The sequence below is a fragment of the Siniperca chuatsi genome, linkage group LG7, assembly GCF_020085105.1.
Source record: "Siniperca chuatsi isolate FFG_IHB_CAS linkage group LG7, ASM2008510v1, whole genome shotgun sequence".
In the NCBI taxonomy this organism is placed as follows: Eukaryota; Metazoa; Chordata; class Actinopteri; order Centrarchiformes; family Sinipercidae; genus Siniperca; species Siniperca chuatsi.
In genome coordinates, this window is record NC_058048.1 from 31459084 (window position 1) to 31588802 (window position 129719).

Consider the following 129719-nt stretch of genomic DNA (forward strand, 5'->3'; position numbering starts at 1 on the left):
GAGCAGCTGGGAAACGTTGCTGGGGAGAGGGACGTCTGCACTGAGTAAAAGTGCTAATTTTGCAGAATGGCTAATGTCAAAACAATATAAATTATATAATTGGATTATAATTATTGATGCATTAATGTGTTCATCACTTTAATGTTGCAGCTGGTGAAGGTGCAGCTCATTTTAATGACTTTATATACTGCAGGGTAGTTTAATCTTTAATAATACATAATTTAATTTAGAGATGTAGTGAAGTAGAAATAAAAATGGAAATACTCAAAATAGTACTTAAGTACCGTACTTGAGTAAATGTACTTGTCCAAAGTGGGAGATCAGACACAGTGTGTGATAATCAGTGTGTCCACTCAGGCCTTCACTTCCTTATTGTTCTCTAAATGCACATTAACTCGTTCCAGCATCAGGAATCTCCTCGTCTCTCTTCTGACTTCACCTCTCTGCTGCTGGTTTTCTCCCTCACTGATCACTCCACCCAGAGGTCAGAGGTCAGCAGCATCCATTCACTTATACATGACGTATTACCCAAAACCAATTAGTGTGAAACACAGCAGACACTCAGTCAATCTGTAACTCTGTGTGTGTAAATGCAAATATTTTTGTCTGCATTCCTGACTGTGAGTGAAGGTTCCCTCATCATTCCCTCCATAAATCAGCTAATTACTGTTAGAGACTAATCAATAAAGTCTACACACACACACAGTCGTGCATGGCTGCTGGTCTGTATGGAAGCTGAGTTCTCTTTCACCTGATCGCGTTACGATTAAATATTCATATTTGGACAACCGGTTTCAAAAGTTAGCAGTTTGTTGGATCTAAATAACAGGATAGAGAAGTGATGTGTGGAGGAGGCAGCAGATCAGTTTAGCAGAGATTGTCATGGTTTTGGGTTTGTGTTCTTTTATTTCCTGTTTTATTTTGAAACAGCCTCCTTCCCTCAAGTGTCTTTTAGTTTTGCTTCCTGTCTTTGATTGTTTTCACCTGTGTCTTGATCAGTTTCACCTGTGTCTCGTTGTCCCCCTAACCTAAGTGTATTTAGTCTGTGTTCCTTTGTTCTGTGTCAGTTGTACGTTGTATCTCTGTAAAGCACCCTGGTTTATTGTTCCCCTGGACTCTTTGTGTCCCTTGTACCTTGTCTGTCTGTGGATTTTGGATTTTGGATTTTGCCTGCTCACTGTTGGACTTGTTTTTCTGTTTTCGACTGCTTACCTGCTGAGAGTTGCTTTTGCCCACCAATTCAGTGTAAGCCTTCTTTTGTTAAAATATTTGTTAATTATCAAACTGCACTTGCTCGGCCTCTGTTGTCTGCACTTGGGTCCTACTCCTGCTTTCCTGCTTGACGCACCACAACAGAGATCTGTTTCAAATTAAAAACCAATCAGTAAAGCAGGGATTATGCCCTTTGAGCCACTGGCAGGCTTTGAATGTGAAATGTCTGCAGTAAGTGTTGAGTTTCATTGACAAAACAATCATCAACACCAATATTGTTGGGGGGTTCAGGATCTCAGAAACGGAGGGAGGATACTGTACTTTTTCTTTTTGCTGAAGGGAGGGTAATCTGACTTTTTGGGGGGTGGGCATTTTAACTTTTTCTCGTCCCAAATTTGTATTTTATTTTATTCATCCTTAATAATAAACAAAAGATCAAATAGTGACATTGAAAAGATGGTTTTTGTGCACTACAGGTCATAAAGGACCATCCTGTCTCTGTATCAGAACATTATTTTTAAAATGAACAATAATTATAATTAAATAAGTTCAGAAACCACATGTTGCCAACGTCTTCCTCCAATGCGTGGAATTAAATGAAACATACTGACTGTGGCTGTTTACAGTTACTGTTCATAAGATCAGGAGTCTGTTTCAGAAAGTGAAACTCCAGTGGATCAGAGTTAGTTCAGTCAACACACGGTTCAACAGCGGTGATGGGTAAATACAGAGCAGAGCCTCCAGCAAAAGAGTGGTGAAAAGAGTCAGTGATACCCTGGTGAGTGCCGTGAACCAGCAGTGTGACAGGGGATTGTGGGATACCTCTCTGGCAGACGGGCTGACATTATGGAGGTGGGGTTTAGGGTGGTGGGGGTGTGGTGGCTCATTAAGAGTTAATGTCAGGTTAATGTGCTCTCTGGCAGTGTGTTGTGGTCTGAGTCTGTGCTGTTAATGTTACACCTACACCTGACTGACAGCTGCTGGCTCCGCCCACCTCCCACCACCCTTGTTGGACCCACAATCCTGCTGGCCCTGACCTCAGACCCCTCGCCTCCTCACTGCAGACTGCTGCTGTTAACATGACACTGATATGTATAGTTCATACTGGTCTTAAGTCTGAGTTTGGATCAGACCCTGGACCTGAGTCAGTAGCCTTATGTTGTTGTTGTTTGTCCTTTCTGAGGCTATTAGTTAAATCAATTAATTTTATTTTATGAAAAAAAACAGCCCCTCAGTCCCTTTACTCCAAACACTTTGCATACATCCACCGGTAACCATGAAGTCCAGAGCCTTTCCATTCATCATATTGCCGACGATATAATCCACAAACTCTCAATATCCTCGTTAATTGCCTTACAATAATAATCCCTTGCAAAGCAAGTGTTGTCAACATGTCTGAATGACTCGTCCCCAAGTTAAAGTGAAAGCGTAATTAGCATCTAGCTATCATCACGGACAAGTGCCTTAAGCAGGTGGCGGCTGGACTTGTGCACGGCCAAACTTATAAACTTATTTTATTATTAATTAGTGCGAAAACTTTTTCAGAACACGGGAACGAATTGTATCTTGTGAAAAGCATTTCGAGCACTCTATGTAGGAAAACGTGGCCTCAATATATATATTTTTCTTTTGGTCTTTTCTTGGGATTTAATGACAATGAGAATAATATAAAATATCACCAGAGTTATACGTTAAATTCAGGTGATATTATTTTGAAATAAATACGCCATATTTTCCAAAACCAGAGGAAATTCCAAGTTGGAAACAAGTGGAGATGCGTTGAGATTAAGTTCTTAAGCGAAAAGTGTGATTTGGGTCCAATCGCTGCTCTGACGCACAGTCGTGAAGTATTTCTTTGACTGCAGGTGATTCTGAAACCTCAGCTCCGGCTTCCTTCAGGAAACTGTCGAGGCAAAGCTGAAACAAGTTGAGAAATCACCTGTGTGAGATGTGTCGACTCATTATCTGGTGTGTTTTGAGGTGAGCCAAGCTGTCGTGTTCTGCGAGAAGGTGGCGGTGAGGCCGTTCCCCCTATCAGCCGGGGCGGATTGAGTTTCAGCCGGCCGGCCTCTTTAATGACCCCCTTCCCTGGCCCACAGACAACAACAGAGCCTGTGATCCGGAGCGGCCCTCCTTTCACATTCCTGCCAGACTCCGGGGCCTCCCTGCCCTGAAACAGCCTCCAATCTGTTGGACATCTGCAGCAGGTCTTACCTTGTCATTAGAGAGAGACCACTTGGTCGGCCCTCCACGGACACATCTCGCTCCCAACTTTCCCTCGACCCCGGCTCGCTCTCAGGGGACTCGGGGCCGGGCCGGGACCCTGTGTTGGGAATCTACAGGGAGAAGAAACCCCACCATCGTTACCTGTGGGGGGCGGATCAGGGTGGAGGAGGAGGTGGTGGGGGGGCGTCTCCAGGGAGCTGCTGGCCTCCTTTTGTTCCTGAGAAGAGAGTGAGCTGAGGGCGAGGAGGAGGATGGTCAGACTGGTTTAACTGGTAACTGAGCTAAAGACTGAGAGGCTGTCAAACTGCACCGCAGAGAGAAAACTTTAACAAGTCCTGTTTTACTCAGTCAGCCCCGAATCTGACACTTCTGGTGGGAAACTCTGACGTTTTTTCATGTAAAAAAAACTCAGACAAGTTGAAGAGAAACAGATCTGAACAAAATTCTAAAAGACAGTGTGCTCATTTTATAAAATACTGGTTTTCAAATGCTGCCTCATGACACACAGATGGGGTGTAGGGGTCATTAAAAAGTACACTATATGGCCAAAAGTATGCGGACAATCCTTTCCTGTCCTCAAAGTTAGATATACTTTCAGTCTAGGTCTGTTTTTCCTGGGTTGGTTTAGGCTAATTAGTTCAATGGAGGGAAATCTTAATGCTATAAGTAAACAATATTTTAGACCTGGAGATGGGGGACCACCACAAGTGGTCGCAAGGTAAATCTGAGGTGTCAGGAGATAATTAACAAGATAAGAAAGCAGGAAAAAATATTTCTGCCGCACAAAATGTTTATTTTTCCAGTGTGACATGACAACACGACAACGCCCAAAGTCGGCTCCATAAACAAATGCTTTTCCCAGTTTGATGTGGAAGAACTTGACCGGTCTGCACAGAGCCCTGACCTCAACCACGTCAAACACCTTTGGGTTGAACTGGAACGCCGACTGTGTCAAGTACATTTTATTTACTCAAGGGGCTTTAATCTGTACAGCATACGGCACCCTCTGTCCTTAGACAGATCAGGAAAAAACCCCAAAAAACTTTTAATGGGGAAAAATGAAAGAAACTTGAGGAAGAGCTACAGAGGAGGGATCCCTCTCCGCGGACGGACAGACAGGAAATAGATGTTGTGTGTACAGAATAGACCAATGAAATTACAGTATGGACGATCATGATGACGATGACTGTGAGCCTGATAACCAACATCACTGTCGGACCTCACTGATGCTCTGGTGTCTGAATGGGAGCAAATCCCTGCAGCAGGTCCAACATGTGGAGGACAGACTGAAACCAGCAGAGTGGAGGCTGTTGGAGCAGCAGGTTCATGAACGTGGAGTCACACCGTTAAGCCGTCCACATACTTTCGGCCTGTAACCTGTCACAGCCTCTGGTAGCTCCTCTGCTGTTTTCCAACACTCTGAACTACTTTTTAACTCCTAATGTTTCCAAAGATACCAAATATGTCAGGCCGCATTTTGGGGAAACGTTTATAAAATGATGCACAAGCAGGGGTGGGGCCAATGGGAGCAGAGTTAGAAAGTGATTGGCTTGTAAGTTTTATGAATGAATGAAGAACATGAAGCCTAATGAGAATGAAGCTTAATTGAAGTTGAAGCAACTGCATCTTACTACATTGCCTTTCTATGTCTACAACATAGCTAATATAATGTAACGGTGCTTTCTGGCCAAACCATACATTCTGTATTAGACGTACAATACTGTATCTGCAGGCCTGCTGCTGCTTGTTGCCCTTTTATCCCACTGAATATAAAACCTCCATGGATCAAAAATTCATAATAGAGTCATAATTGACCTTGTACGCAGTTCGAGGCGACCTGTCAACAGTTTTACAGACATCTCTTTTATAATGGCGGCCTACGGGGAAAACGCTTTTCGGGCCGCAGGGCAAAATTGGAAGCAAGGCCCATTGGCCTTTCCCCTTACAAATGAATAAGCGCGAATGTTAGTTACGTACCGTAACTCTAGATTCCATGAGCCGGCTAGCGCTAGTGGGATAAGGGCGAAGCAGGATGTGGTCCATGCCCCACTGGGTCCGTTCAGTACCCACAAGCACAAACACACACCCCACTTCATGAGAAATCAATAACCAGTACATATTTTGCCAATGCGTCACAGTATTGCACACAGAGACAGTACAAAACCTGATATTCACCATGAGGGAATGAAACTCTGTCATTCAGGCGTGGTCTGGTGAGTCTTGGCGGACCCTGAGCGTGCTGACGTGCTGCGGTAAGCGAATTGTCTCATTTCCGGTCACTGGTGTTTGTGTTTTACTGGTAGCATATTTTTGCTGCTCTAGCTCATCGCAGTTAATTTAGTTCGATTCTTCAGTGACTATCTGCTATACATTTAAAAGTACACCAGTTCTGCTCAAGCACTCATAGCTCTCTCCTCCTTTTAACGACTTTCTCGCTGATCCCACAGTTTACACGCTATTCATTTTTGCTAGCTACGGTTCTTTAGCTTAGCAGCTAGCATTGGCTTCTCTCTCTCCCTCTCAAACGTAGCTTATGTGATATTCTGCTTCAGTACAATTTAAGAACAAATATTACTGGGACACTACCGAAAATTCTAGATAAACGTTTAATATCCAGGAATTCACATTATCGACACGATCACTGACTGTGCGGGTAATAATATAGCAGATAGACCACCATACAGTCCAGCCATATATAGGTTTCCACCTGGTCACGCTGTTGTTTCCAGAGGAGCAGGAAGCACTCAGATCCTTTACTGCAGTAAAAGCACTGACACACACTGAAAACACTCTGCTGCAGTGAAAGTGTGAGAGTGTGATCAGGAAAAAGCCCTTAAAGCATTAAAGCAGTGCAGCGTCCCTGTGGCTGCTGTGCTGTTATATATTCTATCATCAGGTTATTATTCCTCGTGCATTAATGTAAAGCAGGATGTTGCTGCTGCAGCTGGTGGAGCTGGAGCTCATGTTGAACCGGTTTGTATCGGACTGCAGCTGATGATGCTTTTCATTCTGGATCCATCTGCCGATTCCTTTCTCCGTCGATCCATCGATCAGTTTGGAAAACCGGTGAAAACGGTGAGAAACGCCGTCACGATGACCCAGAGCCCAAAGTGACGCCTTCACCGCGACGTCGTGTCCGACCGACAGTCCAAAGCTCGACGTTATTAACAAACATTACAGTTATTACAGTCGTTCAGAGGAAAAGCAGCAGATCTGCACATCTGAGAAGCTGCAGCCAGGAAGTGATTTACAGGAAAAATGACTTCAAACATCAAAATAGTTTTAGATTAATCGACTAATCGTTTCAGCTGAACTTGTATAAACTGTTGAGAGTTTAATTTTTTAAGCAAAACATCAGATTCTATAAACTCTTCATATGCTTTGTGTGTAAAAATCTTAATTTGTAACTAAAGCTGTCAGATAAATGTAGTGAAGTAAAAAGTACATTTCCCTCTGAGATGTGGCGGAGTGGAAGTAGAAAGTGACATGAAAAGACTCAAGTAACGTACAAGTACCTCAAATTTGTACTTCAGTACAGGACTTGAGTAAAAGTACTTAGCGACGTACACCACTGGTTGATTCTTCGTGTCTGACTGGAGATGTGAGGTTTCACTAGGACGGGTGCAGGTTGTACAATAAACAGACGACTCAGACATGTCTGTGAATCAGTTTTTCTGTTAGTCCACAGTTTGCAGTCAGTTACAGTTTTCTCATTACATTCTGTACATATTCATATAAAATATTACAGCACACAAACAGCCTGTCGGAGTGATTTAAAACCTCACCAAGCCGTCGACACGAAACATGAAAAACAGAAAAATCAGCTCCTTCACATTCTGACTTTGTATTGTCGCTTCAAGAGCCGCAGCAGATGAGCAAATATCTGTGACAGGGCCGAGGCACGCCAACATTTCTGGCAGCGATGTTTTGCACCAAGTTCAACAACAAAAACTGAAATTCTTCATGTGTCAAAGATGCTTTCACGTGTAGGCACATGTGACCTTCAGATGTTTTGACATGAAGCACATTTTACATGGTAATACGGTGTAGTCCCTCGTTCGTCCAGGAGTGTTCTATCGTAGAAAAGGTTTCTGTCGTAGTCGTCTGGACACTGTTTTCAGAATCAAGACGTTTCGGCTCCCATCCGGAAGTCATTCTCAATTGTGAAAAAATGGAACGGGAACTAGAAATTTAAGCTACTCTGTGTTACATAAGCCCCGCCCTCAGGAAGGAGTCTACCTGAGTATCTGTTAATAGCTAGTTTCACCTGAAACTGACCTAATTGTTTCCATGATGGCCCAGTAATCAGTAATCAGGCCTATTGTTTTCTGGCTGCATCTACCTCACCACTGTTAAGTGCCTGATTAGCATGTGATTGGCTTGACCAAGGTGATAATACACTGTGGTAAACTTTGGGCAGATTGAATCTCAGACCACCATTTCTGTTCAAAGAGGGGTTCTCTTTTTTTCACAAAAATGGCTTCCTTGACACCCTGTTCACTACTTAAGTAGAGAGAAGAGTTGGTTTGAACGGGGTGTCAAGGAAGCCATTTTTGTGAAAAAAAGAGAACCCCTCTTTGAACAGAAAAAAAGAGAACCCCTCTTAACAGTGATGAGGGAGGTGCAGCCAGAAAACAATAGGCCTGATTACTGATTACTGGGCCATCATGGAAACAATTAGGTCAGTTTCAGGTGAAACTAGCTAATCAACAGATACTCAGGTAGATTCCTTCCTGAGGGCGGGGCTTATGTAACACAGTAGCTTAAATTTCTAGTTCCCGTCCCATTTTTTCACAATTGAGAATGACTTCCGGATGGGATTCTGAAAACAGCGTCCAGATGACTAGGACTGAAACCTTTTCTACGATTTACATGGTAATCACATTTTACACGATGTAGACACGATATTTTCAGAAATTTCACGTGACATATAAGACAGCACATGCGAAACCCGTAATTTCACATGAAATATTATATGTGCAACTTTTCACATCTAATGAGTCCACATTTAGACAATTTAGATAATTTCACATATCATGAATTGAAACATATGCACCTGCAATGTTTTGGACATTTCACATGTGAGTTAGGTCACATGATAAAGCAGTATGTGGTTTTCAGACATGTATTTAACATGTTTGTTTTTTTTAAATGAAACAAAAAAACACAACATTGATTTACTTTCATGTTAATGTTGTTCAAGTTGTTAATTTATTGATGTGAAATTTCCGAAAACTACATATATCTATATGTGAAACGTGAAATACGTTTGAAATTATATCGTCAGTGAAAACCATGTACAGCAAAGTGTATCTCGAAGTTGTGATTTTGAATTTGTCAGATAAACTAAAGGGTTCCTGTATAGGTTTAGAAAATTCCCCTTCTTACTAAGCCAAATATACTAAGCTAATAGCTGAAAACACAGCTGTGTTTCTTTGTTCAGGAAAAGTTGACGTTTCTGAGATACTTGGTTCTCGCAGGACAGCAACAACATGTGAAATTGTTGTTTTTACAAGTGAGGTCTTAAATTATGTGCCAGTATGTGAATTTATCACCTGTGATAAATGCTAGTGCAAAAGCCCTGTGGTGTCATTTGCAGTCGGTCACAAATTCAGTAGATGCTTATCTTGTGTTCAAAAGTGCTTAGATGTGTTTAGTTGGCATGCTAGCTAGATGCCTTACATGCTACTACTAGCTAGTGCTCTACAAGATATTGCTGGTCAACTTACAGAAATAAATTTCCAGTAATATCTTGTTTGATAATTGAATATTGTTGCAAAATGTGTTTAAAACCCCATTTATAGTGAAAACAGGGTTAAACAAATTACATGTCCTTCAACTGGAAATCAACCAACCATTCAGTGGCAGCTTTAACATTACATTGATTTGTTGTATTTTTCTGTAATCTAATTTTTAGTGCTTGTTATCTGTAGTTACTTTTTAGTACCAACTTTCATATTTCTGATAATAACTCACTAAAATTAGTGCAGTTGTTTTTGTTCTGAGGCAGTTATAGCTTTGTGGCACCATTTTGGATTCTTTACGTTTTGCATTGTATTTAATATAACAAGGGACACAAAGTGGCACTAGGGTCATTGCTGGTGTTTTTATGTGGCAGTTTCACAGACGAACTAAATAAAAACCTCAGTATATAGACAACATTTTAGGCAGTCCTGTTAATGTTCAATGTTACACTCATTGTAAGTTGGCTCTAATTAGCTACACACCTAAAATGTTTCATAACAATCACAGTTTGGCTCTAGATGTAAAAAAAAAAAACAAGCTGGTTAGTCTCATGGTCCGAGAGTTTAAGTTTGCATTTTTCTCTTGTATTCTAAACTTTCTAATGAGTTGAGTGACGTTGCAACAAAATGCAACGCAGCTTTTTTAAAATCTGAATGAGATCCTTATTGATGTGAGGATCATAATGTTTTAACAAACAAAAGGCAGGTTATCAGAGGGAGCAAGTTCCCATCAAACCTTATCTCGGCAAGGTCTTTGAGGGGAGTTCAAGAACTGTTTGAAGAAATATCTGGCCCTAAAGTGTTGCCCAAGGGTCTTTTAAGGCCTTTGTTTTGCTACTTGCATTGTCTTGTATAATCAACACCACATTGAAGGCCCAGAAGGCCCAAGTCTAAAAAGCCAGCAACAAGTTAAACAAGGACTTGTAGTCCTAAAAGTTTGGCCTGGGATGCTTGTTTAGTTAGCAACAACACAAAATCTGGAACTTTTGAGGTCCTTTTTGAGGGAAGACCATCAAGCTGCCTATGGTCCTTGTCTTGGCACCCAGGTGAAGTTCCACTTTCCATCTGTGTCTTTTCTAACGAAGGCTTGTCCCTGGGGGAAGCTGTGGGTCTTGACGCTGCTGGACGGGCTCAGAGACATACTGAACGCCAAATCTGTCCGGCTGCGAGGCGTCTGAGGCGTGGCAGGAAGCTGAGATCCTGCTGACAGACTTGTCGGGCTGCCGCCACGGACAGGTGTCCATAACTGGTTCATGACAGGACTCGAAGACGAGATGGGGGAGAAAGGGACTCTTTCTCTTGATGGACTGAAGTGGATTATGTCGTGTGATGGTGTTTGGCTGCCTCTCAGTGGAGACCAGTAATCTGGATGTTTTGCTGGGTTTCCCTCCAGAGTTTGGACTCGACTCGGGGCTGTGATGGAACAGATCTCTGCTCTGTCTGGTGACTGGGTGAAGGGTAGTTCTTCGGTTAGTGGTGGAGATTGGAAGGCAGTTAATGTGTTGTAGCTCCTGATCACAGCTTCAGGAGCTTCATACTGTCTGGTCAGTCCAGTGGCAGTGAAGTCAGAGCGTTGACCCGGAGATGTTGTGCAGTTCTGAGGTGACTTGGCAGGATTACCACAGTTGGCTCCTTGGCATTCGGCAGCACTGTACCTATAATCAGTTTGATGTGTTGATGTTTGGCAGCAGCTGTGGACAGAAGGAGGTGTAGAAGTGGCGATTGAGGGGCTGAAAGACGAGTTGAAAGTGTATTCAGAGGACGAGGAAGACGTGACTGCAGCATCATAAACTAAATTGCAGAGGCTGTATCCAGACGAGGAGGAGGAGTCATTTGACGTATCGATGGTGTCTCGGTCCTTCAGTCCCAGCGTTCGTAGAACCCAGAGGTCCAGGTTTGGTTCTGAGGAGGAAGTAGTCTCTGAGGACTCGGAGCAGAACTCGGCAGTGAGATTCCTGCAGACTCTCTTGCTGACCTGCTGGGATGTTAGGAGCTGATGACTGCAGTTCTGAAGAGGTCCATCATCAACATACATCAGGTTTCTCTTCAGCTTCCTCCTCCCATCAGCGGTTAGTTTCTATGGGGGGGGGCAAGGACAGAGCAAGATGGCATATTTACACCTTTCTGGTTTTATCATACTGATACTGCCCTTGTTATGTTCATAAGACCAACTGTAAGATGGACAGAAACTTTTTATGGTTTTGAATTGGAAAACCTGATGTGGACTGATGCTTGTTTCAATTAATTTCCACAAAAATCAACTTGCAGAGGCTTGAAACCTTTTTGAGATTGGTCATCGATCACAGGGACATACAAATTAAAGGCATAACAGTAACTTTCAAAGAAATGTGAACATTTAGGTGAGTTGGTGCAGTTGGGGTCCATTAGGAAGCGCCAACATCTGAGACTTGAGAGTTGTCTGCCTAGCGACAACTTTTCCAATTGAACAAATAAACAGTATCACATTGTTTTTGCAATGATTTTGCAATGGTTCAGTGAATGTTTGTGATCTTAGTTTGATAATCTTATATCATAGCTTGTAAATGTAATGCTTTACGTGCGTTACTCTCAGAAGTGCCGCTTTGAAAGTGTTCTCTGAGAGGCACTTCACCAATTTAACACAAGTTCAGTTTACTGGTCAACAGTTGTTGTGTCACAGTCTTCTGTGTCTCTGGAGAGAGCTTTATACCTCAGGCTGTGCTTGGAACTACAGATTTATAACAAAAAGTCTCAGTTACAAAAACTGGAGGAGTTTGAAAGACGTGTGTGTTTAGGGAGCAGTGAAGGTCTCACAAAATCCAGTTGCATTAAGGAAATTGTAGGATCCAGCATTTTGGGGGTTTGACCCATTCCGGGGACTTAAAATTAGGATATCTCAACGTCTACTGCTTTGGTTCTGACCGTTATTTTTAATCTGTCTGTGGTGAGTCCCCCAACGTTAATGGTTATGATAGTGAACAAACCTTTGCCTTTTGCTCCAGGTTCCTCACAAAAGAAGAGTTGAGGAACTCTCTGAGATTGTTGTTCTCCTCCTGCAGTCTGGCCAGTTCCTCTTCCCTCTGCACCAGAGTGTCCTGAAGCTGCAAAAGGTTTAAAAACATATTGATGCCAAAGTCAAATACACAGCAGGATTTGACCGCGTTAGGGGGTCCTGATCAGTTACAGATTCTGACAGAGGAAACCCTCTTGCTTTGGTCAAGATGACAGAATTACTTTTTGCTCTGGAAATATATAAAAAAATGTGACTGCACATATAATTTACTAACTCAGAAAAGTTGACTTAGTGTTAACTTTTTCTCAGCAAGTAGTTCTTGTTGCTGCAGTAAAATAATAATAGATAAAACAGTGAGATGTTGACATGGTGTTGTGCGAGTGTTAGCACCTGTTTGTTTCTCTGGAGGTGAGGGGAGAGCTGCTCTGTCCACATCAGACCAGCAGGAGGAGAGCTGTTAAAAACACACTGAGACTCTTGACACGCAAACAGGCAGACAGGCAGGCAGGCAGGCAGACAGACAGGCAGGCAGGCAGGCAGGCAGACAGACAGACAGGCAGACAGAGAGACAGACAGGCAGGCAGAGAGACAGACAGACACGCAGGCAGACACGCGGACAGGCAGACAGGCAGGCAGACAGGCAGACAGACAGGCAGGCAGACACGCGGACACGCAAGCAGGCAGACAGGCAGACAGGCAGGCAGACACGCAGGCAGACAGACACGCAGACAGGCAGGCAGGCAGGCAGACACGCAGGCAGACACGCAGACACGCAGGCAGGCAGGCAGGCAGACAGACACGCAGGTAGGCAGACACGCAGGCAGGCAGGCAGGCAGGCAGGCAGACAGACACGCAGGCAGGCAGACAGGCAGGCAGACAGGCAGGCAGGCAGGCAGGCAGGCAGGCAGGCAGGCAGGCAGGCAGACAGACAGGCAGAGCACTTTGTTACTTTTAAAATGTAATGAAAAAGTATTTCTCAAAACACATTAGAAGCATCTGTGATGGAAGAAGTATTCAGATCCTTTACTTCAGTAATACCACAGTGTAGAAATACTCCAGTTAAAGTCCTACATTCAGCAAGTCGAATTACAGAAGCGTCATTTTCTAAAAGTACTCATTACACAGAAGGACCTGTTTCAGTGTGTAAGCAGCATTTTAATGTTGCTGCTGGATGAGATGGAGCTAGTTCTAACTACTTTATATACACTTTGATAGTTTAATCGAAAACAAAGCATTATATTTAATAAAATATTCGACTTGTAAGACTTTGGCACTTTATGGTACTTTGGTTTAGCTTACGGCTTTCTTTTCTTCTATCTTATTTTAACGATATTTTATGTATTCTAACTTTTTATTTATATGATGGTTTTTTTAACAACATTTTTTCTAATGGCAATAAATCAAAGTTTTGTAAAGTAACTCATAACTACATCTGTCAGATAAATGTAGTGGAAGCAGCATTAAGTATAAGTATTCAGGTAAAATACAAGTTCCTCAAAATGTTTGAATATAGAACTGGAGTAAATGTACTTCTACCAACTACTACTTCTGTTTTCGACCGCTAGAAATTAGCTGTCATCAGTACCGTCAACGTTTTTTGGGAGCCGCATCTAGTGGACATCGGAGGAACTACAGCTTGTGAGTTTCAGCACTCAGCTGCTGCCCAGTTGTTCAGGACCTCTGAGGAGAAACCACCTCCGATTACATTTCAGATCAACTTGATCAATTGAACGCTCTGAGCGAGGAGACGTGGAGAAAATTAAAAAATGAATCTTAATATAAACTGTTCCGGATATTTCCATCGAGACAGATCGCTCATGTGGAACCCGCCGGAGCGTTTGATTACCCATAGTTCACGGAGACAACCAGGAAGCTCTTTCGTTTGATAAATGAGCTGCCGCCTCGCAGAGTCCCACTCTGCTGAATGTGGCATTTAAAGGAAACTCCTTTCATACGGAGTCGACCTCAGTCAGCAAAGTAAAGCTGCGTTCAGACGCACAACAGCTGGATTATAGTCCCGTCCAGGCTTTAACTACAGTTGGTGCAACTATTTTAAAAGTCCTTAATGTTGTTGTATGTGCTATTGGGCTCCACATGTCCAAGATTCACATAATATTAGTAGAAAAATACTTCAACAACTGCTGCTTCTAATAATAAAATGAGTTATAATGTTATTGAAGTTATCTAAAGGAATAGTTCAACATTTTGAGAAAGACACGTATTTTCTTTCTTGCGGAGAGTTAGATGTTCGTATTGATACCACTCTCATATGAAGCTACACCCAAGACACGGTTAGCTTAGCTTAGCATAAAGACTGGAAACAGGGGAAAACAGTTAGCCTGGCTCCGTCCAGAAGTAATAAAATCCACCTACCAGAAACCTAACGCTCACTAATTACCACGTTGTATCTCGTTTGTTTGATCTGTACAAAAACTGAGTGTAATAACGATACTTTGCCGTTTTACGGGGTTACTTCCTGAAGTCTCCACTGGTTGTACTGCAACTAATCCTGGCAAAGAAATAGTCCATTACATAACCCCTGTAACCTTCTGTACATTACTCCGCGACTCTGTCACACTGACTTCTCAGCTCAGACCTTTGGGGGGAAATACAAGTGGGGATTTTTGCCTATTATCCGGCAGCGTTTTGGTATTTTAGTGATTTCATAAGTGTTTAATGTCTGCCATGGGTTTAGAACATCTTTGCGTGGGACTGGTATAAAAATATAATTTAAAGGTCCAGTCTGGAACATTTAGGAGCAGCTGTCGGCAGAAATGGAATATAATATTTATAAGTATGTTTTCATCAGTGTTTAATCACCTGAAAATAAGAATCGTGTTTTCGTTACTTTAGAATCAGCCGTTTATATCTACAGAGGAGGGCGGGTCCCCTTCCACGGAGGCCGCCATGTTGCACCGCCATGTTTCTACAGTAGCCCAGAACGGACAAACCAGACACCGGCTCTACAGAGGGCCGTTTGCGTCTTTCACGAGTTTCGCGGCCTTCGCGAGTTTCTCCTCTACGCCTGGAAGGGGAGGGCGAGGCGAGCGGTGTTCAAATGGTTGCAAACTGCAGTTTCACCACTAGAGGCCGCTAAATCCTCCACACTGGACCTTTTTAAATAACGTGAGAGTGGCATCAATCTGAACATCTAACTCTCTGAAAGGAGGCGTGTATTTCCCAGAATGTAGTACATTTACTCAAGTACAATTTTGAAGTACTTGTACTTTACTTGAGTATACCATTTTATGCTCCTTTCTACTTCTACTCCACTACATTTATCTCCATTTAACTGCTCGACGGTATATAAAGTAGGTCAAATTATCTCGACCAGCTACAACATCAAAATGCTGCTTACATATTAATGCATCAGTAATAAAAACCCAGTAGTATAAATTATGTACAAATATATAACTCCAGAAGGGGCCTTTCTGCATAACGAGTACTTTTACTTTTGATACTTTCAGTACATTTTGCTGTTGGTACTTTTGAAGTTTTGAATGCAGGACTTTTACTTGTAATGGAGTATTTCTAAACTGTAGTGATGTTACTCTACTTGAGTAGAGAATGTGAGTTCTTCTTCCCCCACTGATTTACATTTTAATATTCGTTTTTTTAGTCGTTAGTTAGACTCACCCCACACAGACGACTGCTCTTGCCGCTTCTCGCTGAGGTCACATGGGTCACAGGGGTCACGGGTCCAAACAGAGGCCAGGGTTTCCATGGAGACGTCAACAGTGTCAGGGCCAAGGGCCAAGTCCTGGAGCATGAGGTGGTGGTGATGATGATGAGGAGGCGGAGAGGGATTCCCTACAGAGAGACAGAGAGAGTTTGTGTGTGAATGAAGAGAAGGGAGGGAGGGAGTGTGTGTGTGTGAGTGTGTGAGTGTGTGAGTGTGTGAGTGTGTGAGTGTGTGTGTGTGTGTGCGCGCTCTCTCGGCAGTGCCAGCTGAATGTGTGTTGATATGGTGATGATCAACACTTCAGTTACTTTCACATTTTAAGGTACGGTTAAAAAAAAAAAAAGTCCTCACTTTCTCTCAAACGTTTAACTAAGTGAAATGAAACACAGTTACTACACTACATGGCCAAAAGTATGCGGACACCCTCATATTAAACCCAGAGGTGACGGTGGAACTTGATCGTGACTCCACGTTCTTGATCCTGCTGCTCCAACAGCCTCCACTCTGCTGGTTTCAGTCTGTCCTCCATATGTTGGACCTGCTGCAGGGATCTGCTCCCATTCAGACACCAGAGCATCAGTGAGGTCCGACACTGATGCTGGAGATCGGGTCTGACTCACAGTCGGCGTTCCAGTTTATCCCAAAGTGGTTGGATGTGGTAGAGGTCAGGGACTCTGTGCAGACCAGTCAGGTTCTTCCACACCAAACTGGGAAAAGCATTTCTTTACAGAGCCGCTTTGTGCGCGGGGGGCGTTGTTGGAACAGCGAAGAGACATTTAGATTTCCCTTCATTCGAACTAATAACCCCAAACAGGAAAGACAGTCCCAGACAGGGTGTCCACATACTTTTGGCCATATAGTGTATTAGCCCAACAGTACCCAACAGAAAACTCACTAATAACTCAGCATGTATACAGGTTGTATTACTGTGGGAATTTTCACTCAATATCACAAAATAAAAAACATTAAAATGATTAAAACTAAGGGAAAACCATCGTTTTCATACATTATGTATTTTACAGATTACATTATTGATAAAATAGTAAATATATAAAGATAGTAAATATATAAAGATAGATTAAATCCAATATATTCAAATGTAATATATTGGATTGAAATTATCAACTTTCTTAGTTCAAGCAGTCAGCAATAAGCTGCATCTCTAACGTGAATTCAGTAGAGCCAATAACGTATGAAGCGGTGTTGGTACGAGCAGTTATAATTATTTTTACCTTTGACAGAAAGCCGAATTTCGTTTCTTCAATTTCTATTAACAAGGGCAAAATATAGATTTTCATTTTTTTAATGCTGAGTTAAGAACTTTGTTCCACCCCTGCGCTCTTTTCTCCACCCTGTTTCATCCACTTTTCGCCGCCCGCCAGACTCCATTCAAAAAATCCTCCAAACAACATCAAAGTGACCCTGACTGTACCTTCTCGCGTCACAGGTGTCCAAACTGCCCACCTGCACATGAATCATTTATTATCTCTATTACAGCTTCGACATGAACACACGTGAACTCACTGAGGACGCTGAAATATTCCTGAGATCTTCGTTTTTAGGCTGCACGTGCTGCGCCAGGCGGTGCGTAAAAGCGCGCTGCAGACTCTCCAAGAACGGAAAATACCGCGAGGGAAAAAACTGATAAAACGCTGTTTTTTCTGCACGTAAATGCTGAAGGAACCTTTTTGTTTTTGTTTTGTTTTTTAAAAGAAATCCTAACAGAAGACGTGAGAGGGTCCCGATGCAGAGCGGAGGAGTCCGGTGTGAGACTCACCGCGGACTGAAGCGGAGAGAAAAACCCTCGAGCATCTCAGACCCGCAGCTCCGGGACACCCAGACAGACAGGTGTGTGTGTGTGTGTGTGTGTGTGTCAGAGAGAGGGAGAGGTCTGTCCGTCCAATCAGCTGGCCGGACGGAGTGACGCCGTCGGTCCTCGGAGTAAAAGCGCTGTAAAGGTGAGCTCCTTCTGTCAGGTGGGGAACCCGGAAAGGAGTCCAGCAGTAAACTGTGCGCGCGCTCAGAAATAAAAAGCCCTTCTTCATGTCTGCTGTGTTTCCCGCCTGACACAGTGAGCTACATAACTTTAAAAGTACTTCAGGTTCATCAGGAGAGAGCAGCTTTCAGTGTCAGCTGATAGTACTGCATGTACTGTAATACAGGATTGTAGTACAGGACAGTACTGCAGTACATCAGTGTACCTCAGTATAGTATAATGCAGTAACTGCAGGCTGCTGTAAACATAGCAGCATACTGTAAAGTACAGAAAATAGCAACCTTAGCCACAGTATGTACACTGTGCAGTGTGCTACAGTAAACTGTGTTGTACAGTACTGAGTAGTACTGCAGTAAACAGTGCAGTGTAGTATGTAGTACAGAGCATCGTAGTACTGTAATGTACTGTGTAGTAGTTTCCCAGTTTGAGTATTTGGAAGAAAATTGATGGTGATCTGATGCTGGTTCAGATCACCAAAAATATCAAAATATAACTCTGAGATTTGCCTGAGAAGACGACCTGAGGGGTAAAATCCTTTCACGTCAACATGTTTGTAATGAAGCTGGTTATGATGGTCCCCACAGGGATAGTGAAACAATCCCTGTGGGGACCGTCATTGACATAGTGCTTTCGCTAGCCCCTTACTCTAACCTCAACCATCACGACTAACTGCCTGACTCTGACCCTGACCCTGACTGTAACCTGAACCCTAAAACCAAGTCTTAACCCTCAATGTGTGTCCCCACAGTGACACAAGTCCCCGCGGGTTAGTGTGCATTCAGATCAGAGTCCCCACCGGGATATAAGAACATGAACACACACGCTGAGTTAACCTGTAATCTGACAGCAGGTCAGTTAAACTGCAGCAATAATTAGGAATCTAATTCACAGACTGACATACCAACAAGGTGACACATTAACAGGGAGGAGACGAGGAGACGAGGACAGGAAGGGAGGAGACGAGGAGAGGAAGGGAGGAGACGAGGAGACGAGGACAGGAAGGGAGGAAGGGAGGAGACGAAGACAGGAAGGGAGGAGACGAGGAGACGAGGAGAGGAAGGGAGGAGACGAAGAGACGAGGACAGGAAGGGAGGAGACGAGGAGACGAGGAGAGGAAGGGAGGAGACGAGGAGACGAGGACAGGAAGGGAGGAAGGGAGGAGACGAGGACAGGAAGGGAGGAGACGAGGAGACGAGGAGAGGAAGGGAGGAGACGAGGAGAGGAAGGGAGGAGACGAGGAGACGAGGACAGGAAGGGAGGAAGGGAGGAGACGAAGACAGGAAGGGAGGAGACGAGGAGACGAGGAGAGGAAGGGAGGAGAGCGAAGAGACGAGGACAGGAAGGGAGGAGACGAGGAGACGAGGAGAGGAAGGGAGGAGACGAGGAGACGAGGACAGGAAGGGAGGAAGGGAGGAGACGAAGACAGGAAGGGAGGGAGGAGACGAGGAGACGAGGACAGGAAGGGAGGAGAGAGAGGAGAGGAAGGGAGGAGACGAGGAGACGAGGACAGGAAGGGAGGAAGGGAGGAGACGAAGACAGGAAGGGAGGAGACGAGGAGACGAGGAGACGAGGAGAGGAAGGGAGGAGACGAAGAGACGAGGACAGGAAGGGAGGAGACGAGGAGAGGAAGGGAGGAGACGAGGAGACGAGGACAGGAAGGGAGGAAGGGAGGAGACGAAGACAGGAAGGGAGGGAGGAGACGAGGAGACGAGGACAGGAAGGGAGGAGACGAGGAGAGGAAGGGAGGAGACGAGGAGACGAGGACAGGAAGGGAGGAGACGAGGAGAGGAAGGGAGGAGACGAGGAGACGAGGACAGGAAGGGAGGAGACGAGGACAGGAAGGGAGGAGACGAGGACAGGAAGGGAGGAGACGAGGAGACGAGGACAGGAAGGGAGGAGACGAGGACAGGAAGGGAGGAGACGAGGAGACGAGGACAGGAAGGGAGGAGACAAGGGGAGGAGAAGAGGAGACGAGGAGAGGAAGGGAGGAGACGAGGACAGGAAGGGAGGAGATGAGGAGACGAGGAGAGGAAGGGAGGAGACGAGGAGATGAAGGGAGGAGACGAGGAGAGGAAGCGAGGAGACAAGGAGACGAGGAAAGGAAGAGAGGAAGGGAGGAGACGAGGACAGGAAGGGAGGAGACGAGGAGATGAAGAGAGGAAGGGAGGAGACGAGGAGAGGAAGAGAGGAAGGGAGGAGACGAGGAGAGGAGGAGAGGAAGAGAGGAAGGGAGGAGACGAGGAGAGGAGGAGAGGAGACAAGGAGACGAGGAGAGGAGGAGAGGAGACAAGGAGACGAGGAAAGGAAGGGAGGAGACGAGGAAAGGAAGGGAGGAGACGAGGAGACGAGGAGAGGAGGAGAGGAGAGGAGGAGAGGAGGAGAGGAAGAGAGGAGAGGAGGAGAGAGAGAGAGGAGGAGAGGAGAGGAGGAGAGGAGGAGAGGAGGAGAGGAAGAGAGGAGAGAAGGAGATGAAAGCAGGAAAGGACTGTTGTTCAGACGGAGGAAGAAACTAAAGCGATCATCTGGATCACTCGGCAGGAAAAGAAACATCCCATCTTTTCTGACGTCACCTTCAAACCAGAGGTCAGAGGTCAGCTGTGCTGGCGCTACCTTCTTCTTCGCTGACACGGACTTTGGGTTTTGTGGTGTATATAATAAAATCTAAAATAATACAATAATAATAATATTATATATAATAAACGTCCATTGCTGAAGTTCAGTCTAACGAGCAGTCGGTCGATGTTGCAGCAGACGTTTCTTCGCCTCCAGCTGAGGCAGAAATCTGTTCCTCCGACTACATCTGCCCCCCCGCAGGGAAACTGGCCGACCATTATGTTTGACTTTTCCCATTAGCTTTTGTGGCTGGTTAAGTGGTCGTGGAGGGGGGTTAATCGCCTCCGCCAGCGGGCCTGCTGCACACCAAATCGCAGCAGTGAGAACGCAGCAGCAGCAGCAGCCATATGTGAAGGGGAGGTTGCCGGTTCAAATCCCCGGAGCCATTTTTAGGAGAACAAGGAGCTAACAGTCAGAGCTGTCCGGAGGAGCTGTAGACTTGAGACTTGGAGTTGAGTCACAAAAATGAGGACTTGAGACTTGACGGATGTTGGACCTGAGAGTAAGAACACTCAAGTCTCAAGTTTGACCTGATAAAATCAGACTACGAGTCTACAGCCATGCTAGCAGCTCTGTGAGGCTGTACTAAGGCACAGTGTTGCTTTGAGTAACATGGTGATGTTTACCATGTTACCAGGAGAGGAAGGGAGGAGACGAGGAGGAAGGGAGGAGACGAGGACAGGAAGGGAGGAGACGAGGAGACGAGGAGAGGAAGGGAGGAGACGAGGACAGGAAGGGAGGAGACGAGGAGACAAGGAGAGGAAGGGAGGAGACGAGGACAGGAAGGGAGAAGAGGAGGAGAGGAAGGGAGGAGACGAGGACAGGAAGGGAGGAGATGAGGAGAGGAAGGGAGGAGACAAGGACAGGACACAGGACACACAGACACAGTGTTGCTTTGAGCTAAATGCTAACATGGTGATGTTTACCATGTTTACCATCTTAGTTTAGCATGTTGTGTAGCATAGTAACATTAGCTAATTAGCAGTAAACACAGAGTGCAGCTGAGGCTGATGGGAACGTCATCAGCTCTGCAGGTGTTTGGTCAGAAACCAAAGTGTTGGACACATTAACATGTCGACCTGATGGTGGTGCTTGATGGAAAGTCAGAGAATCATTAAGGTCAGCAGGACTCATCTTCTGGACACCATGAATGTCTGTACAAAATTTGGTGCCAATTCATCTTGCAGATGTTGAGATATTTTATAGGATAAGTGAAAACTTTGACTTGCTGGTGGCACTAGAGGAAGTCAGAGGGTCACCAAAGTCATTAAGATTCATCCCCTAGACATCACAGATATCACATCAGTCCATCCAGTAGCTGGTGAGACCTTTCAGTCTGGACCACAGTGACCGAACGAGTGACAGACTGACATTGCGATCCACAGAGCAATGCTGCTAGCACGCTAAAAATGAGTACTTGAGACCAGACGGTTGTTAAACATGACTTACTTTCTCCCGAAAGACTTGACTTGAGAGCAACAACTTTCAAATAAATAAATTAGATGCCAGTTTACAAACATTAGGTTGAGCAGTTACGTAAATTAAAACAATAAGGGCCCTAAAATTGACCCGTGTGGAACACCATATTTAATATTAACAGAGGATGTAGGTGGCAAATTGAGTTTCACCATGAAGATAGCTAAAGAACCATCAGAGGGCTTCGTGAGCCCACCTGGCCTTTGTAGCTTCTGTGGTGGCTTTGGTCAACCATGTCATGTCAAATGCGTTGGAAAGACCCAAAAAAACAGTCATTAAATTCCCAGTAAATTCATTAAAATTATTAGCCCTGTGCAGCTCTTCCATCTTATGTTACAGCCACAGAGGTACAGCGAGGTTTCCTGAAACCACACTGATGGTTGAGATTTTCTTTAGTTAGAAGGTGTGTGTGTGTGTGGCAGGGGGTGTGTATGGGAGTGTCGGTCAGCAGGTCGTCCTCTCAGCTCCTCTTTGATGTGTCTCTGTTGTTGCCAGGTGTCACGCTGAGCTCTCATTTGTAGCCAGTAGATCAGAACACCCTCTGCCAATTAAACCGAGCCTCCGGGTTGCCGTAGTTAACCAAAACCCAACTGGCAGGCAGCAGGTCGGAGGATTACTGACCCTCTGTGGCCTTGAGTTTGGCAGCCAGCTGGTCTGCTGAAGTGCCGTTGAGCCAGGCACCGAAGCTCTGACTGCTCCAGAAACCCACAGCAGCAGACTGTGGTCATACTGGGCTCCTCCCAGCACAGAAGGGCTCCTGAAGCTGCAGTAACGCTGTGTGCGCAGTCGGTCGGTCAGCACTTGGGCAACTTATCAAACTGCGCTTGTCGTTCGTGTACGTCACGACCTTTCCTCTCGCACCACGTAAAGTCTTGTATTCAAGATTTTAGAACTAGTGAGTTTGTGGCGCTGTGGATAAAATAAAACTCGCGTGTGTCCCTGTAGAGTTTTTACAACAGAGATAAACAGCCTCCAGGGCTGGCAGGAGTTAGCAACTAATTACCCCTCAGTAGGGCAGTATGGAGCAGCAGAGGGCTCCAGGTGGGCTACCTGGTGGTCTAACTCAGATTTAGTGGGACAGATGTTAAACCCTGCCCACCACCCTTCTTAGTCCTCCTCCCTGCTGGGATCCTAATAACAAGGGGACGGACGGCAGGATTTGTTGGACAACAGCGGCGGCTGCCTGACTGCCAACAGCCTGCTCTCGACTGGACGTCCACACACACACACACACACACACACACACACACACACACACACACTGCCAACCACTCCCACCAAAGATACACACTTCAGCTGAACCTGACTTCACTGGTCTTTAAACAATCTGCCTCTCCAGTCGAACATGTTCACTTATGAAAATCTTATATAGGATCTAAAACCATAGAAAACTTTTACATGATACCCAGAAACCCTTTTACAATATTCATAAAACCTCAGAGACATTAACCACCAAAATACCTTCAAACCTCTATAAGGGAAGCTTAAACCAAGTTACAACTCCTAAGCCACCTTTAACCTTAATGCATTAACAACAGACCCTAATACAGTGACCATAAACCACCATATGATATCAGTAGTGTACAACAGAGTATCAGCCTTTCTGCACAGCCGAAACGCACAGCTTCTACTCTCACACTGCATGGTTTGATCGACCAGTCTCGACGTGGCTGCGCACTCTGACTTTGCCCACTGACAATTCCAATGAAGTATTATTCAAACAAACATGGATGTATTTCTCTTGTTGGAACCCCAATGGAAAGCCAGAAAGGTTCTTTTACAATGTGGATTCATGCAGCCACGAGATCCAGAGCGACATGCTCACCATCATCATGAAGTTTCCTGGCTTTATTATATGCATTCTGATCGGATGCCCATGATGATAGTCTCACTCTGAACCTCGTAGATAACAACCTCGCAGATATATAGTTTCATTTAAAAAGTCTCAGTAGTTTCCTCAAACAGCTGCTCGCTGTAGTTTTTATCAAACCAACAGGAGGAAATAGTGCATTTTTTGGGGACTATTTCCAGCGGCGGATGAATCCACATGTGGTGCTCTAGTGCACCCAGTGCAACAGTGATGTGTTTTAATAGTTTCTGGACAACAATGGAGGAAGAAGATCCATCAGCTGTGATTCACACACACACACCTGTTAGTAGATACGTTCACTGCCGGTTTGAGTCTGAACGTGAGGTTTGTTGACAATACTACTGTATACTACTGTATACTTATTTGTATAGTGCTTCTTATATACTTATATTCGATATACTGTAATACACATAAAGCATCACACAGTAATCACAGACGACCACACAATTCCCAGAAAACTCAAACAATAACCATAGATCACCACACACACTGGAAGTTATCATATATCACCCATTAACCTCCCCCGTGCCCGTGAACCGCAATCAAAGGCTCTTATACCTCATATACAGCACATGGGACAGACGACCTGAATACATAATGTGTGTGTGTTAACCTGCCTGGTTAATCCTGAGTGTGTTTGTCCCCTGCGGAGATGAACTAAAGACAACAGGCTGGAACGCCTGACTTCTGCACAGGAGGTCACTGCACACACACACACACACACACACACACACACACACATTAACTACCCCCCTCAAAACACAAACATGGACACACGGGACGTGTAATGCCCTCCTAACACACACACAAAATCATCTACATCTACCTGCTCTAACTTTCATTCTGTGTGTGTGTGTTGGGGGGGGCGGCTTGCCGTTGGCCTCGTGCTGCTAAGCTTCCTTTACGTCCACAATGGCGACCTGCTGGGAGCTCAGGGCCAATTAAAGCCCTGAGAGAGAGAGAGAAAACACCTCCAGGCCTCTAACCTCGCTCGCCCAGGGCTCCCATCACAGACTGAGGGGGACAAACCAGCTGGTTCACATTCTGGAGACATAAAGGCATAAAAATATATTCTCATATTTCATCAGTTTATCTACGTTAACATGACCACAGAGCAGAGTCTAATCTAAGACCCCATCTCGTCCTGGTATTAACCTGTGATCTGTATCTGGATATCTGATCACTGGCCTTTACATTTACGTCTCATATCAGTAAGAGTTCTCGTTATCTGGATTCTGCCTGCCTTGTGATTGGATCTCAATATAAAAAACTAGTAGGCGAAGCTTGTTTTCGACAAATATGGTGTGTCCAAGGTCAAGGCAGGTAATGCAGGATAATGGCATCCGTAGGCTACTTTTCAGTAGCTTTGCTAACACGGCTAACGTTACTTGTCCTATAAAAAGGTAATCAGAGCCAGTGGAGAAGCTTGCACATGTGACCCTGGTCTTGCAGGTCGTAGTGGTCGCTCGAGGGTCTCCTGAAGCTATGCTGCTGTATGGGCTCTACTTGTATTTTCTGGCAGAGGAAGGACTAATGCAACTTTTTGACAGGCAGCAGGAAGGGGCGGAGTCAGGTGACCTTTTGATGCCAACATTTTGTTAAATAATCAGCTTTCCATGGGCTCTGACGATTCTGCTTACAGCTGGTTCAAATCAGATCTTGCTGGAAGAGTTCAGACTGTTGTCCGTAGATGGTTTGATAAAGGTGTCCCACAGGGATCAATATTAGGCTTACTGCTATTCACTCCTTATACATAAATCTATTCATCCATTTTCCACCGCTTTATCCAGGTCCGGGTTGTGGTGGCAGCAGGCTAAGAAAGGTAGCCCATACGTCCTTCTCCCCAGCTATGTCCTCCATCCCTTCTGGGTGAGCTCAGATGAGAAGATACCTAATTTTTGCTGTTTGTATCCACAGTCTCGTTCTTTCAGTCTCGACCCAGAGACCAGGACCACAGCTGAGGGTTGGAACAGAGCCCGGCCGGTACAGCGTCTGCATTACTGCTGATGCTGAACCCAGCCACCATGAACAAGACCCCGAGATAAGTGAATTCCTTCACTTGGGGCTGCAGCTCACTTCCAACCCGAAGGGAACAATCCACCGTTTTATGGTACCATGACCTCAGAATTGGTGCTCAACTGCAAACTTCACCAATGGAGGTCATGGTGACACATGTTCACCCACAATAAATGCAGTGTCAGTTTTTATGCTGATAATACCGTCTTGTATGCTTCCAGCTCTACAGCTAACAAAGGCCTTCTCCAGGTTACACTCTGCTTTTGACCTCCAGGCCTACTTTATTTATTTTTAGCTTGTCCTAAACTCCAAAAAGACAAAATGTTTGGATCTCACAAGAGCACGGAGATTTGATGTTCCTACTCCAATCCATGCCCTCAGTGGAAATCCATTTGATACAGTATAGCATCATAAATAATTAGGAATTTGCTTAGATAGCAGATTATCCTATAAAACACGTGCTCAATGACTTAACTTTGGTATTTCAACACTCAAACTTGTGTAAGCCAACTCCTGAGGGACATATTTGGCTCTTGAGCTGCTAAATGCTCCACTATGTTCACCAGCTGGTCTCTGACTTTGTCTTTCTGCTGTTAGCAGGTAGCGTACAGGTAGCGTACAGTGGGGCCTATAATGAAAACAGCTGCCTGCTGCTGGAAACTGGATTGATGTGACACACAGACAGCTTGTAGCAGTTGCGAAGATAGGAGTTTCATCGTCATGTAAGAGCATTTAACGGTCTTCATGCCATCTTTTCACCTTCATTCCTGCAAAAAACTTCATTGTTACATTTGGCAACAACATTAAACCACTGCAGGTAAATTAATGAGATTATGTTCAAAATGAGTGACAGCTAATGATACCTTACTAACACTGCTAACAGTAGAGAGGAGTCGGGTGTCGCCGGGCAGCATGCCTCCCTCTGTTCCCTCAACAATACACCGACACTCACCTGGTGACATCACCAGCTACCAGCCCTCTCATTGGCTGTCTGTGGGGTCACAAGATTCTCGGGTGCGGTCAGCGTGTGTGGGTGAAAGTGTGCCACCACTGAAGCGTTGTTAATGTGTTTATTGTGTTTGGACAAAGCGTTCTCCCTGGTTAGTGAAGTGTAAAGAGAGAGATTTGATACTTCCTCCTGCAAGTGTGTGTGTGTGTGTGTGTGTGTGAGTGTCTCTTAGTGGTAGACCTGTATATTATAATTAAGTCTCAGATGTATGAATTGTCCTACATAGTTGTAATGTGAGGCTCTTGAATATGTGCTGTTCTCGCTCTGATCACCAGAGAAGATCGCTAAGCCAAACTCCATTCTAAAATCACAGAGTTTAATGACGCACTAATAATCAGCCAACATCCACACCAGAAGAGCAAGACCTGTGATTTTTATTGACAGTAGAGGCATCTGAGATCTGGGAACGCAGACATCGTTAAAGAGAAGTCAGTCATTAACTTTGTGAGTACAGTGTTATTGTTACTGATAGAAAGGATGAACACAACAACCAAAATGAGACCCAGTTGTAGTAAACCGGTATTATCCTTTAAAATAACAGTTTACTAGTACTGATGCTGTGAGACATAGAAACATCTATAAAATCGGGCATGTGTTATGATTACTTTAAACCATATTTTTGTTTAACTGTCTAAAAGAAGACACAGATCTCCTGTGACGTCATTTCCTGTGAATCCAGCATGGAAATGGTGGACTCTGCCACTAACAATGAAAACTGGAGAGGTAACCAATGAGTGTAAATACATTAAATGGAGTAAATGTCAGCCATAAATAATATCAAATATTGGGTGTGACCTAATAAATGTCTTTAGTAAATCGTCTTCAAACAATATTCATATAAATGTTTTTAGGCTCCTTTGAACTGCTCTCATCTTACTTTCTGTACTATACAATACCAATGGATCCCTCTGGAACCTGCAGCTCAAACAGCTCCTGGTAACAGGACCTCAAACTCTGTGAAAGTCTTTGAGCAAGGCACTGACTGGAGCCTCTACCTTTCAGAAACAAGTCACGGACTGCCGCTGGTTTGTTGTTCTCGCAGCAGGCTCCCTTCACTCCACAAACTAATCTGGTTTAATCCCAACAGGAATCCAGCAAACTAACGCCTCGAAATCTAAAATCTGATCACACAACTTTTCATTACTTCCATATTAGAGCTGTGCTCTAAGACGGCTCGATTTAACACAGCAGTTAATGTCCCCAAAACAGCCCAAAATATCTGCGTGAATGTGTGCATGCACAAATGATTTTTTTAGTCATTAAACTAGACTAACAGCATAAAGTCCTGCTAGTGCCCCGTAGAGGCCGCAGTGTCAGTTACAGCCACAATGTGAAAGATCAAACTTACAGCCTTACTCCTAGTGCAGCGTAAGGTTTGTTTGTGTTAGGGCATTAAAAGTTGAACCTGCAGAGTCTAGACCCTGGTGGCGGAGGAGGAAAGCCAATGAGTCTCCTGAACGTCCTGGAGGCCATGGTGGTGATTTTAGCGGGAGGTGGCATGATGGGGGCGATATTTGAAGAACAGCATCCAGGGACTGATAGGCTCGAGAAACAGCGTTGGTCAGACGTGGTGACGTACGGTGAGGGATTTGGACAGCGTGTGGAAGTGGGAAGAAGAAGAAGAAGACGAATAAAGGCGGAACATGACAGAGAAGAACTTCCTGTTTGGACTTTCCCCAAAGCTTCATTACCATAATCACACTCAGCATCTTAATAAGTGTGATATCGAGCAGTAGTATGCATATTCAGAAAATAATCAGATTCAGAGTCAGAAATCCTTTATTGATCCCCGAGGGAAACTCTTTGTTACAGCAGCTCGCCTTTACGTCAGTGCACACAGGAGAAGTACTAGCAAACAATATGATATAATACACTATAAACACTATAAAAACAGGTCAGAAAATAAATGAAGTACCAAGTGGGTTTACTGGTTGATGATGATAATACAGTATAATAATACAATGTAATAATATAAGTAATAAGTAATAAGCGGAGGTGCCTGTACTGTCGAGAGTAATGGAGGTATATAATATCAATAACAATAAATAAGAAAAACTAACATGGGAAAACTAATATTGCACGGGAGTATTAAACAGTATTGCAGAGATGTTAATGATCAGTGTCCAGTTTAGTGACTTCGGGTCACACAGACTGACACTTAGAGGGAGGAGTTAAAGAGTCTGATGGCCACAGGCAGGAATGACTTCCTGTGGCGCTCTGTGGTGCATTGTGGGGGGATGAGTCTTCCGCTGAAGGTGCTAACAGCGGGGTTTTGCAGATTCTAGGTGAAAGCAAGGCTAAGAAGAGTTCTCCACTGATTTATCATCTCACTCCTGTGACTCTGCCAGTTGTTTCAGAAAAGGATAAAAATCTGTCTTTGTCTTTTTTTTTACTCCACACATTCTTCTTTGTAAAAACCTGCCGCCTACATTACCCACAATGCAGCTCTTCCTCCGACAGCTGTGTGTGAGATGGTGGTGTGTTATGCTAGTAGCGGCTAACGTAGCCTGCGGTCTGCAGAGGCCTGCTGAGCTCGCTTCTTTCTGACTCCACGCCAACAGAAACTTGCCGTCTTCAGCCCCGGCCGACGCCGACTCAGGTGACATCACTAGAGGACGTTTGTCAGACTCGGCTCGGCTACTGTTTACTCCCCGACACCTGGAGACACACACTGAGGTGGAAAATCAGTGCAGTTCCCAAATTCAGAATCAGAAACCCTTTATTGATCCGCGAGGGGAAACTCTTTCGTTCCAGCTGCTCGCCTTTACATCAGGGCACACAGGAAGAGAAGCACTGAGCAAATCAGAATATAATACGCTATAATACAGGTCAGATAAATTAAGTACAACGTGGATATAAATATAAAATTAAAATAAGTGTAAAGGGTCCAGAACTACAGAAACCAGCTTCAGCGTCTGTCTTTGTCTCACTTGTTGGTACATTTATAGACAAGAACAAGAGTCTTTAGAAGTTATTTATGAAGCCTACTTTATACATGCTTACAGGAAATTTGGCAAAACTAAAAGAGGTTAAAAAGTTCTGTGGGTTCATCACTACCGGCGGTTTTTCACCGCTCATGTTAAAATGTCGATTAGCGCAGCTTTAACTTGTTCTTTTTTATCTTTTGTTTCCAGATGTTGCCATCGGTACAAAGCACTTTGAGCTGCATTTGTATGAACGACGGGACGTAAACAGCGCTAAAGCTCGTCCCTTCTCTGTCAGCGTCCGTCGAGCTGAACACAAGAATCACAGAGCGAAGTCTCTGTTCTGTGATGTCATGAAAGGACAAATCGTGGCGCTCTGAGGGCGACCGCAGCTTTGTAAGTCCTAGAAACACACACACACACACACACACGTTATCCCCTGAAAGACCAAATGCAGCAGCCGCCTCAAAAGCACCCAAACAGAGTAGAAAAGGCTGAGAGTTGGACTGTTGGTGGCTGTCGAGTCTCTAAACCAAATACTGTGGGGGGCACCACCGAGTGTCTGAACAGCAGCCAAGCCTGAAGGGGCATCCAGCGAGCCAACAACGCCGGTCGTCGTGGTAACAGTAGTAGTAAAAGAAGAAGCTGAACTAGTCAGGGATTGCACAGTAATGTTTAATATGTTACTCAGTAAAATATCAAATACGTGGAAGTGCGTGATGAAAATCTGTGGACTGTCCCTTTAAAAGATGTTTCATTCACTGTAACGCACTACAATTCCTTTATAACCCACGTAATCTTCAGCCAGTTCTGCTTGTTACGTCTTATTATTATTATTATTTGAAAAATGGGTGGAATTTGCCCCCCCCCCCGGCGCCTGATGAGCACACAGATGGACGGACGCTGCGGGAGGGGAGAAGTCTTCAAATCTGAAGAAATGAGTGAGTCCAGCTGATCGCAGCTGCAGGTCCGTGACGAGCATCTGAAGTCGACTGCAGAGCGTTCGATACTCAACAGACTCTCAGTTTAAATAAAACTCATATGAACATCATGCACATATATGTCATCAAAGAAATCACTAATTAGTCCTTAAAGAGCTGTGTGTGTGTGTGTGTGTGTGTGTGTGTGTGTGTTGTTACTACTCGTTGCCCAGTGTACAGGAGCCAACGCCGAGGGCCCCGCTCAAAGACGAGAGTATGAGGACATTTTCAACATTTACAGCAAAACAACATGAGCGCAAACCCAAAACCCCTCCCGCAAAGTAAAAATACAAAATCTAAGGTTCGAAGCAGCAAAGCCCGCAATAACAAACCGAAACCCATAAACTCATTTACAGACTTAATCTCCTAAATGAAAAACATGAGGAAAATGACGTGTTGAACAAAACTTTTACAAAAGAAAAACGGCTCCTCTGGATTCAATGTGCTCAGAACTTTACAGTGACATTATATACGCACACATATCTACACATGTATTATTTAGAAAACAGAACTAGGACGCTGTCACGCAGTTGCAAACATCTGTATAAAGCCGTCTCCACCCGCCGAATCTCTCTCGAAAACTCAAATCGTGAATATACAAAACATACAATAAAGCACGACGCAAAGCAATCAACGCAGAGAGAAAAAACAGCAAATAAACTAGCAGCGGGAACATTGTTTAAAGTTTGTACTTTTTTGAAAAGTTTTTAGAGACATTTTGTCCGGTCTCCACTTCTTCAAAGTGCAGTTTGAGGGTTGAAGTTAGATGGTCCTCACAAGTACAGAAGTACAGTGTGTGTGTGTGTGTGTGTGTGTGTTCAGTAGCGGTGTCTCTTGTCGCCGTAGCGATGGAAGCACGCCAGCGTGTCCCCGGTGAGTGTGCTCAGACCAGAGTAAAATCCACCAATCAGAGCACAGCTGCCACAGTTTTCCTGTCGCAGGGGGCCGCTGGCATCAATCAGGTCCTCAGATACCTGCCAATAACACACACACACACACACACACACACACACACACACACACTGTTTACTTGCTGAGTCCTCCTTCAGTCTGCAGCACAATGACCAGCAGCCAATCAGGATTCAAGAAGGGAATCGGTGAAGTCATGTCAGTTCAGCAGACATGACAGGCTTAAAGGGTCGGTTCACGCAAATCACAAAGAGACACACGTCCTCCCGTCCCTCTCGTCCGTCTGTCGGCTTCGGTCTTAGATGTTCGGGTTTGGAGAGTTCTGACTCTGAGACAAAGAACTCAGATCTTTTACTTTTAGTGAAATACAACAATGTAAAAACACTCCATTGCAAGTAAAAGTCCTGCATTCAAAATCCTACTTAAGTAAAAGTACAGTAGTATTAGCAGCTAAATATACTTAAAGTAAAAGTTCTCAAAATGGCTTGACCAGTGACCAATGATTATTTTATTGTGTAGCTGCTCGTGGTGGAGCTAGTTTTAACTGCTTTATATACAGTTAGCTAGTTTAAACTGCTTTATATACAGTTAGCTAGTTTTAACAGCTCTATTTACAGTTAGCTAGTTTAAACTGCTTTATATACTGTTAGCTAGTTTTAACAGCTCTATTTACAGTTAGCTAGTTTTAACTGCTTTATATACCGTTAGCTAGTTTAAACTGTTTTATATACTGTTAGCTAGTTTAAACTGTTTTATATACTGCTAGCTAGTTTAAACTACTTTATATACCTTTAGCTAGTTTTAACAGCTTTATATACCGTTAGCTAGTTTTAACTGCTTTATATACCGTTAGCTAGTTTAAACTGTTTTATATACTGCTAGCTAGTTTAAACTACTTTATATACCTTTAGCTAGTTTTAACTGCTTTATATACCGTTAGCTAGTTTTAACTGCTTTATATACCGTTAGCTAGTTTAAACTACTTTATATACTGTTAGCTAGTTTTAACTGCTTTATATACCGTTAGCTAGTTTAAACTACTTAATGTACAGTTAGCTAGTTTTAACTACTTAATGTACAGTTAGCTAGTTTTAACTACTTGCTTTATATACTGTTAGCTGGATTAGTCCAGTGGTTCCCAACCTAAGGGCCCCTCCAAAGGGTCACCAGATAAATCTGAGGGGTCATGAGATGATTAATGGGAGGACAGAAGAAAGTTTTCAGTTTTTGGACTTTAATCTTTGATTTTTTTTTTGGGAAATATTGGATCATTTGAACAGTTATTCCGGTGTAGCCTGCGGATAACGGATAACGGGACCAAGACTTCCTCTTTTGTGCACCGGTCATTGTTTATAGTTCAATTAGCAATCTGGGAACCCATGGGCTATCGTCTGACGATTTGAATGCAGATAAATTATAAAAAGCTAATCTCTAGGGTTCCAAGATTGATAAAAAGCGAAATCGTCGTTAGACGATAGCCCATGGGTTCCGAGATCGCATTTCGGCCAAAGCCCGCTCAAACGTGATTGGTCAGACTACAAATGGACTACAAATAGAAACCAGAATGCTTCCAATACCAAAATCTTGTCCCTTGCTTGAAAAACCGTCTCTCAGTAGATCCCATTTTGGGCAGATGAATGCGTTTCCTAGTGCTGCACTTTCACTTCCTTTATTTTGTTGGTTGAACATTTAATTCTGCTCATTTTCATATATTGTCTTATGTCTTAATGATGCATTAATCATGACACACTGCTGTCCCCTACACCAGTGATTCTGGACCTGGTATCACTTGGTATCAGATCAAAAACAAATTTTGTGTCATCGCCTACCTACAGCACATTTCTGTGGAGACTCAAAACTTGGTATTCACAGTGTGATCCTTGGACTTTCTCTCTCACTCACTCACACACAGAGTGACAGTAAAGGCCATCCGTCCTGTTGTAGTGTCCTTGACGAGCTGCTGGACTGTGACCTGTCACAGGTTCGATTCCCATGATGGACGCTGCTGTCAGTAACATGCTGTTGGGTGTGTGTGTGTGTGAAATTGCTTCCTGCATCCCTAAGTGACATCAGGTCACAAACACCTTTCTGACTCCAGAGCAGCTCTGATCTGAAACTTTAGCAAAAAATGTGACGTCATGCTGACTAATAAACGGACTGCATTTATATAGCACTTTTATCCAAAGCGAGATATAATTTGCCTCTCATTCACACACACAAACACAGTTGGCTACAGAGCTACCGTGCAAGGCACTGGCCTGACCATTGGGAGCAGTTTGGGGTTCGGTGTGTTGCGCGAGGACACATTGACATGTGGACAGGAGGTTTCATGTGTGAAACCAGGAGTGTTCTTGAGGAGGTTTCAGGGATTTGTGAGAGGTTACCAGTTATCCTCCAGGAGCTTTCACGGTTTAAGGTTTAAGAGGAAGTGAGTTTCAAGGCTCTTGGGGGAATGTTCGGGGGTCACTGATGTTTCAGGTGTTCCCGATAGAGCTCTAAGGATTCCTGAGGCAAGGCCATTCAAAACCGCTAAAGGTTATTACACAAAGATACAATAATGCTGTGTTAGTAATGCAGCTACCAGTGCAGATTTACTACTCAGCGAAACAATAAGTTTGACAACAATAAAAGCGGATATGTTGACTGTGATGTAAAGGTCTTCATGGGTCTAAAGGTTTGGACCCAATCTGAAACTGACCCATGGAAGTGAATCTGAACCAGACGTGCATAAATAATTTAAAAAACAAAGACCTGATTCAAAAGAGAACCAAAGACAGTCAGACCCGCTGTGAAATAGACTCAAGGATCATTACAACTGATAGTCACCATGGATCCACTCATGTATTAGATACACTGACCTGAGCAATACAACAGGGCCCTACCAGACCTGATTAGACCGAAAATACAAATTGGAGCTAGACCAACTCAGGCCATAGGTCAGGAATTGGTTACTAAGCGACAGTACCCGTGACAACCTCTACTGTGATGGATTATCTTATTCAAGTTGATTTTCATAGACATGAAGTGAAACCAACACAATAGAAGGAAGGAAATCAATCTAAAAACTGATGGATGATTGTAAAATGATCAGCAGAGATGTGATGTTTGCAGGATTTGTAGTTGCAGAATCCCCTGTTTGATCTCATGTTTAGGTTGTGATTGTACCTGTGCAGGTAGCAGGTAGAGACATCTCATGTTTCATGTTGGCTGAATTTACACATTTTTAAACATCTATTCATCGTCTAAATGTTTGGAGCCGTGTCGTCTTTCTAATCCCAGCAGGGTGGGCTGGTGTCGGCTAGGCATCATCAGCATCTTCAGTGTTTCCTGCGATCGTGTTTTTAGATTTATGTTAAAAAACCCTGCACGTCGTTAGTAAAGCTCAGGGGGTGGAACTTGGCCTGCAGCACGCCGCTGTCGTCAAACGTTTGCCGGGACTCTGAAATCTGGTCGAGGGTGCTGTCAGCCGTCGCCTCATGTCAAGCTGCCGCCTTCATCTCCTGCCAGGAGCCACCAACCGCCTGCTGACACACTGATTACAGCTTTATGTTTGCTTTTAACCTCGGTGACATTTTAGCTTGTACCTTGTACCTGTCAGATCTCCACGTAACAGATACTGCATGTCAACGTCAGATTATCAGACAGGTAGAAATACTTAAAGTGGTGTTTCTTTGAAGAATTGACGCTAATGTCAGATTACAACTGAGATAACAGTTTTTTAAGTGTCATCTGATCAAACAGATTAGTGCTTCAGCAGTGTTTGTTAAACTGTTGTCAAATGTCACAGTGAAAGAAGTGGAAAGTGTAACTGCTGTCAGTCGAGTCACTTTGTCCGTTTAAAGACCTCTGAGAGAGACAAAGCAGATTTTGTAACATGAAACTCAAAGTCAGGTAGTTTGGTTGAGATTTCATCCTTGAGACGACTATCTGATGCTTACAGATCAGAGTCAACAGCAAAACATTATATGGAGCTTTAATTTCCCATCTGGAGCACAAATAAAACATTTGATCTATGGTCCAAAACATGATGTTAATGAGCACAAGCGCACGGTCTGGTTTCTACAAGGTTTGTGTGTTTTGTTAACGTGTCCTCCGAGGGAACATGAAGTCAATTTTAGAGGCAAAAAAATTCACTCTTATCCCAAAGCTGCTTGAGTTCACTTCATGAACGTGCAGAGACAAGAGGAAAAACAGAAAGAACTGCAGCTCTTGAGACGGTTTCTTAAAACCTGGTTTCTCAGGAGGATCCAGAGGTCCTGGGGGAGTTCGTGGGTTCTACAGGAGATTTCCAGGAGCATTCAGGAAGTATAGATTTCTTGCAGATGTTTCAGAACTTCTTGCGATGGTTGAAGTGGTTCTCAAGGGGGTTCTGCATGTTCTTGGTTAGATTTCGTAGCTTCCTGTGGGACAGGAGGCACAGAGCGATGCCCCAAGGATTTCTGTGTAAATTAAAGGAGGAGGTTTCAGGGTAACCTAAAAAAGGTTCAGAGGTCCCTGCAGGGATTGTAGGGGTCTTTGAGGAGGTTTCAGATGTTTCTGAGGGGACATAGGGGTCTTGAAGAGATTTCAAGTTTTTTTTTTAAACTAGATTCTGGTTTCTTGACAAGACTCTGTGGGTTCTTGAGAAGATCCCAATGGTTCCGCTGGACCACGCTGAGGTTGTTGAAGAGGTTTCCTGAGGATCCTGCGGATTTCTGATGGGATTTCAGGAGTCCCCAACAAAGTTCTAATGGTTCTTGAGGAGGGTTTTAGAAGTCCTTGAGGGGGCTCTACAGTCTTAGTTTAGATTTTCTGGTTTCTTGTGGGAGACCCAGGGATAGCTGAGGAATGTCCAAGGATTTGTGTGAAAATGTAAAGGGTCCATAAGAGGAGGAACTTTGTGTGCTTACTGAGGCTTCAGGAGTTCTTGATAGGGGTGATCCAGGGGTCCCGGAGGGGATATAGGGGTTACTAAGAAGATTTAGAGGACTGTGAATGGGTTCCATGGGTTCCTTTTGGATAACAAGGGTGTTTTTGAGGAGATTTCGAACGATTTTCAGGAGGTTTCAGGGTTGCTTGATAAAGTTCTCTGGGTTCTTCAGGAAATTCCATGGGTTCCTGTGGACAACGCATGAGAGAGTGAAGTGTTCCCAGGGGTTTTAGAAGTTTCAGATGCTTGAGGGGGTTCAAGAGGTTCTTGACAGGGTTCAGGGGATTCCAGGCATCTGCAAGGAAAATCTAAGGGTTCTTGAGGTTTCAGGGATTGCTGAGAAAATTTCAAGAATCTTTCAGGAGGTTCCTGATGAGGTTCTAGGGGTTTATTGGGGTTGTGAAAGCTTCCTCCTCCTTCTTCTTCTCATTATAACTTTTCTCTGTCTCTCTTCTTCCTCTTCCCACTTCTTCATCTTGTTCTTTCTCTTTATTTTCTTCTTAATCTTTATGTAAAGCACATTGCTTTTTCCCCCAGGTATAAAATGTGTTACATGAAGCTTTGCCTTTTCCCCACAAACAATTGCAACAAAGTTCAGTATTGCTAAGTTATATTGTAGAATATATAATGGATTTCAGTTTGAAGCAGTTTAAAACCATGAACTACCATATTTGGCTGAAATTGATTACATGTGGTGTAATCTGTTTTTGATATGGAAACATGAGCGCTGCCTCCTACTTCTCCTGTACTGTACTGCCACACTGTGGTTACAGGTGGAACTGCAGGTGTGTGACGGGGGGACGGATAAAGGCATTTTATGCTGAATGTGGTTTCCTTTCTTTCTTTCTTTGTCTACTTTAAATGTTATTAATTTTGCTGCTGAACCAGATTAGAATTAAGTATAGTATAATGTGATTAATTGTGAAGTTTAATTCAAATTTCTATCTAGTTTTTTCACACAAACACATCTTGTACCCTTCCTTCATTATTCTGTAAACCGGTGGAGCATCAGGGTGTCGCACACAAACACTTGAGTCAAATGTCAAGATGTAATTTTAATTGATTTATGCTTCTGGTCCCACAGGGTTGAAGGTTCAATTCCCTGAACAGTGTAAAAGGACGAGCAGCGGAAACTAAACAGCTGAAGTGTCTGGTCATTGAGTTTTTACTGCAGCTCGTACTGCACGAACAGACTCCCAGGGGATGCTGGGAAAGCTGAAGAGAGGAGTGTTTTCTCTGTGCTGATACACTGGCTGCTACCCGTTGTTTGTTTACTCAGTAATGAGCCAATCACACGGCTCATTGACACACACACACACACAGAGTAATTAGGTGGACATGAGGATAATGTGTGTGATGTGAAGCAGCTGGTAAAGCTGAAAAAAAACCTCCCGTATCCTTCTGTCTTCTGCTCTATCTGGAACCCATCAAGAGGTCGACACATTGTTAGCTGCATAATTTCCCCAACTGATAAAATGTAGAAAAAGTGTCAAATGTGAGACCACAGCAGAGACTTGCATCGTTCGTCCAAGTTTAGGCAAAATCCAGATAGTGAACAAATGCTGTAGCACCACGATCAGGCCACAGACACTGCAGTGTTCATCACAGACACAATATGAAAGAACAAACAACATCCTGAGGATTTGTCTTTTAGTGGAGACGGTGTAGTCCTTCATTCGTCCAGGAGTGTTCTATCGTAGAAAAGGTTTCAGTCGTAGTCATCTGGACACTGTTTTCAGAATCAAGACGTTTCGGCTCCCATCCGGAAGTCATTCTCAATTGTGAAAAACTGGGACGGGAACTAGAAATTTAAGCTACTCTGTTAGCGTGGTAGCTAACAGCTTTAGTGGAGCTAAAAATGTAAAGTTTGTCCTGAGGGTGGCGCTAGAGGAAAGGTCATGTGGTCGTTAAAAACCCAAAGGATTCATCTTCTGTGGATCAAGATACCTTTAATGTGTTCGTCAGGTGCCGACTGAGTCAGTGTTGGTTTGGTTTTAGAGGTGTGGACTCAGTAGTAGTGGTACAACACTGGACGATCAGGCCATATTATTCCCCACAGTAACTGAGATTACACTCTGTCAGTCACTTTGTGGTAGTAGGGACGGTGGAAAAAGGTTCTCGTTTCATAACAGAACTTGAGACTATTCTGTGCGGCCGCTGTGTTTACGTTGTTTCATTCACTGTGATAAAGAGATCGTAGAGAGCGGAAGGTCTGCAGTGGAGATGTCTTTGTGTGTTACTGAAAAGGAGGAGGTCTTTGCTGGCTTTGTGATGTTTTCACTCCGATCTCCACCATCTGAAACACGTAGGAGAAAACACAAGCAGCCCTAAAGAACCAATCACAGTTCTTGTTGTCTCCATGTGGTTTCTCCTTAGCTGCTGTAGTCTGGTAGACATTTCTGTGATTATGGGCTATATAAATAAACTTGACATGATGGATGGACGGATGGTTGTTGGTGCTTTAACTATAATACAAATCAAACTGAGATCCACTGCACTTGTTTGAGTGAAATCGCCTGAGATCATCACACTCAAACTTTCTGAAGGAGTTTGCAAGTCCGATTTTTTTATTTTATTTTGTCATACACCACCTTCTTAAGCATGATCTTAAGACTCACACACTGCTCTGTTTCTCCTACTGGTATAGTTAATTTCGAACCTTTTGTTGGATATGAACAAATACAGAACATGGAGACTGTTTTGACACCACGTGTGACGGATAACAGTTTCAGAGTTGGTTAACGTGATAAACTAAACATGAGGTTGTGCTTATTTTTTTAATACTTGACATTTTGGACAAAAATAACGGTAATTGCAGTTTATTAATTTAGGTTTTATTTTCATGGTTTTGACCATCATGTAGATAATCTGGATAAACTGTTGGTTTGTTTCCAACCTGTCTGACCGTCTGACTGCTCTTGATGTCTCTTCGCAGAACTCTCATATTAAAGTTGGTGATTATACATTACGAGGGAAACAGTTTGGGGTGAAATGTCCCTTTAGTTTCAGCATTGCTGGTGTCAGTGGAGAGTGTCAGCAGCTGATGGATTTCACAGGTTTGGGTTGTGTTGGTGTGTGGGACGGGTCGACTCCCGGTCACAACCAGGAAGTCCTGACTGAAACATTTAAATGGAAGTGTGAGGGAGCTCCGGCAGGTTAGAGACGCTGGAAACTGGGAATCCCTCCCCTCCCCACCACCACCATAGCCCCCACTTGCAGTATGTGTTAAATAAATTTGTCCTTTTCCATCGGCCTGTCCAGCATCCTGCAGCTTTCATTATCACAGACGCACAAAACAAGCGCTCCTCTGTCTGCAGAGACTTCATTATGTTTGTTTCCGTCTGTTGACCACATCAGGTCACGAAGGCAGAAGAAAGAGGCGTGCTGAGAGTCAAACTGAAGGAGAGAGCAGGGGTTCAGTGTCGTGCTAAAAGGCACTTTGGCAGTGTGCAGCAGGAGTAGGAATCAAACCTTTTTGTCACATGATTCAGTCATCTGTCAAACAGCAGCAAACATCTGTCTCTGTGTAACAAATGGTGAATACAGTTAGTGCGCTCTAGCTCATTCTTGTTGCATTTTTAGTGCAAATTTTCAAATTAGGACTTCCTGTTGAAAAGAGGATTTTGTTTGTTTTGAAAGGAGTAGGAGAACTAATAGCCAGCGCTTGTAGTTCAGTCTGCATTCAGCGCAGATTAAAAGTGCAGCTAATAATAATAATAATAATGATGATAAATCAATTTTATATTCTATTCAATTGGTTGGGGGGTATTTGGAACAGGTGGGTTTTGAGGAGTCTTTTGAATGCTGAGGGTGGGGGTTGAATGAGAGGGTGGGGGCTTCTTTAATGTGGGATGGTAGAAAGTTCCAGAGAGGGAGCAGCATCTGAAAAGTCCTCGTCATCCCAGGTTCAGTCTCAACCTGGATCAACTTTTGCTGCAATGCAACAGCTGGATGACGACGCGTTGCAAAGGTTGAGTCGGGGTGAACTTTTTTGGACGACCCTATGTTGTTTTGCCAGAGCCCCCTGCGTTGACACGCCTGCTGCGCCAGTGGACTGGCTCCATACAAACAATGTGAGGGCTACTGTCGGTCTGAACCCAGCCTAAGGGTGTAGCATCGTTGGACCTGAGGCAACAAGAGGGGGTTGACAGTCCACCTTAGAGCGTATGACACTGTAAGGTTGATGTGCAATGTGCACCGCTGACATATTTATATGTTGATGTGCGTCAACAAGAAAACCAACAATTGTATTATTAGTCTGCTGTTTGCTGCTGAGCAGATATTGTACAATGGGGTTTAAAAAATGTTCTCTCTGAAAAAAGCTGCCTTCTGTGGCTGAAAAAGACGCTATGAGAGACTAAACCAGAACGGTCCAGCAAGGCATCGTGTTGGACACTCAGATCTGAAGCACAGGAAGTTAAAATCTCAGTTTTCAGTGTAAAACAGACTGAGTAAACAATGGGGAAAGCTGGAGGCGAGAGCCGGAGGACGGTGGGGAATATCCAGGGGAATCCTAAAGGCTTGATTTGGCTGAGAGAAGCTTCACTCACAAGATGTGAGTCATATGACCTCTGTGAATCATCAGGTGTGATCGCCAACTGGAGCTTCACATCAGTACTGCAGAGTCAGCAGGACGGTGGACTGGGATTGGAGGGTTTATGGGTCAAATCCTGCAGGGAAAACAATGAGCAACACTTTCTATTCCTCTTTGAGCACTAACGGCTCCTTTATTGGGACTGAGCACAGATTAAACTCTGTGCCTTTTTATGAACCATAGAGGGGTGAAGTGAGTGGAGCCACTGGCACCTGAAGTATTCTTCCCAACCGTAAATGAACATTTTCCTCAAACACAGAATTACAGGAGTCTCCAGGCTATTTTATTGGGTTCTGTTATGGCCATCAGTTAAAGTATGTTGCTGTGCAGAAGGCTCCATCCAGACCTGTGAAATCAGAGTTGTATTCAGAATGCTTTGTTTATCCAAAAGGTAATTCGTTCACGTTTCTGAATTTCTGAAGTTAGATTAACCTCTAACTTCACCATGCCTTGCAGCTTCGTAATTTTACCCATTGCACCACACTGACAAGCTTCTCCAACAGCGCCAAAGCAGCTGTCATTACAACCATTATGCACAACTCCGGCTATTTATAGCATCTGTATCATTAATTCCTCACATGTACCAAAAAAACATCATCGGCTGTGATGTCTGAATCATCGTTATTAAACTATTCTCAGAGAGATTTGGTTTAAGGGACCATTATGGGGAACAGATTTAAGGGTTTTATCTTCTGCGGAGCAGAACTGTGCTGGTTAGATTTTATGGAAAACCAGCTGATTGTGGGTTGGTGTTTGCCAAATGTGAACCAGATTTGGCCCTTTATGACTGGCCCAGATGGACAGGTTTGGGCCAACGTTGGCAGCAGGACTTGGGTCAATTCTGGTCACCAAAATCTTCAGGTTTCATCCTCTGGGCAGCATAAATTTCAACAGCAAATTTCATAAAAATTGGCCAGTAACTTTTGAAAAATCTCTCTCTGGATGGACTGGCTTTTTTAACGGGTGTTAAATGATCACCTTCACGAGAGGCCACACGAGGAATTGAACCTTGGTTGTGATGGTACTTTGCCAAAGCATTTTGTCAGCCATGTCGGCTCCACAAGTCCTCTCCATGGCTGTTGCTATGGGTGATGGTGTTGTCCCTGTTTCCACAGTGATGTTATGGTCCAAATTTAAAGCCAAAGAAAACAGAGCTCAAGTAATGACTCACCTGTATCTCTATTTATTTCTCACCTTAATATCAGGTTGTGTGAGTTTAAACTTCACCATGAGTGTAACCTCTCCTGATTCCTGTCCAGCCTCAGCAGCTACGTCAAACCACAGAGACGCAGGAGAGAGTTCAAGTGGACACAAGAGGTTGACTGTCCAAGAACATCAAAGGTATAGAGTCTGAGCATGGACAGCATGACAGCAAAGCCGTGATGTTTGTGACCAATACAGTGTGTTTCTGAAGGGATGTCATTTCAATCCAGTGACTAATCCCAGTAATGCTGTGTTACATGAACATTTTAGCAGGTGAACTTGTTTTGCTGTCATACCTGTCAGAATTGGGTGAGGAGATCGACATCAGGTTTTTTATTGAGCTCAGGTTTTTATGCGCCGACACATTTCTGATGTTTTTATGTTTTTTCTAATACCCAGGTCCTGGCCCTATCAAGTAATGGAGATTCAAAACTCAATAAAGTCAGTATTATAAATTCAGTACCTCCCCGTCTGAGGCCACGGTTCTCTGCCGGAAAATGGTAGATTGCTCCCTCAGGGTTGGGAGTGAGTTGCAAGGAGTTGAATGAAGGAGTTCAAGTATCTCGGGGTCTTGTTCTCAAGTGAGGGTAAAATGGAGCCTGAGATGGACAGGCGGATTGGTGCGGCATCAGCAGTAATGCGGGTGTTGTACCGGACCGTTGTGGTGAAGAGGAAGCTGAGCTGGAAGGCAAAGCTTTTACCAGTCGATCTACGTTCCAACCCTCTATGGTCATGAGCGTTGAGTAGTGACCGAAAGCATGAGATTGCGGATACAAGCAGTCGAAATGAGTTCCCCCCCGTAGGGTGTCTGGGCTTAGAGACAGGATAAGGAGCTCAGACATCTGGAGGGAGCTCGGAGAAGAGACGCTGCTCCTTCACATTGAAAGTTGAGGTGGTTCGGGCATCTGATCAGGATCCTCCTAGGCGCCTCCCTTTGGAGGTCTTCCAGTCGCATCCAACTGGTAGGAGACCCCGGGGTAGACCCAGATCACTCTGGCGATATTATATATCTCGTCTGGTTTGGGAACGCCTCGGGATCCCCCTGGAGCAGCTGGAAGACGTTACTGGGGAGAGGGACATCAGGACTGCCCTGCTCAGCCTGCTGCCACCGCGACCTCGTCCCAGACAAGAGGCAGAAAATGGATGGATGGATGGCTGTTGGCAGATACCAATGTGTCTGAGCAGGATGCACGTCCATCATAGCTGTTTACCAGCTCTAACACCGGTTTCAAACTAAACGCCAAGCGAGCATAGTTGTGCAAGGTAGACTGAAGTCTAGGTGAAGAGTAGAGTTACAGAACTCTGGGAACTCAAAGATGCGCAAATTCCATCATGACTTCGGCCTCCTGTGGTTATTATGAGCGTATTTGGGGCCGAAGTTCAATTTACATGTTCTGGTCTGAAAACAAGGTGACAGTGAAGACCCACTGGGAGTAAACAAATCATGCGACACCACCTCCGCCACTTCTCACTTGTCACTGTGGGCATGTCAACGCTCACTAGCTAGCCAGTAGCTCGCTCGTTAGCAAGAACTGTGTAAATAAACAGCCTGCGCTCTACACTCAAGGAACGAAGGAAGATGTAACTATCATTCTGCATACATGTTGTAAGACTTTAATTAAAAGTTATTTGTCCATTTCTGTTAAGTTTTTAGTTGTTGACTAAAATTGTAATACATTTCTACAGATTTCTTGATTTTAAGGTTTTCATCTTGTTTTTGTTGTTGATAAAATGTCAATAATTAAAGCTCGGGTAGGTAACGTTGGAGAAACCAGCAAGAGACCGCTAGATTTCAAAAGTCCAATCCAACCGGGAAAAAAAACACAGATACTTTATTTTAACTTTAATTTCAGAGCATTTGATTTATTGATTGCTGTCGGGATGTAAAGAGAATTTCAACAAATACAACAAAAAATGCTTCTGAAATACATTATGTGAGAATTAATAATTTAAGTGAAGGCTGCTTGCCTATTATATTAATACCATGTTGAAACTTTTGTACACACACACACACACACACACACAGGGCATGAGGCTCAACAATTCAAAGTGTCGTCCTGCAGACAGCAAGGCAGGGAAAAGTTGTTGCAAACAGGCTTACATTTATACAAAGAAACAGGGATATCAGAAACAACATCATGAACTGAGGACAGTGTGTATTGTAATGACCATGAGAGGAAAAGTATCAGTTTTGGGGAACGAAGCAGAGACTTTACAAACAGAGGAAGTGTAGGATTCCTCCACCAGGGCGCTGTCTCCGCTCGAAGGGTGGACTAAGAGCTAAGTCTAAACCACAGCTCCAGATAGATAGTTGTACATTTAAAACTCGGTGTGATGTTAAGAAGAGCACTCTTTTTTAGGATGATGGCTGCAGATTAACAGCTTGCTGACTGTGGTTTTCTGAATAGAAAAGATCCTTGTACAAGATGCTTTTGATCCTCCAATGCCTTAATAAATGCCAAATTAAGGAAAAGCTTCTCTCCAGACTTTTCTTTTGCAACGCGCTGACATTTACCTACCTAATGTTTTTTCATTCTAGTTTTTGTTGTTGAAACTGACACTGATCCAAACCTGGTGAACACGAAACTTCCTGACCCACGGCTTGATCAGTTTTTCAGAAATAAAGACTCGTTATAGTTTCGTGTTTTTGAAGAGGAAGAGCTGATCTGAGAGCTGCAGATCTACACGGTCTGTCCGTCTTTCTGCAGGGATTCACAATTATCCTCCAAACTCACTGTTACTTTTTCCAGCACTGTGTGTGTGTGTGTGTGTGTGTTGCACTTATCCTGGTTAACCATGCAGCCATTATGATGCCTCTGATAATCAATCTGCTTCTACTTACCTGTATTTAAATCCATGTACTCTGGTCCCATAGCAACAGGGAGGAAGGGGTGAGGTGGGGGTGGTCAGGGGGGTAACATGACATCACCGCGAGCAGAGAAGGTCGTCACTAATTTAAGGGCAGGCGGACAGGGTTTTTTCCGTCATTATTAGCGTGTTAGCTGCAGTGTCATTATTATTATTAACCCAGGTGTGTTTTCTCAATGACCCAATCCTCCGTCCTGAATGAATGGAGCGAAGGATGAATGGAGGAATGGAGCGGAGGTCGTCCAGCCCCAGGGGGGACGCCGACCATGGGAGAGGGCCCCGTTGCCCCTAGCAACAGCAAAACAAAGGGGGGAAAAAAGTCACCCGGAAGACAAACTGAACCTCCATCACCAAGAGAGGGATCAACTCAGAGTTTAACGCGGGACAGAAACAGATCAGATCACATGTTACAACGTGGGCCAGGTCTAACTGGGTCAGGAAGTGTCCTGGGAAAGGCTGCAGGTCTTTGGTCTGCTGGCCTTCTTGTATTTAAAATGTTTGGTACGAACTGAACCTGACGCGTCACACAGCTCATGCACAGATAGTCTGCCGCTCTCCACGGAATTATAAAGCCTCAATCTGAATGAATTTAAATATTTTACAGAAATTAAAAGTAAAATGGTCGCCGTGTTAGTGAGACGTGCATCATAAATGCACATTACAGTACGCGTCTTGCGTTTCCCTGCGCGGGATCAAAAACATTTTCCTTATTTGCTTAGAGGTTGCTCGTGTTATAAAGTGCGTTTGAAGCTCGTCACACTGCTGCATAAGCTAGCGGTGGATTTAGCTAATGTTACATTTTGTCTCTTCCTGCCAACATCGCGGTACGATTTTAAGGTTGTTTTAACTCTGAAACTCAGAGGCGTTTTGTCCAGCTAGAGATCAGCCTCAGGTCACCGTGGTTACAAGTCCTTTTCTAAACTTTGAGCGCAGCGGAAAGGTGTGAAATCCGGGTGATAGCGCCATGGAAAGGTTCGACGTCTCGGCTCTCTCCACGAGGAAACACTGACTGAAAGGTTCCCTGCGTAGTTTTCTGGTAAACAAACAAACTTAGATTTACTTTAGAATAGCATTTAAAAAAAGATATGCTTTTATTTTTTATACCAAACAATATATCAACAAAATGGAGAACTGCTCTAAAAACCAGATCCCCACAGCGTGGAGACGATCACCAGCAGATCTAACTCCGCCTGTCGATCAACAACATTCAGACTCACCTGGCTGTTTTGGTTCAGTGCCTGAATTTCATACCTGCCGTCCTCTTTGTCTTTCACCAACATGCTGTTCGTGTTAGCTGCTTTATTTTGCTCTAATTTAATGTTTGTCGTGATATTTCTGTTAATCGACTTCGCAGCTGCAAACGCCTCTGGCTCTCACTCCCGCCTACAAAGCTCTGATCGGCTCTGTTGTTTTGAGGAACACGGCAGAAATATCTGAATTGAAAGAATCGGAGATGTGGGCAACATAAAAGTAAGAGGCTGTGTTAGTCGCAGCTCGACGGTCCGGGACCGTGTGTGGAAGATATTCTCGATGTTAATGTTTATTTTAAAGACTGCCTTGCAGGAGCGACGGAGGCTTGAGGACAGGAGCGGGGTGAGGACGGACGGGAGGAGAGAAGAGGTGGGGTTGCTCCCAGGAGGTTTCATTAACAGGTAATGGTCCTGATGATGAAATGTCAGACACACACAGTGGAAAAGAAGGGAAGCACAGGAAGTGATGTCACAGGAGCGGAGGCTGCTTATTGGACAGGAGATTCCCGGGCAGCTGCTATAAAACCTGATGTACAGACATAGAAACAGAGACGAGCCGACGCAGCAGGACAGACACACTCCTCCTCCGAGAGACTCGACTCCAGACTGAAGGTAGACGCTGCTGTTTGTACGTGTGTGTGTGTGTGTGTGTGTGTGTTGCAGGTGTGCACAGGTTCAGACTCCTGCAGGTGTTACATTTCAAAATAAGTCACGCTTCAGTTTTTATTTTTTTTATCTCAGTGTCCCAGATTTGCAGTTTGAGCTGCTGCAGGATAACAACACTTTTTCACACAGTGAAAGTTTCACTGCGAGCGTCACTCGAGCTGCTGCAGCTCTTTTCTCGTGAGGTTGATTAATAACAGTGAATGTAAATCACTGCTGCAGAAACTGCTCTCTCTCTCCTGGCTTATTTATTTTTATGCTTTCAGCAGCTCTTTGCAGCTGTTTCTAAGCTGGAGCCTTTTCTACGAAATGACCTTTTGCATTATTTTATAATCTTATTTCTCTTCAATTCTGATTCGTGGATACTTTGTTACTGCAGTCTTTTGTAGTGAAACAAATTAAATTCTTGAACACATGCGTTAAGGTTTAATGGCTTGTTAATTTCATTTTCTCTTAGTGTCAGATTTTTGCAAAGGAAAATGTTTAACAATCTCCAGACAAACATGTCCAGCGTTCAGGTGTTCGTGTGAACATGAGCTGATGTTCAGTCTGCTGCGGGGCTGCGGGGAGGAAACACGGGGTATTTTTGTGAATGGAAGAATTTGCAGAGTGTGTGTGTGTGTGTGTTTTTATGTCCTCACACGTGCATGAATGAGAGCTGCAGTACGTCAGCATCAGCAGTGGTGTGAATGGGAGAAGTTCACCGTGTGTGTGAGCATGACTGTGTGTTTTATTATGTACGTGTGCACGTGTGTGAGCGTGCACAAACGTTTGTGCATCATCACGATTGCGTGTGATGTGGACAGGTGTTTGTTTCTGGTGTGTGTGTGTGTGTGTGTGTGTGTGTGTGTGTGTGTGTGTGTGTGTGTCGGGGAATGCAGGAGTGTGCACGTCACTGAGCGTACATGTGACAGTCAAAAGACATTTATTTGCAGGGATGGAAAATGCTAAAATTAGCCGATGTTGCTGGACAATACACTTCACCTGTCAGCTGAGCTAAAAGTGTCTAGCTGTGTGTGTGTGTGTTAGTGTGTGTGTGTGTGTGTGTGTGTGTGTGTAGTGTGTGTGTGTGTGTGTCACTGGAAAAGTGACAGAATGATTTTATACTCGAAAGTTTGATTTTTAAATGTGCTGTTGATGGACGAAGGCGACATTTGTCACCTTTTAATGTCGCTGCTGTTGCATTCGGGTGCAGCTGGGAAAGTGTGAACTTCAAATTGGCTGCTGAACACGGCATATTATAGTGGAGGCACCCACCTCACCTGAGATAGAGATGTCAGTCTCGTGAAATCTAATATTCGGCTCATTCAGACGCCGAGATGCAGCACCTGAACATGTTGTTGCTGCCGCAGATGCAGTTCTGTGGCTGTTTGCTGCTCTCCTTCCTGCTGTCCATCACCGTGCTCCACTGCAGCGTCGACGGCTTCAGAGTCCAACGCCACCCTGCTCAGGTCAGAACACACGCACACACCTGTAACACACACACACACACCTGCAACACACACACACACTCGTGAGAAAAGTCAACGTCTGAGTAAAAGACTTTATTTGAAGCGGTCTGCAGAACCAGGACACCTGTAATGGTGACGTGCCGGTCAAGCAAAGGAGCAACTTCAGCGGAAGACTCATCCCCCCACAATGCACCACAGAGCGCCACAGGAAGTCATTCCTGCCTGTGGCCATCAGACTCTTTAACTCCTCCCTCTAAGTGTCAGTCTGTATGACCCGAAGTCACTAAACTGGACATTGATCATTAACATCTCTGCAATACTTGAATAATTGTGCAATATTCTGTTTTCAGTTTAAAATGACCTATTTATTGATATTTATTCATACTTCTATTACTGCTGTGCAATATCCTCCGTCTCATAATCATCTTAATCTGCTACACTTAACTTGACAGTACTCATTATTGCACTATTACTTATATTATTACATTGTATTATTACACCGTACATACTTATCAACCTGTAAATCCACTTGGTACTTAATTTATTTTCTGACCTGTATTATATTTTTTGCTTGGTGCTTCTCTTCCTGTGTGCACTGACGTGATAGTGAGCTGCTGTAGCAAAAGAGTTTCCCCTCGGGGATCAATAAAGTATTTCTGACTCTGATTCTGAACATGAAGGAGTCTTTATGAAGGGTTATGACTGCTGTCATTGTTTGAGATGTCTGTGTTATGACGACATGACATTAACCAAGACAACATAAACATGCCACAGCAGGTCAAACTGTCACGAGGCCGTTATAACTGCGCTAACAGAAGTGTTTTCACTTAGTTTCAGTTTTCCACCTCCGATGAAGAGCGGCCTCGTCCACACAGTCCCGAACTGGGTCTGTCAGACGGCCTGAAGGGGATACTACCATAGCAGCGGAGCAATAACGTGGGCTCATGCACGGCCGGGCATAGGGCGGGTTATTAAATGTCATACTCTCAATCTCAGAGAACACGGATGTGTGGGAGGATTAAAGGCCGGGGGGCTTATAAATGAGTCCGAATGAATGACGTGCACATTTAAAGAGGTTACTTCCCCAAACAAGAGACACAAAAGAGAAGGGAAGACTACATGCTGCCTACAAGCAGACCTACAGGAGAATAAAACATATTTGAAAGCACTACAGAATGCCCGAGAGCCTTACTGCATTATAGTTAAACATTATATATTTTTATATTTTGAATTGTCCCCTGCCGCCTGAATGTTGTTTCCTTTTACATAAATGTAGACATTTGCACCATAAATCGGTGTTTAACGCTCAAACTTGCTGCGAGCGGACATTTACTTTATACTTTCCTACATTACATGTCAGAGGGAATATTGTACTTTTTTACTCTGTTGGATTTATTTGAAAAATGTTACTAGTAAGTTTACAGATTCAGATTAATACAAAACATAATCACTAATATAGATGAAACTAAAATGAGCTGCTCCTTCACCAGCTGCAACATTAAAGTGATGAACACATTAATTATAATCCACTAATATAATATATATTATTCTGAAACGGGCCGCATGATGAGCACTTCTGTACTTTTACTTGTAACAGAGTGTTTCTACACTTTTCCAGAAGTGAATGATCTTCCACACGCGAGAAATCAGCTGTCGTCTCCAGCTGACGCAGCACCACGAGTCCTGGATCAGACGGCGAAGCAGCAGATCAGATTGTGTCCCGAGGGCCAAAACAAACGGCCCCTCCCTCAGAGGGCCCCTGTGCTGATATCAGATGATGTAACATCAGAGTGAAGGCCAACACAAAGCTCTGAGCTCTGACAGCTGCAGGGAGACAAACCTGAAGCTGTTTTCTGTTGAGTCTGGATGATATCGGATCGCGTGAATCATCAGAGGCAGCGGGCGGACAGGAAGTCAGAAGCTGCTCGCTGTCGGAGTCGTGATGTAAGAGAAGATTCACAACATGGAGTCCTGACGTATGAAAACACCAGACGAGGTGGAGACGCGGAGCAGGGTGGCCTCTCTCTGCTGAGCTCAATATTTTCTATAAGGAGACTCCCTTATAGAAAATAATGTGGAGAAGAAGCAGGAGGCTTTCAAATCAGCCATGGTAGTTTCAGAGTGGCGTAAATGACTGTAGATCAGCTGTCGAGTCCTTACTTTGTGTTTCAGTGTATAGACTTATCCCATGTTTCCCAGCAACAATGAAGCACTGCTCTGATATTTTGTCTTTTAACTTCCTGTCTACACAGGAAGTGAGGATGTGAAGTTTTAGAATCTAACATACAGCTCAACGACTGACAGAGCTGGACGACCACGAGAGAAGACATGTGACGGTCGGAGTGCGTTGGTATTTGGGTTTTATTATGTGTTTACAACAGAATAAGTTGCCTGACTGTGGTCGTTCAAAACCATCCGGTTTTTAATGTAACACTCTTACACCGTACAGGATTTCATACTTCATACGTTAACGTTTCTGTGATCCAAACAAACCTTTTCCAAACGTCTGTCTGAGGTTCAATAAATCGAAACGGTCCAGTTTTCCATTACGGACGAGCTGATTTCCCAAATTCTGTTAATAATAAAATATTTATTATGTGTTATATAGTTGGGCTAAAACTGTTTCTAGTCCAACAAAGCAAAAATTCCATATTCCATTATTTAGTTTTAGTGTATAAACACATCCTGATGAATCCCAACCTGCTTGTCAGAAGATAGACGTATCCCAGCCTTTCATCATATCCGAGCACGTGTGTTTTTATGTTTCAGGTCATAGACCTATCCTGTCCTTATCCCCTGCTTAGGTATATAGACCTAGCCCACCTTTGCGTTGCAGCGCAAACTTACTGAGTTCGTATTGCAAGTTTAAACAGCTGATGAAATCAAACTCAGCATAAAGGTCAATTTAGTAGCTATTCTGCCGCATTCAGCTGTATCACATGATCTTCCTCAGCTGATGGTGATACCTGGTTGTCATGGAGATGTAAATGTTCAAATGTACATTTCTTCTGAGAACTTTCAGGGCGTTTATGGATGAGAAATTTTACTACATATCCTTATCCCACCCTGTCCTTGTGTTCCAGCATGTAGACCGGCCCATGTCGAGGTCTCCGGCGGCTCTTCGGCCTCGTCCTGGAGGGGTGAAGGCAGGGGAGGAGCTAACGGCAAAGCTGCTTCGATTGGACGACCTGGGGGGGATGGAGAATGATGTCATGGAGCCAAAGAGGAAGAGGAGTTTCCCCGGCAACAACGCCCCGCTGGACCGCCTGTCAGTCAGCTCCATGGAAACCAAACAGGGAACAAACAAGCAGAGGTAGGAACCTGAACCGTCTTCGGTACGAGGTTCCTCTTGTGTTTCCACTGTCGTACACCCTGGCTTTCAGATTAGCTTCATTAAACAGTTATTTTAATTGTCTGTTTGGAAGATGAGTGCAGCGTTTCAGTTCGCTCCCCTGCAGCATTGTGATCTTCAGTTTTCTATAATCCTGTTTCATCTTTTCAGTGTTCGTATCTCTGAGAAATCTTCTGATCCACCTTTCGGTTCTAACGCCGGCTCCCGCCGGACATCCTCCACCGTCCTTCTGTTTTTAAAGGATTGGTTGTGCTGCTCCATGCAGGCACAGCAGCAAAACGGTGGTTACTGCTGTCGTGTGTTGAAGTTGTCCTAGTTGTGATGTGACGTCACATCTGCTCAACCGACCCCTGGAAGTAGCTGAACTTGGGTTTAGTATCACCTCCTGAGCAGGAGAACAGTGCAGTGCAGTACATGCAGTGGATGAAATGGCCGAAAGTGTCCGTTACTGTGTGAGAAAGGTCTGACAACCAAAGCTGGATTACCAATTGGGCAAGACGGGCAACTTCCCGGGCCCCAAAAGCTACACGTTCACCACTTGTCAACTGCTTTTTGGTTATTTGATTCATTGCTAAGGTGCAGCATCAGCTAACCCCCAACAGGTTATTTCAGTCAGCTCCTGCAGAAATGCCAGCTTACCCTTTTATTCACAAGTCAAGCAAAGGCAACTCGCCTTGTCCTAGCGCCTCATTAACACAGCGGCACTTCAAAGAATAGAAATGCGTCAAAACGTTCTTGAATCAGACAGTTAGTGGGAGAACAGAACTGACTGCAGTAGAATGACAGGAGATAAAATAACGAAACCCTAAAAGCCAAACGTCCGCTGCCTTCGAAGGTAATGAGATGTGTTTCGTGGCCGAGTGCTCATGTGTCACATGTTCCTCAGGGAAGTTGAGTCGCATTAATCTGGTCACACGTTATTGCTCCGACGCCAGCAGACCTCTGACCTTGTTCACCTTTTTTGTCTTCCTTTTTTGTTGTTTGTAGCAAAGCAGTTGAGTTGCCACGGCGACGAGTCAATCCGCCTCCCATCGACAGGATTGGAACGAGTCGTCTACCAAACAGTCGAGGGTAGGCCACGCCCCCTCCCTCTGACAGCCCGCCCCCTTCTCTACAGCGCCCTCCTCTGGACAGGTACGGCTCTGCAGTCCACTAACGGACATCAAAACACTGAAATGTCCCTTTTAAACTCTTAACGCCTCACTGAAGACTCTCTCTCTCTGCAGAGGAATCACCACAGATGCATGAAACACAGCCAATCACCTGCTGAGCCACGCCCACCACCTGCCAATCATCCACCTTCACTCCACCGCCTTCACTCCACCTGAAAGCCCCCCCGCCCCCCGCACAGCGATGAATGTTTAATGATGGTGCATTCAGGTGCTGCTTGGTAAATTTATCACACGTGTCTGAGAAGTCAGGACCAAAGCAATGAGCATTTTGTTTTGTGACACACGTGGTTTGATCCAGTGATCAGATTTCATGTTTATGTCCAAAGCAGCAGAAAGTCTTAGTATGAAACCGAAAACGTTCAAAACCTGCCTTTAGATTCTACACAATCCTCCAGAGAACAAGAAAACCGTCTCCACTAACAGACAAGTTTTAGATTTCATCCTTCAGGAAGTCCATTCATGGCAGATTTGCTCGGGATTCATAAACGTATTTCTGAATATAAATTTGGTAAATCTCAATATGCATTTCAGAAAGTGAAACTGGGTCGTACTTTGTTTTTTAAAGTAGAATTTGATCAAACTGAATTCAATACTCTGAAGAGGGTATCGCATCTCAGCACCAACCGAAATGTGCCCAAAGCATCAAACTGTCCAGCACTGACAGTCGACTCGGATCATAACCTTGTTGACTTATTCTTTGATCAGATAGTTTAAGTCATAACTTTAGACATTTGTCGTCCCTGCGTCAGCCTCTAGCACTGCCTACTTCACCAAGAGGCGCGACGACTGTCACTTTAAATTCACATTAACTTCCTGGTACGCACATCGAGGTGCAGTTGAATTGGTTAAAATCTGTGTTCGTCAAATATTCTGGATGTTTTGTCTCAGAAAGCTGAATCTGAATTCGAGCATCGAAGTGCGTTTACAAAGTTTTGTAAACTTTAAATTTCGTTCTGACAGAAAATTAATCCCATTTCAGGAAATCACAAATTATTTTTTGGTCAAAGTTGAATATTTTCCTGCTGCCACAGATGTTTTTGAAAACTGACTGAAACTCATGAACTGTTGGATGAAACTTTCTTGTTTTTTAGGGTATCACCTGAATGCATCATCCCTCCTGTGACTCTGACTGGAGGCGTCTGCCGCCTCGACGCTGACACGCGTAATTTTTTTCCAACTTTTTTGTGTCAAGTCCCGCCCTACTGCGCTGTGATTGGCTCGTCACTTCGACGCGTCCTTGTGATTGGATGCTAGCCCCGCCGTTTTTTAGGAAAGTCCTGCTCCCAACACTAGTGACGTCGACGATAACGTGACAATAATATAATACAAATATATTTTAAATCCTTTTATCTACAGAGTTTAACTCCTTGTTCATGTAACATTTGCTTCTCAGCAAATCATCATTCATTCATCAATGAACACATGACAGCCATGTGTTGCCATGGAGACAAACAAAGGGTTAGAGGACTGTATAAGGTAACACGAGAGGCTAAATTAGTTAAAAATAACATGTTTTATCTCGGGAAACGGCTGTGCTTATTATCTGAACCTAGGCCCTCAGAAGTGTCAGTGTGCTAAATAAACTCATCTTTCCTATTTCATAATAAATTAACCAGAAAATGAAGGCAGTAAGTCACAGGCGAGAGATCCGACAGCTAGCATCCAACCACAAGGGCGCATCGAAGGAACGAGCACTCGCCAATCACAGCGCAGCAGGGCGGTGACCTGCCGCGAAGACAAATAACGCAGCTGAAACTGAACATCTGACGTGACTTTCTGCCTCGTAGCTGTTTCTGTCCAGCAGGTCTGACTGCAGGACGACACGCTGAGCGACGGCTCCACTGCACCGGTGCATTACACGGTAGAGATAGGAGGACTTTACCAAGCGACCACAATCACGGTTTAACGTTGAAGCCACTTTATAGCGAGCAGCGTCCAGTGGCCATTAGAGGAACTGCACCTTAAACGCTTGAAGGGAAAGTTCAATATTTTGGGAAAAAAAAAACTTATTACGTGTCATTACATTTTTCGAAGCATGCAGTGTTCAAACTGTCTTCTATCAGCCTCATATGTGTGTGTTAAGTCATTTGAGTCAGGACATGGTTAGCCTAGCTTAGCATAAAGCCTGGAAGCAGTTGGCCTGTTCAAACATGCACCTCTACAGCTCACTGAGTTAACGTGCTGCTGCTGCTTCTTTGTTTAATCTGAACGTGAACAGAAAAGGAGGAACCACAGTTTGTGCTTTAAGAACAGCCTCTGGTGATGTACCAACAATCGACCAATCAGACTTTTGTAGGCGGAAGCAAGAATGGGGACGCCACAAGCGTCGATGAGATCGACGTAGCTGAATGTTGCTTTCGTCGACTTTTAGAAATAACTCTTTGACCTATTTCTTTAATCAATGTGACAGACGTTAGACTAACTGCTCCCAGCGTCGGTGTCAACTGAACATGACGTTGGAGGGATGAATATGTCACTACTGACGAACACAAAGTCAAAGAAACGAATCGGCAGTTCAGTCTGATGATCGAGCTGCAGATACGGTCAGTGAGTACAGGATTTGGTCTCTGTACCGAATCTTGCAACCTCACCGGACGGCAAGATGTCAGGAAGCTGCGCAGGCTGTTTAACGAGAAATAGTTCCAGCGTGTAACTCGCCCTAACGTCTGCCGTCTTTACGGTTCAGTTTGTGTTCAGATGAAACAAACGAGACACAACATGTTACTCAGTGAGCTGTAGAGCTGCTGGTAGGCGTATTTTGGACTTTGGACAGAGCCAGGCTAGCTGTTTCCCCCCGTTTCCAGTCTTTATGCTAAGCTAAGCTAACCACATCCTGACTCCAGCTCTGTACTAAGCACACAGACATGAGATTGATAAGTCTCGGAAAGACAAGAAGCCAAAAATGTTGAACTATTCCTTCAAATAACACACAAAAAAACCCGGCCAGATCTTTTGCAGCCTCAGGCTACGACTCAAGACAGCGAACAGATGTCTGAAGCCTCGACGTGAAAACAGAAGAAGACATTTTGTTGAATTTATGACGGCTGATTCTGTGACCTCATTAAGGTTTCTGTTCCACGTCAGATATTAACGGAAAGCGTTCAAAACATTTAAAACCACCAGAATGTTCCTCCGACTGACCGTCGCAGCCGCGTGCTGCTTCCTGTCCGCAGCCTTTAAAGTCAGCTGGCTCAGGTTCATACGAGTGCTGCATCAGCACAATATTACTGTATGACACGAACCGTAGATGTGATTTAAAGGCAGGCTGAGTCCGGTACGACTCGCCGGTGCAGTGGAGACGGTTTCCCCGTCGCTCCTGTCTACGCTCAGGCCTGTTCCACTGATTCTGTTTTTAAATGCTTCTTACTGCCTTAAGTTTAATTGTGCACAATAAAGAGTAAATGATCAATGTGCTGAGATTGGCTGTTTTGTTCCTCCTAACAGTGTCCATCCGTTTATTTATGGATATTTTAACAGAATAATTAGTTATATTCAGAGAAGTAGTGGAGGGTAAAGACACCTCACAGGTTCAAACACTGCATTTTAGCAGGAAATTTAGACCAGCTAGCGCTCAACTGATAATATTAGATTTAGATTCGATTCAACTTTATTGTCATTACACATGTACTTTCAGGTTATAAAGTGTGTGCATAAATGCAGGATAGTATCCACAGGTGGTGCTATGAACATTATCTACAGATGGCATTACTATAAACAGAAGTGTACTGATGGATATGTGCAGTAATGAACTGGACTGTGCAGAACAGCAGTGCAGTTACTGCAGTATTTAGTACAGAGTACTGGAGTGCAGATGATGCAGTATATGTATAAATAAATAGTCCGGTAGTGCAAATGAACATGTGGTACATGTAGCAAAAACAATATAGCAGCATTTACAGTTAAAGTAAATGAGGGGACAGTGGAGTCAGCGGGGGGCAGAGTTCAGCAGGAAGACAGCTCTGGGAAAGAAGCTGTTTTTCAGTCTGCTGGTCCTGGCCTGGAGGCCCCTGCGGAGAAACCAGTCTTTGGGCGGGGGGGGGGAGTCCTTAAGAAAGCTGCGTTTCCTCTGGACGTCCTCGGTGGCTGGAAGTGGAGTCCCTGTGATGCGCCGGGCAGGTTTCACCCCCCGCTCCAGAGCCCAGCGCTCTGCAGCAGAGCGGTTCCCATCCAGACTGAGACTCAGCTGGTCCGGAGGCTCTCTACTGTGCAGAAGTTCACCAGGACAGCCGGGTCTTCTTCAGTGTCCTCAGGAGGAAGAGGTGCTGGTGAGCCTTCTTGACCAGGCAGGAGGTGTTATATATATATATATATATATATATATATATATATATATATATATATATATAGATATATATATTATATATATATATATAAAAAAAACGTTATATATAATCATGAAACAGTTGTAGTCATCTGGACACTTAGGCCCCGCCCTCAGGAAGGAGTCTACCTGAGTGTCTGCTGATTACCTGCTAGTTTCACCTGAAACTGATCTAATAGTTTCCATGATGGCCCAGTAATCAGTAATCAGGCCTATTGTTTTCTGGCTGCACCTCCCTCATCACTGTTCAGTACCTGATTAGCATGTGATTGGCTTGACCAAGGTGTTAATACACTGTGATAGACTTTGGGCAGGTTGAATCTCAGACCACCATTTCTGTTCAAAGAGGGGTTTTCTTTTTTCACAAAAATGGCTTCTTTGACTCGTCTTTCAAACCAACTCTTCTCTCTACTTAGACTCTTCACCTCACTGTCTTCAAATGTGCGGTTTGTAGCTTTTAGATGCAAACGCACGCGCTCTGTAATCCTGAGTTAGCGTGTCGTCTGTGCTGATAAAGTCTTTTGTGAAGTGGCTGTTTGGTCTCACCTGTGTACCGCTTCTTTGCAGTTTTCCTCACTGCACTGAATGGAGTAAACTACATTGCTCTGTTTCTGTGTGGGCATCTTGTCCTTAGGGTGAACGAGTTTCTGTCTTAAAGTGTTGCCTGGTTTAAAGAAGACAGGAACATCGTGCTGTCTAAAGATCCTTTGTAGTTTTTCAGACAGTCCAGATACATAAGGATGGAGACACCGTTCCTTCTTGGTTCTGTTTCCCTTTTGTCCTGTTTTTTGGCTCTTTTAACTTTGTTGATAGCCCAAGTAGGATAACCACAGGCTGAGAGAGCATTCTGGACATGCCTTTACTCTTTCTTCTTACCCTCTGAGCCGGTGGGCAGTTCCTGCCAGACTCAGTTAAACAGAAACATCACGAGCAAGAGACGCAGGAACCAGAACCAACAGGACTGAAATGATAAAATAGGTCTAAACTTTAAACGATCCATTAATCAGCTCATCGTTTCTGCTCGAGACTGATCCCAGCTGGGTTTTCACACCTGAAGCCTGAGTGCAACTTCAATATAACGTTGGCCCTAAACACACCGACCTCCGTAGCGTGGACGTTTTGACGGAGATGAATAATTCGTAGTTCTGTCACTGTGTTCTCAGTGAAACATCAGAGGAAAAGAAAGGGAGCGTCGTGTAACTGCTGCAGATAAAACAGAAGAGTTCAGACAGCAGAGCGAGTTTCTGTTGAGTCTTTATTAAGAAAAGTATCACCTGATCCAGAACAGTGCAGACGGACGGGCTGATTCAGTCACCGTTACCTGTGTGAACTCAGTCCTGCAGACAGTTTACATACTTCTGTACAGCCGCTACGGGAGCAGAGAGGGGACAAACTGGACTGGGGAGGAGGTCTGGCCTGCCTATTAGCAAAACACCTTCACATCCAGAAACAACGAGGGAAGATTTTGTTCTCAAATGCAACTTTAGAAAGTTTGGAAAAACCACAAGGGCGCATCGAAGTACTTTGGACAAAAAAACAAAAAACAATCCGATCAGCTGCGTCAACATTTCTCTCTGAACCAACAGGATCAAAACACGAGCAATTCAGTGTCAGCAGTACAATTCATCTCCACAGTGGCACTTTTACCTGATAATGGCAGTGTGAAAGTGTAAAAATGTGTCTTAAGAAAGCATCGGCCCCCTGCAGACTGACGGAGAAGCTGTCGGCTTCGAACGCTCCCGCGGCGACACGTGTTTGATCACTTTAAAACCGCCGCTGTTTAAACCAGCTGCGCTGCAAAAATATTCTCGTCTGAAATTGAGTTTTATTCTCTTAAAACAAGTGAAAGCAGCTGCCAGAGAGATTTCTGTTCAGCGCGTTTCAAGTAAATCCAAGAAACACCGACACTTCTGAAAACTTGACTTGTTTTGAGACGAAAGGTGACGCAGCTGATGGGATTAGATAAGAATATAGATGTAGATGGTTAAGATACAAAGCTAATGTAAAGCTAATGACGCTGATAGCTAACGTTAGCTCACATTAAAGCTGTCAGTTTTGAGATAATTCTGATCGTTAAGATATGAAAGAAGACCTTTTAGGTTAAGAGACAAAACAAATGTAGCTGATTGCTATGTTAGCTAACAATATGGACATTTAACATTAGCATTACCTCCAAGTAAAGTGACACTAGCTGCTGCTAACATTAGCTATGTTTGCTAACTTCGAGGTGTTGTGCTAACGTTTTTCAACAGCTGGTTTGGAGCTGAATCTAAAGTAGCCGACTACGAATGTTAATCATCTTAGTTGGCTTGGACGTAAAGCTAACATTAGCTAATTTTACGGCCTTAGTTACATTAGTTTTACCTCCAGGTCACCTGACATTAGCTAGTATTATGGACTGGCTATCGTAATGCTAACATTAGTCAACATTATGGATCCAGTTGGTTAGGAGCTAACGTTAACAAGATGTTGTATTTTTTGCCCAAAGACCAGATGAGTTCCTGTGATTTCAGACAGTTTACAGCAGATATTCTCGTTCTGACCGGAGGAGGAGGAGGGAGGGGGGGTTGTTCGGGCACAACACATTAAAAAGCAAAAAGTGAATAAATCCTACGGAGGTTAATATCAGAGCGGCATCCGGTTGCCTTCCACGCTGATTTTAACAGCGTGACCTGGCTTCGTCAGGCGGCGGATGTCCGCAAATCTACGCATCTGTTTATCAACGCGGGACATTCCCTTCTTCATCGGACCCTGCGGGAACAAAAACACACAGAAACTCCAAATTAAAAACAAAATGGCTGCCAACAGGATCGTCTGATATATGTTTGATCACCTCTGCCTTGATGAAACACGCCGCACAAAGCTTCCCAGGCGTGAATTTCTTCCAACACCAGAGTTTTAACAAAAGCAGCGTTTCTTTAGCGAGAAGACGCGCAGCTTCACTGTTGCATCGCCGACTCCACAAAACCCACCAACGTTTTCGTTAATTGATCTGCGTGTACGATTCAAGCGTTACACACACGCCAATTAAAATTCGCTGAATTGAAAAAGTTCAACAATCGTCAAGTCGGCTTTCGGACCGAAAACGGCCAGAGTTAAAACCCGATCCAGGAAGTCCGTTAACGTGACGGTTGCACAGGTTCGTGTTACTACGAGACATTTTACAACAAAAAGTACCAGACGATCATTTTATCGACAGGTAAACAGCAGAAACACCTGCGTCCATGTTAGAGAGAAAGGCACCAGGGCTGGCGCTTATTCGTGGATTTGGTTTGTAGAGCCTCGCCTATGACGTTGCGTGATTGTGGCGTTTTGCCGGAACCCGCTGCGTTAAAACCCGCGCTGCGTCGGCGATCTAGCTCCGTTTAAATGAACGCGGGCGTTGAGTTTTTGTCACGCAGAGCTACAGTCGGTCTGAACGCGACCACGAGAGCAGCAGCCGCCCTGCGACTCCTCACCGCTGCCGCCACCGCGTCCAGACATCGGCAGCGAACTCTCGCCGTCGGAAAGTGCTGAGGGTTCAGGTGGACGGACGGAGGGGGGTAAATGTTAGTCAGCGTGGGAATAAGTGCTGTCGGAGGTCACAGGTGAGTCACAGGTCACAGGTGAGTCAGAGGCCACAGGTGAGTCAGAGGTCACAGGTGAGTCAGAGGTCGAGTCACAGGTGAGTCAGAGGTCACAGGTGAGTCAGAGGTCGAGTCACAGGTGAGTCAGAGGCCACAGGTGAGTCACAGGGGAGTCAGAGGCCACAGGTGAGTCACAGGGGAGTCAGAGGCCACAGGTGAGTCACAGGAGAGTCAGAGGCCACAGGTGAGTCAGAGTCCACAGGTGAGTCAGAGTCCACAGGTGAGTCACAGGTGAGTCAGAGGCCACAGGTGAGTCACAGGTGAGTCAGAGGCCACAGGTGAGTCACAGGTGAGTCAGAGGCCACAGGTGAGTCACAGGTGAGTCAGAGGCCACAGTTGAGTCACAGGAGAGTCAGAGTCCACAGGTGAGTCAGAGGCCACAGGTGAGTCACAGGAGAGTCAGAGGCGGTTCCCTACAGACAGACGCTCCGCTCGGTCTTGTATCTGTTCAGAAAGAGAGGGCGGAGCGTCGTTTTCTGGGGGAACAGACACCATCACTGCACGCTGTCACGCCATGCAGAAGGACTTACTGCCCCCCGCAGGTCGACAGCAGGTACTACAGGGGCATCCTGTTTCCCTCTATGCTGATCTTGACAGCTCCCTGCGGGCGGTGCAGCTTCTTCTGCTCAGCAAAGCGACGCTTGTGCTTCTCCAGCCGGCTGATGCCTCTCTTATAGCCACTCTACAGAGGACCAATCACAGCTCAGCAAATGACCTCACTTCCTGTGTACAGACAGCCTCCACTGACCACGAGGTAAGTGATCATTAGGATCCTCCTCCTTTTGCCTTTTTACCAGTTCTCCTTCCCCTCATGCCAAGACACTATCGGGCTACACCTCAGAACCCTCCACATGTCTGCTGCCACCCTGTGGTACAACAGCGCCATTACACAAATACGCGTTCAATTCCCAAATCTAAAATGTGTATTAAATAAATAAATAATAATAATAATAATAATAATAATAATAACCTTCACTTTTAATTCTGCTAGCTTTATAACTGCGCAATTAAAAATAACTGGATTTATCGGTTTATCATTATTTTAAGGATGAATATTATTTTTCTAACATTTATTGAACCAGAGAAGCACGTTCCCACCTGGATGCCCCGTCACAAGCCTGCGTCTCTACTTGTGGGCCCCCGGTGGCTCCCCGACATAATAAGCTCCACATTAAGGCCCATTTGGCTTCATGTAAACAGGTAAAAGAGGCGGACCGCCCCCCCCTCCCCCCCCATGTACTCACCCTGCTGGACTCCATCTCCACGTTCCATTTGGGTCGCACGACGTAGTCTTTGTTGGAGGGCATCGGCACCCGAGCCCTGGCGCAGAAGCCGGGGTCCCCGGGCCGCAGAGCTCTGCAGGGGGGGAAGGCGGTTACAACGATGCTGAACGCCCGCATGATTACAGCGGCGTGCTGCACAACCAGGTTCTGTAAAATCAACTCAACTTACTTCTCCTCCCCGGTCAGCTGTTTCTCCAGGTCTCTCCGAGGCGTCTGGCCCCCCGAGCTAGAGACAGACAGGAGGGGGGGGGGGGGACGGTAGGTTTATATTTAATAATTAACAGTGAGGGGATGAACACAGTCACCAGGCTGCGAAACAAGCCGAGAGTTGAGATGAACGCCACCGGCTGAGCCTCCATGCTATTATTAGCATTCTCCACCTCACAGCAGTTAGTCAGCCGATTCCCTCCCGGCGTCCCGGCAGGGAATCGTTTTGGTCTGCGGAGGGCTCATTACCTTTCATCGCACCCCCCTTTCACACATGCGGACTCAAACATCGGAGACGCGACAGGCTCAGAGTCGCATCCCGCCGACGCGAAGAAGTCAGCTGAGCCGTTCGCTCCAACTCGACTACGAGAAAGCACTTAAACCAAATCATCATGCAACACGACAGAACTTTGACCCGGGATCGGGACCGGGATCGGGACCGGGACCGCGAGGCAGCTGCTGCTTTGAGTCCTAATGTGTGAACAGCGAGTGACAGCGTAGGCGTGTTAGGAGGGATCAGGTTTAGCTGCTGCTGCCACAAAGAGTCCGTACGAGACCAAGTCCAGACCTCCGTCGGCCCTCCACGCCGCCGGACCTGGAGCTGTACTGAACCAGAATGCAGGCTAGAGGCAGGACTTGCAGTGCAACCATGCAGTTTTGTGACTGAACCTGATGGGTGGAGAGAAGACGTCGGGTTCCTCCGCCCTCTCCACCTTCTGAGGCTGACTGGGGGGGGGGGAGAGGGAGAGAGGAAATGGACGGGTGAGGAAGGAAGGTAGAGCTTAAAACAAACAAACAAACAGGAGGGCGGGAAAGGCTGGAGGGGAAAACACAACATGTGACATGAGACACAAAGCAGGCAGAGCCGAGGACGACCACTGGCGAGACGTGACGTCCGCACAGAGTCGGAGGACGAACACGATGCTGTGACGAAAACCCCCCCGAGCCCAGGAGCTGAGCCGGGGCATTAAAGCACTGATTCAAACGGCGTGGACATCCGGCAGCTGAGCGGGCGTTCCCCCCCCGCCGTGTGACGTCGGGTTAAGTCAGTACCTGAGTCGGCGTCTCTGAGGCATCTGCTGGTCCAGATCTCTCTGCTGACGCTCCTCTCTCGTCATCCCCTTATAGTTGGACGTGAGGCCGAAGATCGGCCGCGACCACTCATCTGCACAGACGACAGAGATCAGGGCCGTTAGCGGACACCTCCCACCCAACAGAACGCCCGCGCCCGCTTTAAAAGCACCGCGCAGGACCCCGATTTGAATTTCAAAAGACGAGAGACGTCCTTACTGATGAGCTTGAGGGCGAGGTCTTTGTTGGATCGAGACTCTTTGGGATGTTTGTACAGAAACATGACGGCGCGTCCGATCCCGCTGTGCTTCAGAGTCTCCTGGCTCACGCTGGGCAGCTGCGGGGAGGAAACACAACACACAGTCAAACGCTGAAGCCACGCCGGCCCGGGACGCCGGCCCGGGACGCCGGCCCGGGACGGACGCCGGCACAGCAGCTTCTGTACTCACTTCCTGTAGGATCCTGAGCAGCTCCTCTCTGATTCGGAGAGCGGGCAGCGATTTGTCTGGAAGAGGACTGATCCACTCTTTAATGGCCGACATCACGCCGCTGTCGATGAACGTCTCCTTCAAGTCCTGCCTGAGGGACAAACGCCACCACAAGACCTCAAACCAAAGCTGCAGCAGACGCTTTTCATCATATAAAAAGGACATTTCACTGACGGGGGGGTCGCGTAGCTGGATCGTTTCCTGTCACAGTGACTGATCATTCCTCCTGTTGGTTTTATTTCAGGACGTTTTAGACGTCAGAAGGGAGAAGAACGCAGAAATTAACGATTAGAGGAAAGTCTGCGTTAGCGTTTTTCCTCGTTAATCATCTCGTGAGCCGAAACCACGAGTCAACCCGACAACATTCATCGCCAACTATTTTGATATTTGATTCGTTGTTTTAAATCATTTGTTTCGAGTCAAAACGTCTTCATGACAATAAAGCTTTTCCCCTCGATTTCTGACGTTTTACACCCAGAATCCAGTTTTCACGATTAATCGCTCAAATGTTTAAAGCTGCGACGATTAGTTCGTTAATCGAGTCAACTGGCAGCTACTTTGATAATCCATTAATTCTTTAAGTCATTTTTAAGCAAAAACACCAAATATCAGATGTTTCTGTTTGTCTTCGCAGTAATTTGAGCGTTTGGAGTTTAACCGTTTGCTCTTGTTTTAAAGACCATATAATATTATTATTATTGACACGTTCGTCAGAATAAATACGTAACGGCTCCGATATTAAAGGAGCGAGAACTTACTTCTTCAGGTGCATGACGACCTGCGGCAGCAGAGTGAGTTTTTTCAGCGCCGGTTTCTTCTGGCTGTTCAGCGTCCGGTCCTCCTGTTAAAGAAACACAGCGTCAGTATCGCAGCAGAGCGCGGCGGCGGCGAGGGCGGCGAGCTTTTATTCTGACAGGCGCACCTCTGCGGCCTCGTTCATCTTGGTGATCATGGCGCTGACCACGTCGTCGGCGTCGCTGATGAACGTCCCGCCGTCGCGGTGCCGCCTCTTCTTGCTGTTCATGGCTTTCCTCCGAGCGAGCATGATGTCAAAGTCAGACATGAAGCTGGTGCTGAACACACACGCACACACACACACGCACACACACACACAGTGTGTTAGGACAAAACGATATTCTCTCTTTAATCTCAAACATTCGTAGTCTTATCTAAGATAAAGCGCACAACACATGAGAAAATGTAATTATCCTTAAAACAACAACGTCAGCTGACGGAGCTGCGGACCGGAACCGTCTCCTGAAACCTGAATGTGGATCTGAGCCGAGTATTTCGGCTTCGTTCGGCCCGGTTAACCACGTTATCTTACGATCTGACGTCAGCCGTGAAGCAGGCGACGGCGTGCAAACTTTACCGACCATAAAAACGTTAAAACACGACGTGTAAAGTAACGACAACCGAACAGGTTTCCCGCCGTTCGTCTGTACGGACTGACTGTGGCGCTCACTCTTGGCCGCTGCGGTCGACGCCGTCATCGGAGTCGGACTCCTCCTCCACCTGCTGCTGCCTCTCCTTCGACTCCTTCCGGGCCCCGTCCAGGTCCTCCTGGTTGAAACCCTGCAGGCGGAGGAACGAGACGGCGTGTGAAGCGCTAAAAGAACCCGCTGCACAGCGATTCGGGATCAAACAGCCGCACTCACCGTGAACTCCTCCTCCTCTTCGTCGCCAGACTCTCCGAAGATGTCCGCGATCATTTTCCTGGAAGAAACAGAGGTCAAAGGTCACACCGGCACTGTTCTCTCTCTCCATCTGTACACGATCACATGTTGTATTTTCAGTGTTTTTGCGTGTGCGTTTGGCGAGTGTTCGTGGTGATGTCGCGTCTGGGGAGACCGCCGGAGGTCAGGCAGGGAGGGGTGGGGCACTTACTCCTCCTCCTCGCCGTCTCCGGAGTCGCTGTCGCTGCCGAACAGCTCCTTCTCGTCCTTCTTCCCCGCCGCCGCCTTCGACCTCTCGTCCTCCTCGCTCCCGCTGTCCGAGCCCAGCTCCCTCAGTTTGGCCGCCATGCTCTTGTCGGGCCCGCCCAACCCGCCGTCGCTGTCCGAGTTCTCGTCGTCCGACACCGCCCGGCTCCTCTTCGCCGCTGAGGAATTATTCATTTTTATTACATTCAAGAGCTTTTCTTCAGGTATTTCAGTTAAAGTTTATTTAAAATTGTTTTCTATAATAAACCGCCGAGCAGTCGAAACCTGCAGCTGTTTAACGCGCCGCCAAACAAACAGGCGTTCAGCGGGGAAAGTGCGCCGCTAACGCCAGTTTGCGGGCGAGTCGGTGAGCTCACTTTGTCTCTCGTGGCTACCGCGTAACCACGCCCTAATCCGTGATGTCACGGCGGCGGCTCTCGGCTTTGGAGTCGCACGTTCAGGGTTTCTGGGTAAGAAGTCAGTGATGAAGATGAGCTAACAGCTGCCATCTTACCTGGTTTGTCTGCCGTCTCCTCGTCCTCGCTGTCCGACAGGACGGCCTTCTTCCTCTTCACTGCAAACACACACACACACACACACACACACAGGTGAATGAACACAGTATCAGTTCGTAGCTCCGACACCGACTGGGACTCGGGTGGAGTCCGTGTCCCTGAGCTGGTCTGAGGTCAGTACCTGGCTTCTCGTCCTCACTGTCGTCTCTCTGCTCCTTCTCCTGCTGCTGCTCTCCGTCACTTCCTGCTGCAGCCTTCCTCCTCTGTCCTCCCTCCTCCTCCTCCTCACTGTCAGACTGCATCACAGCCTTCCACTTCCCCCCTCCTCCTCCTCCTCCTCCTCCTCCTCCTCCTCCTTCCTCTCCCTTCGCCTCCTCCTGCTGTTTCGCCTCCTCCTCCTCCTCAGAGTCTATCTGTGCCGCCTTGCGTCTGGCAGGCGTCTCTGCGTCAGAGTCACTGTCTGCGTTGGACCGGCGGTCGGGGGACGCCGCAGGTTTGGCGTCCTCTTTCTCCGAGTCGCTGTCTGCGGCCGCTTTGGGCCCCTCCTCGCCCTCTTCCATGTCCGAGCTGCTCCCGCTGCGTTTGGCGGGAGACGATCCTCCGCCCTCCTCGTTATCCGAAGCTCCGCGTTTGACGGGCGACTCCTCCTCCTCGTCTGAGCCGCTCATCCTGCGTTTGACCGGAGAGTCGTCGTCGCTGTCGGCGGGCCGAGGAGCCTCCGTCTCCGAGTCACTTTTGTGTCGCTGGGGGCCCCCGGGGGCCTCGCCCTCCGAGTCGCTGTCGCTCCCTCGGCGATCCTCGTTGTCGGAGCCGCTGGCTGCCCCGCCAGTCTCCGCGGCGCGGGGGGCGTCTTCATCGTTGCTGCCGTCGTCCTGTCGAGACAAACAGCGGAGCGTCAGGTTTCTGATTCATACGCAGCTGCGCTCATTCTGTCTTTAATCAAATCTGCGGGGAAAGAAATTCTCAGCAGATATTTCAAAAACTTTTAAAAGGCTTCTCTGAATATGAAACTACGAACGGCTGAAGTCACCGGCCGCCAGCCGTTCGGGCTCGGGACCCTTTAAAGCAAAGCGATGGCTCGTCACAGCGACGATATGGACATGGACAATAAACTGGACTGGACCAAGAACACTCAGGCTGTTTACAGGAAGGGCCAGAGCCGCCTCTGTTTCCTGAGGAGGCTGAGGTCCTTCAACATCTGCCGGACGATGCTGAGGATGTTTTATGAGTCTGTGGTGGCCGGTGCTGTCCTGTATGCTGTTGCATGCTGGGGCAGCAGGCTGAGGGCAGCATGCTGAGGGCAGCAGGCTGAGGGCAGCAGGCTGAGGGCAGCGGACGCCAACAGACTCAACAAACTGATCCGTAAGGCCGGTGACATTGTGGGGGTGGAGCTGGACTCTCTGGCGGTGGTGTCAGAGAGGAGGATGCTGGGTAAACTACACGCGATCTTGGACGGCGTCTCCCACCCGCTCCATGACGCGCTGGTCAAACAAAGGAGCGCCTTCAGCGGAAGACTCATCCCCCCACAATGCACCACAGAGCGCCACAGGAAGTCATTCCTGCCTGTGGCCATCAGACTCTTTAACTCCTCCCTCTAAGTGTCAGTCTGTATGACCCGAAGTCACTAAACTGGACACTGATCATTAACATCTCTGCAATACTCGAAATATTGTGCAATATTCTGTTTAATACTCCTGATCAATATTATATTATTATTATTTATTGACATTGATATTATATTCCTCCAGTACTTCTGTGCAATATCTTAATAATCTCAATAAGCTGCACTTAACTCGACAGTACATGCACCACTTACTTATATTATTACACTGTATTATCATCATCAACCGGTAAACCCACCTGGTACTTCATTTATCTTCTGACCTGTTTTATAGTGTTTATAGTGTATTATATTGTTTTCTAGTACTTCCTCCTGTGTGACTGACGTAAAGGCGAGCTGCTGTAATAATGAGTTTTCCTTCGGGGATCAATAAAGTGTTTCTGATTCTGATTAGTCTTTGGGGTCCTGACCTTCAGGTGTAAGTGCACTAAGATACTGAGATGTATAACGACGACACGCAGAGCCGGTACTGAAGGTGAAGCGGCCCGGGTCTGACCTCAGATTGGTGCCTGTCGCTCCTCGCCTCCTCGCCGTCGGACGCCTGGTGTTCGTCCTGAACTGGAGTGCCGCCTCCGTCATCTGCAGAACACACAACAGGTCAGGAACACACACAAACACACCTGGCTCTCTGCTGGAAGAGCTGCAAAAAGCGACCGTTTTCGAAATGGGAGCCAGTTTGTGCGGAGGTCTTCGGTTGGACAGCTGGGCTGGTTTAAAGGACCGAGACCGCGAGGCTACACTAAACTAATCACAGTTAGGTTTGGGCAGTCCTGGTTATTGAGCTACATACAAACACTAGCAGAGACCAGACGTGATGGGAGGCAGAGGGGCTGAGAACTGGATCTACATCAGCTGAACTGGGTCTGAGAGGTGGTTTTCACACCGACAGGGTGCTCACCATCAGGTATGTAATTCACAGACAGATTACATGCTCTTTTACAGCCCGCACGCCGAACTCCATGCACAAATCGTACAATTTAAGGTTCACGAGTAAATAAAACATCATATTAAGATAAAGTATAAGAGAAAACACAAAGCCGTGTAACCTTTACGTCTGTTTTTCAATTCGGCATGCATCCAAAACATTCATGTCAAAAATGTCTCTAGTTGTATAAATTATTTTTAACCAACATCATTAAATCAGAGCGAAGCTTCAAATCCGCAGGGGGGCGACTTACGGACGGATTCAAGTCGGACTGGAGCCCCCTGTTTCTGCCTCAACTATGAAACACAAACATCATCATCATCAACATTTAAAGCTAAACCTGACGGAGAACCGGGGCTGTGACGTTACCGCCGCCTGCCCACCGAGCAGGAAGCTAAAATGCGACACATTTCCTGGATGTTATTCACCGAAATCAACCGTCTTTTACGATCACCGCGCAGTTAAGAGGCCAAATAGCCTCCAGAGTGTCGTGTTTGTCGGCTGAAGCTGACCTGCCGCAGCCGTTAGCGTTAGCTGCCAGTTAGCTTGTTGCTTCGAGAGGAAACAAAGCAGAACAACAGTTTTACCGGAGTGGTTCCCGGACATGAAGTCGTCCTCTTCTCCGTCCATCTCCCGAGACGAAGAAAGCTTCGGATCCTAACACGCTTTCTGTTTACTCAACTTTAACACCGAAGCGGGGAAAAACGAACCCGATCAGAGTAACGATGCGTTGAGAAAGCTAACAGCTAGCTACTGTAGCCCCGAGATCCAAAATGGTGTAACTCGCGTCATATACGCATTTGTAAATGTGCGGTCGCCTCGCAATGACGTACCAGGAAGTTTAAAAAAAAACAAACTTTATCATCAACACGAACGTAACAGTTAAAAATAATAAAAAGTGATTTTTGGCTGCGTCCGTCACAGTTACACAAATGTAGATGTTTGATTTTTAGTTAATCTCACTGTTCCTCGTGCACAGTACTACCCAAACTATGCCAAACCTTGTTTTGGTTACGAACACGTTACATGAACGTACACGGATGTTCAAGGTCTTTGTCCGCATATAACTGTCTGTGTTAAAGGGAACTTATAATCAAAAGCAAAGGATACATTTAAAATATATATTTTATATATTTTGGCCTTTACACGGTTGACTGTGATGCGCCTTCACCGCCGCCTGGTGGCCACAGCGTGTAACTGCACCGCCGTCTCTTTGTAGTTACACACCGCGGCCACAGGGGGGCGGTGTGTAACTACTGTGATTTAAATATTTTATTGCATTTTACATTTACTATTTGATACGAGGTCTACTTCCTGTGACCACCAGGATGATTATGATCATTAACTGATCATTAACTGATCATAATGATCACCAGAGGACAGTTTGTTATACACACTAACACAGCGACCATCGCTTCTCTGAGTTCTGCTGTGTTCAATAAAGTTTATTTAAAAAAAAAAAACACTCCGAAGGCAGAGTGACGTCTTTGACGCGCGACGCTGTCCACAGAGGAAGACACGCGTGTTATCTGAACCAGGACCCGGAGCCGCTGAAATTCAGTTTTCGGTCCGTTTAAACCCGGTGTGATGGGGGACACGAGCCGGCTGTGCTCCGTGTGGCTGGGCTCGGAGACCGGCATCTTGAAGGGGGTCAGTCTGTCCCGGAAACAGGCCTTCAACTTCTGCAACACGAGCCACCTGAGCCGAGACCAGGAGGTCCGCGCGCTGTGCTGGGGAGACCCGGCGGAGAGCGAGCTACTGGTCGGCTCCGTGGACGGAACCGTGAAGACCTTCAGCACCGAGAAGGGGGCCTTTACCGAGACCCGGCGCTGCGGAGACCCCGCCGAGGGCTGCTTCACCGGGCTGGCTGCGCTGACCGGCGGCGCGCTGGTCACCTGCGCGGAGTGCGGGACGCTGCGGGTGTGGAGGGAGGACAGCAGCGAGCCCGTTGCGGAGCTGGACGCGGGGAAGAACGTGTGCAGGATGCGGCAGAGTCCGGTAAACCGACACAAAGTCGCAACCGGCGGGAAGGAGAACGGGCTGAAGATCTGGGACCTGGAGAAACCCGAGAAGCCCGTGTTCGCCGCAAAAAACCTGCGGGACGACTGGCTGGATCTACGGCGGCCGCAGTGGGTCAGAGACATGGCCTTCATCCCGGACTCGGACAAAGTGGTCACGTGCACAGGTTACCATCAGGTGTGTTCGCACTGTGGTGCTGAAAAAGTGTGTGGGGGGGAATCTTCTTTAAGTCAGCGATAGGCCAAACTCCATTCAAAAACTGTCCATTTTAAAGTTTACCTCGCTGTGGGCAAAACTGCAGCTCGTCCAACACGTTTCATCCACCTGAACTCTGATCTTTAACATCTTCTCTGCCGCTCGGGTCACATTCAGGACGTCAGTGTTAAAGGGACACTCTGAAAACTAAATGTCAACAAAAGGGCCGCTCCACCATCAGAACAGACCCACAGCTCTCTTAGTACAGACAAACATTATCCAACTAAAGCTAAAGTTACTGATGTTTTCTGCAGCTTTTAAAGGTTTGTTTACATCTGTAATGGAAGGAAAAACCAGGCCTGAATTATCCAACTTTAATCAGTGACAGCCTGCAGGACAGGGATTCATATTACAGGGGTAGTAAAATATTCGCCTCCTAAATAAGCGTGAATAGTAAAAGTAATAAAAATGATATAATGCAGCGAGACCATGTGGCCTTTAATTATTAACGCAGGCAAATGTAAACTGCTAACAGGGTTAACCCAAACAGTAATGACACGATAATGTACAAATATTAAAGTACTTTCAGACACTTTAAGTTCATTTTATTGCCAGTGTTGTTGTACTTTTACCTGTAATGGAGTATTCGTATGTCTGAATACGTCTTCCGCCAACAGCTCGCTAAATCGCAGCACGGGGAGGGCAGTGAACGCAGCACAGTGAACGCAGCACGGGGGCAGTGAATGCAGCACGGGGAGGGCAGTGAACGCAGCACGGGGAGGGCAGTGAACGCAGCACGGGGGAGGGCAGTGAACGCAGCACGGGGGGCAGTGAACGCAGCACGGGGGCAGTGAACGGGTCAGTGAACGCAGCACGGGGAGGGCAGTGAACGCAGCACGGGGGCAGTGAACGGGTCAGTGAACGCAGCACGGGGGGCAGTGAACGCAGCACGGGGAGGGCAGTGAACGCAGCGTGAACGCAGCACGGGGGCAGTGAACGCAGCGTGAACGCAGCACGGGGAGGGCAGTGAACGCAGCACGGGGAGGGCAGTGAACGCAGCACGGGGAGGGCAGTGAACGCAGCACAGTGAACGCAGCACGGGGAGGGCAGTGAACGCAGCACAGTGAACGCAGCACGGGGGGCAGTGAATGCAGCACAGTGAACGCAGCACGGGGGGCAGTGAACGCAGCACAGTGAACGCAGCACGGGGAGGGCAGTGAACGCAGCGTGAACGCAGCACGGGGGGAGGGCAGTGAACGCAGCACGGGGGGAGGGCAGTGAACGCAGCACAGTGAACGCAGCACGGGGGGAGGGCAGTGAACGCAGCACGGGGGGAGGGCAGTGAACGCAGCACGCCGCCTCAAGAGAAAGAAACGCGTCAGAATGTGATGATGTGTCCGTGTTTCTGCCCTCTAGTGGTTTTAAAAAAAAAAACTTCCTGCAGCTTTAACGTTGTCGTTTCCTCCGTCAGGTCCACGTGTTCGACCCCTCCTCCCCTCAGCGGCGTCCCGTCCTGGAGGTCGAGTACGGCGAGCACCCGCTCACCGCTCTGTCTCTGCCCGCCGGCGGTAACACGGTGGCGGTGGGAAACACCCACGGCCAGATCGCCCTGCTGGACCTGAGGAAAGGTGTGGTCCGCGGCTGTCTGAAGGGGCTGGCGGGGGGCGTGAGGGCGCTGCAGTGCCACGCCTCCCAGCCCGTGGTGGCGTCCTGCGGCCTGGACCGCTTCCTCCGCATCCACAACCTGGAGGACCGCAAACTGCAGCACAAAGTCTACCTCAAGTCCCGCCTCAACTGCCTCCTGCTCGCCAGCAGAGACCTGGAGGACGGAGGGGGGGCGACGGGGGACCGGGGGTCTCAGGAGGTGAAGGAGGAAGAGGAGGGAGGCGACGAAGACGAGGTGTGGGACACCATGGAGCGGGTGGAGGAGAAGACGAAGAGAAAAACAACGGAGGAGGAGGAGGAAGAGCTGCAGAAGAAGAAGAGCAAGAAGAAGAGAAAGAAAGGACAAGACTGAGGGGCGTTTGAGGTCTGCTCAGAGTGTGGGACATTTGAACGCCGACAGTCAGACTGAAAGACAAGAGCTTCACCTTTCCGGGACAGAGTCAGCTGTTTGTTCACCTGAGGCTAAACTCTGTCGCTGCAAATGTTTTTTACACAGCTGTGTCGTATTTTATTAAAATATTATGAAACCAAACCCCGTTTTTTTTAAATTTTATTTACGGTCGACATTTAACGCGTTTACAGTCTCGTCATCGTCTCCGTGCGGTGGTTTTTATCGTCAGCGGCGGGGTCCGCCACCGAGCTGCCTTCAGACACGCATGAGGGATCGACAGGAAACGATGCGGCGTGTTAATCGGCGTTACCGTTTGTAATCCGATACCAGCCTCTCGGTTTACCGTTCGCTCGCCTGCAGACGGATCAGAGCCGGATTAAAAGGGGGGAACCCCAACTGTCAGCGCTCCAGCTGCATTGTGGGTAATGTAGGCGCCGGGTTTAGACAAGGAAGACGAATGTGTGGGATAAAATAAAAAAAAAGACGCTGTCTCTGGTTCTGCTGCGTCGATTTTAATACGGTTTTATAACCTCCTGTTGTCGTGAGTCGACCGTTACAGGAACTTTTAAAGGAAAGTGGAAGCGCAGCGTGTCGGACGGCAACTCTCAGCTCTGCGTCGTCTTGGTTTTGGTCCACTAATGTTTTCAGAATCGAGACGTTTCGGCTCCCATCCGGAAGTCAATCTCAAATGTGGAAAAATGGCTTCCTTGACGCCCCGTTCAACCCCCGTTTGAACGGGGCGTCAAGGAAGCCATTTTTGTGAAAAAAGAAAACCCCTCTTTGAACAGAAATGGTGGTCTGAGATTCAATCTGCCCAAAGTTTACCACAGTGTGTTAACACCGTGGTCAAGCCAATCACATGCTAATCAGGTACTGAACAGTGATGAGGGAGGTGCAGCCAGAAAACAACAGGCCTGATTACTGATTACTGGGCCATCATGGAAACTATTAGGTCAGTTTCAGGTGAAACTAGCTATTAACAGATACTCAGGTAGACTCCTCCCTGAAGGCGGGGCTTATGTAACACAGAGTAGCTTAAATTTCTGAGTTCCCGTCCCATTTTTTCACATTTGAGAATGACTTCCGGATGGGAGCCGAAACGTCTCGATTCTGAAAACAGCGTCCAGACGACTACGACTGAAACCTTTTCTACGATAGATCACTCCTGGACGAACGAGGGACGACGCCGCCTCCACTAGTGTAGTTTCCACACCAGCGTTTGACCGCAGCTTTAATAAAGAAATAAAATAAGAAATAAATCTGAGTAACTTTTCAAAAACAAAGTCGGGCCGTCTGCCAGCTGACTGAGACTCTCAGTTGCTCAGTAAGAAGCGAGAGCGTTTCTGCTGCAGCTGCTTTGATTTATACAAGCATAAGTTCCACCTGATGAAGATATTGATTAGATCCATTAAATTCTCTCCGGTGCCTTGAAAATAAAAGGATGTCGAAAGCTTTATAAAAAAAAAAATCAAGGAAGAGAATAAAGTCATCATTTATACAATCACTATTAAAGCAGGTCTATGGTTGTGGTTCAGCTTTGAGCCGAGGAGGAGGAGGAAACTCTTCATCCTTATACGAGGTTTCCACTGTCAGAAACTGTGATCTGTAAGGTAATTAAAGCCGTCAGACAGATTTTTATCAATATCTCCCTCTGAGCCGCGGCGGAGTGGAAGTAGAAAGATGCATAAAGATGCTGCTTCCCGCTGCCTGGCGATAAAGTCGTATGATGCTGGGATTCGGGGACGAATGCTCACCTGGATCAGGGTTTTCTTAAAGGACAGGACTGTACGAGTACGAGCAGGAAGCTCTCAGGAAGGTGGAGCAGTGGGCAAAGGTTGCAGCTGAAGGGTAAGCGGCTGCCAGATGGTGTCGCAGCCTTTACGACTGAGCTTATCGCGCTTTTATGGGCGCTTTGGTGGTTCGAAGAAGATCTGGGGCCAGTTGAGGCAGTTCCAGACTCAGCTTGCGGGCTAGGCCAGACCTGATGGGGGACTCAGCTCTACAGGCTGGAGAGACAGGGCTGTAAGGTGGGGTTCCTGCGTAGGGACACAGGGGAATGAGACAGCCGATAGAACGGCGAAGGCTGCGCTACAGCGGGGAGAACTTGATATGAGGGTTTCCTTTGGTAGGACGGAGCACCTTCAGCGGAAGACTCATCCCCCCACAATGCACCACAGAGCGCCACAGGAAGTCATTCCTGCCTGTGACCATCAAACTCTTTAACTCCTCCCTCTAAGTGTCAGTCTGTATGACCCGAAGTCACTAAACTGGACATTGATCATCAACATCTCTGCAATACTTGACATATTGTGCAATATTTTCATTATTGATATTTATTGATTCTTATATTACTGTTGTGCAATATACTCTTTAATGTTGTGGCCAAGTTGGGAGTAGGAGTAAAAATAAATAAAAACCAAAGCGCCTGAAATATCACTGGCTTTCTTCGTAGAAAAACAGGCGAGAAGCAGTGATCTTTCCATCCACAGGGAGGCGACAAGGCGCTAAACGCGATCCACGAAGAAGAAGAAGAAGAAGAAGGGGGCGGAGCTTAGTTTGAACCAGATTCCCGCCGCAGAGAGAAGTGTCAGGTTTCCTTCGGCGACAGTTAGCATGAAGCTAAGCTAGTCCTCCATCATTATCATCATCAGCGGAAAGTTTTGACAAACTGACCTGCCGCTGGTTCGCTTCAGCGGGCTTTTATGGACCAACACCGCGGTGTTTACACGGTTGTTGTTGTTATTATATCGGTTACAGCCGTGTAGTTTGATCTTTCTGGATAACTTTTTTTAAAAGTTAAATAAAGCGAGGCGGTTATCATGGCAGAGGGAGCGGACTGCGGCTCGCTCAACGCCGCGAAGAGGAGGCAACCAGCGGGGAGGAAGAGCCGGCAGAGCCAGCACAAGAAGACCTCCAGCAGCCGGGTACAGTCTTGTCCGATGCTAACTGTTAGCATCACGGTCCCGTTAAGTTCACAGCAACTTTAAAGACGAACTGCCAACGTGTGAAAATATACATAACCTACTAAATCTCAACACGTTTAAGTGAATGTTTTGAGCTCTAAATAAACGATGTTATAATTCGTCGTTAGAGTCGTGTAGCTAACTTTTTTTTTTTTTCCACAGCAACAAGCTAATGTTTAGACAACAAACAGAAGCAGGCCGTCGGTGTTACGCCGAAACCTGTGACCCGTGTCTTTCCGTGACCCTGCGGCTGGACCCAGCTACTTCCGGGAAAAGTTCACCTAAATAACACTATTTAGACCAGACTTCACACAGTTTTACAGAAGTAATGAACTAAACTACAGGTTGGCCCGCAGACCTGTTCACTGACCCCCCCACTGTGTCACCACCTGTAGGCTTTAATGTCTGTTGTTGTGTCTGAGGACCCCCCTTGCAGCCCTAACCCTAACCCCCCCTAATTTTCTGTCCATTGATTAATCAATTATTGAACTAAATGTTGCATCTCTAGTAGGGCTGCAACTAAAGGTTATTTTCATTCGTCTGATTCATTAATCGATCAGTTGTTTTGTTCCTTTTTAAAATGGTTAAAAATGTTGATCACTGTTTCTCAAAGCCCGAGACGACGTCTTCAAATGTGTTGTTTTGTCACAACCCGAATATATTGAGTTTACCTTCATAAAGAAACCAGAAAGTATTCACATTTGAGAAGCTGAAATCGGAGAAGTCAGATGACTCAAATCGATTAATCGACAGTTGCAGCTCTAATCTCCAGATGGGAGGTCGGTGAAATGAATAAAATGGAGGAAGCATTTAATCTGGTTCCGGGTCTGAGGTTTGAGGAGCTAAGTGGCCTGAACATGAATAGTGTGTGTGACGGCAGTGGAGACGTTTAACTGTCGCATGAGGAAGAGAAAAAGTACAAAATTAAACTTCAGTCTCTAAATGAAGAAATGGTGTAAATGCTGCTTTAATCTGGATGTTTTCTCTCTTCTTATAACAAAAGCATCGACTAAATGTTGACGTTTGATTTATGAAAGTAGTTTCTTGTTTTTTTTTTAGATACAAAGTTGGCTGATAATTTAAAAACCTGTCGGGTTTTGTCCTGTCAGTTCTGCTGCGTTTGTTAAATTGTGAGATTTTTGAATGCAGTTTGGTGTGTGTGTGTGTTTGTTTCAGGTGAGTCTGGAGAAAGTTTTGGGTATCAGCACAGCCAGCAGCAGCGGTTTGACCTCTGACCACAACTCTGGGCTCATCGCCTATCCTGCAGGGTAAGCCCCGCCTCCTCTGACTCACCTGTATGGGGGGGAAAGGGCGACGCCCCCAAAAAACAGAGTGACAGCTTGGTGTTTAGACGCGCTGCTGGGTGCGATGACCAAATCAGAGGGTTTGTCTTTAAACCACAGAAGAAGAAACATCCGTCACTTATTTTAAAGCTGAGATCTGATATTTTCCCAGCATGCTTTTCTGTCTCGGTCTCAGCACAAACATTAAGATGAACCCTGCTGACCTGCTGCTGTGATTTTCATTTGAATGAACCCGACTGTGTTTGTGTTTCAGGTGTGTCGTCGTGCTGCTTCACCCGAAGAAGAACAAACAGAGTCACATCATCAACACGTCCAGGTAGATCTGAACACTAATGTCTGAAATGTTGTTGTGACCAAAACTGTCGTGAGATCTTATCGACTTCCTGTCCGGTAGTTTAATTAGAAGTCTTCTAAACCTGAATCCTCTGCGGTTTCACGTTTGAAGGGAATCTAGCACGAGATGTTTTACCTGTTCGGTACATTGACCGATAACCTTTTCGTACCTTCTGATGGAGGCCAACGCTTAATCGGAGCTTACGTCGCCTGACTGTCTAACCGAGTTGTGTGTTTGTGTTGCAGAAAGCCCTTCAGTGCTCTGGCCTTCTCCCACGATGGAAAACACCTGGTCACTGGCGAGGTAAGAGCTGAGAGTCACACACCTGAGTCTGATGGTGTGTGGACACCAGGGAGGACAGGTGAAGCTGTGTATATCTGTGTTTGTCACCTTTTTCACCCCTGATGTGTGTGTGTGTGTGTTTCAGAGCGGTCACATGCCCTGTGTGCGGGTGTGGGAGGTGGGCGGAGGTCAGGTGGCCGAGGTTCAGTCTCATAAATACGGCGTTTCCTGTGTGGCGTTCTCCACCAACAGCTGCTACATCGTCTCTGTGGGATACCAACACGACATGACAGTTAGTGTGTGGGACTGGAGGGTGAGCACGCACACACACACACACACACACACACACACACACACCATGGGTTTCACTAACTACTCAACTAGCCGAGTAGTTGACTACTAAAACCACTAGTCGGCGCTGCGTGAGTAGCCGACTGCTAATGAGAAATACGAAATAAATATAATAATAATAATCATAGAAAAGGTTTCAGTCGTAGTCGTCTGGACGCTGTTTTCAGACTCAAGACGTTTCGGCTCCCATCCGGAAGTCATTCTCAATTGTGAAAATGGTCTGAGAACTCAGAAATTTAAGCTACTCTGTGTTGCTTAGGCCCCGCCCTCAGGGAGGAGTCTACCTGAGTGTCTGTTGATTAGCTAGTTTCACCTGAAACTGACCTAATAGTTTCCAAGATGGCCCAGTAATCAGTAATCAGGCCTATTGTTTTCTGGCTGCACCTCCCTCATCACTGTTAAGTACCTGATTAGCATGTGATTGGCTTGACCAAGGTGTTAACACACTGTGGTAAACTTTGGGCAGATTGAATCTCAGACCACCATTTCTGTTCAAAGAGGGGTTTTCTTTTTTCACAAAAATGGCTTCCTTGACTCCTCTTTCAAACCAACTCTTCTCTCTACTGAGAATCTTCACCTCGCTGTCTTCAAATGTGTGGTTTGTCGCTTTCAGATGCAAACGCACGGCGCTCTGCAATCCGAGTCAGCGTGTCGTCTGTGCTGATAAAGTCTTTTGTGAAGTGGCTGTTTGGTCTCACCTGTGTACCGTTGAATTGAATAAAAGTTAAAGTGTTGCCTGGTTTGACTTCCGGATGGGAGCCGAAACGTCTTGATTCTGAAAACAGTGTCCAGACGACTACGACTGAAACCTTTTCTACGATAGAACGCTCCTGGACGAATGAGGGACGACACCGTCTTAATAATAATAATAATAAATATTTACACGTTTACAGCTACATTCATCGTGTGTAGTGCTACAATAATCCCCCGTATTTATTTACCGGCACATCCTGCTCTGCTCTGTTCCTGTGGACGTAATCACGTAGATCCTTGTTGGTATATTGTGTAAACACAGCGGAGACGGGTCCTCCACCTAACTGTCGTCCCCGTCCACGCTAGCTGACGGAGGCTGGTGATGGTGATGGTCAACGTGTCTCCGTTGACCCTTTTTACTGGAGAAAAACACAGTTTTAGCCTGTGAGCTAAAAGACATGCTGATCCACAGACGTGTGAAGCGGACAGCTGCCGATAACTTGAAATCTAAAGTAATGCGGCCGAGCGTCTGCTGCCGGCACGCAGGAGTACAGTTCGCAGTGAAACTGAGTGTTGCGGTGAAGCTACAGGCTGAATAAATGCTACAGCTCCTCAAGACTCACGCCGAGGTCCCGTGTCTTCGCTGGGAGTCGGCGGCGTCTTCGGCATGAAAATTGTATGCCGCTAAAAGACGGTTACTTTTTAAAATGTGGTTAATGGATTTTAAACTGGTTAGAAAATGATTATCTCTAGTCCAGCTGTGTACATAGTACAGTTTTATTGTTGGTAATATCTGTAAATGAGTCTTATGAGGTTACATCATTGCTGCTCTTTTCACGAACACGGTAATACTTACCACCTGAGTGCATATTTTGGTAAATGCCGTAACGTATTTCTCCAGAAACACCGGAGTAATAATGGAAACGTTAAAGTGATGTTTTGTCCCTGCTGTGCTTCCTGTCTGTGAGCAGAAAGGTTCGATCGTCGCCTCCAACAAAGTGTCCAGCAGAGTGTTGGCCGTCTCTTTCTCTCAGGACAACAGCTACTTCGTCACCGCAGGAAACAGACACGTCAAGTTCTGGTACCTGGACGCCTCCAAAGAACGACGGGTACCGTCCTGGCCTCGAGTCAGCCAATCACAACTCAGCCTAAAGTCTGCTCAGCCAATCGCAGCTCGTTTTGCAGTAGTCTGAACTTTTGCTATGTTCTCCTTGAACCCAGGTGAACAGCACGGTGCCTCTGATTGGTCGGTCAGGGTTGCTAGGCGACCATAAGAACAACGTGTTCAGCGGGGTGGCGTGCGGGCTCGGTCTCATGGCGTCCAGCACCTACTGCATCACCAGCTCCGGTCTGCTGTGTCTGTTCAACGGCAGCCGACAGCTGGAGGCCTGGGTCAACCTCAAGGTCAGTGAGGAGCTGCGCACCTGTACGGTCCAATCCACACCTGCACCGTTTATTCCAAAATAACAGCTCGGTGTTATTTACGATATTTTGATGTAAAATTAACAGATGAAATAATCTTGTTGTTGTTGACAGACGTCGTCGGCGAGCTGCCTGGCGGTCAGTGAGGAGTTCATCTTCTGCGGCTGTGCCGACGGCGTCATCAGAGTGTTCAGCCCATCCAGCCTGCAGTACATCGCCACTCTGCAGCGGCCGCACCGACTGGGCGTCGACCTCACCCAGAGCGTGCAGCACGGGTACAAACACTGCAAACGTACCGGGGAGATACTGAGAAAACACCCGGCGAATACTCCCATTACTAACTGCGTGTCCCGTTTCCACAGCGGCCTGTTACCTGCGGTGGCTCAGTACCCCGACACGTTGGCTCTGACCTTTGACCCCGCTGCCGGACACCTGACCTGTGTGTACAACGACCACAGTGTGTACGTGTGGGACGTTAAAGATGTGAGGAGCGTGGGGAAGCTGTACTCCGCTCTGTACCACAGTAGCTGCGTGTGGAGCATCGAAGTAAGTCCACAACAGAAATACTTCAATAATTATATAAACACTTCTATCAAACATACTTCCAGTACTACCAGAAATACCTCTGACTCTACCTGAAATACTACCAGAAATACCTCTGACTCTACCTGAAATACTACCAGAAATACTTCTGACTCTACCTGAAATCTACTCTACCTGAAATAATATTTCCAGCACACCTGAAATGTTTGACTACCAGAAATACCTAACCAGAAATACGTCTGACGTTTGCCCAGTTAGTGCGGCTCGTTTGCGGCTCGTTTGGGCCGATGTGAAAGCTGTCGGACGAACTCTGGAGCGGCTCCTTTGTGGTGGGAACGTGATCCATAAACTACCGTGAACATGTCGCGCTTACCGAACACGTCTTCGGTTTAACTTGTCGTCGTCGTACGTGCTCAGTTTTAGCTCGTCTGAAGGCAGCGCGTCTTTTAGTATTTTCAAGACGTTTCCTCCAGGTGCGTTGGGCGTCCTGCTGGCGTATTGCCCAGATCATTTCCACGGTTACGATTCAAAAGCCAACTGTGCCGCTGCTCCATGTTAAACTGCACGGCAGTGTTTCTCTCTCAGAAATACCGCCGTAGCGCCGAGCGCAGGACCTTCCTTCCTGCGTTTACCGCCTCGCCACAGACGCATCTGAGCACTAAGCGGAGAGAGCGTTCTCGCGTGGGTTTGTAGTGATGCAGTCTGGTTCGCTTGGATTTTTCTCTGCGTGAAAAGAGACCGAACCGAGGGGAAAACTCAGACTCGTCATCTGATTGGGACCGGAGCTAACCAGCTACAGGTGTGAAAGCGCCCTGATGACGTATGAAGGTTGGTTCAGTATTGGTAGATACTGCTGTGTGTAAAACAGGTTGTGTTCTTTCTCTTCAGGTGTATCCGGAGCTGTCAGATGCGTCTCAGGCCTGCCTGCCTCCGTCCTCCTTCCTCACCTGTTCGTCTGATAACACCATCAGACTGTGGCACGCCGACCCCCCCACCGGACACAGAAACCTCTACAGCAACGTAAGAAGTGTACAGCTCTCTACGGCTGGTGGTGGAGTTCAGGTCTCTCTTCTTACTTGTTGTCATGAATCACTTCCTGTTGGTTTCTCAGGACCTGCTGAGGATTTTGTACGTGGGCGAGGACACGCAGCACCTGCAGGCCGAGGGGGAGAGGGCGGAGGCAGCGGGGGCTGATGGGAAGGCCGGGATCAGAGTGCTGGGTATCAGTCCTGATGGACAGCACCTGGCAGCTGGAGACCGCTGCGGAAACCTGCGGTAAGACACTCGGAAACACACGTTTGGACTTGTATACCTGTGAGGACAGAATGCGTTCCTGATCAACCGTCACACCCGAGTGCCCAAACCTAAACCTGATTCTAACCTGAACCCTCGAACAGACGTGTGAAGATGTCGTCCGTGAGTTGTCGAACGACAAAACTTGGAATTCGACATCCGGCAGGCGGCCCACAGGAAACTGCTTTACTGTGAAAGACTGCCTGTCGTGGCTGCCATTAGGCTCCGCCCCTGACCCCACCCCCAAAGCTGTGGTTGTCTTTCATTGTGGCGTGCACAATGCATCGCCATCGTTTAAAAGAAAGCGCTCCCCTGCAGCCCCTCGTGAAAACTACCCGCTGTTTTGTAGGGAGTAGTGGCAGGTCTGTGCTGAAACACAGCGCTCCGCTTCGAGTGAAAAACAGTTAGTTCGGTTATTAAAGACGCGTGCGTTTCATTTAATTAAGACCGTAAATTCATACATAAACGGGAAATACACAAGTGTATCGTTTTTCACCTTCTTATTTGTTTGATTTTGTTTTTATTTAGGCATTTTAAATCTTCCAAATGAAACAGCGTCGACCTGAATTTGAGCGTGATCATAAAATAACACTTTGATCGTTAAAAATGATTTTATCGCAGCAGCTTGGGGATGACTGCTGCTTAACATGCTGTATTTATGAGCTGTGGTTAAATCACCTTTTCACTCATTCAGTTGTCGAACAGAAACACGTCAGTGAGATCAACTATGTGGTGAATTCAGCTGCGTTAAACCGAGAGCAGAGAAACCGGGACTCTGGCCTACCAGATGTTTAATACGTACACAGGAAATACATACAGCAATGTGTATTGTATTCGACTTTACGTCTGCTTTGATTTGTTTTTATTTAGGCATTTTGAATCTTCCTGAACTGAGTCAAAATGTTGTAATCTCTCGCACAGGCCCGTCCCTCCCTGAGCAGCTGTGTCATCGCTGAAACTGAGGTCCGAAACAGAAAGAAAAATATATTTCAGACGTTTTGCCGGCTTACAGTGGACGTGCTCTAAATACACAGCCACAGAGCATCTGTCTGCACCTCGATCTGCTGCTCAAACACACAAAAAAAATGGCGAAACAACTGCTGAGCTGGATTATAAATGTGACGCTCGGCCTCTGAAACGTTTCCCGTAAGCGCTGAATCCACAGCGGAGGCTGAGCCGGATCCTGCGGAGCGAAACTTGAACTGGTCCTCGGAGATGAAATGAGGCCTGCTGACGTGTTTCTGTGTGTGTGTGTGTTCAGTATCTTTGGTCTGGAGTTCCTGGACGAGCTGGTGAAGATCGAGGCTCATGACTCGGAGGTGTTGTGTCTGGAGTTCTCCCCTACGTCCACAGGTAAGACCTCAGGTCAAAGGTCATCACCAGGACAGCCCTCTGACCTTTGAGTGTAGCTTGTTAGACACTGTGAACGAGCTCAGATGACCATTAATGACATTTGGAGTGGACTGACTGAACTGCGTCAGCTGTTTACCACATGTTAACATCCCCAGATGATTGATTGATTGATTGATTGATTGATTGGATCCCTAAAACAGAAGCAACATTGGTTATTTAATCATTCAAAGTAAGACTGACACTTAGGAAAGTCCTCTTGTTCTTGTCAGATCAGAAGGCGTCAGAAACCTGAAATCTGCAGTTGTAGTTTTACTGATTTGAGGTTGGGAAATGACGTGTGACGTTCTGTGGGCTGATGTGTGAGTCAGACATGACGTATTGGTGCATTTATTTCCTGTTGTTTCAGGTGTGAAGCTGTTGGCGTCGGCCAGCAGGGATCGACTAATCCACGTCTTCAACCTGGAGAAGAACTACAGTCTGGAGCAGACTCTTAACGACCACTCTGCCTCCATCACTGCTGTCAAGATCACGGGTAAAGTCACATTTATTAGCAGGATTCCCTCTGTCGATAACCTACAGTGCTGCTTTTGATTTCTACTGCGTCTTCGGGAGTTTGGACTCCCAAATACACAAGTACAAACTTGTAGTCTGTGTTGAAGAAAGGCCTCTTGTCTCGTTTCTGAATGTGAGACTGTTCTGTGCGGTCGTGATGAGTCGGCTCTAAGCTGGACTCTGATGAAGACCAACAAATAACATTTGTAGTATATATATTTTTTGTTTCATATTATATCATACAAATTAAATTGCAGTATACTGTATGTGTGTGTGTGTATAGAGTCGTGTAAGTATTTATTAATCATACTAGTTCCTACTTTTTGACAGAATTATTTCAATGTATTGCAGATGGAGAATCTTGCGCCGCGGTATTAAACCAGACTGCGTGGTATCTGATTAAAAACGTTTCATGTGGACCGCCTGTTGTTGACAGAGGATGCAGAAAGTTCAATGAAGTCATTTTCCTTCATAAATCCGTCAGGCTCATCGGCGTGTAAACAGAAACAGAGTCACCTGTGTTACCTGTGTTCCAGGTGAGAGTCCTGAGGTTCGAATGGTGAGCTGCGGAGCCGACAAAAGCATCTACTTCCAGACGGCCGAACGGGTCAGTCTGAACACACGCTAATATATAAATGAGCTTTATTCAGGTACAAACTGCTGATGAAATCAACTGTCCCTGTGTCGTCATGTCCGTTGTGGTCCAGACCGCCGAGGGTTTGTCGTTCTCCAGGAGTCACCACGTGGTGGAGAAGACCACGCTGTACGACATGGACCTGGACTCGTCGAGGACGCACGTCGCCATCGCCTGTCAGGACCGAAACATCAGGTTAGAAATAAGAAAAGGCACCGAAAAAAGACGGAGTTATAACGCGTAACGATCAGCTGATGCGAGTGTGTGTTTAGGGTGTACAACGTGGAAACTGGGAAGCTGAAAAAGTGTTTGAAAGGCTCGTCCAGCGATGAAGGAGCTCTGCTGAAGGTAAGCACGCCGGTATCGATTATTGTTTTTTCACTTTATCAATCGGTCTGTCACAGGCTCCCAAAAGGAGTTTGTCTTTTGTAGCAGCAGAAATAAATCCAGCTCCAGATTTATAACAAGTTAAATTGGCTAAAAATTGCGTCAGTGTATGTTACGTTGATAATTACAAGCATAAAGGTATTAAATCAGAGTGAAATAACCAAAAGAAAACATTTTGAATATTTTTAAAACATAATTTTGATGAAAACTGTAAAAGAAAATCTGAATCTTCTCACTTACAAAACAATTAAATATGAACCTGCTGTACTGATACCTGATGTTTAATGTATTTAAAATAACAGAAATGTAACTGACTTCTCTGTTCACTGCGTTAGACTTCAATACTGTGTGCGTCGTGTTATTTACATACAGCTGAGTGATGTTGACTGAATCCTACATCGCAATACTTTTGACCACACTTTAATATGATCTGATGATTAGCCAGGATTAGCTGTTGGTGCTAATGTGCAAATGATGACTTAAAGTGAAGAAATGGTTATTTCACTCTGGTGAAACAGGCTGATGATCTCAGTGAATTTTAAATGCATCTGTAATGTAAATTTAAAGCCTTTGAGCTGCTTCAGGACACAACAGTAACCAGAGTCGTGATAGCAGATATTGTTATGTAACTTTGCAGTAATTTGGTACTTGGTAGCCACATGTTGACTGCAGTGTGATGTGTAGTTATTCTGTGACGTGATTGGCTGATATTTGGTGTTGTCTGCAGGTTCAGATGGATCCGTCTGGGTCGTTCTTCGCCACCAGCTGCTCTGATAAAAACATCACCATCTTTGACTACGAGTCAGGAGAGTGTGTCGCCACCCTGTTCGGGCACTCTGGTGAGTAAATCCAGTAATGTTTGTTTGTTTTTAAGGAAATGTACAAAATGTGAGTATATTAATTCTTGGTTTGTAGTTGAAAGATTCTCCTCTTTGTGACGAAAATGACCTGAGAGTCCGTTTCTCTCAGGAGCATGTTAAAATCCCTCAGAGACATTTTAAAAGTCTCACTGTTGCTTGTTTAGTTTTTTTATCCCGGAGCTGGGTTTGATTTCACGCTCCAAACTGAGAGGTTTATAGTTTTGGTGTTTAGTGTTTTAAACTCTTTCAGGTCCTTTTTTAGATGTAGTTCAAATGTCAAACTGTTTCTTCTTCAGATGTTTGATTTACCTGCTGTGTTTGTTTCCTCAGAGATTGTCACCTGTATGAGGTTCAGTCAGGACTGCAGACACCTCATCACTGTGTCGGGAGACAGGTAAACGTTACTGTTGTCGGGAGACAGGTAAACGTTACTGTTGTCGGGAGACAGGTAAACGTTACTGTTGTCGGGAGACAGGTAAACGTTACTGTTGTCGCTGTCAAAAAACCTGTTTGTCACAGTCTGCACACATACTGTGTCTCTCCAGCACCAAACCGGGTAGTTACTTTGGTAACGGCCGAAAAAACTCCTCAAATACCGTCTCACACACACGAGAGACGGTGAATTAACAGAGTTATGAGTGTTTAATTGGGCGGGTATCTGATCCACCAACCAGCGCGTGTCTTAGTGAGAAATCTTAATTTCTGAAACGCTCGCCTCTCATTCCCACGGCCTTCTCCCACTAAAATAGCGCAGCTAAACAACGGAGGCTGGTAGCGAGTTCAGGCGCAAAATCCAAAATATGAAGTACTGAAAGTATGTAAGTACGGAAATACAGTTTATCTTTATGGATTATATTGATGCCGAACTGACAAGAAGTCTGTCGACATATGACGCCTTTTATCTCGTGATTCTAGAGTTACGTGTTTTTGCACACTGGGTAACCGCTCTGACGTTGACTGCGGTTAGTTTTTGGTTTGATTAATGGTTTACAGTCTAATAATGTGTGTTTGTATTGATTACTGACGGTGGCTGATCAGGCTCATTATCAGCTAATTGAACTCAGTTTCTAACGGCTGTGTGCAGTAAATGGAGCATTCTCGTTGCCCTTCAGCTTCACTTTCTAACATTTATTCATATTTCTCGGTATAATGCGAGCTCCTCTTCCTGTCAGCTGCTGTGTGTCTGCAGTTCGCAGATTTGGGATTTTATTTGTTTCATTTTCAGATACATTTTCAACATAAACAAATAACCATAATTATAACCATATAACATCAAACAGAGTTTAACACTACAGTTTGTCAAAAAAAAAAGAAGCATTTTATTGGGGAGCCACTCTAGTGACCCCCTGTGGGTCCCGGGGACTCACTACAATGAACACCTGTCAACATCACTGCGTTACTGTTGTCGGGAGACAGGTAAACGTCACTCAGGTGTCAGTTAATTGTTACTAAAGGCTAATTAGTTTAAAATTCTGATGATTCGATGTTTTTAACTTTGTATATGTTGTGTGTGTGTAGTTGTGTGTTTGTGTGGAGGTTGGACCCTCAGATGACCAGCACCATGAGGAAGAGGCAGGGACTCAAACTGACGGCCGCACCTGAAGCCTGCAGCCGCAAACAGCAAAACATCAGGTGAGTGAGATGTTAAAGACATTGTATTAACACCATGTTTACTGGAGTAAAAATTAGTTTACTGAGGTTTGTTTCTGTGGTCAAACTCACACCGTCTCGTTGTTTCAGGAGGGAGACCTTCATCACTGTACCCTCCTCTCAGCTGCCTCAGATGGAGGAGGAGGAGGAGGAAGAGGCCGACCTCAGGACTCCAGCCAGACTGGACTCTGCTCAAGGTGAGGAGGAGGACTGGGGTCAGGTTACAGATCACCTCAGTGAGGAAGTCTAGTGTGTTTTTGTTCATACAGCCCCAAATCGGCCTCAATTCATCCATCCACGTTCCTCCGCTTGGCCGGGTCGCGGTGGCAGCGGGCTCAGCAGGGTAGTCCGGCCTCGACTCCTAAAGGACTCTGACTCCGGTTTTAAGTTGCTCTCAGTGTTACACTGAACAGAACAATTTACAGGAAGATAAAAAATAGACAAACAGCTAAAAACAAGGCCAACAAAGCTGAGCGAAGAGGTAAACATAAACAAACATTACGTTCATACAAGCAGGTGAAAAATAGGCGTGTGTATAAAAAGCATCGATGAACAACAACATGCAGTGTCTGTTAGGGTTGGGCGTCGCCGATGGCAGACAGTCATCGACCACTGAGCCCGTTAACGTGTTGGTTTGGAGGTTTGTATCGCAAAACTGAGCGTTAAAACTTACCTACCCAGCGAACTGCGTTCTCTCCTATGAACCTACATTTCCAAAAGGTAGGAATCTTACTACTACGCAAACATGAAGCAAAGGGCCACCGTCTCTGATCAATATCCGCTCACATCCGCTTATATGTGGGCGCCATGTTGCACCGCCATGTTTCTACAGTAGCCCAGACGGGACAAACCGGCTCTACAGAGGGCCGTTTGTTTTTTTCCCGTGAGTTTCGCGGCCACCGTAGTTTGTCCTGCGCGCCTGGAAGGGGAGGGTGAGGCGAGCGGTGTTCCACTAATTCCTACACACTGCTCCTTTTTAATGTAAAAAGTATAAAAGAAAGTATCTAAAATGTTTTTATAGTACCTTTTTTATAGGAGTAGCCCATCAGACAACAACGATATCATCACAATGTTTCACTGTCAGATTGTAAAAAATGAAAATGGTGCAAAGGAATAAATATCGACTAAAGTACTAGATTACTTTACACACATGAAGAGCGCGGTTACAGTATGTGCATGTATACGTGTCCATGTACAGCACATACAGGGTGCAGGATTTAAAGATGTGTGCATGTTAAAAAACTATTTAAACTGTAAATATATAATTTATAGGTAAGTGGATGTTTTAGTGTTACAGGGTTATTGACACTGACTGATGTGAATCAGTCATCAGAGTAGAAACTGTTCCTGCGTCTGGTTGTTTTGGCGTACAGTGCTCCGTAGCGCCTCCCAGAGGGGGGAGAAGGTGGAACAGGTTGTGTTCAGGGTGGGGTGGATCTGCTGTGATCCTGCAAGTCCTCAATGGAGGGCAGGTCGGCGTCCAGAGTAGAACTGGATCAGCAGCTCCTGAGGCAGGTTGAACTTCCTGAGCTGGAACAGGAAGTACATCCTCTGCTGGGCCTTTTTTGATGATGGTGTCGACGTTGGACGCCCACTTTAGGTCCTGGGAGATTGTGGATCCCAGAAACCTGAAGGCTTCCACAGCAGACCCTGTGGATAATGGCTCTAAATGGAAAGTTTGATCCCTTTTTATTAGATAGCAGACAGTAGAGCGCTGACAGGAAACGAGAAGAGACGACACACATCAAAGGTCTCCGGACAGACTCGAACCGAGGACGTTGCAGATCTGTGATCCTCTATAATGATGGATCAGTGTCGCTCTGAGCTCTCTGGTGTCACTGTGGACATACACAGCGACAGCTGATCTTCAATGCTCCTCCGCCTGAAGACAGTTTGTAATCTCGTTGTGTGTTTCAGATGCTCCGCTGCTGCAGACCAACGGAAAGCTGCCCATGTGGTTCAGAAAACTGGTCAGTTCCACGTCTACTGTTTAATTCACTTCGTTACTGATCAGTTTACAGATAAACCGTTTGTAGATTGATTTTTCCTTCAGCGTGTGTTTGTGTGTTCAGCAGGGTCAGGGCGGAGCCTCCTCTGGCGTCCAATCAGACGCCGAACCTCGTCAGGTACGGAGTCGGTGGGCGGAGCAGCCGAATCCTCTGACCATCTGCTCCGTCATCTCTCCCTGTCCCACCGAGAGTCAGGAGGAGGAGGAGGCCGACCTCAGTACTCCAGCCAGACTGGACTCTGCTGACGGTGAGGAGGAGGACTGGGGTCTGGTTACAGGTCACCTCAGTGAGGAAGTCCTGCAGCCCAAAATCACAGATCACAAATTTGCCTCAAAGATCTTTTAGCCAGTCGTCTGTGAAGCAGACGAATCAGCGAGCTCATGTTGTATTTACTCTGGCAGGTGCGTCTGGTCCCCCTCTCATTCAGGCAGATTTCCACCTGTCCTGGATCTGGCCGGGCCAATCGCAGCAGTTTATCTAATATGGGGCAGGTTTGATGTGATGACTGTACAGAGGAGTGCGACCGTGTTGGCCTTTTTGTAAACAACCAAGATGGCTGCCGCCGATGTGGAACTGTTTCTGTTGAATCTGCTGTCACGTCAGTATTAAACAAACTGGACGGCATGTTGTCTCTGAAGACAAACAAACGGTACTGAAAGCTAGGCTACGTCCTGTGTTTCAGAAGCGTTTTTGTTATATTTCGGTCTCTCGCTAGTTTCTCCAGCGTTACCTGTCCTAGCTTTATTTAAAGCTTCTGTTGATAATCAGAAACACTTTATTGATCCGCGAGGGGAAACTCTTTCGTTACAGCTGCTCGCTGTCACGTCAGTGCACACAGAGACAGAAGCACTAAAAGAATAGAAATAATAATAAAAAAGACAGATGTGTTTGCCGTACTTCCGACATGATTTGCTGAGTTTAATTTACCAGCTACGCTACATCACACGCCCGTCTATCCAATTTGGTCAGCGCCCGCTGAGAACGGCCCGTGGAAATCAAAGATGAACTGAGAGGATCCAGACTAAAACGCCAGGCTGCTTTACGACCTGTACAGGCTATGACGCCCTCTATCTCCAACTCGGATCAAGAAAAACTCTTGCATTGGATTTTATAGCTCTGTGTGACTGAATGAAAGCCCCTGAGTTCATGTGAATTGCATTGACAGTAGAGCGCCGACAGGAAACGAGAAGAGACAACGTGCAGCAAAGGTCTCCGGCCAGACTCGAACCGAGGACGTTGATCTCCTGCTGTCATCATCTATAATGATGGATCAGTGTCGCTCGGAGCTCTCTGCTGTCACTGTGGACATACACAGCGACAGCTGAGGCCTGCACTACGAAGCAGGATTTGGGGTTAGCGAGGTACCTGCAGGTTTAACTCTGGGTTTTCAGGGTTACGACGGTGGTTCACTTCTTCTGGTAACTTAAGCTGCTCCAGAGCAAAGAAGTATAGAGTTACAGTCAGATCTACTCCTGATATTATAAGCCTATTAATTAATTAATTTACACATTCACACAGTCGGCGGCGTTTTTGCCGGCTGTCCTTCCTGCGTTTGGCAGCCGTGTTGCTTTCAGCTGGATCGTGTGTTTATCTTCTTCGTATTTCTCTAATATTATAGTTAGTTATTACAGTTCGCTCTTTGTTTGTAAAATATGCCGCTCCGCTGCCGGTAGACTTGTCCATGTTTTGCAGTCGGTCACATGCTGCAAAACGCCGCCCCTCTATGTGAACGCGCTCGTGGCTGGATCGGGAAACCGGGGTTTGCTGGCCCAGTTGATAACCAGCGGTTGTTAGTTAGTGAAGCCAGTTCGGAAAGATATCCTGGGTTTGTTGAACTTGGTTCGTAGCACAGGCCTCTGATCTTCAATGCTCCTCCGCCTGAAGACAGTTTGTAATCTCGTTGTGTGTTTCAGATGCTCCGCTGCTGCAGACCAACGGAAAGCTGCCCATGTGGTTCAGAAAACTGGTCAGTTCCACGTCTACTGTTTAATTCACTTCGTTACTGATCAGTTTACAGATAAACAGTTTGTAGATTGATTTTTTTCCTTCAGTGTGTGTTTGTGTGTTCAGCAGGGTCAGGGCGGAGCCTCCTCTGGCGTCCAATCAGACGCCGAACCTCGTCAGGTACGGAGTCGGTGGGCGGAGCAGCCGAACCCTCTGACCATCTGCTCCGTCATCTCTCCCTGTCCCACCGAGAGTCAGGAGGAGGAGGAGGAGGAGAGAGAGAGGAGGAGGAGGAAGAAGACTTCCACCCTCAGAGTCTGGAGAGTCTGCTGGGAGAGGATGAGGAGGAGGAGGAAGGAGAGGAGGAGGAGGAGGTGAGCTCAGTGAAGATTCTTTGTAATCGAGAATGGATTCTGAATCAAGTTGTGACACAAACTGATTGACTGAATAAACAGAAAGAGGGAACTGTTGTTGTAGAGGGAACGTGAGGTTAAACTCGGTGGTCTTGATGAAGGTCGCTGTCTGATGGAACAGAAAAATACCAAGAAACGTTTTTTTATTTAAAAGATAACTGCAATAATGTGGAAGCTTCATTTACTGACCAACAACTGTTAACCGGCTCTGCCGTCGTTATCCACGACTCTGTGCAGGTCGTTGTCTGTCGACACAAAGTAAATCAGAAACTATTTCGATTATCATCATTTTTCAAACAGAAATGCCAAACTTCTCCTTTTTCCAGCTTTTCAAAAGTTGCTTTTCTGTTTTCTGTCACAGTAAACTGAATATCTTCAGGTTTTGGACTGTTGGTCGGGCAAAACGAGACATTTTTCACTATTTTGTTGATATTTTATCTGCAAAACTATTTATTGATTAATCAGTAATGAAATAAAACTTTGCGACACTTTAAACAAACGCTGAATGTGTGAAGAAAATAATTCGGTTCAGAGATTTTCTGTCTGCAGCGGTGTGCGTGGGTCAGCCGGTCTCGTTTGTTCGCTGCTCTGCTAACGTTAGTTTTACCTTCATCTTCCGAAGCTAATTACAGTATAAAGTTATTAAGTCCAAAATGCACCCAATCGCTTGCCTTCTTTGCAGATGAACCCTCCGGGTGCTTCACTGTGATCTCACGGCTTGTTTCCGTCAATACGACGTCATTAATGACATCCAAAAATCGATTTTCAATACTTGTGGATCCATTCAGAATCGTAGAGGGTAACAGTCCCAATGTATTTTCTGAATCGAGTTTTCCCCCCAGCCCTACTGGGAGATGATTTCAACTAAAATGAAGGTGGATTTCATTCGTGTAGAACTTTTATCACAAGGCACAATGTCTGTCTCAGGTCCACGCTGAGTCTGTAGTGTGTTCCCGCTGGAAAGTAAACTCAGAACAGTCAGTATTCAGACTAAAAAATACTTATATTTGACTGGACTATTCTCCCATAATGCAACACACCTGAAACAGAGGACACGGAGGAGCTGTAGAGAACTGAACAGGTGTGAACCTGACTGTCTCTGATTGTGTGTGATGTTCAGGTGCTGCAGAATCCAGGTGAGGACAGGAGCAGGTACAACACCAACAACACTACCACTGACAGGTGAGGTTCATATTCAGGTACAACACCTTCAGGATTCTGTGAGACGGAGCTGAATCCTGTCACGTTTGTCTCTAATGATCAGTGTTTCTGTGTGTTTTTAAGGGACTTTGATGTTGAGGGTGTGACTGACCCTCGGCGGACCCAGCTGGAGGTCAGAGGTCAGGGGGCAGAGCCAGTGTGGAGCACTCAGCTGAGTCCAGACTCCGCCTACTCCGAAGACTTAGCAGGAAGTCTGGAGCAGCAGCACGACGCCGGTCAGAGGGCAGAAACTCTACGTGCATTATTATTATTTATTATTTTATAAGATTAGTGAAGTCGTATAACCTCCTCTCTCCTCTCAGACACGGACTCTCTCAGTCAGGGCAGCTCTGTGGGCAGCTTGTGTCTGGAGGACGACGAGGACAGAAACTCTCTGAAGAACCACTTTGATACTCTGGCCTCCGGTCTGAATGACGGTACCAAATGCCGCATCACTGGTCTGTAATGTTTGCACTGCTGTCTCCTCACATGTACGCTGAGATGTTTATGACCATTGATCTTTCAGAGAAGTTTGACACAGACCTGCGGACTCTGCAGCCTCCGGAGGAAAAACCCTTCCTGAACTCTCGACTCAGCATCTCGACTCGCTTCCTGTCCCGATTCCAGGACAGAATCAGGCCAGTCTACCCACAATCCTCAGGGCCTACAGGGGTCGATGAGTTTTCTATTTATGAGTTTAACTGGGGGTTGTTGTCATGGTGATAACAGATGGTTCCTGCTGTGTTTTTAGGTTGTGGCCGAGCCGAGTTCCGCCTCCTGTCTCGATCCCGACCAGGATCTCAGAGGAGAGCAACGTCAGCAGCACATCGGTACAAATGCACACTGAGCACACCTGAAACGCACCCGATCCGCACTGAGCACACCTGAAACGCACCCGATCTGCACTAAACACACCTGAAACACACCCGATCCACACTAAACACACCTGAAACGCACCCGATCCGCACTAAACACACCTGAAACGCACCCGATCCGCACTAAACACACCTGAAACGCACCTGCTCTACACTAAACACACCTGCGCACCTGCTCTACACTAAACACACCTGAAACGCACCTGTTCTACACTAAACACACCTGAAAAGCACCGATCTACACTAAACACACCTGAAACGCACCGATCTACACTAAACACACCTGAAACGCACCTGTTCTACACTAAACACACCTGAAACGCACATCTACACTGAAACGCACCTGTTCTACACTAAACACACCTGAAACGCACCGCTCTACGAAACGCACCTGTTCTACACTAAACACACCTGAAACGCACCGATCTACACTAAACACACCTGAAACGCACCCGCTCTACACTAAACACACCTGAAACGCACCCGATCCGCACTAAACACACCTGAAACGCACCTGCTCTACACTAAACACACCTGAAACGCACCTGATCCGCACTAAACACACCTGAAACGCACCGATCTACACTAAACACACCTGAGCAACATGACGACAAATTCTGAACGTGTCAGCATTTACCTGATAGCATGCACTTTTGCACTTTTGCGTTTTGTTGAGCAACACCTTGACGGTTTTTGAATAGTTTCATTAAGGACAATCCGTGACTAAATGTTTGTTTTCAGGTGAACTCTGAGTTGAGCAGCGAGGTCACCTCAACTGAGTCAACTCAGAAAGAAAACAACAACAACAACAACAGTGGAGGTGAGTCATCAGTTTCTGGTTTTCTGAAATAATTTTAAGCTGTAAACAGGAACTCTGTTGTTCTACGGTGGTGACGAAATAACCTGTAACTGTAGAACTGGTGTCACGTCGTAATTATTAAAAGGAATAACCACACAAAACGTAGAAAAATGTTCCTCTTTCAAACAGTGTAAACAAACAGACTTGATCCTTTGTAGTTTTTCAGACAGTCCAGATACATAAGGGATGGAGACACCGTTCCTTCTTGGTTGTGTTACACTTTTGTCCTGTTTTTTGGCTCTTTTAACTTTGTTGAGAGCCCAAGTAGGATAACCACAGGCTGAGAGTGCATTCTGGACATGCCTTTCCTCCTTCTATGAAGAAGAAAGAGGAAAGGCATGTGTATTATGTATCTGGACTGTCTGAAAAACTACAAAGGATCTTTAGACAGCACGATGTTCCTGTTTTCTTTAAACCAGGCAACACTTTAAGACAGAAACTCGTTCACCCTAAGGACAAGTTACCCACACAGAAACAGAGCAATGTAGTTTATTCAGTGCAGTGAGGAAAACTGCAAAGAGCGGTACACAGGTGAGACCAAACAGCCACTTCACAAAAGACTTTATCAGCACAGACGACACGCTAACTCAGGATTACAGAGCGCCGTGCGTTTGCATCTAAAAGCTACAAACCGCACATTTGAAGACAGCGAGGTGAAGAGTCTAAGTAGAGAGAAGAGTTGGTTTGAAAGAGGAGTCAAAGAAGCCATTTTTGTGAAAAAAGAAAACCCCTCTTTGAACAGAAATGGTGGTCTGAGATTCAATCTGCCCAAAGTTTACCACAGTGTATTAACACCGTGGTCAAGCCAATCACATGCTAATCAGGTACTTAACAGTGATGAGGGAGGTGCAGCCAGAAAACAATAGGCCTGATTACTGGGCCATCTTGGAAACTATTAGGTCAATTTCAGGTGAAACTAGCTATTAAGATACTCAGGTAGACTCCTCCCTGAGGGCAGGGCTTAAGCAACACAGAGTAGCTTAAATTTCTGAGTTCTCAGACCATTTTCACAATTGAGAATGACTTCCGGATGGGAGCCGAAACGTCTTGATTCTGAAAACAGCGTCCAGACGACTACGACTGAAACCTTTTCTACGATAGATCACTCCTGGACGAATGAGGACTACACCGTTTCTTTCAAACAGTGTAAACAAACAGACTTGCACATTTTGCCCTATTAACCTCAAAGTGACAGGAGTACCATCCAACTGTCCCGTGGACTCCAGTGTTAACTAAGATCATTTCAGGAGCAAAACTCTTTCTGACACCGCGAACACACATTTTACAGCAGCGCGTTCAGCAGAGTCCACGCTCTCTCTCACGATGGAAATATCTTGCCGATAGGAATCACGCTCTTTGAGTAATAAACTCGCGTTTGAGTGGCGCCCCTCAGCTTAATCTCTGTCGGTGGAGTTTCGAAATAAAAGCCCCAAAAGCTAATGGGAGCTTACGTCAGGCTTCCTGAGCGCCGAAGACCTTGAAAATAAAAATCTCAATGACTTCTAGTACATGGCAGTGCTCGTAGGGCTTAGACCTCGCTTTTACACCTCAACTCCTTCTCTGTACACTTTAATTCTCCTTTGAACACCTCTCATTGCTTACACTATATTTTGCCTCCTTTATCCTTAACTATTTCAGTTGCTCCTTCATACAACGCTAAGCTAGCAATGCTCTGTAGCTCCTAGCTATAGAGGAAGTAATACAGTACAGCTTCCAGCTTTTCAAGCAATGCAGTTAAGCTCTCAGCTGCAGCTCAGCATTCTCTAACTTTAATATTCAGATAAGATATTTAATTTATTATAATAGAAGGTAAAGAAAACCTTCAAATATTCACATTTTAAAAAGCTGGAAACGGTGGATTTTTGGCATTTTTGATTTTAAAAAAATTACTTGAAAAATTAAGTGATTTATCAAAATAGCTGCCAGTTAATTTTCCGTCAATCAGTGAATCATCTAATCACTTCAGCTGCATTAGAAACTGTAGAACCACAGTCCAGTCTGACATGTTTAGAATTGTAAACCAGACTTCATCCACAGTTCTGTTGTTTTGTTTCTATAAAAACATAAAACCATGAATTCACAGTGAGGAAAGCTTCAGTTCGGTGAGTATCCGTGGAAGTTTAGAGTGTGAAACCAGTCAGAGCAGCTGGACTGGTTTAACGTCCGCTTCTCATCAGTTGTGACTCAGCAGGAAACACTCAGCACACATGTTCAGATCAGATAATGTTTATATGTTTACTGCTGATGTTCTTCTAAACCCGCTCAGGTCTGCAGGCATCAGGTCACACTGAAACACTGAAAACTCAGACCGAACACAGACTTTCTTTGTGGGTTCAGTTCCACTGACTTTTGCTTTGTTACAGTTATGTTTTTATTTAGTTTTGTGATGTTTTAGTCTGATGCGATAGTGAGTCAACGCCAGTTCGTCAGTTTTTCCAACACAATAATGATCTCTGACAGGAAGCATTATTTTGGTTCAGCATTTCTGCTGTCATGTACCGAGTCACGTACGCAGTTTATTTTATTCACACACACACACAGTGTATTTATTAGCAATCTATATGCGGTTAGAAAGGACAGAAGCTCCAGGATGCTTCCCTGAGGGACTACATGAGTTCTTAAAGTCTGTCTGTGTGTGATCACAGTGAGATGCAGCCAGTCAGTACTTCGTCGTAGAGCTTCCTGCATGATTTCCCATCAGCCCCTTCGCCGCCCAGCGCGCCGACGACACACTGTGGTGGTCGTCCGGTGCAGAGAAACGCTGCGAGGTGTGTCTCTGTGTGTGTGTGGTCACCTGGGTGTTTTGTGTCGTCTTTCGGGTTTTCGTTGTGCTGTAAAACTCACAAGGTCTAATATCACTCTGTCTTCTGTCACTGAACCCTGACGGTGTGGGTTAGGGTTTACTTCGGGGTCCTGATCCTGGAAGTCCTGGGATATCATAAAAAAAGATGGTCTGGAAAAGTCAAGACATACATAAAAGAAATGGGTCCAAATTTATACCTGGAAACTGAAAAACTATCAGGTGGTTTTTGGACTGAAACAAATAAATAATAATAAATCAACATGCTCAGCTCCGTTTTGTGTAGATGGGTGCTGAATTCTCAAAAGCAAAAATAAATAACTTTGGGCCGGGTTTATGTTTCAGGTAGAAATTGGACAGACCGCTCTCACACTTGAATTGTTTATTCATGAACAGATAGTTTTTAGTTTCTGACCTTCTTCTGCTTCTTTAACCAATCAGACGTCACCTCCAGGACTCTGGTGGCCCAGAACAGCAGCGTGGTGTCTGCAGTCCAGCAGGGGGCGCCTCGGGTCGGATACCTGGGAACCACAGCCAGCTCAAGGGCCAAACTGAGCCAGGACACCGCCAACTCTTCCACCACCTCCTCCACCTCCACCCAGGAAGAGGAGAAGGAGAACCTGTCTTCGTCAGACCTCCAGCCTCCTGCCCCCCTGCTGTCTGCTGGTCTGGACCTCCACAGCACCAAACCTGACCCCCATCAGGACCAGACCAGCAGGTAACGCCTGGTCTCACTGTTTTGTTTTTTATATTGAACAATATCGTGAAATATACAGAAGCCTGCCGAGCCAAAAGTTTAGATACTTTGAGAAGGAAGTTGTAATATTTGGGGGAAAGTCATTCGAGTTCAAGAGAAAGTTTGAGATTTAGGTCAAAATATTTTAAGAATTAAAAAGAATCTAATTTTTTATGTTTTTAGAATAAACTTGCGATATTTTGAAAATAAAGTTGATAGTTTGAGAAAAACGTTGCAAGATTTTGAGAATAAGGTTGTAATATTTAAATGTATACTCAACTCCTCCTTGTGTTGTTTTAATGTTTCATTTCACACTTCTTTCAGCGTCGCTCTGATGTCCCAGAAGTCTCAGCATCACGTGGTCTTGGCCACGCCCACTGAGGTGATGTCACTGGGCGAAGACAGGAAGTGGAGCGTCAGCAGCGTCGAGGAGACACTGACGAATCTAAACCAAACCCTCATCCTCAGCCCCGCCCCCTCCATTACCCCCACGCCCACTGCCTGTGACATCACCTCTGACATCACCTGCTCCGCCTCCAGGCAGGAGGAGGGTCCAGGAGGATCCGAGACCAGAATCCAGACTGATCTAGGTAAGAAACAGACATGGACAACAACTCTAAATGTTATTATCTCTCATAATTTCAGAACTTTTATCTTGAAAATTTTTTTCCACTTTTTCTTGGTATGTCATGACTTTTATTTTGTATTACAACTTTTTCATGAAATATTACTTTTGACTATTTTATGTTATTGTATGACTACAACTTAAAATATTACAATATTTCACATAATATCACCCGTTACAACTTACAACTATATTCTCGAAATGTGCCGACTTTTTCATTTAATACTGACTTTTACTTGAAATATAAAAAATAAAAAAATCTCATATTACAACTTTTGTCTCGCAATGTTACGACTTTTTTGTCATAAGTTTCTGATCGATCTGTCTTCTCCTTTTTGTTCTCGTTATCAGACACGTCTTTGGGAGCTGACCCGCCCACCTCTTCCTCTTCTCCTCTGTTAGAAACACTCCACCCACCTCAGACAGGTAACTCCGCCCACCTCAGACAGGTGACTTCCTGTAACGTCCTCACAGGAACGTCCGTCTGTCAAACACTACATTTTGATGGTCTTCCCTGTAGCGCCACCCCCAGGACAAACTCTGCATGTGTTCAGGCTCTAAGAAGCGATAAATCACCAGGATGTTTGTTGTTGCAGGTTCAGGTGACGTTACGGAGTCGGTCAGTGTGCAGCAGTGTCAGCAGGTCGCCAACGAGTTGAGACAGACAGCGAGACGAGCCGTGCACCTCTACCAACAGGTGAACTTCCTGTCTGACTGTAACTGTGTGATTTAGAGTTACGTTGGTCTGAATCCGTCACACGTCTTTGTATCCGCCAGTTGACAGATGACACTCTCCTTTATATGAGTCCCATTCATGAAGACGATCGTGGCTTTGTCAGTCAACCTTTCAAAATGGCTTCAGAGTTTGAGAGTAAAGTCAGAATTGAGACTTAAATTGTGATGTGACAACAGATCAAGAAAAGAAAGTGGAATATTTTATTCTTTTTATTCGTTTTATTCTGTTAACTCCAGCTTGTCATTATAACATTGTGCAAGTTTTAGTGTTAACCAGAAACATGGAGACCATTACATCACCACAAAGACAAGACATACAGAGCATGACGTCTTTGACCCTTTTGGATTAAAAAATGTTAAATAAAAAGACTATTAAATAACATCCAAAAACCAACAAACGAAAATCAATTTGTAGACAAAAAAATGGTCAAAAATGAGAAGCTTTATGATGCGGATTAGTGTCGAGATTCATTTGTTTGAAGAGTCTGAGCTCCAGCCGGCTCAGACTCTTCAAACAAATTAATAGCTCAATAATCTTGCGGCGTTTTGTTCTCCGTGTACAAAACAAACCCTTCATACAAAATAACATCTGTAAAGACGCCTGTCTACAACCTAAAAGCATGAAAGGCCGTTCAGAAATACGCGTTGCTCTCAGCCGTCCGACTAGCGGCAGGAGACTCCAAACTTGTGAGCGTTGGGGTTTAGTGCAGCTTTTTATCTCGATATTTCTTCTAATACAACTTTTTCTTGTAACATTAGGACCTTTTTATAATAAAGTATCAGGACAGATGTTTTCGTCCTAACGCTGCATCTCCCTCCCGCAGCTCAGCGCGTCGGCCGGCGGTTCGGAGCGGCGTCTTCAGATGTCGTCCGTCCTGCAGGAGGCGTTTGGCGTCGTTCACTCCGAGCTGCAGGAGGTGCTGCGGAGGGGAGACGCGGGGCGGGGCGGTGGCGCCCCCTCTGGTCGACTGGAGGACGGCGGGACGACGTCTCTGCTGGAGAAATACTCTGAGCTGCTGGTTCAGATGACCCAGAACAAACTGAACCGAATCTGAACCAGGACCAGTCACTTCTGCTGCTTCCTGCACGGAGGCTGAGCGAGGACAGAACTCACTTTAACGTCGGCCTGAGTGACTCTGAGCTGGTTTCATTCAGCTGATTTTATAAACATCAGTATTAATTTTAACGCACTTTGTTTTTTTATGGCAGCAGAATGTTTTATTTGTGTTTTTTAAATCACTGTTTGTACATAAAAACTGTAGCTTTTTACATGTTTCTTAATAAATGTTTGTGTCTCAGAGGTTCAGTATTTATTCGTTTCAGGCTTTAAAATGTGTTTTTATTTTCCGCTGAATGGAGAAGAAGAGAATTATTCATTTTAAACAACATAAAAGCCGAATTCAACACAGAGTCACTGTATCAGCCATGTGATTTCATTCATAAAACAACAAATGCATTCAAATTGTGTGCAAATATTAACAAAACTTAAAACTGCCGTCCGGGCCTGTAATAAGCCCATCCCATGATTAGCTGGCCTACCTGTCTGCCTGCACGTGCACTCACAGCGCATCAAGGTGTGTTTTGGGGGAGTGACTGTGGAGGGGAGACCTGAAGGGAGGTTCGGGTGGATACTTTAAAAACAGCTTTGCATCTGCTTTGTGTAAATCACATGAATCAACTCTCGACATTTTTTCTTCCGTCTCGAGTTCAAAGGCCTGAAAACAAAACAAAGAGGTTAGTTTTGATGACACGTGCAGGTGTCCTGCTGGGTGTGTTTTTGTTTTAATCTTTATTTATTTATTTATTTATTTTTTATTTTTTGTTCCTCGAGTCAAAACAGGAAGCGCAGAGAGCGGGCGGTGATTGGCTGAGAGAGCCGCAGCTGGCAGCGCGAGCCTCCAGAAAGTTTCAACAACAAACTAAACAAACCTCAGAGAAGAAGAAGAAACATGGCGGCGGTTAGACCCGCCGGAGCGTCACCACGGAGCTGCGCGTAACATCTGGCCGCTGTGCGAGCCTCTGTCAGCGGGGAAACAACAGCATGAAGCAGCCCGGGCTGCGGACATCATGGCCGCTGTGACCCGCAAAGCCATGACAGATTCAGCCGGAGTGTCGAAGCGCGGCGGCCGGGTACTGGCTCCGGGAGGCGGCGGCAGGTCTGCGGAGACCTGGAAGAGAGACATCGTCAGTCAGCTGAAGCACCGAGACCTGAGCCAGCACGCCATGTTCCAGGACCTGATCCGCTTCTGTACGACGGACAAGTACAAGTTTGATCTGTTTTTAAAACCATTGCAGATGGGCTGGGTTCAGCTAACGCCCAGTATCTTCTGAATTCATGTCAGGTAACTGGGGACAGGACTTCCGGAGCGTTTAACCAAACTCCATTAGAAAATATGTTAATTTAACAGGCTTCTAACCACAAGGCTGCGAATGAGCTGTTTCTGTTGTCAGCTCTGAAATCACAGCTCCGTGAAGATTTTCTTTAATGTTTAAAAAGTTTTTTGTAATCTAATAAACTAGGCTGAGATATATATACTTTTCAGCTGACAGCTGCGAAATAACACCTCCAAGAGAAAACAACAGATTTTATTAAATGGAGTTTGGTTCAGAGAAATCCTACCTGGTTTCATAAGGTTTTGTCGCAGACAGAACGAAATCCAGATGAGTGTATAAGTGGGTTTAGTTTATGTTCCACACATGTGTAGCTAAAGACAGGACTACTGTAAAGTTTGCTTGTTTTAACCAAACATAATTGAAAAAATCTAGTCATTTACTCGTTTCTAATCACAAGGTTGAGATTAAGTTGTTTCTGAAATCACAGGTCCAAAAAGACACTGAGAAGCTCTGTTCAAAGTTAACAACAAGTTCCTTTATTTTGTTGGCATTCAGCTTTCAGAAAACTAAACCACTTGTTGTTGCACTTCCTCTGTACAGTGACTCATCTGTGACAGATTATCAGTCTGCTGCTGCTTCATCGTCTGCAGACTGTACATGTCAGAGATGGATGAAACCTCTCGCTCCATCATCAGAAACAAACCTGCAGATACAAACAAATGATTAAAAGTCACCCTCAAGTCAAATTAAAGATGTGTTTCTGGACGGTGACTCAGACAAAAGTGTCTAAAAGATGTTTATATATATATATATATATATATATATATATATATATGAAACTCGATGAGGTTGTGGAAAACCACCCTTGAGGCCAATGGCAAGCCACTTGCACAAGTATCCATCAAATGTGGCATATACCGAGGAGATGCTCTGTCCCCACTGCTGTTCTGCATAGGTCTGAACCCCCTCAGCCAAATAATCAACAAGACTGGCTATGGATACCGACTCAGGAACGGGGCCACCATCAGTCACCTCCTCTACATGGATGACATCATGCTATACGTTAAGAGCGAGCGGGACATCGACTCACTGATCCACACCACCAGGATCTACAGCTCTGACGTTGGGATGTCGTTCGGGCTTGAGAAGGTAGTCCACACAGAAGGGGTCTCACTCTCAGAAGGAACAATAGCAGACATTGAGGATGGTTACAAGTTACAAGTACCTTGGAATACCACAGGCAAATGGCAACAAGGAAAACAGCAACGGCCAAATACCTCAAACGAGTAAGGCAAGTCCTAAGAAGTCAGCTCAAGGGCAAGAACAAGGCCCAGGCAATAAACAGCTACGCCCTGCCAGTGATCAGATACCCTGCGGGAATAATAAGGCGGCCAAAGGAAGAGATACAGACCACAGACGTTAAGACGCGAAAGCTCCTCACCATGCATGGAGGGTTCCACCCCAAATCCAGGACCCCGAGACTGTACGCTAGCCGTAAGGAAGGCGGCCGTGGACTAGTGAGTGCGAGAGCCACTATCCAGGATGAAACATCAAAGATCCACAAGTACATCCAAGATAAGGCCCCAACAGATGACTTGCTCAGGGAATGTCTCAGGCAATGGGGAACAGAGGAAGACGTGCTGGAGGAAGGACCATCATGGGAGGACAAACCCCTACACGGGATGTACCACCGGAACATAACTGAAGTGGCTGATATCAAGAAGTCCTACCAATGGCTAGAGCGGGCCGGACTGAAGGACAGCACAGAGGCACTCATCATGGCTGCACAGGAGCAGGCCCTGAGCACCAGAGCAATAGAGGCCCAGATCTACCGCACCAGACAAGACCCAAGGTGTAGGCTGTGCAAAGAGCCCCCTGAGACAATCCAGCACATAACTGCAGGGTGTAAGATGCTGGCAGGAAAAGCATACATGGAGCGCCATAACCAAGTGGCTGGAATAGTGTACAGGAACATCTGCACGGAGTATGGACTGGAAACCCCGAGGTCAAAGTGGGAAACACCTCCGAAGGTGGTAGAGAACGACCGAGCCGAGATCCTGTGGGACTTCCAGATCCAGACTGACAGAATGGTAATGGCGAACCAGCCTGACATCGTGGCGGTGGACAAACAACAGAGGAAAGCCGTTATGGTTGACGTGGCGATACCAAGCGGTGGCAACATCAGGAAAAAGGAACATGAGAAACTAGAGAAGTACCAAGGGCTCAGAGAAGAGCTGGAGAAGGCCTGGAAGGTGAAGGCGACAGTGGTGCCCGTGGTCATCGGAGCACTCGGGGCAGTGACCCCCAAACTGGAGGAGTGGCTACAGCAGATCCCTGGAAGAACACCAGACATCTCGGTCCAGAAGAGCGCAGTACTGGGAACAGCAAAGATACTGCGCAGAACCCTCAAGCTCCCAGGCCTCTGGTAGAGCTCGAAGGACGAGACCACCCGCGGAGGGTGAAGGACGAAGTTTTGTTTTATTTAATATATGCAACTATTGAAACATCGTAGGAAAAGGTCATCCATCCATCGTACGATGCTTATCTGGGTTCAGTGTTGCGGCGGCAGCAGAACAAACAAAGGAGTCCCAAGAAATAATGACCGATGTTGTGCTTAATGTAAAACAAATCGAATGAGTTTTGTTTGAAAAATCTATTTTGCTTTAACTTTGTTTTTTAAAGAGCAGGTGGAAAGTAAAGAAGTAAAAACCATGAAGACAAAAAATTAAAATGACCAAACGCAAAATTGCATTTTCTTTTTTTTGCGAAGCTAATAAAATCCTTTTTGTTTATGGTGTTTAAACTATACAAGTTCAAAATTAAAAAGACTTTTGCTTCAAATTTAAGAAATAAGGCAGGAATCTTTAACTCGTCAGAAATTGAATGGAGTTTGGTGTGAGTTTCTCTTTATGAACAGAAACCACAGCAGTTCTGTAGCTAATGTTAGCATACCTTACCCGTGTTACAGCGGATATTTCATTTAGTCTTTAATCTCGAGGATTCTTCAGGATGTATTTTCCTAACACTGGTCCAAATACTGTGTGTGTACAGAACAGGTGTTGTTACATGTGACAGGAAGTCCTGATCAGGTAGAGACCAGGATCAGTTTCCTCACCCGATTCTGCTCTGCTTCTGTGTTTTCAGACACTCAGCTGCTGGAGAAAACCAGCCTGGCCAAAGGGATACTGAGCTCCTCCGCCAGGTAACTCACCTGCTGTCCGTGTGTACCTGAACACACCTGGACACGCTGTGCGTACATGTGTGGTGATGATGCTGAGGGTGTGTTTGTTTTGTGTATCCAGACGTCCCTCCTGTGACAGCAGCAGCTCCGTCTCCTCTCTGCTTCACCAGAACAAACAGCTGAAGAAAACTACGGGAGAGGTACTGACACACACCTGCTGCGGAGCACCTGCTCGCGTCATCACTGGTCATGTGATGGGCGTGTCAGGGGTCGGCAACCTGTGACACTGCTTTGTTGAACGTCACATTAGCGTGTAAGTCGGTGAATTAATGTTGACGTGATGATACGTCGAATCAGCAGACCTTTTCTGACCAGCTGGCTGCTGCAGCGCCACCTGCTGACAAACTACAATAACCAACTTCCTGTTGACACCTGCACGCACCTGTCCCCGTCACCTCACGCTGTCTTTGCCTCACCTCCCTTCCCCCCTTCAGCTCCCCTGCTCCCCCCCTGTGGATCCGAGCTTCTAGAAAAACTGGTAGTAATTCTGATGTTAACTAACACTGTGGTCTGCGAACACCTGATCCAGGTTTCTGATCTCTATCTGACATGTGGACGGGTCCCTCCTCAGCCCAGATCCAGGACCACGTACTGTACTTTGTAGTCCCGCATGGAGGACTCTCTGGACAGATTCCTAAAACGTGTTGCAGCGTGTAAAGACTGTTAGTCAGGACAGAGTCGCACGGCGGTCCTCCTCACTCTTCTTCTGTGTTTTGTTGTTCTGCTTCAGTTGGCCTATCAGGTGGTGGAGCTGCAGCAGCAGATTAAAATCAAAGAACGTTTTCTGGAGGATCAACATGCCAGGTGAGTAACACACACCTGAACCTGCCCGGTTGAGTCTAATCAGGTGTCGGTAGGTTAGGAGTTGTTCCTTTTTTACACTCCGGCTGAAGACTCAGGACAGAGGCGAAGGCGTCTCGGCAGGATTTAGGCGACGACAGAATGATTGATAACAGATTTTCCCTTTTTGTTTTTTTTTATGGCTGGTCTTCAAAATGCTCCGCAGCATCAAACATCAATAAATCATTCATGTCAAATCTGTTAATATTCCTTTTCTGACCTGAAAAAGATCAAAGTATCTGAGAGAAAGTATTTTAATATGTTCCAACGCTGTCCTCGAAATGTTTCTGACCTTTTTTTCTCGTAATTTTGCAAACTATACTCCGACTTTCTTAAAATATTTCAGCTTTTGTTTCAAAGTATTCGCAAATATTCCAGCCTTTTTCTTGAAGTACTTTTCTGTCAGAATAGTCCCACAGTCTTGCCATCGAGTTGTTGCAACTCTTTTGGCAAAACGTTATCGGTCGGCTTGACGGCTTTGTAGTGAACCGGGATCCGCCGCCAGATCCGTCGCGTTCCTGAGAAACGTGTAAAAGGAACTAATGACACCGACTCGCATATTTATACAGAATATCGGCCAATGACGATCGGCATCCTCGATTTTCTGTGACCTGACCCTTTAAACAGTTTCTCTTCCCCCGTTTCTCTGATCAGACTGCTGGAGGAGGAGCGGCGGCTGGCGGGGGCGTTTGATGCTCGTCAGGCGCTGCAGGAGCGGGTGGAGCAGGTTCAGGAGGAGAACAGGCAGTTGAAGGTGGGGTACGACGCCCTGCTGGAGCGACAAAGAGGGGTGGAGACGAGACTCAGAGAGGAGACGGTCAGAGGACGACACCTGCTTGGGGACATGATCCACCTGAAACAACAGGCTGCCGCCCGCATGAACACCCGCAACGAACGCAGGTCCAGGTACAAGGACACCTTACACACGTGAGCACACCTGTACACACCTGTCCATCGCACATGAACACACCTGTACAATCCTGTCCATCGCACCTGAACACACCTGTACACTCCTGTCCATCGCACCTGAACACACCTGTCCATCGCACCTGAACACACCTGTCCATCGTACCTGAACACACCTGTCCATCGCACCTGAGTACACCTGTCCATCGCACCTGAGTACACCTGTCCATCTGTCCATCGCACCTGAGCACACCGCTGCTGTCTGTGATGTTAACGTCTGCTGTCTGCATGTTTTCATCAGAGCTCGAGAAGCTAACCTGCAGAAGGAGCTGCAGACTGCCGCAAGGTCAAAGGTCCCCGTGGACAGGTACGATCCACCTGAGCTCATAGTACCCTCCCTAAATCTGCTTTGTACTCACTTCACTTCACTTCATGTGTGGGTGTCCTTCATTTTACTTTTAATTCATCCCGACTGGGGAAGACATGACTGACAGGAACCTCGTGTGTTTACTGTATATACACACATTAATATTGATATAGATATATAGATATGACGGTGTCGTCCCTCGTTCGTCCAGGAGTGTTCTATCGTAGAAAAGGTTTCAGTCGTAGTCGTCTGGACGCTGTTTTCAGAATCAAGACGTTTCGGCTCCCATCCGGAAGTCATTCTCAATTGTGGAAATGGTCTGAGAACTCAGAAATTTAAGCTACTCTGTGTTACATAAGCCCCGCCCTCAGGGAGGAGTCTACCTGAGTATCTGTTGATTAGCTAGTTTCACCTGAAACTGACCTAATAGTTTCCATGATGGCCCAGTAATCAGTAATCAGGCCTATTGTTTTCTGGCTGCACCTCCCTCATCACTGTTAAGTACCTGATTAGCATGTGATTGGCTTGACCACGGTGTTAATACACTGAGGGGTTTTCTTTTTTCACAAAATGGCTTCCTTGACTCCTCTTTCAAACCAACTCTTCTCTCTACAGCATATAGATATATCTCTCTATATATAGATATATCGATATCTATCAATATATCAATGTATCTAGATAGATAGAAAAGATAAAGATAATGTCAGCAGCGTTCCAGACACAGTTTTTCCGCCAGTAAATGTTACAGAAGCTTCGTGGGTCGACTTGAAACCCAGACAGATCCACACGGCCGCAACGTGGGTCAGTCGAAGACGTTTTGGTGGTTTTCGTCGTCACAGTTGGGTTTGACTGTCGGTGGAGAAACGATAGTGTGGTGGTGATGATGTTCGACCTCGCTGTGTGTTTCAGTTCTTCCAGCGCTCCGACCTCCAGATCCACTTCTCCAAAGAATGAAAACCACGAGTCCACAGAGAGGGGACACACCAGGCTCTTCAGGTTAGACGCCGTCCTTACCGTCGCCGTTACATGATCCTTGTCCAGTTCGTGATCACGTTAAACCTTCCTCGAGTGCTGCACGCACCTTCAGCCTCAAGCAGGTTTAAATGCTGGCTCGGTTTCTGTTTCTCTCAGGTCGGCGTCGGCTACGTCCCCCAGGATCCTCACCTCCATCAGACAGCTCTTTGAGTGAGTCCTCGCGTCCTGCTCTACTTCTGACCTGAACGATGTCTTTCTGCTTGTCTGAAGCCGCCGGTTCTGGAGCCACGGAGCGGCGTTCAGGCTGTTTATGTGCAGCGAGTCGTATGTTTACAGTCGGATAAATAACGTGAATGTGTACCTGAATGAATCTGAAGGACATGTGACTGTGTGTGATGTCAGCAGGAAGAGGCGGGGTCACTCCGTCTGCAGTCTGGAGGAGGATCTGATGCGTCCTGTAGGACTCTGTCTGTTAGCCAGAGTCCCTGTTCGAGCGCTGCAAGTACTGGTAATACACACACACACACACACACACACACACACACTACACACTACACGCACACTACACACTGAGCACACACTACACACCGAGCACACACACACTACACACTACACACACACTGAGCACACACTACACACACACTACACACTACACGCACACTACACACTACACACACACTACACACTACACGCACACTACACACTGAGCACACACTACACACAGGGAGGACAGTTCAGCCTCCGTGGAGCTGTTCCTCCACGAGTGCGTCTCCGTTGTGTCTTCGCCGTTTACCACGAGAGAGGGCGTCGTATGCTGTAACGACTGTATGGCCCGGTGTGATATAAATAAAGTTGACTTGATTCGTACACCGGTGGCTGTAGAAGAAGAGCCAGTAAACGTGGACGTCCAACAGGTTTGTCAGAGCTGCGATACGCGGCGAGAAACGCTGACTGTTAGCAAGAAACCAGCCGCGAGGAGCTCGTAGTGACCGTTTCCCGCTCGCTCTCTCAGGAGGCCCACGAGCAAGGCATCAACGCCGTGAGGTTCAGCTCCAGCTCAGACCTGCTGGCCACCGGGGGAACGGACCGAGTCATCAAGCTGTGGGAGGTCAGAGCAGGTACGTACTTCCTTTTATTATTATTACTCTTTCTGCTTTTATGTCGTTAATGTTTGTGATGAGGCGTTGTGACCTCACCGATGATGTCATCAGGCTCGCTGACTCACAGAGCGACTCTGGAGGGCAGCACCGAGGGCGTCACCTGCATCGAGTTCGACCCGACGGTGAGTACAGCGCCTCGCCCTGCACCTGCTGCTGTACTACTGCACCCGGCTCAGCGGTCTGACATCTGGTCACTTTGCAGGGTTTGAGGATCCTCGCGGCCTCGTACGATAAGTCGGCCTTGTTGTGGCGGCTGGATGACTCCGTTCCCAAGGTAACCGTGAACCACCGACAGACTACAGCGTGGTCTGAACGTCAGCGTTCACAGCGGCTAAACTAAGATCTTCCAATCCGAGACTCGGACGCTGATTGGTGCTCGCGCCGCCGACACTTTGAGTTTTCCAACAGTGCAGAATCCGGTTCGCACAGACGATTGTTGTCTGATGGTTTTCCCTCGAGAGTTTTTAACTTTTTACGTTTTGTGTAACAAACAAACATCCGGTGATTTGTCAAAACCCAGCGTCTGCCGTCTGAGCGTTATTCACACCAGAACGGCGTGGACGCTGGAGACTCGGCAAGCAAAAACTGAAGCTGTCGTTTCATTTTTGTTATTTAGTAATTCAGAAAACACAGCGACACTCAGGTAGTGACGCGCTCAGATTTCATTTTCTACACTGGAATGTCACAATCATTAGTGCGTCTCAAGTATTGATACTGACGGACTTGTGGACTCTCGACTCGACTCGACTTGAGGGCTCGTGAATAAAAACACTAAGAAATATGCTTAAAAACCGTGATGCAAATCTCCCGTTGGCTGTTTTTCATTTGACAGTTTACATGTTCGCAGCGCCCTCTGCTGCTGAAGTTACAGACAGGAGCAGACACTGAAACTCTCACCTGTCTGTCTGTCTCACCTGTCTGTCTGTCTCTCTCACACCTGTCTCTCTCTCTCTCACACCTGTCTGTCTCTCTCTCACACACACACCTGTCTGTCTCACCTGTCTGTCTGTCTCTCTCTCACACCTGTCTCTGTCTCTCTCTCTCACCTGTCTGTCTCTGTCTCTCACCTGTCTGTCTCTCTCACACACCTGTCTGTCTCTCTCTCACACCTGTCTCTCTCTCTCACACACACCTGTCTGTCTCTCTCTCACACCTGTCTCGCTCTCTCACCTGTCTGTCTGTCTCGCTCTCTCACCTGTCTGTCTGTCTCTCTCTCACACCTGTCTGTCTCTCTCTCTCACACCTGTCTCTCTCACCTGTCTTTCTTTTTCTCAGTTGACTCTAACAGGTCACACCAGGAAGGTAACAGCAGCGAGGTTCAGTCTTCTTCATCAGGTGGTGACAGGCAGCGCAGACAGAACCATCAGACTGTGGGACCTACACAGAGCCGCCTGTGAGTCTGATCAATAACTGATCGCTGATCGATAACTCATCAGTGACTGACTGATCAATGTCTGGTAAATGACTGGATGATTAGGGACTGACTGAGGTGGACCTATCTCTGCAGGTGTGCAGGTAGTTGAAGTGGCATCGTACTGCAGTGACCTGGTCTGCTCTGAGAACTGTATAATCAGTGGACACTACGACTGTAAGATCAGAGTCTGGGACACCAGGTACCACTTCACTCATTCACCACTTCATTCATTCACCACTTCACTCATTCACCACTTCACTCATTCACCACTTCACTGCTTTTACACACCAGTCCCTCATTACATTTCTTCACCACTTCACCCTTTCACCGCAGTCACCATAATTTTGTCACCTCTTAATTATTTTGCCACTTCATGGCTTCAAAACATCACTGCTTTACCACTTCACTTCACCACGGCTTCACCACTTCACTGCACCACAGCTTCACCACCGCACTCCTTCACTTGTTTCACCTCTTCATTCATACACCACCTCACTTATTCACCACTTCACTCCTTCCGCACTTGACTCCTTCACCACATGACATCCTCACCACTTCATTGCTTCACCACTTCATCATGTTGCTCCTTCACTATGTAATCTTTTTCCCCTCTTCACACAATTACCACTTCACTTATTCATCACTTTACTGCTGCACCATTTTACATCTTGATCACTTTGCCACTTCACTGATTTTACACACCAGTCCCTCATTACATTTCTTCACCACTTCACCCTTTCACCGCAGTCACCATAATTTTGTCACCTCTTAATTATTTTGCCACTTCATGGCTTCAAAACATCACTGCTTTACCACTTCACTTCACCACGGCTTCACCACTTCACTGCACCACAGCTTCACCACCGCACTCCTTCACTTGTTTCACCTCTTCATTCATACACCACCTCACTTATTCACCACTTCACTCCTTCCGCACTTGACTCCTTCACCACATGACATCCTCACCACTTCATTGCTTCACCACTTCATCATGTTGCTCCTTCACTATGTAATCTTTTTCCCCTCTTCACACAATTACCACTTCACTTATTCATCACTTCACTGCTGCACCATTTTACGTCTTGATCACTTTGCCACTTCACTGATTTTACACACCAGTCCCTCATTACATTTCTTCACCACTTCACCCTTTCACCGCTTCACTTCTTAACAATCAGTCACCACATCATTTTGTCACCTCTTAATTATTTTGCCACTTCATGGCTTCAGAACATCACTGCTTTACCACTTCACCTTACCACAGCTTCACCACCGCACTCCTTCACTTGTTTCACCTCTTCATTCATACACCACCTCACTTATTCACCACTTCACTCCTTCCGCACTTGACTCCTTCACCACATGACATCCTCACCACTTCATTGCTTCACCACTTCACCATGTTGCTCCTTCACTATGTAATCTTTTTCCCCTCTTCACACCATTACCGCTTCACCTCTTTACCACATCTCTCTCCACTCCACTTATTCACCATAACGTCCTTCCTTCACTGCTTTAAAATTTAATTTGATTACTTCCGTCCTTCACCACTTCACTCCCTCATCACTTCATTCCTCCACTTCATTATCAGGTCTTACATGTTTTTCTCTTCAGACTGTTATTCGCTGTCAGTGTAAACAGTAGAAACACAGTAGAATCTCTGTTGGCAGCATCTCGACTGATGGCTGTGATTTAAACCCCGTGACACACCTCATTCATCCTTCTGGCCGTTGCCACGGTGACTCCACGTCTTCCCCTGTTACCTAGCAACAGCTCAGCCAACAGAACTCCCCCGTCCCCTCCTCCTGCCTGCAGAGTCTGAACCAGCTGATGATTGACAGCTCTGTCCTCCAATCACACACCAGCATCAACCCTCCCTGCACCCGATTGGACAATTACATCATTCACTGAGCCGTGATTGGTCCGATTTTAATCATAATTATCTTTTTATTTAATTTATCTATCTTAATTTATTATCTAAATGATTTATTTTTTGTATCGAGCACTTGTCTGGAATTAAAATGAAACAAGAAAGAAATATGTCACATAAAAAGATAAAAACAGCATAAAACTCAGTCCACAATAAAATCTGTTACTCCGACAAAAACGCATCAGAGAGCCAACACATTTTTAAAGATGAGAAGTTGGACCGGGTCTGTTCCAGTCTGGACCGGGTCTGTTCCAGTCTGGGTCAGGTGGTGTTGGCAGATAAAGTCACACAGCGTGTGAAGTAAAGAGTCTGGAGTCTTCAGATCCAGTCGCTGCCTCACCAAGATTTATTTAAACATGTCTGACGTCTGCGGCCGATGATGACGTCACCTGTAAGCAAACAGCTTTACCTGAAGTCAGCTTCGTTTTACAAAGTTCACTCGGCTCCAGTTCCCTCTGTGGGCTCTGCAGTCCTGCACGCCTCCATCCAGGATCTCACCCAACTCTCTTTCCTCCTTTTTTTGCTCTTTTCAGCTCAAATATTGCTGCATATAAACAAGCTGCTGGTCGGCGTCCATGTTTGTTTTGATACGAGATCACATGTGAGTTGGCGTTCTTGCGGGATTTGCGGGTCGTCTGCCTGCAGAGCTCCGGTGGTTCCTGAGCCGAGGTTCAGTGTGTTGTGGATTTACTCAGGCGTCCGGTTGACGATCCTCCTTGATCTGTTGGTGGAAACAATCTGCGTGTTGGTTTATTAGATAGTGACAGTGGAGAGATTTCAGGAAACAAGGGAGTGAGAGGTTCAACAAAGGTCCTGGTCCAACAGAGTTGTGGTTCATGGTCGGCGACTTCAGCCACGGGGGCTTGTCCAGCCTTTGTAGGTTTCAGCTAGTCTCCAGCTTTGTCCCAAGCTTAAGACAAGGCTTAGGGCAACACACATCATGCTTGTTCTGGGTGAGCGTCGCCAGGTGAAATACAATATAATCATAGAAGAGAATGGAGCCTGACTTCAGAGGGGTTTCTTCATCAGTAAATTGAAGACGTGTTGTACGACAGCCACATGCAGCCGTCCTGCGTGCTGCTACAGTGTTAGAGAGCAACGGCAACGCAACAAGTGTGAACTCGTGAACTCCTGTGGACGGTGCGGACGCAGCCGCAGAGGAGATGATGTGCAGTTCTCTGATTGGTCGGTACATACCCAGCCCGGTCAGTCCCATCTCACCTGAAAGTTTTTCTCACTGGATGTTTTCCTAATTTAAACCATGTTGAGAAAATGTCATTTTCCAGATGAAGTCTGGCTTCATGAGGCTTGAATTTAATCTCAACAAAAGGATGGTTTAGTTGTTTGTTTTTGTCTTTTCTGTGTTTTTCTTTGACTTCATTTAGTTTTTATCTGTAATCTTTAAGTTGTTTATCAAAGTCTCGAAAAAGCATCCCACATAGCTGTTCAAGAAGACTGAAAGGATCTGAAGTGCAGGTGACAGTGAGGTTAGCAGCAGAACTTCACTCTGATGTGGAGAAATTAAAATCACACGACTACAGAAACATTTCACCATATTGATCTTCTAGCGATACATCACTCAGATCTGTCCAGAGAAACTGCGAATGATCCGGATCAATAATCAAAGCTGATCTGTTGTCATTCAGGACGGTCAGCTGTGTTCAGGAGCTTCCTGCTCAGGGTAAAGTCACCTCACTGGACATCAGCGCCGACCATCGTCAGCTGCTCAGCTGTTGCCGTGACGACTGCCTCCAGCTAGTCGACCTGAGGAGGCGGAGCAACGACCGCGTGTGCTTCAGGTAGAAACGTGACAGTTTTAATAAGGTCAGTTTGTGTGTTTATGATGAACAGGTGTTCATGGACTCTGTGTTTGTGTCTGTCAGAGCTGAGGGCTTTAAATGCGGCAGCGACAGCACCAAAGCTGTGATCAGGTGAGTTCAGTCACACATCAGTAACACTCAGTTTACCTGCACGTCACTACTCGGTTAATAAACGGACACTTACCATATCAATCCCCTGTGGATTGTGAGAATGCGTGCATATGTGGAAACTGTGGTGGGAAGTAACTAAGTACAGTTACTCAAGTACTGTACTTCTGTACAGTTTTCAGGTACTTGTACTTTACTTGAGAGTTAGGGCAAAATTGAACCCATATTTTATATTTGCATAAGAAAAATTGATGGGGAATATTCTTGAAAAGAAACAGGAGTTTAAATTCTACTTTGCTCCTTTTGTTACTAGTTTCCAGTTTTCTTACTGGTTGTTTGAAAATATAATCAATTTACGCATCGGGATGGAAAACAACTGATTACAGTTAATGTAAATGCTATCTGGTTTCTTGTGTTCATGTGATCGTTCTCAATAAGTGGGTGAAATAACGGAGGAGGTGGAGACAGCATGATGAGAGCCGAAAACTGAGAGGGATGAGATGCTGCGTGGTTAATTTTCTGCAGTTTCCATGACAACAGCAGGATCAGGATGCTTTGTGTCTGTTCAGCTCTGTGACAGAAACACTAAATATATAAATGTGTTTCTACTCAAACACACACACAGTCAGTCTTGGTTCCCTGCTGGGTTCTCGCTGAGGTTCCACACAGAACCAATCATGAACAGCTGGTAAATCATCATAAATCCACTCGGTTAGATCCATGAGGTGAAACATTAATGTGTTAAAATGCACGGGACACATGATCCAACTCGTTAGGGTCTTTAGGAAAGAACCTGTGATTATAATATTATCAGTTACAAGTTTTTACAACCACACAGACTTGTTGACTCTGAAACCAAGATGTACTTGTGACAACAATGACTTATTTCCACCTCTTCACTGCAGAATTTCATTGGTTCTTCTTACTACAGTTCTGCACAGGCCTTAAAACTGAGACCCGAACTTAGCCTGTACCCACATCTCTAAGGCCCAACTGAACGCGATCCTGAACCCGATCACAGATTGATTCATGGATTGGTTATTGCATTTAGTGGTGCTGATCACAGTCAATCAATGTCATACCTTTTGCTTTATGTCATCCATAACTGACAGGTAGCTCACCAGGCTATTGCAACACGTCAGCTACATTCTCAATTAAGGGGAGAAATTTTAACATTTGAAAATAATGAAACCTGAACCCGACCTAAAACCCCAGAACTTTGACGCAACCCATTAGTTTCAGGTCAGGTTTGGGGTAGCAGAACTTCAGCTCTGCCAGGATCCTCCACGTGGTTCAGGTTCCACGAATGACCCTTCTAGAACAGTTCACCTTTGGTCTAACTAGAGCTTCTCTCTTCAGTCCAGACGGTTGCTTCCTCGCAGCCGGATCAGCAGATGGTGCAGTTTACATCTGGAACATCTCCACCGGCAACCTGGAGACCCGCCTACCTGACAAACACAGGTAACCGACCAAAGATATTGATCAGCTGATCAATAGAGGAATCAATGAGTCACAACCAAATCAGTTTAGGAAGATTTTATTCAATTTCCCTTTAATCTGTATAAGGTTTAATAGAAAGATCTGAGGCCCCAGGATTCTTTCCTGTGGAACTCCGGCAGTTATTAAAGACAGACAACAAGAATATTTACTACATGTTTTACTACTTTAACTCTATGGTGTCCAGGTTCATTTTAGTTAATTATTGCAGACTTTCCTGTACTCATATTTGTCTGTTTAGCACCTTTTAAAGTGTGCTTACCCTACATGCATGGTTTCCTTTTTTCAGCAGAAACTCAGCTATAAGTATGACTTCTTATTTTGTCATTTAACAAAATACAAGGCTGCCGGGAACACAAAATACAAGAAAAAGTGACAGGCGGCTATAAAATCGTGCAGATCTTTAGCGATAGTCACTCAAAATATTATCATAGAACAGTTCAAGGTTGAAAAAATATTCTTTCCCTATTTATACACATATATACAGCAGAAAAATGTAAGAAATATAACTATAATACAGTTTTACATTGTGCTATGTATGCCTGTAAATCACTGAAAATATTAATCATTTTTAAAAGTTTTAAAAGTATCTTTCAAAAAAATCTTTTATGGTCTACAGACATACATGAGATAGTGTGTGAAGGCCCCACATCAGCACCTTCAACTGGTTTTTAATGATGAATAGACAGACTCCAAAGGAAACGATGTTTCACTAAATATTAGTGTTTCTGTAAATCCATTTAAAAACAGTGACCCGAGGACACTTCCCTGAGGGACTCCACATGTCAGAGGACTAAAAGATTTACCTGCAGTAAATGTTGTACTGTTCCTTTAATAACCCCTGCCCTCTCTTTAGTTCGTCCATCAGTGCCGTGTCCTGGTCTCTGTCCGGTGAATACGTCGTCAGTGTGGACAAGAGTAGGCTGGCCGTCCTCTGGAGTGACATCTGAAACAGCCAATCCACGAAGAGGTCACATTGTCACTGCAGCACCTCACACAACACGCCTCACCTTAAAGAACTGACCTGAGAGCTGTCAAAGGGAACATTTGTGTTTTGTTTTTTTCAAGCTATTTGGACAAAAGGGATGTGAAACTTTCTGCTCGGGGCCTTTTTTTGCATTTGCGTTTTTTAACACAACTGGGGAGCATTAATAATTAACAGACAAAAACAAGGGAAAACACACTGACTTTCTACCAACCTTAAGCTTTTTTAACTGTAAAAACAACTGGACGAAAGGGAAACCTGCAACCAAAACATCAAACATTCCTGTAATGTCTGAAACATTCGGACATATTTTGTGATAATATTTTGTCTCCAATATTTGAGACCAACGTGTTCGATCTTCATCAGGGTCATCATACGACACGTTACAAAGAACATTTAAATAGGAGTTAAAAAGGTTAAAATATATATATATATATATATATATATATATATATATATATATATATATATAAAAAAGGCATCCAATCATATACATGCTCATAGGTGGTCCGGGTATGCCGTCATGTGGACATGGGTGGTGACACCATAAACAGGAGAAGGGAGGTACCCAAACTTGCGTAGAGGAGGTCTTTACCCAAATGGGGCCAATGTAGTGTGGCATACTTTAAAACTTGTCTTAAAAACATAAAAGTTAAGATGAAATAGAATAAAAAGAGAAACAGCAGAGATATATTCTAAAAACGCATAAAGAAAATATTGGAAATATTTAACAACAATAAAATGGGTGCCCCACTGGCTGATATGTATATGTATATACATACACATTTAATAATAGATTTGGTTTCCTTGTCATCTTATTGAAATGTTCTTTGTAATGTGTGATGATCCTGATGAACGCCACAGCCTGAAACTCGTTGGTCTGACAGTAAATAAAGTCTTGCAGGAGTTTTGACCTCTTCTGACTTTTTTCCTTCTCCATGAACCGTTGGAAGAAGGTGAAGAAATCCCTCCTTTTTGGAGAAGCCAAAAACAGCCACGCCCCAGAACGACAGCTGTGTTCACGGCTGGCCTGATGAGGAGGATGCTCCAGAAGGTCAAAGATCTCAGAGTTTTATTTTGAAGAGTTGGGGTTAGTCAGGTATTTTGTTTCGCTTTTTCCTCAGCGAGCGAGAAACTGTGAAGTTGTTCTGATTGGAGGAAAACTCGTCGATCGGCCGATGATGTCTGAACAGCGGCTTTACAGACTGATACCGGATCAGATTCAGATTCAAGTTTGGTTCCTTCAGAGATGATTCCACACTTTAGGAGTGTAGAAGAAGAATGAAAGTCTGCTGAAGTGTTTTCAGTGCGGTTCTGATCCTGAAGTCTGAGCGTTCTGCAGCTCTGCGGTGGATTTCCATTTAAAAGGCCTCTCGGCTTTGAAGAGTGAAGTCAGCAGCTTCAAAGAGTAAAGTGGCCGGCCGGAGGCTCTGATGGAGTCTCGACACATCGACATGAAACGGGCTGACTGCAGCATCTGATCTCATCTGTGTCGTCGTTTGTTAATCGGTTATGATGTAGTGGAAGGGCTCAGTGAGGCCACCGCACCTGAACACACTGCTGGTTCCAGTTCTGAACCTGCCCATCACACCGACAACTGCATGGTTATTGGAGCCAACACGCATTTACATTGAAGAGACATTTCAAAACAGCAGCTGTTGACCAAAGAGATTTCAAATACAATTACACAATCGAAACAAAGATAACAGAACTGTAACAGACGAAATCAAAACAATTGTATTTGTATATTAATAATTAAGGGGACTCGTGCAGTTGTGTGAAGGTGGCAAAGTTAACAGATGTCAGGCGAAAACATTTGTGCGTTCTCGAAGAACCCTTGTTCAGATCAGGGATGTCCCAGTCAGGGTTTTTTGGCCCCTATTTCGATCTGGCTCCTTTAATATTGATTATGTGCTCTTATACTTATATTTACCTAAAAGTTGATTAAACACGTATCTGACACGTTGAAATAACGAGATCTGAAACAACAATCCTGAAGGTCCTGATTCAAAACTAAAGTTCACTAAACCAGCGCAGCACAGTTTGTTGATCCGGATCGGACGAGCGCGTCAGCACAGAAAGCGACGGATATAAAACTAACTAGCTAATAAGCTACGATAGCTTCCTCCTTTTTGGACTCTTCGGCTCTCCGTCCACTCAGAGCTCAGCTCTGTCAGCGGCGAGAGTTCATGTGTTCGCCAGGTTGACCTCTAATCAAACACACTGGCTCGGGTCCAGAATGTCACCGCTATAAATGCTGGTCTGACCTGGTCTGGATGAAGCTCAAGTGGATTCAGATCTTGTCCTCGTCCCTGTTGGGAGTCCAGGCACGGATTCACAGCTCAGACTGGATTTATTGACGCTCACTAATGAACTCGTACAAGAGATGCGATCGCTGCCTGTTCGGTGGAGACGGTTGATCTGTCGGTTCACCTTCGTGCTGACAAATCTTTTTTTTTTTAAAAAGGGTAAAATATAAATAATGTTTGTCCTCCTTTGTCCTTTTTATGATCTGTCCTCTGGTTCGTTGAGCGCTTTTATAAAAATATTTGCTTTGATGCTTTTACTGTTTGTTTCCTCGATTACTTCTTTCTGAGGTTTCTGTTCAGAAGTCGGAGGGCTCCTGGTGACCGTTAACACCGACCTTCTGTTTGTCTGGATACTGACGTGATTTCTGTGTTATTTATTTGGTGAGATTATTTTGCTTGTTTTTGTTCATTAATCTTGACCTTCTGTGACCTTCAGGGGATTTTAAAAGGGAACATTTGTTTAAATGAGAGAAGATACAAACAAAATATCAGAGCTCAGAGACACTGCTGATGCAGATCAGCCTGTCAGGCCAAACTGAGGGCTGTTTTCATCCAGATGATGATGTTAACGTTTCCATACAGAAATGTTAAAGATGTTCAGTGAACATTATGGGATAGAAGGACATATTTAAATGTTTATTAATGCATTTGTGAACAAATAAAACTCATTTTATATGGATTCTGAAGTATTTAATATGTTAATGAGGTTTTTATTTATTTATAAACACTTTTATTCATGTGTGTAATCACCTCATTAACTCTTCATTAAGTGTTTTTCCTGCAGTTACAGATGATTGACAGGAGGAGCTATTGACAAATACATTAATAAACGATTAAAATGTCCTCATATCTGCTTACAACTGTGTTGCAGTGTGTTATAAACCATTTATTACATGTTTATATTCTGATTATAAATGATGAATAGGGCTAAGATAACGTGTGAAGGCCGTGGTGACATAGTGACGACTCACAGGGCTGGTTGGTGAACTACTGTAGCTGCCGAGATAAATGCTAACACGCTAGCTAGCCAGCCTAGCGCTAATCATTATTTATTACGCCCCCTGACGTTTAGTTCACCACCGAACATCATTTCATTCAATAGAAAGTTATTGAAGAGGAAAAATAATGCTGTTAGCTCATTAGCTTAGCTCCATGGCTAACGGGACAACTAGATACTGACACACAGCTAAGCTACGATAGCTTCCTCCATGTTGGACTCTGTCCGCTTGTTATTGGTCAACGGGGCAAATTCACCAAAGCTGAACATGACAAAAAACACAAAATGAGTGCAGATTAACTTTGCATGAATTGGAATAAATTGAATTCACAGCAAAATTTCACAAAACACAAAATATTACATGTAAAATATTACTATTTATTACTATAAAAATACTACATCTCTGAACACCAAGTGTTGTTAATAGTTGTCTAACAGTAAGACGATTTAACTTGAGGACATAACGGTCAGGTATACCTGTAATGTGCGAGGCTCACCATCACGGTCCTCCACGCTCTCAGCCGATGTTCCTTTAATACTCTGTTCTTTCAGCTGTGGATGAAACATTTACACTCTGCTAATGAACAAACTGTGTTTTTATTTCTAATAAACTGGTTTCTCACCTTCTGTCCTTCGTCGCACGTTTATTTATTCCTTTTGTTTCGGGGCAAACAGTTTTAAAAATACGAGGTGATGATGAGGAAGCTGCAGGCTTTTTCACACTGAGGTCATTAATGAGGAAACGGGAAGCAGCTGCTGCCTCGGACCACTGACCCATAGAAACTGATCGCAATATTGATCAGTAACTAATAATATATATATATGATCGTAACTACAGCTGGAAGACCAGCAGCCCAGTCCAGAGAGGAGACAAGTGACGGAAAGTTCAGAAGTCTTGGTTACAGACAGAGACGCTTTAAGGGAGTTTTTCAAAATAAAATTTCTCCTAAAATGTGGCGCCACCATTAGGACAAGTGCTCCTGCTCTTTGTTCCTCCTGTTGGAGGAGACTGGACTTCTCTGCTGAGTTTGGATCTTCATTCATGAGAAAGACATTTATTGTTTGTTTGAGTATTTGGTCAACATGAACATTTTGGACATATGAGTGTAAATGTTCCTTTGTTGGCTCAACACTGACTTCTAATCAAGTTATACATGAAATTAACCACAAAAATGAGCCTGTTTCATATTTTCTTTCCTAATGACTCCGTCCAGACGTCCTGTCTCTTTTCATAAACGCTTTTCCTCGAGGTCAGGAAAGATGTGGAGGAGAATCCGACCGCACTTATAACAGGATACGTAATTATGCGAGGGCGGATGTTATTGGGTCTGCTGTAGTGAAATGTCCCAACCCGTCTTTATGAACATTATAAACATACAGACATTCAGCTGGTAGAGGTGGGATGGACGTTCTTGTACAACTCAAGATTTTAAAATCTGTGAAGAAAATTAGATATCAAAGGAAATATAAAAAAGTAGTGTCTAAACTGAATTCAACCAGAACAACATTAAGGCTGCGGAAGGACTTGTGTGAAATAAGATTTGTCAGCTCAAAGGTTTATTATTACGTTTGAATTTAGTAATAATGTCTTTAGGCTTAATTGTTATAAACCAACTTTTCTGTCCGTCCAAAACACAGATGAGGACAAAGTGAACAGGAGCATTTCACCTGTATGTCAGTACATTTGGAAGTGTCGCGGTGAAACTACAGTGTTCAGAAGGTGGACACGTCGGCCGCGCTGATCGTTTGTTGTCGTGAACGGCCAAAATGGTGCGTCACTTTAAATGCCGCAGGGAATTGTGGGACAGCATTATCTCCTTTCCCTTAGTAAAGGATGGTCCAGCGTATCAGTGAAGCACCTTTTCTTAGCATTTAGAGAATTCCTCCAGCTCTCAACATGGCCGCCACTGAGATACTTCCGGGTCATTTCACTCAGTCAGGAACCTTCCTGAGCAAAAAAGACTCACCAGCTTCCTCCTGAGCTGCCTCCATCTAATACAAGTCAATGGGTGAAAAAAGACCCAATAAAACAACAGGATTCATGAGTGATTGGTTGAGTAGCCAATCAGGAGCTCACACAGGGAGGCTGTGCCTGTTTGTATTCCTGAGACTTTTAGTATTAAGTATTAAATTAGCTCTAATATTTGTTGGAAACATTGCGCTTCTTTGAGCTCCGACTTGAATCACCTACTTCCTGTTTACATCTGGTAGTAGTACGGTAGCCTCTGTAGGACATACCTATCAATTACCACAATATTAGCCATCACCAGCTCCACTGGTCCACCAGGTGGAGACAATGAGAAAAAAGGATCGATCAATAACAAAATGGCTGCTAACTGAACTGTCAGCTGTTTTATATGAACGTTTGCATTTTGTCATGGCTGTAACTTTCACAGAAGCAGTAGGTCTTTAAGCAGAGAAGCAGAATATGTCAATATTTATATTATGTTTGTGAAAAATGGTAATGAATATACATTTAGCATTATTGTTACATTTAAATGTTTAAATAGAAATTTGTTTTCTGTGACAGATGAAGTTTCCAGCCTGAGCTGTTGGTGGAGTCTGTTTGTTGTTGTTGGGTAAATGTGTCTTCTATAGTTGGAGTCAAAGCTTAATAACCTTTTTTTAAATAACATTTAAAAAAGTTCCTCATTAAAGTTGTCTTCAGTGTTAAATTACAGTTTTGCCACCAGGAGGCAGCGTGTCAAAGATTCTTCACATTTTAGTGAAAGGTGGGTCAGCGATTTTACTCCAATACGCGTCTTTTTGTCAGATTCAGCAAATATCTCCTCACGGTCTGCTAGCTGTGCGTTCAGTGTGAGCGCTGAAACCCTCCGGTGTTTGTACTCCGCCCCGGCTTTGTAAACAGGAAACACAAAGAGGCTCGGACCGAGCCGCACAGCACTGTTCAGCCATGATTTGTGTGTCAGGTGACGTTAAACGACTTGCCCATGGACATTCAGCTGACTTTCTAGTTTATGATCTGCTGTTGTGATGTTAGCTGTAGCAGCAGGAGAGTTGTGAGTATCACTGTCTGGAGCTGCTGTGCTGCTCTGGGAGACCGTCTCGTCCTCTCTGGCTGTTAGCTTCGCAGCAGCAGCTGTAGCGACAGTTTGCTAACCCACAACCTAGCTAAGCTAACCAACAACCTGGCTAAGCTAACCAACAACCTGGCTAAGCTAACCAACAACCTAGCTAAGCTAACCAACAACCTAGCTAACGTTAGTTACATTACTTGCTGTGTCGTTGTTCGCTCTGTATCATGGTATTTGTCGTGGTATTGGATTTCACAAAATCACAAAATTTGTGTTTACTTATGTGTCTGCCACTCAGATTCTGTCTTACAAATCAGTCAAGCTGCTGGTTGGCGTCCATGTTTGTTTTGGTACAAGAGCACACGACAGTCTGCGGGGTCGTCGGCCTGCAGAGCTCCGGGGTTCAGAGTGCTGTCTGGTGGATTTGCTCAGTCGTCAGGTTTCTGCTCATCCTGTCTGTCTGTGGAAACAATCTTTATGGTGGTTTGTCTTTGTAGCTTTCCTTTAACTGAAAGATTTGTCAGCAGACTCCTAAAACTTAAACACTGTCGAACCAGCAGGTTATTTTGAATGCAAAGTTTAATAATCAATTTATAACAGCTTCTTGAATTAAATGTCTCCACTGTTTAAGCATTCAGATTGACAGACCCTCAGACTGAACTCTGAATGTGTTTAAACTCCATCAGTCTGATTATTGAGTCAGTCCTGCTTGTTACTGAGAGGAAGTTGTGTTGAACAGAACTGAGCTTTTATCTCAGCCATGTGTTAAATATTTAGGAGTAACATCGAACCAGTCACTCTCTTGATTATTTCCTGAGATTGGCAGTAAACTAAAGTTTTGATATCATCATTGATATGTGGTTTTGATTCTGCCTGTTCTGATTGGTTTAGATGGTATTGTTGTGGTATGTTACAAAAGAACATACTTTTTTGTTGGTGTAGTTTTAGATAAAGTTTTTGGTTTTTTAAATTCTATTGTTCAATTTCCTGTAAATACATGGTCATGTGACCTCTTGGATCGGTGTGTTGTTGTAGATAATAAATAAATCAAATACAGTAGTGTGCAAAAGTGTTTGCCCCCTTCCTGATTTCTTTTTTTTTTTTTGCATGTTTGTCACACTTAAATGTTTCAGATCATCAAACAAATTTAAATATTAGTCAAAGATAACACAAGTAAACACAAAATGCAGTTTTTAAATGAAGGTTGTTATTATTAAGGGAAAACAAAATCCAAACCTACATGGCCCTGTGTGAAAAATGAATTGCCCCACCTGTTAAAACATAACTTAACTGTGGTTTATCACACCTGAGTTCAATTTCTCTAGCCACACCCAGGCCTGATTACTGCCACACCTGTTCTCAATCAAGAAATCACTTAAATAGGACCTGCCTGACAAAGTGAAGTAGACCAAAAGATCTTCAAAAGCTAGACATCATGCCGAGATCCAAACAAATTCAGGAAAAAATGAGAAAGAAAGTCATTGAGATCTATCAGTCTGGAAAATGTTATAAAGCCATTTCTAAAGCTTTGGGGCTCCAGCGAACCACAGGGAGAACCATTATCCACAAATGGTGAAAACATGGAACAGTGGCGAACCTTCCCAGGAGTGGCCGGCCGACCAAAATGACCCCAAGAGTGAAGCGACGACTCATCCAAGAGGTCACAAAAGACCCCACAACAACATCCAAAGAACTGCAGGCCTCACTTGCCTCAGTTAAGGTCAGTGTTCATGACTCCACCATAAGAAAAAGACTGGGCAAAAATGGCCGGCATGGCAGAGCTCCAAGACGAAAACCACTGCTGAGCAAAAAGAACATTAAGGCTCATCTCATTTTTGCCAGAAAACATCTTGATGATTCCCAAGACTTTTGGGAAAATACTCTGTGGACTGACGAGACAAAAGCTGAACTTTTTGGAAGGTGTGTGTCCCGTTACATCTGGCGTAGAAGTAACACAGCATTTCAGAAAAAGATCATACCAACAGTAAAATATGGTGGTGGTAGTGTGATGGTCTGGGGCTGTTTTACTGCTTCAGGACCTGGAAGACTTGCTGTGATAAATGGAACCATGAATTCTGCTGTCTACCAAAAACTCCTGAAGGAGAACGTCCGGCCATCTGTTCGTGACCTCAAGCTGAAGTAAACTTGGGTTCTGCAGCAGGACAATGATCCAAAACACACCAGCAAGTCCACCTCTGAATGGCTGAAGAAGAACAAAATGAAGACTTTGGAGCGGCCTAGTCAAAGTCCTGACCTGAATCCTATTGAGATGCTGTGGCGTGACCTTAAAAAGGCAGTTCATGCTCGAAAACCCTCCAGTGTGGCTGAATTACAACAATTCTGCAAAGATGAGTGGGCCAAACTTCCTCCACAGCACTGTAAAAGACTCATTGCAAGTTATCGCAAACGCTTGATTGCAGTTGTTGCTGCTAAGGGTGGAGCAACCAGTTATTAGGTTTAGGAGGCAATCACTTTTTCACACAGGGCCATGTAGGTTTGGATTTAGTTTTCCCTTAATAATAACAACCTTCATTTAAAAACTGCATTTTGTGTTTACTTGTGTTATCTTTGACTAATATTTAAATTTGTTTGATCTGAAACATTTAAGTGTGACAAACATGCAAAAAAATAAGAAATCAGGAAGGGGGCGAACACTTTTGCACACCGCTGTATATAATTATACACTGAAACATTGGCACACTTCGGCCTCCGTACAGACGCTCTGTTTCCCTCTGCAGGCAGATTTCTGCTCTGTGACGCAGTTTGACTTCTGACTGAAATTTCTGAAGTTTAGAGCCAAATTATGAATAAATATTTATATATTCATTTATAATTTATAATCCTAATATATTTATTTACTGAAGGACAGAGGTCAGAGACCAGCTGTGACGTTAATGTCACAGACTGAAATAAAATCTGTCCTCTGGGTGTTTTTCTGTTTTAACACATTTTACTGCTAATGAGTCTGACGGGGAGAGAGGAGAGGGGGGAGAAAAGGGAGGAGGGAGAGAGACAGAGGGGGGAGAAGAGTGGGGAGAGGAGGGGGGAGAGAGAGAGACAGAGGGGAAAGAGGGGGGGATGAGGAGCAGAGTGGAGGATTCAGTGGTTTATTCGGTTGGAGCTCAGATGGAGGTTTTTCCTCCCTCTGAGGAGAATCTGACGGCGTGACGATGACTTCCTGAGAGAGAGAGAGAGAGAGAGAGAGAGAGAGAGAGAGAGATCCTCCCCTCAGTTTCCACGGTGACGGCATCCCTCCATCCTCCTCCTCCTCCTCCATCATCATCTCTCCGTCCGGTTGCTGTTGGCTCGTTGGCGTCGTCAGGATGGTAGATAAAGGAACCAGGTAAGATTTTGTGTGTGTGTGTGTGTGTGTGTGTGCGCAGCAGTAACACACCCTGATAAATGTGTGTGTGTTTTCACACAGAGAGCTTTTTGTGTTTGTGGTTCCTTCACATCGTTCAGCTGCTGTTGGTTCCACAGAGAACCTTTAAATACAGACACAGAGGTGTGTGTGTGTGTGTGTAACATTACATAACGTTGTGTCAGAACCTCCAGCAGAGCGACGTGGTTTTCTGTTTTTAAAGGTTATTTTTCTGCAGACAGACAGGAACATGGAGACGGGGGGGGGGGGGGGGTGTAGTCATTTACTCATTGCTCTTTAAGAAAGTTATTACATTACTAATTACTCGTTCATTCATTGCTCGGCTTTCGGCTCCGTCAGTGGTCCCGTTAAACGGCAACAGACACACAAGTCACAATTAGCCTGAACTGAGTTTACAGAAGCACAAATGTGGTAAAAATGTTTTTCGTGGCTATTTTCTGAATTTTACCTGTAATTCTTTTTCATGATCTGTTGTTGTTGTTGTTTTTTTGCACTCATGTTACAAAAATAATCAGCTATTCTCGCTGTGACGCTGAGATCCTAAAATGGTTCACACAGAGCGGACAGAGAAACCGGCAGGAAACAGCGACGGAGATAACATGTGACATGCGTTTCAGCGTCAGCTCAGAAAAGTGCAGAAGAAGTCAAACCGAGTCCAACATGGCCGCCCGATGGACTTATTTGTTGTGAATTTTTACGTCTAGTTTTCATGTATTTACTTTTATTTTAAACGTTGTTTGCGTTAATCATTCAACATGAACACAGAACCAAAGACTAGACTGTTTATTACAAAAATGTGAAGTTCTTTTCATTCTTGTGCCTAAAATTGAATTCATTACGCGTGAAACTGCAGCCGAGTCTCCGAGGAATTACGCTTCTGTCCGACTGAATTTGTTTTGCCAAAACATCATGCTGGTTTTTTTTAACCACACATAGAAGCTGCAGGTCAGAGGTCGGACTGGATGGTCTTCTACAGCAGAGAGCGCAGTTCATTTCCTGTTGTTATAAATACTGAAACACTTTGGTCAGCCAGGCTAGCGACTGTGTGAGGCTGTAATGCTCATTGTAAAGCACGGCAAGTAGTTGGATTGATCAACTTTGTCCTCATGGTGGCGCTAGATTCAAAGTCAGAGGATCACCAAAGTCAGTAGGATTCATCCTGAGGGGAACATGAATGTCTGTACAAGATTTAATCTCAATCCATGCAATAGTTTTTGAGATATTTCAGTTTGAACCAAAATGGTGAACCATCAACTGAAGTCCCTGGAGCCGCGTGGCTAACATGGCTAAAAACAGAAAGCAGCGGCTGTACAGATGCTAACTATAGCTACGCAGCAGCTGCTGTCTGACTCATCTGAACTTCCTGGAACAGATTCTTTCTTTGATTTTGAGGTTATTTTTGGGGGATTTTTGCCTTCATCAGACAGTTGACAGTAGAGATGCAGACAGGAAACAGGAAGTGCGGAGTCGGACATGTAACAGCTGGGGGCGCTGCGGGCTGGATGTTGGCAAACGTGCTAACGGATGTCATTTTGAAATGTTTCTTTTAAACTTGTTTGGATTTTGTGTATAACACTAACATGTCCAGTTGAGGTCCAGGGTTCATCATAACGTCCCACCTTCGCTCTCGTCTCGTTCCCTTCACGCTGGCTGAGGGATCTCTGGGATTTAATCCGGTCTGAGTTGCATCTCGGACTCAGATCCTTGAATCTACTCCAGGTTTGGGCTGTTGAACACGATGTTGTGTTATCTTATCGTATTTTACTGGATAACAACTTTGTTCACTTAGTTCATGAAGACTCAGTTTCATAAATGTCTTCTTCGAGCGTTCTGGCGTCCGCAGCGCGCTGAAGGCTGCCCTCGCGGAAATATATGATGGGATATTAAATCCAGAGCACAAATTAGTACATGAATTATTGATCCCGGGTTTTTGCTGAAGTTGAAACATTCTTAACTTGCGTGGATGCATCTTCATCTGCAGCAAATCTGCATCTACATCAGCATCTTCCCCTCCCCTTCCCCTCAGTTACACTGCCTCTAGAAGTTGCTTCAGTTTGAATTTATTCAACCAACACAGCTGGAGGCATAAAAATACGCTTCAGTTTCCAGCTGCGTGTCAAGAGCTGTCGTCGGCCATGTCGCGTAGCGTTGAGTGATTTGAGGCGCACACACCGGGCGAGCTGCACAGTCAGGACGTGTCCACCTGGGGAGAGACTGTAATAAAATAGCTGCTCTTCTGGAG

The 129719-nt window shown here is 45.4% G+C and overlaps 7 protein-coding genes and 1 long non-coding RNA gene across 20 annotated transcripts in view; 5 read left to right on the forward strand and 3 right to left on the reverse strand.

The window, feature by feature from the left end:
• Positions 1 to 8233: 8233 nt before the first annotated feature.
• gmnc (geminin coiled-coil domain containing) lies at positions 8234 to 17914 on the reverse strand. 2 transcript variants are annotated; one of them, XM_044203049.1, is made up of 5 exons: positions 17634 to 17914; positions 15811 to 15984; positions 12565 to 12650; positions 12146 to 12262; positions 8234 to 11259 (listed from the first exon to the last, which is right to left on the reverse strand). In XM_044203049.1, the coding sequence occupies exons 1-5, from the start codon at positions 17899 to 17901 to the stop codon at positions 10204 to 10206; spliced, it is 1701 nt and encodes a 566-aa protein (XP_044058984.1). In that variant the 5' UTR covers positions 17902 to 17914; the 3' UTR covers positions 8234 to 10203. The 2 variants fall into 2 exon arrangements, with proteins under 2 accessions (XP_044058984.1, XP_044058985.1); XM_044203050.1 differs by having other exon boundaries at positions 17381 to 17643.
• Positions 17915 to 44276: 26362 nt separating this feature from the next.
• Positions 44277 to 56520, forward strand: ostn (osteocrin). Of its 3 annotated transcripts, XM_044203054.1 has the most exons (6): positions 44277 to 47085; positions 48489 to 48587; positions 50206 to 50531; positions 51671 to 51900; positions 52927 to 53073; positions 53166 to 56520. In XM_044203054.1, the coding sequence occupies exons 3-5, from the start codon at positions 50454 to 50456 to the stop codon at positions 53012 to 53014; spliced, it is 396 nt and encodes a 131-aa protein (XP_044058989.1). In that variant the 5' UTR covers positions 44277 to 47085; positions 48489 to 48587; positions 50206 to 50453; the 3' UTR covers positions 53015 to 53073; positions 53166 to 56520. The 3 variants fall into 3 exon arrangements, with proteins under 3 accessions (XP_044058989.1, XP_044058986.1, XP_044058987.1); XM_044203052.1 differs by lacking the exon at positions 50206 to 50531 and having other exon boundaries at positions 44280 to 47085; XM_044203051.1 differs by lacking the exon at positions 50206 to 50531 and having other exon boundaries at positions 44279 to 48587.
• A 2150-nt stretch (positions 56521 to 58670) lies between these two features.
• LOC122878778 (protein IWS1 homolog) lies at positions 58671 to 69870 on the reverse strand. Of its 3 annotated transcripts, XM_044202129.1 has the most exons (16): positions 69678 to 69870; positions 68662 to 68744; positions 66726 to 67416; positions 66544 to 66603; positions 65995 to 66208; positions 65766 to 65823; positions 65573 to 65682; positions 65030 to 65180; positions 64866 to 64948; positions 64069 to 64198; positions 63839 to 63956; positions 63602 to 63713; positions 63218 to 63274; positions 62511 to 62567; positions 62303 to 62414; positions 58671 to 60183 (listed from the first exon to the last, which is right to left on the reverse strand). In XM_044202129.1, the coding sequence occupies exons 1-16, from the start codon at positions 69718 to 69720 to the stop codon at positions 60058 to 60060; spliced, it is 2205 nt and encodes a 734-aa protein (XP_044058064.1). In that variant the 5' UTR covers positions 69721 to 69870; the 3' UTR covers positions 58671 to 60057. The 3 variants fall into 3 exon arrangements, with proteins under 3 accessions (XP_044058064.1, XP_044058065.1, XP_044058066.1); XM_044202130.1 differs by lacking the exon at positions 63218 to 63274; XM_044202131.1 differs by lacking the exons at positions 63218 to 63274; positions 63602 to 63713; positions 63839 to 63956; positions 64069 to 64198.
• Positions 69871 to 70315: 445 nt separating this feature from the next.
• On the forward strand, positions 70316 to 73501 carry wdr74 (WD repeat domain 74). The gene is made up of 2 exons (XM_044202132.1): positions 70316 to 71286; positions 72776 to 73501. The coding sequence occupies exons 1-2, from the start codon at positions 70678 to 70680 to the stop codon at positions 73319 to 73321; spliced, it is 1155 nt and encodes a 384-aa protein (XP_044058067.1). The 5' UTR covers positions 70316 to 70677; the 3' UTR covers positions 73322 to 73501.
• Positions 73502 to 75871: 2370 nt separating this feature from the next.
• wdr62 (WD repeat domain 62) lies at positions 75872 to 101475 on the forward strand. Its single transcript, XM_044201508.1, is given in 35 exon segments — positions 75872 to 76284; positions 77500 to 77591; positions 77881 to 77943; positions 78207 to 78264; positions 78389 to 78556; positions 80259 to 80396; positions 80509 to 80691; positions 80824 to 80984; positions 81072 to 81255; positions 82141 to 82272; positions 82364 to 82527; positions 83807 to 83898; positions 84305 to 84430; positions 84987 to 85057; positions 85158 to 85279; positions 85357 to 85432; positions 86199 to 86310; positions 86662 to 86725; positions 87850 to 87963; positions 88072 to 88178; positions 89899 to 89951; positions 90057 to 90168; positions 92211 to 92308; positions 93468 to 93529; positions 93632 to 93783; positions 93871 to 93984; positions 94074 to 94185; positions 94299 to 94377; positions 95164 to 95242; positions 97927 to 98049; positions 98523 to 98799; positions 99142 to 99407; positions 99794 to 99868; positions 100039 to 100139; positions 101002 to 101475. Coding segments are annotated over 35 exon segments (4266 nt in total). The 5' UTR covers positions 75872 to 76179; the 3' UTR covers positions 101233 to 101475.
• A 279-nt stretch (positions 101476 to 101754) lies between these two features.
• Positions 101755 to 103236, reverse strand: LOC122878588. Its single transcript, XR_006378512.1, has 3 exons — positions 102798 to 103236; positions 102107 to 102345; positions 101755 to 101892 (listed from the first exon to the last, which is right to left on the reverse strand). It is a non-coding gene; the product is annotated as an uncharacterized LOC122878588 (long non-coding RNA).
• Positions 102245 to 121687, forward strand: LOC122878586 (protein Atg16l2). 7 transcript variants are annotated; one of them, XM_044201501.1, is made up of 18 exons: positions 102245 to 102425; positions 105656 to 105713; positions 105814 to 105892; positions 106483 to 106556; positions 107247 to 107519; positions 107800 to 107865; positions 108775 to 108861; positions 108997 to 109050; positions 109243 to 109348; positions 109853 to 109958; positions 110052 to 110122; positions 110203 to 110274; positions 111276 to 111393; positions 111508 to 111613; positions 114991 to 115143; positions 115228 to 115275; positions 116632 to 116733; positions 117626 to 121687. In XM_044201501.1, exons 1-18 carry the CDS (start codon positions 102245 to 102247, stop codon positions 117717 to 117719), a joined length of 1848 nt encoding a protein of 615 aa, XP_044057436.1. In that variant the 3' UTR covers positions 117720 to 121687. The 7 variants fall into 7 exon arrangements, with proteins under 7 accessions (XP_044057436.1, XP_044057437.1, XP_044057438.1 ...); XM_044201502.1 differs by having other exon boundaries at positions 109246 to 109348; XM_044201503.1 differs by having other exon boundaries at positions 107247 to 107498.
• A 5510-nt stretch (positions 121688 to 127197) lies between these two features.
• The window catches only part of arrb1 (arrestin, beta 1), a 22046-nt gene continuing 19524 nt past the window's right edge, over positions 127198 to 129719 (forward strand). Inside the window, exon 1 of one of the 2 annotated variants that reach the window (XM_044203024.1) lies at positions 127198 to 127438. In XM_044203024.1, the coding sequence (XP_044058959.1) occupies positions 127419 to 127438 (20 nt within the window). In that variant the 5' untranslated portion in view covers positions 127198 to 127418. The remainder of the gene's footprint in view (positions 127439 to 129719) is intronic. The other variant, XM_044203027.1, reaches the window with a different exon arrangement.

What these genes read in the sequence shown, in the direction of transcription:
- wdr74 (XM_044202132.1), top strand. Translation starts at nt 70,678, where the DNA reads ATGGGGGACACGAGCCGGCTGTGCTCCGTGTGGCTGGGCTCGGAGACC. An exon ending in CGTGCACAGGTTACCATCAG is followed by an intron (nt 71,287 to 72,775) that starts GTGTGTTCGCAC and finishes TTCCTCCGTCAG; the next exon opens with GTCCACGTGTTCGACCCCTC.
- ostn (XM_044203051.1), top strand. Translation starts at nt 48,456, where the DNA reads ATGCAGCACCTGAACATGTTGTTGCTGCCGCAGATGCAGTTCTGTGGC. An exon ending in TCCAACGCCACCCTGCTCAG is followed by an intron (nt 48,588 to 51,670) that starts GTCAGAACACAC and finishes CTTGTGTTCCAG; the next exon opens with CATGTAGACCGGCCCATGTC. An exon ending in CAGGGAACAAACAAGCAGAG is followed by an intron (nt 51,901 to 52,926) that starts GTAGGAACCTGA and finishes TGTTGTTTGTAG; the next exon opens with CAAAGCAGTTGAGTTGCCAC.
- LOC122878586 (XM_044201501.1), top strand. Translation starts at nt 102,245, where the DNA reads ATGGCCGCTGTGACCCGCAAAGCCATGACAGATTCAGCCGGAGTGTCG. An exon ending in TACAAGGACACCTTACACAC is followed by an intron (nt 107,520 to 107,799) that starts GTGAGCACACCT and finishes TGTTTTCATCAG; the next exon opens with AGCTCGAGAAGCTAACCTGC. An exon ending in TCCATCAGACAGCTCTTTGA is followed by an intron (nt 109,051 to 109,242) that starts GTGAGTCCTCGC and finishes GTGTGATGTCAG; the next exon opens with CAGGAAGAGGCGGGGTCACT.
- gmnc (XM_044203049.1), bottom strand. Translation starts at nt 17,901, where the DNA reads ATGAAGAAGGGCTTTTTATTTCTGAGCGCGCGCACAGTTTACTGCTGG. An exon ending in TCTCTCCGCTTCAGTCCGCG is followed by an intron (nt 15,985 to 17,633) that starts GTGAGTCTCACA and finishes GTCTCTCTGTAG; the next exon opens with GGAATCCCTCTCCGCCTCCT. An exon ending in ACCTGGAGCAAAAGGCAAAG is followed by an intron (nt 11,260 to 12,145) that starts GTTTGTTCACTA and finishes CCCCCCCCATAG; the next exon opens with AAACTAACCGCTGATGGGAG.
- LOC122878778 (XM_044202129.1), bottom strand. Translation starts at nt 69,720, where the DNA reads ATGGACGGAGAAGAGGACGACTTCATGTCCGGGAACCACTCCG. An exon ending in CCTCAGAGACGCCGACTCAG is followed by an intron (nt 63,275 to 63,601) that starts GTACTGACTTAA and finishes CCCCCCCCCCAG; the next exon opens with TCAGCCTCAGAAGGTGGAGA. An exon ending in GTCTTCTCTCCACCCATCAG is followed by an intron (nt 62,568 to 63,217) that starts GTTCAGTCACAA and finishes GTCTGTCTCTAG; the next exon opens with CTCGGGGGGCCAGACGCCTC.